The sequence below is a fragment of the Chiloscyllium plagiosum genome, unplaced genomic scaffold (genome assembly GCF_037043375.1).
Source record: "Chiloscyllium plagiosum isolate Xiang-an unplaced genomic scaffold, Cpla_swu_hap1 HiC_scaffold_32, whole genome shotgun sequence".
In the NCBI taxonomy this organism is placed as follows: Eukaryota; Metazoa; Chordata; class Chondrichthyes; order Orectolobiformes; family Hemiscylliidae; genus Chiloscyllium; species Chiloscyllium plagiosum.
The window spans coordinates 40,264,097-40,408,275 of NW_028270170.1; the positions used below are offsets into that span (position 1 = coordinate 40,264,097).

The window sequence follows — 144,179 nt, forward strand, 5'->3', positions numbered from 1 at the left end:
TAAAACTAAAGGCATCAAGAGGTATGGTGAGAAAGTAGGAACAATGTTGAAATATGGCATCAGCCACAATTATAGTGAATAGTAGGCTAGACTTGATGGACTGAATAGCCTACTCTTACTTTAATTTTATGTGTCTGTGGGTTCTAATATCACCATGTCATCTGGTAGAATTTCAACTCAATTCATTAAATCAGGAACTGAAAGCTAGCCTCAGAAGAGGTTTGCATGAAGCCATTGGAAATCAGTGTAAAAACCAGATGTGGTTCATTAATGCCCTTTAGGGAAGGAAATCTGCCGTCCTTACATGGTCTGGACTATATGTGACTCCAGTAATGGGCTTGGGTCTTAAACAGCCTCTCAAGTGGCTGAGCAGGCCACTCAATTCAAGGGAAATTAGGGATGGAGCAATAAATTCTGGCTCGGTCACGGATGCCAATATCCTGTCAATAATAAAGAGCACCCATTGATCCTGTCCATACAAGGATGGACTTTATGCAGATGGAAAAAAATTTCTTCCACCTATTAATGAAAATAAATGATTACCAATTAGGCTGAGAAATATCTCCAAATATGTCAGCACATTGAAAAAGAAAAGTATTCCTCCACTTAAACATTCTCTAGGTGGGCTGGTAATCTTTGGCTGATACCTCTGTCACCGAGTATTCATGGAATCCCTACAATGTAGAAGCAGGCCATCTGGCCCATCTAGTCCACATCGACCCTTTGAAGAGCATCACACCCAGTTCTGCCCCATCCCTGTATTTCCCATGGTTAATCCACCTAGCCTGCACAACCTTGGACACTATACACAATTTAGCATGGCCAATCCATCCTAATCTGAAATGTGGGAGGAAACCGGAGCACCCAAAGGAAACCCACGCAGACATGGGGAGAATGTACAAACTCTACACAGTGGTGCAAGGCTGGAATTGAACCCTGGTCCCTGATGCTGTGAGACTGCAATGCTAACCACTGAGGCACCTTGCTGCCCCTACTAATGGAAGGGACATTAGCAACTATCCTGGATGCCTCTCTAAACATCGTCACACTGCTCTATCTGACCTCTATGTTATTCCCTCTGCAATTTGTTTATTTTGTCATCCCTCTGCCAGGGAGGTGGCAGGGGCACTGGGTAATGCCCAGTGAGCCTGACCATAGTCTAGGGTTATTGTGTAGACCAGCTGGCACTTCCTACCATGGGTTTGTATCAAAGCAAGGGCACACACAGGGCAGTGAGCTGGTATTTCAGGCCCTGTGAAGCCTCATTACCATGGTAACGCTTTGCAGTGTAAATGGACCAGAGGAGGCTGCAGCCTGAAAGCCTTTTTTACAGGATACTGCAGTCTCCTAGGCTTCTGCTCGCTCCAGCCTTTCAACTGGCTCAATTAAAGATGAGGAGGGGATGAGTCACTTCACTGGATTTCAATAAGGCAAATTCCACATCAGTTTGTCCAGAAACAGAACAGTTCCATTCGGGCCTGTCAAAATTCTGAATGCTGCAAGCAATTGGATGTGGGAATCCAATGAATAATTCAATGCTAATTAGGTGGTCAGATTTCAAACCACCAAAAGCTCATCATCATGAATTGCAATCTATACAGAGAGAGAAAGAAATAGCACCAGCAATCAAATCCGTCATTAGAGATAAACCCTGATGAAGCCTTATCGAAAGTTGCAGGCAAAATCTTCAGCTGTCCTTCTCATTTTAGAAGAAAAGAGTTCACATTTGTATAACACTTTCAATGCCCCAGGACATTGCAATGTGTATTGTAATCAATTTGTGCACAGCAACTTCCCACTAACCACAAAGCCTGACAATGACCAGAGCCTCTGTTTGTGAGGTTGTTTAGGGGTGAATGTCAAACAGGACATCAGAATGCTGCTGTGGGATCTCCTGAGCTCATCTAGGAAAGCAGGCCAGATCTCACCTCAGAATGAAAGGCCTGTATTTTCACACTCCATCCCTGACCACCAACCGGATTCCCAAAACATGTTACAAAGTACTTCCAAGTTGAGTCACTGCTGCAACTGACGAAATATGCTGCAAATTGTACAAGGCAAGCTCCCACAAATAGTCATGGGATCATGGTCAGATGTTGGCCAAGGGCTAATTATTAACACTGGGGAGAAACGCTGGTCAATCTCAAAATGCTGCCTTGATAACCTTTACATCCACCTGAAAGGGCAGTCAGAGCCTCAGATTAACATCTCATCATAAAGGTGGCATTTCTGCTAATATAGTGTTATATCAGGACTGCACTGGGGCATCAGTCACGAATTGTATGCACACATTAGAACCATCACCACTTGTGTAATGGTACTGTGCCTTTAAGAGGGATTTGTTCTGTACTGTTTTGTTAAAAAGAGGTCTTGCCACAATGGTGGTGGAATTCCTGCTTCAAAAGCAGTTGGTAAACAGCTTTGAGCTCCCTGAATATTTTTTTTTCTAATTAGACAAAAGAAGCATAAGTGGGTGAAGTCGGGCTCACACAAACCCAGGGTTTTAGTTTTGTTTTCAATTGGGGTTTGGGGTTGGCTGTTGAACCTGTTAGATACAACTCTCTCTCTGCTGCAGCAAAAAGTTTGAGTTCTTTGTCTGCTGCTAGATTGTTTCTGTTGGTGCTCCTGTCCCCTGGATTGTAGAAGGGATAGAACATGAGAAAAATTTGCTTTGCTGAATTTGCCTTTGCCAAGGGTGTGTTTATGGGATGTTGCTACATTGGAGCAGTTGATAATTAATAGTTAAAAAACAAATTATTTTTTAGGTATTTCAATAGAGTTGAAGCTATTCCTATTCTTCTATTCTATTCTTGAACTGTTCTAAGAATAAATCATGTTTTGCTTAAAGTGTAGTAGTAGACCAATCGAGTCACATCTGGAACATAGCGCTTTACATTTGCCTTCAAATAAAATAAAAAGCTAGGCTCTCAGCTATCTCCTTGATGTATTTTGAGGGTTTGGTATTGATTTGGCCACTAAGTTAGGACTGCTGCCAACTGAGTAACATTTGATACAGAAATGTTTAAAGTTGATACGTTCCTTAAACCATTCTCATGGTCAAGGTTAATGAACTACCATAGCTGAAGGGTTGACAATTAGCTTCCCAATAAAGTCAAGTGGAGGGAAATCATAGCATCATGCAATGCTGCAATTGCAGGGAGGAGCTGGTGTAATGGTAACCTCCCTAGAATAGTAATCCCAAAACACTGGTGACAGGGGTTTAAATCCCAACATGTTCGGTGGAGGCATTTCAATTCAACTCATACATTTAGAATTGGAGGTTAATAGCAGCCATGAATAGAACCAACTTGGTTTATTAGTGTCCTTTAAACCATCGCAGATATGAGCAGAAATAGACCATTCAGTCCATCATTCAATGAGATCATGGGTGATCTGATCCTCAACTCCACTATTCCTATGACCCTTGATTCCTTTAATGAATAAACCTTTGTCTATTGTTTGAATATACTTAATGTCTTAACCTTGACTGTACTAAATGAACCAGCCTTGAAAGCTCTCTAAGATAAAGAATTCCACTGAGTAAGCCTCTGAAATTCTCCTTCAACTCTGTCTTACATGAATGATCCCACATTCTGAGATGATGCCCTCCAGTCCTAGACTGTCCTACAAAGGGAAGCAATCTTTCCACTTCTAGCCTGTCAAGTCACCTAAGAATCTTTTATATTTCAGTACAGTTGTTTTCATTCTTCTAAATTCCAGTGAGAGTAGGCCCAACCTCTCCTTACAGGACAGTCCCAGCTTTGGAGGTGGCCTGGAAAAAGCTAACTAGATTGATTCCTGGGAAGAGCAAGTTGTCGCATGAGGTGATATGGAATGGAATAGATCCATACTCTCTGGTCTTTAGAAGTGATCTCAATGAAGCTTATGAAATTCTGAGAGGGTTTGTCAGTGTTGATGCTAAGACGCTCGTTCCCCAGTCTGGGAACCCAAGAAACATGGTTTCCAGATAACCTCGAGATAAGGGTTTGGCGATCAGTCCAGGGAACCTTCCTCCAATGCCTGTAAATCTTTATTTAGATATGAGAGACCAAAACTGTTCACAGTATTCCAGTTATGATCTGAACTGGAGCCATGTATAGTTATGTCAGGATTTCCCATTATTTATTTGATATTCTGTTTGAAATAAAGGCCAACATTACATTTGCCAGGAAGGAATTATGTCGTCTTTACCCAGCCTGGCCTACACCTGACTCCACACCCACTACAAATTGGCCCCTGCAATGGCCTGGTAAGCCTCTCAGCTCAAAGGCAATTAGATAACAAAAGCCAGTGATGCTCATATTCAAAGTAACAATAACAAGAAAACTATATTTGCACGTGTCACAGCAGTGAAACAAAGGATGATCAAAGGCCAACAAACCCTTCAGCAATGAAACAAATATATAAGTGAAGAGAAGAGTCTGTTGAATAGAGTAGGATTACTTTTAATATTTTTAGAAGCTGGCTTTATATTGTGCATGCGTATGTGCACTTTTTTAAAATGGAGAGTGAACATGCAGAGATGTACCATCGAATGTTTGGGGCCTGCAGACATTCTCGAGTCTGAGTTAGACATAGCAGTTGGTCGCTCTTTTCAAAGCCTCAGGGGCTAGCCATCTACAGGTGTTGTTCAAGTCTGCCTGTTGTCTCATTTTCCTGAGTGAACAGAAAAGTGGACAGAAGTACATTTCCCCCTGTCCCTGAGCTGTTTTTCCTGTAATTGTGTCATTAAAGTTATCATGCTTTCATTCAGTTCTGTTGCTTCTTCAATCTCTTGGCCCAGGGAGTACCACTCAATCCCATGAGGCTGAAGGTTGTGAAGTCAGTACCATTCCAGAAGCTTAAATGCTGAATTAAAGTGGAGACTCCAGTGGAAAGTGATCCGTTTTGGAAGGAAGAATGCAGGATGGCAATAAAGGATACAATTCTAAAGCAGCTTCCAGAACAGACTGTGCAAAACCCTCTGAATGTCAGAAACAAAAGCAAAAATTGTTGGAAACGCTCAGCAGGTCTGGCAGCATCTGTGAAGGGAAATCAGAGTTAACATTTTGGATTGAGCGACCCTTCCTCAGTAGTCTGACTTGTCTCCACAGATGCTGCCAGACCTGCTGAGCTTTATCAGCAATTTCTGTTGGTTAATAAAGCATGCAGCGTTCTGGTCTTCATCTATACAAAAGCAAGGAGGTTATTCAGGTTACTTTTGGAGTACTGCATACTGTTCTAGTTGCCCTGCTATAGGGAGGGTGTTAGTAAACTGCTAAGGGTGCAATAATGATTAACAGGTATGTTATTGGGACTGGAGGGTTTGAGTTATAAGGAGAGGCTGAATAGGCTGAAACCGTTTTCACTGTAGTGTAGGAGGCTGAGAGGTGACCTTAAAAAACGTCACCTCTCATGGTGGTGTCACACAAACAGGACCTGCCTCCCCTGGAATTCAGAACATGAAGGGAAAGCTAATCAAAGCTTGCAAACTGCATCAATTAACTGCAATTCCTGGGCTGGATATTATTTCAACGAGTTGAGTCTTGCCCTCAAGAACATGAAACAAACATCAGTGAGGTCAAGAAACATGTTTACAGCTGGAGTGTGTTCAAAGTTTTGAACTCTTCCACAAAGGGCCATTGGTGCCAGGTTAAAGATTAATGTTAAAGACTGATATGGACAGATTTTTGTTGTCCAAATGTACGTAACAGAATGGGGCAGAGGAGTTAAGTCCTGTAGATCAGCTGGGATCTGACTGAATGGCTGAACAGGTTTGAGGTGCTAAAAAGACTGCTCACAAGTGACTTCTTACAAAAATGTCACTTTTGATTATGTGCTCAAGTCTCTCGAGAAGCTTAAAACTGTAACCTTCTGATTGAGAGATGGGGGTAAGCCACTGTGAAAGCATTTTTTAATTTGCAACAAGACACAGTCATCGTGACCTGAAAAAATAAAGAGCTAAAGATTTTATTGTCCCTTAATATCTATTGCCTTCCTACCATTCCCCAAATGGAGAAGAAGGCGTGACTCTGTTATCACAAGGAATGAAAGTTTAAAATAATCTTTTCTATCTTTCCCGACAGATCTGGTGTGACCTTCTAATATTTTTCTATTTTTGCCACCGATTTCAAATCTTACAGCTGAACCGCTTCTGAAGAAGATGTATACCAGACTCAAAATGTTTTGCTCTCCACAGATAGTGCCAGAACTACTGAGTTACTCCTGCATTCTCTGTGTGTGTTCAAGTGAGAAACGTGTTATTTTGATTGTCTGACATGATAAGAGAGGGGTGGAGTAAACAACCGACTGATCTCTCTGTACCTATCGTTAGAGAGCTGGGAGGGGATACAAAACTACTTCCAGAACAGTTACTAAGAAGTTGGTTAAAAATTTGGGTCAAAGAAGAGATTTTAAGAAGTGTCTTAAAGGAGGAACATCAACGAGAGAGATGGAAGGTGTTACAACATGGGGTAAACCCTCCTGCTAATTTAAACTAGGCACACAGATGAGCTCACCTCTCACCGTAATCTGTGAAATTTGTGGCAAAGATCTATCCCAAATATCACTACTTAAAGAAAAGAATTAACAATTTTATCTTTTAAACCCAAAAGAGAACATTAGACAACAACTATTTGCAACTCCTTTCTCTTAAACCTATCTTTTACCTCCCACTCTATAATACTGGCCAAATTAAAAAACCCAATTAAGATTTACAAAAAAAAAAATCATGTTTCAAAATCAGCCAGCTGGTCGATTCTCCTTCGTAGATTTTCCTGGGTCGTCTTTTCTTCAGTCTTCTGCTGCACAAATTTCTTATGGGCAGGTTACTTTCAGACACTACAGGTGATCCCATTGCACTATACACATAGACACAGACAGACGGACACGCACACAGACACACACACACACATTCACACACTCAGACCCTCTCACAGACTTAAACCCCTTTACACTCACACTCAACTATTCTGCCATCAGCTCCGCTGCTCTTTGCCATTCTCCCCAACTATTCAAAATACTTGATTTTATCCACTCCAAACCATCAGACCATCTCATTGGTTTGATGCCATCAAAACATTAAAATTCAAATTTAATTGGATTATAGTATCTTTGGGCATAATTTAAACGGATTGGCCAAATTCGCATTTGTTGTGTAACATGACAATGCAGCTCCAGCTTTTTGTTTCACAACCAAATGTTACATTTTTAAATTGTTCAGCACACTCTGTGCTTTCACTCAATCCTTGCCAGTTTTTACTCTCTCATAAAGGTACAGTATACACCTACACCTACATAACAAGGGTAACATCCCCAGGAAATTCATCTTTTACCTCAGGTCCTGAGCTGTTCAAACAAAAATGACTGATTTGTTCTGGGCTAGTGCACAACACTGAGGACCTTTCCCATAGAGTCATAGAGAAGTACAACATAGATGCTGACCCTTCGGTCCAATTCGTCCAAGTCAACTAAATATCCAAAACTAATAGAACATAGAACAGTACAGCACAGTACAGGCCCTTCAGCCCACAATGTTGTGCCAAGCATTTATCTTAACCTAAGATTAATCTAACCTACACACCCTTCAATTTACTGCCGTCCATGTGCTTATCCAGCAGTCGCTCAAATTTCCCTTGTGTTTCTGACTTAACTACCATCACTGGAAGTGCATTCCATGCACCCACCACTCTCTGAGTAAAGAACCTACCTCTGACATCTCCACTAAAGCTTCCTCCAACCTCTCGTGACAGCCATTTCTGCCCTGGGAAGCACCAGCTTTCGGACCGCTGCTCCTTCATCAGGTGATTGTGGAGAATAAGGTTGTCAGACACAGAATTTATAGCAAAAGGTTTACAATGTGATGTAACTGGAGTTATACATTGAAAAAGACCCGCATTGTTTGTTATGTCTCACATCTTTTAGAATGACCATTTGTTTCAGTTCTTTCATATGTAAATCTCAAAACTTTTTTTAAAAGTTACATTCTGAAGTGCACGTTAACAATTGGTGTCATGTCGGCCAAGATAATGTATTGAAGGTGTTAGCTCCCTGTGAGGCTGTCTGTGCCACAATGGTCAGACAGATTCTAATCTAAAAAATTGATTTACAGAATCTTACATGGATTTATGCAGTTATTGAGCAAAGTAAAATGTAATTCTGCCAGTACAAATTCACCCCACAAACTTATATGTGTATGTGTGGGTATGTGAGGTGGTTGGGGTTATGAGTGTCTGTGAGAGGATGAGTGTATGTGTGTGAGTGTGAGTGTAAAGGGGTTTAAGTCTGTGAGAGGGTCTGAGTGTGTGAATGTGTGTGTGTGTGTCTGTGTGCGTGTCCGTCTGTCTGTGTCTATGTGTATAGTGCAATGGGATCACCTGTAGTGTGACATGAACCCAAGGTCCCGGTTGAGGCCATCCCCATGGGTAGCGAACTTGGCTATCAGCCTCTGCTTGGTCACCTTTCATTGTTGCCTGTCCTGAAGTCTGCCTTGCAGGACGGTCACCAAAAGGTCCGAGGTTGAATGTCCTGGACCGTTGAAGTATTTTCCGACTGGGAGGGAACATTCCAGTCTGTTGATTGTTGTGCGGTGTCCATTCATCCGTTGCTGTAGCGTCTGTTTGGTCTCACCAATGTACCATGCCTCAGGGCATCCTTGCCTGCAGCATATGAGATAGACAACGTTGGCTGAGTCGCATGAGTACCTGCCACATGCATAGTGGGAGATGTCCTCACGTGTAATGGTGGTGTCCATGTCAACATTCTGACACGTCTTGCAGCATCTACCCTGACATGATTATATGGTTTTGTCCTGAAAGCCAGGCAGTTTGCTACGAACAATGATCTGTTTGAGGTTTGGTGATTGTTTAAAGGCGAGAAGTGGAGTTGTGGGGAAGGTATTGGCGAGGTGCTCACCTTCACTGATAATGTGTTGCAGGCTGTGAAGAACATGGCGGAGCTTTACGGCTCCTGGGAAGTACTGGACAATGAAACCATCCCCTATGGACAAGCTCTATGCATACACAGGGTCTGTTCAGATGAGGAGGAACGTGACGGGCCGTCGGAAGTACTCAAGAATGCCCTCATATGAATGGGGTATGATGCTCAACTCATCGACCACCAGTTCCGATGTGCCACAGCGAAGAACCGTAATGACCTTCTTAGGAGACAAACACGAGCTGCAACCGACAGGGTACCCTTCGTTGTCCAGTACTTCCCAGGAGCCGGAAAACGATGTCATGTTCTTTGAAGCCTGCAACACATTATCAATGAGGATGAGCACCTTACCAAGACCTTCCCCATTCCTCACCTTTAAACAATCACCAAACCTCAAACAGATCATTGTTTGTAATAAACATCCCGGCTTTCAGGACAAAACCATACAATCTTGTCATGGTAAGCGCTGCAAGATGTGTCAGAATGTTGACATGGACACCACCATTACATGTGAGGACAGCTCCCACCATGTATGTGGCAGGTACTCATGCGACTCAGCCAATGTTGTCTATCTCATACTCTGCAGGCATGGATGCCCTGAGGCCTGGTACATTAGTGAGACCGAGCAGACACTATGGCAACGGATGAATGGACACCACACAACAATCAGCAGACAGGACTGTTTCCTCCCAGTCGGAGAACACTTCAGCGGTCCGAGACATTTGACCTCAGACCTTCAGGTGACCATCCTCCAACCGGGACCTTGGGTTCATGTCGCACTACAGGTGACCACCATTGCACTACATACATACACACACACACTCACACTGTAAACTTTTGCTATAAATTCTGTGTCTTACAACGTTATTCTCCACAATCATCTGATGAAGGAGCAGCGCTCCAAAAGCTAGTGCTTCCAAATAAACCTGTTGGACTATAACCTGGTGTTTGTGATTTTTGACTTCCTATAATGAGGTGACCAGAACTGGACACAATATTCCAAGTGTGTCTAACTAGGGTTTTATAGAGCTGCAACAAAACCTTGCAGCTTTAACTCAATACTTCAGTTGATGAAAACCAAAACACCATACACCTTCTTAACAACCCTATCAACTTGGTGACATCTTTGAGGGATCTATGTGCGTAGACCCCACTGTTCGTCCACACTGCCAAGGATCCTGTCTTTAAACCCTGTGTTTAGTATTCAAATGCAACCTTCCAAAATGAATCACTTTACACTTATCCAGGTTGAACTTCATCTGCATCTTCTCAGCCCAGCTCTGCATCCTGTCAATGTCACGTTGTAGTCTGCAAAAGCCATTCTTTGTGTCATTGGCAAACTTACTAACCCACCCTTCCACTTCCTCATCCAAGTCATTATAAAAGCTACAAAGAACAGAGGCCCCAGAACAGATCCCTGCAGGACATCACTAGTCAACAACCTTGAGGTGGAATACTTTCCATCCACTACCACTTGCTGTCTTCTTTCAGCCAGCCAATTTTGTATCCAGATAGCCAAATTTCCCTGTATCCCATACCTCCTAACTTTCTGAGTGAGCCTATCATGTGGAACCTTATCAAATGCCTTACTTAAATCCATACACACCCCATCCACTGCTCGACCTTCATCAACTTGTCTGTCACATCCTCAAAGAACTCAATAAGTTTGTGAGGCATGACCTACCTCTCACAAAACCTGCTGACTATCGTTAATGAAACTATACTTTTCCAAATAGTCATAAATCTTATCTCTCAGAATCCTTCCCAGTACCTTGTTTACTACAGACGTAAGACTGACTGGTGTATAATTCCCAGGGGGAATTCCCTATTCCCTTTCTTGAACAGAGGAACAACATTTGCCTCCCTCCAGTCAGCTGGTATTGCTCTCATGGAGAGTGAGGTTGCAAAGATCATCACCAGAGGCACAGCAGTCTCATTTCTGACTTCCTGTAGTAACTTTGGATATATCTGGTCTGGCCCTGGGGCCTTATCTATCTTGATGCTTCCCAGAATTTCCAGCACATCCACTTCCTTAATATCAATTTGTTCAAACCTATTATCCTGGTCCACAGTGTTTTCACTATCAACAAGGTCTCTCTCTCTAGTGATTACTGAAGGAAAAAACTCATTTAGGTCCTCCCCTACCTCTTCACACTCCAGTCACAAGTTCCCTCCACCATCCTGATCAGCTCTATCCTCTCTATGATCATTCTCTTATTCCTCACATAAGTGTCGAATGATTTTGCGTTTTTCATAATCCTTCCTGCTCAGGCTTTTTCATGACCCCTCCTAGCACTCCTCAGTCCATTTGTGAGTTATTTCCAATCTACCCTTGAATCCTCAAAAGCTGTGCCATATCCTTGCTTCCTCAACCTTATGCAATCTAGTCCCATTTGTCAGCATTTGGCCCCTATCCCTCTAAACCCTTCTTAGTCTACACTCATTCAGATGTCTTTTAAATGTTGTAATTGTACCAGCCTCCACCACGTCATCTGGCAGTTCATTTTATGCACATACTACTCTCCGTGTGAAAACGTTGTTCATTAGGTCCATCTTAGATCTTTCCCTCTCACCTAAAGCCCATGCCTCTAGTTTTTATCAATGATTACTTTGGAACTCTGAGCACTGGGTGGTCATTCAAATCTGAGCTGACATGTTCCTCTGAGGAACTGAAATCTCCTCCATTCAAAAGTGGGATACCCAAAAATAACAAAAGAAGATGACCAGGTTATTAACATTGCACTACTTTTTGTTCCTGACCATAATCACAGGAGCTATTCAGCACATTGAGTTTATTCCACCAATCGAGGGGTTTGTAGCTGATCTGATAATCTTCCACTCCAGCTTCCTGCCTTTTCCCCATAACCCTTGATCCCCTTCGTGATTAGAAATCTGTCTCCCTCAGACTTGAAATCATGCAGTTCACAGCAACAAGCAGAAACGTCACAAATAGGAAACTCAAATATCAAACACGTTCACCACACAGCAATGGCTCAGGTAATGTTCCTCCTGACAGTTTGTCTGGCTCCACATAGCTGTGAAAATTACTTTGATAATCTTGCTTTATCCTGGCCCTGTCCAGGGAGCTCAGGGTTGACCTTCACATTCTGATCCGACTGCAATTGGCATTGCAGTGAGAGCTGTGACCTGCTGCTATTGCTGCTCACATTGCAGGTAACCCATTCTTTAACTCGTCCACTTTCAATCTGTGAGCCTTAATCACTGACAAAGGACAGGAAGAATTGCACTTTTATAGCACCAGTCACAATCTCGAGGTATCATAAAACTTTTGACAGCCAATGTGCACTTTTGAAGTGTAGCCACAGTTGTAAGATAGGCAGGTGGACAGAGGGGGTGGAGTTGAGTTATTATTAAGAAAATAAATTAAATCAATAGTAAGAAACAAAATAGAGTCAGATGGTATAGAACCTGTGGGGCTCAAATTCAGGAAGCACAAAGGTAAACAAGCCGTGGTTGGAGTTATGTACAGGCCTCCAAATAATAGTGGGAGCTGAGGCGCAAGATACACCTGGAGATAGAAAAGGTGTGTAAGAAAGGCAAAGTTGCAGTGAACATGGGGATTTCAATATGACAAGTGGACTGGGAAAATCAGGTTGGTAGTGGATTTCAAGGAAAGAAATTTGTGGAAAGTCTTTGAGAAGGCTTTTTGGAGCAACTTGTGGTGGAGCCCATTAGTGTTGTGCAGAGAGGTAGACTTGGTAAGGGAGCTTAAGGTGAAGGAACCCCGAGGAGGCAGTAATCATAATATGATTGAATTTACTCTGCAATTTGAGAGGGAGAAGATAGAATCAGAGGTAACGATATTACAGCTGAATAAAGGCAACGGCAGAGGCATGAGGGAGGAGCTGGGCAGAATTGACTGGGAGAGGAGCCTAGCAGGAAAGACAGTGGAACAGCAATGGCAGGGGTTTCTGGGAGTGACTCAGGAGACACAGCAGAGATTCATCCCGAGGAAAAAGAAGCATGGTACAGGGAGGGTGAGGCAACCCTGGCTGACGAGGGAAGTCCTCAGGGATAGCATAAAAGCAAGAAGAGAAATGTGGTGAAGGGCAGAGGTTTGAGAAGCTTGTAAAGATCAACAGAGGGCACCAAGAAAAGAAATAAGGAGGAAGAAGATTAAATATGAGGGTAAGCTAGCCAGTAATATAAAGGAAGAATCTAAGAGTTTCTTTACATACATAAAGGGCAAAAGATAGGCAAAAGTGGAAATAGGACTGATGGAAAATGACACTGGAGAGATCGTAGTAGGGAACAAGGAAATAGTTGAGGAATTGAATAATTACTTTGCATCAGTCTTCAAGGTGGAACGTACAAGTAATATCACAAAGCTTTGAGAGAGTGAGGGGGCAGAGCTGAGCATGGTGGCCATCACCAAGGAGAAGGTGCTAGAAAGACTGAATGGCCTGAAGGTGGATAAATCACCTGGATCAGAGAGACCACACCCCAGAGTTCTAAGAGATAGTGGAGGCATTAGTGATGATCTTTCAGGAATTGCTGGAGTCAGGGAGGGTCCCAGAGGACTGGAAAATCGCTGTTTAAAAAAGGAGTAACGCAAAAGACGTAAATTAACAGACCGATTAGCCTAGCCTTGGTCCAAAAGAGAAAATGCTGGAAAATCTCAGCAGGTCTGACAGCATCTATAAGGAGAGAAAAGAGCTGACATTTCGAGTCTAACTGACCCTTTGTCAAAGCTAAAAAAAGGGAGAAATAGGGAGGTATTTATACTGGGCTGAGAGAAGGGGAGTCATGGCTCCAGAAGTAAAGGTAGCAATAAAGAGGTGACAATGACAGTGAATAGAGAGATGACAGGGAGATTAGGAGCTGTGAATGACCAAGGCTGAAGCCAGTGCTATGTGACAAAATATGTGAGGGATGGGGGAGGATGGGTGAAGCAGAGGCAAAATGGAAAACAGGGGAGAAGGGTAGCAAAGAGGGAAGAGGAGAGGAAAAAGGTGATGAGAGAGTGGGCAGTGAGAGAAAGAAATAAGAGGTACAGAACAGTGAAAAAAAAAATAAGTTAAATAAGTCAAATAAAATTATGGAGCAGAATGAAAACAGAGGGGTTGAGATGGGATTTGCCTAACCTTGGTCATGGGTAAGATCCTGGAATCCATTGTGAAGAATGAAATTGTTGAATACTGAAAGTGTATGGTAAAATAAGGCAAAGTCAGCATGGTTTCAACAAGGGGAGGGTCATGCCTGACAAATCTGCTAGAATTCTTTGAGAAAGTAATGAGCAGGTTAGACTAAGGAGAGCCAATGGGATATTATCTACCTGATGTCACATAGAAGGCTGTTGGGTAAAATAAGGGCCCATGGTATTAGAGGCAAGATGTTAGCATGAATAGAAGATTGGCTGTCTGTCAGAAAGCAGAGAGGGGGGATAAAAGGGTCTCTTTCAGATTGTAGCCGGTGACAAGTTGTGTTCCACAAGGGTCGGTGTTGGGACCACAATTTTTCACTTTATACATTAATGATCTGGATGAAGGAACTGATGGCATTCTGGCTAAGTTTGCAGATAATACAAAGATAGGTAGAGGGACAGGTAGTATTGAGTAAGCGGGGAGGTTGTCGAAGGATTTGTATAGGTTAGGAAAGTGGGCAAAGAAGTAGCAGATGGAGTACAACATGGGAAAGCGTGAGGTCATACACTTTGTTAAGAATAGGAGCATTGTCTATTTTCTAAATGGGGAGAAAATTCAGAAGTCTGAAGTGCAAAGAGACTTGGGAGTTCTTGTCCAGAATTATTTCAAGGTAAACTTGCAAATTGAGTCAGTAGTTAGGAATGCAAATGCAATATTGGCATTTACTTTGAGAGGACTTGGATATAAATGCAGGAATGTATTTCTGAGGCCCTATAAGGCTCTGGTCAGACCACATCTGGAGTATTGTGTCCAGTTTTGAGCCTCATATCTCAGGAAGGATGTACTGGCCCTGGAGCGTGTTCAGAGGAGGTCCATAAGAATGGTCCTAGGAATGAAAAGCTTAATATATGAGGAATAGTTCAGAACTTTGGGTCTATACTTGATGGAGGTTAGAGGATGAGGGGTGATGTAATTGAAACTTACAGAATATTGAATGGCCTGGACAGAGTGGATATTGGGAAGATGTTTCCATTGGTAGGAGAAACTAGGACCCAAGGGCATAGCCTTAGAGGAAAGGGAAGACCTTTTAAAACAGAGATAAGGAGAAACCTCTTTAGCCAGAGAGTGGTGAATCTATAGAATTCATTGCCACAGAAGGCTAGGTCATTGAGTATATTTATGACGGAGATCGATAGATTCAAGGGGATCAAGGATTTCTTTTAGATTAGATTAGATTACTTACAGTGTGGAAACAGGCCCTTCAGCCCAACAAGTCCACACCAACCCGCCTATGTTCCTTACCATGTTCCTAACCATGCCCTGAGTTCATCTGCCTTCCCTGTTAGGGCCCTTGCATTGAAATAAATGTAGTTTAATTTATTAGTCCTACCTTGTCCCTGCCTGCCCTGATTGTTTGACTCACTTCTGTTCTCAGCTGTACCCGTCTCAGATCGATCTCTTTCCTCACAATCTCCTTGGGAGGATTTACTTGTTTAAATACTCCCAAGCAGTTCTAGCAAATTTCCCTGCCAGTATATTAGTCCCCTTCCAATTTAGGTGCAATCCATCCTTCTTGTACATGTAACTTCTACCCCAAAAGAGATTCCAATGATCCAAAAATGTGAATCCTTCTCCCATACACCAGCTCCTCAGCCATGCATTCATCTGCTCTACCCTCCTATTCCTGCCCTCACTAGCTCGTAGCACTTGGAGTAATCCAGATATTACTACCCTTGAGGACCTCCTTTTTAAATTCCTGCCTAACTCTCTGTAAACTTCCTTCAGAATCTCAACCATTTCCCTTCCTATGTCGTTGGTTCCAATGTGGACAATGACCTCTTGCTGCCCCTCTCCCCCGTGAGAACATTCTGCACCCTCTCTGAGACATCCTTGATCCTGGCACCAGGGAAACAACACACCATTCTGCTTTTTCTCTGATGGCCACAGAAACGTCTGCCTGTACCTCGGACTACAGAATCCCTTAACACAATTGATCTCTTGGAAGCCAACATACCCCTCGTTGCATTAGAGCCAGTCTCAATACCAGAAACTTGGCTGTTTGTGCTACGTTCCCTGAGAATCCATCAACCCCTACATTTTCCAAAACAGCATACCTGTTTGAAATGGGTATATCCACAAAAGATACCTGCACTAGCTGCCTCCCTCTCTTACCCATCTATGTGACTGTATCTGAGACTTTCCCCCTTTCCTATAACTGCCATCCATCACATACTGTTGCTGTTGCAAGTTCCTCATCCTTCTATCTGTCTCTCCAACCGATCTGATAAGATTTGCATCCAGCAGAATTTATGGCAGATATAATCCGCAGTAACCTTTAAACTCTCTTTAAACTCCCACATCTGACAAGAAGTACATATCACTGTACTAAGGGCCATTTTTGCTCTTTCACAATCTACCCTGGGCATTGGACTTATTTTTTATTTCAAAAATAAACTATATTCATAAAAATTATCTTTGTATATACACATAATCACAAATGCAGTTGATTCCGTATGGTAACAGATCAAGGAACCAAACAATCATTGAAGTTTGACTCTATCCAAACAAAGATAGCAGTCCTGATGCTACAGCACTCTCTCAGTACCTGCCCGGTGTCTTAATTTAAATTATGTGCTCAGGTTTGTCAGTGTGTCTGACTTAGCCCATGATCTTTTGACTTGCTAGTGGCACCACTACCACTGTTCAGGGTCAAGTCTAGGACTAAATTAGTTTGTGATCCAGCAAGGATATCAGACATTGTCTGCCCTTATCCAAAACTCTGGATTGTGATGCAAATTAATGGTTAATAATTTGCCCTTTATATAGGATGCCAGCATGCAGGGCACATAGCCAGTGTTAGAGAGTAACCTCTACTGTATCACATGTAGCCGCTGGCAAGATCAAGCAATCGGCACGATAATTTCTGTCTCCATTTTGTCTGTGTCTGTCTGTGTTTGTGTCTGAGAGTATAAATATGTCTGTCTCTGTGTGTGTCTGTGAGTATGTGTGTGTTAATCTGTGTGTGTCTGTCTATATGTTTGTGTGTATGCAGTAGGGTGCATATGAGTTTTAATCAATGTGTTAGTGTGAATAATGCTAGCATTTTTCAAAGGTTTAAGAAAGGAACTTCAAGCTGCAGTTTCAATCCCCCATGACCTCATCTGTCCTGTCAGGTGGATATAGTCAATCCAATGATGCCACTTCAAAAAAAGAGCAGGGGAACTGTCTCCAATATCTCAGCTAATTCTATCTCTTAACTGACATTATTAAAACAGATTAACTAGTCATTATCCCATTGCTACTTGTGGGATCTTGCGGTGCATAGCTTAGCTGGCATGTTTCATGCAATTACAACAGTGGCGAGGCTTCAAGGGCATTTTCACTGGCTATGAAACACACTTTGCCATGTCCTGAGATTCCTAAGGTGTTACAGAAAGAAAGAAAGTAAGAAAGATAAACCCATTGAAATCACAACATCGGTTGAGAGCCGAACACCGGCCAACAAATTTATAGGTGGCTCAGAAACTGGTGAACACAATATTGAGTCAAGTAACTGAACTGGAGTTTATGTTCTGATGCTTTAGTTAGATATTGCTTTTAAAGATGGCAAGATTTTCAGGTCCTTGTAACTAGGTTACTGTCTTCAGCATCAGTGCAGGTACCAAGCTGTGTGTGAGGTAAGCTTTCTATTTAATTAATAAATTAGACATTGCTTTATTTAAGAATTATGTTTAATATAAGTAAGTAATCAGTGAGAAGAAGCATCTGTTAGCATGGGACTAATAGGGGTAATGAGATTCAGTAAGAGAGTTTCTTGCAGAACAAGATCAAACCGTACAGACAGCTGTCATTCCTTCGGATTGTTCTTTTGCATTGATTGTGGCTCAATTTCAGCATCTTCAAAATTCTGAGCTCAACCTCTACTGCACGAAATGCATGCTGACCCTTCTGTGCAGTATTGAGGGGATACTGCACTGTTGGGGGCACAATCTGAGATGTTAAACTAAGGCCCTGTTGACCCTCCCAGGCAAACATATGCGATGCCATGAAATGATTTCAGAGAAGGGGAGGTCTGCCTGGAATCCTGGCACAGAGTTCGCCCTCAGGCAGGATCTCTGAAATAGATCAACGAGTCATTTATCACGTTTCTTTTGTTCTTAAATGTACTCATGGGGTATGGGTATTGTTGGCTCGGCCAGTATTTTAGCTGGTCCCTAGTTGCCCTTGAGAAGATTGTGGTCAGTTGCCCTCTAGAACCACAACAGTCCCTATGGCATTCAGTTTCTATAATCTGGCAATGCACAAACGGGTTGCCAGATCTCTTTCAAATTACAAGAGAGATGACATTATCTGGGAACCACTTTGGGATCACTTGAAGCTGTAAACAATATTTTTAATTGCAAATAGAGCTCAAGGTTTGTGTAAAGATTTGTAGCTCGGGTGCCGGTTGCTGTTGTTGTGGATACGTGCACCGAGCTGGGAATTTGTTTGCAGACATTTCATCCCCTTTCTAGGTGACATCCTCAGTGCTGTGGAACCTCCTGCTGTGTTGTGTGGAAGTTATTTGGTTTCATTCCTGCTGCTTCCGTTTGCCGGTTCCAGCTGTTCATAACAATGTTATAGAGTCATAGAGTCATAGAGATGTACAGCATGGAAGCAGACCCTTCGGTCCAACCCATCCATGCTGACCAGATATCCCAACCCAATCTAGTCCCCGGTAGATTGGGTCTAGGTCAATGTGTTTATTGATGGAGTCTGTAGAGGAGTGCCCAGATTCTGGGAATTCTCTGGCTGTCCTCTGTTTGGAATGTCCTATTATTGTTGTGTTATCCCAGTTGAATTTGTGATCCTTGTCATCTATGTGCATGATACTCAGGATATCTGGTCGTGGCATTTAGTGGCTAGTTGATGTTTATGAATGTAGATGGAAGATATAATCAGAGAGATGTACAGCACAGAAACAGATCCTTCGGTCAAACTCCCCTACGCCAACCAGATATCCTAAACTAATCTTTTCCCATTTGCCAGCATTTGGCTAATATCCCTCTAAACCTTTCCTATTCATATCCCTATCCAGATGCCTTTTAAATGGTGTTATTGTACCTGCCTCCACCATTTCCTCTGGCAGCTCATTCCATACACGTACCAACCTCTGCATGAAAACATTGTCCCTTAGGTCCCTTTTAAATTTTTCCCCTCTCACCTTAATCCCGTGCCCTCGGGTTTTAGAATCCCTTACCTTGCAGAACGACCTTGACGATTCACCCTAAAAAATTCACGATCCAGTGTGGGACTTGAACTGAGGATTGACAGTCCCAGCACCATGCCATGAGCTGTGCAAGAATTTCAAGCCTTGACTTCTTTTCCTTTTCAGAGACAGCCTTCTCACCTTACCTTCATCCTCTTCAATGCTGAAATACTAAAACGACAACAATGGCTTCCTGTTTCTTCCTGCCTGGTTTCTGCTTGCTCCTCTCTCACTTTAAAGGAAAATGTTTCTTTTACTTTGAGCTGGTGGTGCCCAGCTGTTTGAGTGTTCTGCTTTCACTGCTCCTACAAAGTGAGTTCCCCAGTGCAGCTCCCTGCCCATTGCATAATGCCCACTGTATATCACAGAGGAGCTGGCAGAATGAAGGGAAGGTGTTCAATCATATCTCTGTCACCCAGCAGAAACAGCACTGGCTGTACCATACACATAGCCCACAGTAAATTACTGAAAAGTTTGCTCTCAAACCTATTTTAAATTTTCTCGTGTTTCTCTTATGTACTCTGTTCTTATTTTTCTATTGCTGTGTGGGTCATGTTGTAGGTGGTCGGGGTGCATTATTATAAAGAGGTTGCTGGAGTTCAAGGTCTTTCTAAAGTAACTCTTTGTTCATATAATAATTACACACCCTAAGACTTACCATCAGAGCAAGTGTCTTGTTTCTCTCTTCAAAGTCCTCCATTAGCATGTGATCTATTGCATGATCACAGACATAGTTTTTGTATATTCATAGATGAGTGTTAATCCTTTGCAGTGTTTAGAGGTGTCCATTCCAGTTTTCTGATTCATCTCATTACAACCTGACTGTTCCAAATTTTCTTGGGTTAATGGTCTTTTCTTAGTGGATAAATCAGCACACCCGATACTCCCAGGCCATTCCTGTTGAGTCTCCCTACATCATTTCCCAATTCCCACTCAGTTCTTATGGAATACTGCGTTCCCTGTGCCCGTTATCCATTTTTAAAGGAAGAGGAAAAAGTTCAGATTGCACTTCCTGATTCCTGGGAGGTATTTGAAGATTCAAATGACTTCTAAGGCCTAATGGAACAATAGTGTATTTAAATTTATAGCAAAGGCTGGGGGGGTGCATTCATCATATTGTGTTCCTACTAGCTGGAATTATACAAATAAAATCCAACTACAATGTTATTTCCTCACAGCTTTGTACCTACTTCAGGATCAACATTGCTTGAACGTAATATTTAATCTGGGCTGAATGAGTGCTGCTTTTACCAAAGGCCAAGCTGTTCTTCCGTTAAGTACTGAGTGGATGATCCACTTCAGCCTCCTCCAGAGATTCCAACATCACAGATGTCAGACTTCATCCAGTTGGATTCACCTCACATGATATCAGGAAATAGTTGAACACTCAGGATACTACAAAGGTTATAGGCCCTGGAAATAGTCCAGCGATAAGACAGAAGACTTGAGATACTTAACATGCCATGCTCCTAGTGAAGCTATTTCACTACTGTTAGAACAGTGACTCCAGGTGAAAATGTGCATTACTGACGCAGTATGTTCTGTCCACAAAACACAGGACAAATCAAACCCAGACATTTACTACCCCATCAGACTCCACTCAATCATGAGAAAAGTGATAGAATGTGTCATTGATGGAACTGGATGTTTTTAATCATACTTTCTGTGATCTTATTGCACACCCAATACCTCTGGAGGAAGTAAGAAACCGAACCTGGATTTCCTAGTTCAGAGGCAGGGACACGTCCACTGCACCATGAGAGCCCTACTATTGTCAATGCTATTAGTGGTACTTCGTCAGCAATAGTCTGCTCACTGATGCTCAGTTTGAGTTCTATCACTCCATTCCAGACCTCAACAGCCTTGGTCAGAGAGAAAAGAGAAAAGAGCTAAATTTTGTTTGTGAGTTAAGAATGTTATCAAAGCAGCATTTGACCGAGGGTGGCATCAAGGAGCCCTTGCACAACACAAATCAATGGGATGTCACTGATCTGAGTCAAACCTAGAATGAGAGAAAGATGGTTGTGGCTGGGGGAGGTCAATTATCTCACCTCCAAGACATTGCTGTAAAAGTTCCTCAGAGCTCATGTTTTGGGACTGATGATCTTCAGCTGACTCAGCAATGACCGTCCCCCTACCATAAGGTCCTAAATGAAGATGTCTATTGATGTTTGCACAATCAATCACCTTGTGTGATTGATCAGATACTGAAGCATAATATGTTTGGTAGTGGGCACCACCGGTGTTGCAGGCAGGCCTGCAAGGAAGGCAGCTTTGCATCCTGGATTGACAATGGTATTCAATGGGGGTGGATTTGACCAATTTAGGAAGGGGAGTGGACTTCAGAAAGTAGATAAATAGAAAGGAAAGGCGGTTACAGTCCTTGAGCAGGGGCTGCGAGGGGAACTACTCCCTAAATGCACAACGTGTATACCCTGAAGATAGTGGTACCCACTTCCTTCTTGATCTTTCACAAACTTTAATGGTATCCAATTCTTCATCCAAGGGTATCCAATCCTGCCTGCCCATGAAAACCATATTATGATGTTGATAATGTATTGTCAGAAGTAATTAACTCTCAACCATTTGCTTAAATTCAGTAAATGTTTTTATTAACCAGCACCTATGGGACCACGAGTGTGCTGGTTGATCAAATATTCTGGGTAAACAAGAGGTACACCATAATCAGTGTAAAAACACACACCCAGTAATAGAAAGGTAATCCAGAGGGCATATATATTGCTGTAATAGTTTGCTTATACCATTATTAAAATAATAATGTAACTTTGCATTAAATCAAACTTGACAGCAGAGAGCCTTCTCACTCACGCCCTCAACTGACTACTCGGACATCATGGTATTTGAGGAGAAATTGAATCTACTATTGGTATTTCATGTGGTCATTCAGTTGAATACCAAGTATATTTACACTGAAGTAAATAAATTAAAAAATTGAACAGAATAATACAGTACTTGAGTTGATAGTTTTTGCTGGCTTAACAAGAATGCCAGTTCATAAGGTTAAAACAACATTTGCTCTATTGTGAGCGCACTGATTAAAGCTGCGACCTCTGACCTGCCGTTTTATGTGGGTGAACTCACATTTCTGACCTGGGTCTGTTTTCAATGCAAGCTTGAGGAACACCACCTCATTTTCTACTTAGGCACTTGACAACCCATTTATGATGGAGAAGAGGAGAATCTCTTCTTTCCTCGGAGAGTTGTGAGGCTGTAAACTCCCTTCCCCAGAGAACAGTGGGATGTTGGATCATTGAATGGTCTTCAAGCTGAGATGGAAAATTTCTTGATTAGGAAGAAGGCAAAAAGTGACAAGGGGTAGCAGGAAATTAGAGCTACGGTCATAATCAGATCAGCCACAATCCTATTGAATTGCAGAGTACGTTTGAGGTGTCAACTAGTCCGTGACTCAGACATTTTTTATGTGTAGTTCATGTGAAGATTGCCTCCAGCTGTACCATGTCAGAGGTAGTATATGATTCACTGTCCGACTCAACCCGTGGGAGTCAGGCTTTCAGCATAGAATGAGCTGAGCCTCTGTGAACTACAGGCACAGTGGCAGCTTTCTCTAACCCACAAACAAGTGGAGTGTCGGGGTGGTGGCTTCTGGGTCCCAAAATATGGAAGCTTGAAGGGTCAAGCAATCTAACCAACAGGCTGGAGAACGGCATCTAGAACGAAATGCCTGTGTGCAATTATAAAGGTGGGAACTCATGCAGGTGGGCTGTTTGGTGTCCCATACCCTGTAAATGAATTTTAAAAAATGATGTATTGTAAAGCACCTTGTGATGTCTAAAAGATATGAACAGTTGTCATACAAAAGTGTGTAACTCTTTCAGCTGTCTACGTGCTGCTGGCTCCTTTCATATGTGGTTACGTGGTGTCCCTCATGGAGAGATAAGTTTACCAGGAAACTGTCATCAGTCAAAAGCACAGCTAATTAATAGAGGTGGATGGCCTACAAAACTCTACCCCCACATCCCCGTCCCCCAGCTTTCAACTGTAAGCTATTTCAGTCACATCCTCTTGGGGATTGTTGTGTTTAATGGAATAGACTAAATATGATCTCCCTGTGTGATCTCCTGTCACGCAACCCTGAAGCAACCTTGTGTTAATTTAGTTCCTGCCATGTCACTTGCAAACACAAACTTTTACAATGCGAACAGAATTTATGTACCACAAATGATAAGCATGTGAATATGCACGGAATGAAGGGACACTGACCAAGAGCAGACAGAAAATGTTAGTTTAATTTGGCATCAAGTTCGGCACAACATCGTGAGCTGAAGGGCCCAATCCTGTGTTGTACTGTTCTATGTTCTATGAATGACGTCCCTCCTAACAGACCTTTAGTGGAGGGATTAGATATTTTCTCTCCCCAGTCCTTGTCTTGTTGGGACTACAGGTACTGTGAACCGTAGGACTTCATGTAATTTTCCTGCCACTCAGTGGATATCCATCATTTCCAATCATGTTCACATCTGTTATGTGTCCCATTACAAGTAGATGCAAAGGTAGAAAAACCTAGTGTACTTCAGCAAATAAACACACCCCTGAACATGCTCACTCTGCAGCACATACAGAGACGTAAACAGATATACGCTGTACAGATATGTGTATACAAACATATAGGGTAGAGGAAATAGGGGTTCACTGGATTATAATCAAAACCCTGCTCTGCCTAATATCTTCACTACCTCAGGGTGCCAAAGCCAACTGAATCATTTCCAATTCCAGGGCTGGATAAAGCCAGGTTAAAAGATCAAACCAGAAAATATTCTAGTCTGATGTTTTTCAATGTCTCAGTGGATGCAAATTGATGGTAACTGAATGCAGTAAACATCAGGCAATAGGGCACGCTCATTTTTCTGCATATGTGTTAGCCCTGCTGCTTTGTCTGAGTAACCCTGTCATAGTTATTCATCCAACATGCTGTCAAAGTCTCTTGTTGATGTCAACTAGAAAGTGCCAGGAAACACTGGAGCTTGGCGCGCCACCCAATGGAAACTCACTGCCCCTTGGTCATCTGCTCACTCACAGGTAAGCAAGTTGTGGCCCTGAGCTTGAACAGGCAAAGCTGCACCTTCCTGCTTTGTCTCATCCATCAACAGATCACCCTAACTAATGTGATAAAGGTAAAGTCACCATATCCTTATCAGACCATAGGTCCTCTCTCCCATTAGGGGGAGGGAGAGAGGGATACAGACAACTGGTGGTGGTTAAAACTCAGAGTCACCATGTCTCCAGTGAAAGGAAAGGTTGAAAACAAGAGTCCTTCATAGTAACCTCAGCTGGTGCAGGATTTGAACCCATGTTATCAACGCCACTTTGTATTGCAAACCAGCTGGTCTAGCTAACAGAGCCAGAGTCCCTCTCCCTCTGGCTTACGTGATGCAGTGTTTCACTTCTTGTACGAGTGACTCCCTCTTGACACTTTACACAGCTTTGGTATTTAACCTGGTGAGTGTAATGATCAAACAATTAGATATGTCACACAAAGAATCAAATCCAATTCCAAAATAAGGTGCAAAACTGAATTAAATAACTGATCGTTTCCACAGCAATGTCAGATGAAACCTGTACAGAAATAGTTATATTATTTTAAAAACCCAACTTCAGTAAGATGTTTGATACGGTTCCACTTCAGTAATGCATTTGATAAGGTCCCCTATGGTAGGCTGATGGAGAAAGTGAAGTCGCATAGAGTCCAGGGTTTACTAGCTAGATAGATAGAGAACTGGCTGGGCAACAGGAGACAGTAATAGTGGAAGGGAGTTTCTCAAAATCGAGAACTGTGACCAGTGGTGTTCCACAGGGAACCGTGCTGAGAGCACTGTTGTTCGTGATATACATAAATGATCTGGAGGAAGGTATAGGTGGTCTAATTAGCAAATTTGCAGACATCGCTAAGATTGGTGGAGTAGTAGATAGTGAAGGGGACTGTCAGAGAATACAGCTGAATATAGATGGTTTGGAGAGTTGGGCAGAGAAGTGGCAGATGGAGTTCAACCCGAGCAAATGCGAGGTGATGCATTTTGGAAGATCTAGTTCATGACCGCACTATATGGTAAATGGAAAAGCCCTGAGGAAATTTGATGTATAGAGAGATCTGGGTTTTCAGTCCCATTGTCCCCTGAATATGGCAATGCCGGTCAATAGAGTGGTCAAGAAGGCAAATGGCATGCTTTCCTTCATCGGACAGGGTATTGAGTACAAGAGTTGGAAGGTCATGTTACAGTTGTATAGGACTTTGGTTCAGCCACATTTGGAATACTGCATACGGTTCTGGTCGTCACTAAAAAAATGTAGATGCTTTGGAGAAGGTGCAGAGGAGGTTCACCAGGATGCTGCCTGATAAGAAGGGTGCTAGCTACGAAGAGAGGTTGAGTAGATTAGGATTATTTTCATTAGAAAGATGAAGATAGAGGGGAGACCTGATTGAAGTCTACAAAATCATGAGAGGTACAGGCAGGATAGATAGCAAGAAGCTTTTCCCCAGATTAGGGGACTCAAATACTAGGAGTCACGATTCAAAGTGAGAGGGGAATAATTTAAGGGAGATATGTGTGGAAAGTTCTTTACGCAGAGGGTGGCGGGTGGAACGCGTCGCAAGTGGAGATGATAGAGTCGGGCACAAAACCATCATTTAAGATCTATCTAGACAGATACATGAATGGGCAGGGAACAGAGGGATACAGATCTTTAGAAAATAGGTGAGAGGTTTACACAGAGGATCTGGATCAGTGCAGGCTTGGAGGGACGAAGGTTCCTGTGCTGTAATTTTCATTGTTCTTTGTTCTATTGTCTAGAAGAGAGAAGTTGATGAGGGAAGGGCACCTGATCAAGCTCTTTAATACGGTAAACATAGCAGTGAGAAGGATTAAATGAGAATCTTTAAATATGAAATAGTGATGATGTAAGCAATCAGAAATTCAAGATCACCATTTTGACCGAGAGAGTGGTCAGATTGTGGATGTCACTGTTGATATGGTTTGGGATTGGGCTGACAAGTGAAATGTCCTCTGCAACAATGGCCCAGCCAGCCCTTTACATCTGGCTTGGTTTGTCCAGCTACCTTTAGTGCTGCTTCAGACAATATATCCTGCCAGTAATGTGGAAATGGCATGGTACAGTAATTCCAAACCTTTACACACACTATCTTCATGACTAAGTTAGAACCACATCTCTCTACACCAGAATTATACAATCCCTACAATGTGGAAGCAGGTAATTCAGTCCATCATATCCACACCACCTCTCCAAAGAGCTCCCATTCAGACCCACCCGACAATCCTGCTTTCCCATGTCTACCCCATCCATAGATATTACAGTATGGCTAATCCACCTGACCTGTACATCTTTGAACTGTGGGAGGAAACCACAGCATCCAGAGAAAACCCACACAGACACGGGGAGAATGTGTAAACTGCACACAAGGTTGGAATGGAACCCGCATCCCTTGTGCTGCGAGGCAGCAGTGCTAACCATTGAGCCACTGTGACACCCTAAGCAGGTAGGGAGGACAGAGTCTCCAAGATCCTAACTGAGTGTCACTTCTCTCTGAATCTCTTCAGACTGTTTGGTGATGTTATGTTCACATCATGATTTTCATCACTTACTGATTTACATTGACTTATTCCACAGATACATTTATAAAGAAACTGGATAAATATGTTGGAGAAAGGAATTGAAGGATCTGCTGATAAGAAGAGAGATCAGGGAGGAGGCTCATATGGAGTATACTGCTATAGACTAGCTGGGCTGAATACCTGTCTATGGCCTATAAATGATATATACTATATATAAACGATCATTCCATTTCAGAATAATAGCAATCATATTGCCCAGACTGGGCAGGTTAAGGAGGAATCTAGTAAATTAAAATAATTAAAAAACATAGCATTCAGAACTATGAGCAGGAATGGGTGAGAACACTTCTCAGCAGTAGAATGGAAATTCCTGAAAATAATTGGATTAACTCTGTCATTGTGGCAGTGCTCATAAACCTTGGAGACTGCGATAGATGCTGACCTCTGCAGCACTGAATAGAATCAGCAAAATGTTTTGATGCAAAAGAACATTCTTAATCAGCTACTGGGAGATGGGGAGGGGTCTCACAGATCCTAAGTTTTGGGGCTTTGTTAATTTTGAATCTTCATGGAGTGGGCCAATAACAAATAGTTACACATCGTGCTCTGTTTAGCAATTTTAGTTCAGATGACAAAATGTTTTGCCAAAGATATTGATTTTAAGGAGTATCTTGCACGAGGTGGAGAGGTTTTGGGAAAGTAATTTGAAGCTTGGGTCCAGGCAGCAATCAATATCTCACACAGTCAGTTGCCATTTCTCAGCTTTGTCAATGTGTCAGTGTCCTTTGTGATTAAATGTCTGTGGAACATTCTGTTAAAGTAACCTCATAATATTTTGAGAACTTTCCTGTGAACCTCAGAGAACTCTAGCAAATATTTCCTGGAAGGCTGTAAGAACTATCCCATTCCATGTGTCTGAAGGCAGCTCCATGCTTCATTGAAGCATTCTTTTTGGTCGTTTTGACAGTGGTGGTTGGGCCTACCAGGGCACGAAGGCAGGAGGCAAGCCTACCTCCGCCAGAACAAGAACCAGAATCAAAGCTGTACTGTTAGCTTTGTTCTGAATCAAATACTATCTCTCTAGTCAGCTGAGCTCACCATGGAGTCATAGAGATGTACAGCATGGAAACAGACCCTTCAGTTCAACTTGTTCATGCTAACCAGATATTCAGACATTAATATTTTACATTATTCATGTAAGAATGCTTTACATTTCAAAGGATTGAACTGGGGAAAGGCAGGTAAGGGTACCCTAAAGACTTGATACAGTTGGATAGTTTCTGTAGATTTGTGTAACAGTAAACTGATGATTGGAGAATAAATGAGAATTTGTTTTGCTATGTGTGTTATGGCCTTTCCAACTGTTATCTATATCCAGGGAGCCTGGTTTGTTTTGTGTCCTGTTTTATTGTAAAAGAACGTCTGTAGCTTTGTGTGTTTGTGCTCGACCCATTGACCACCATGTCAAATAAAAGAATACTATTGATCAGGCATGGATTTCATTCTGAGATCTATCTTGTCCAGTAGTAACATCAGCTGGGATCATAACATGACTACTTAATCTTATTACTTGAGAAATGTTTTAATTTGGTAGTATCTGAATGCTGCTTTATTTTGTTTACTGCAAAGATTTATTGATTCTGTGATAGAGGTGTAATGAAGGTTTTAAAAGTTGTCATCTTGAATTAATTCAATGGTGTTTTAATTCTCTTGCCTTAGAACCTCTTCTAAGTTTTAAACCATAGTATTTTCTTTATCTGCAAACTTTTGAAGTCTGTTTTATAGTGAGGCTTTCATTTTCTTGTTGTGATGGTTTAAATTCTATACTACAATAATGTTCAAATTCCTTTCTCAATATTAAAACTGTAGCTCTGTACTGCTTATTGGAGATTTTTCCAATTGAAATGGTGATTTCCAATTTCTCAAGCTTTTCCCAACATTTGCAGTTTAGGTGGAAGGTTTCCTGTTTTTCCAGTCAGGCACAATAACAAAAACCATCTCAGGCCAAAGAGGATAAGTCTGTCTCCATCAGGACCTTGCATTAGACTCTTCTCCGACCAAAGGCACTATAAACTCTTGACTGAGTGGAGTTTAACAGAGCCACAACATTAACTCTTTTGGATTTACTACCGATATAACACACAGTCACACATTGACACATGCATACACAGATGCACACATACTGATACACCAACAATTTAAACACACACTGACCACAGACATACCAACAGATGCACACTTTCCAGTGGACAGTACTATATATTTAACATCAGCCACAACAATTAAGATTGAAACTTTTGTCTCTCTATCAAAGAAGTTATAGAATTGCTACAGTTTGGAAGCATCGAGTCTACATTGACCCTCTGAAGAGCCACGCCCACCTATCCGTTAACCCTCCATTTCCCAGGGTCAATCCTCCCCGCCTGAACACCCTGGACACAATCGCCAATTTAGCATGGCCAATCCACATCTTTGGATTGTGGTTGGAAACCGGAGCACCTGGAGGAATCTCATGCAGACCTGGAGAGAATGTGCAAACCCCACACAGACAGTGTCCTGAGGGTAGAATCAAACCTGGGTCCCTGGTACTGTAAGGAAGCAGTGCTAACCATTGTGTCATTGTGCCGCTGTGAGACATCACGAGATAACACAAAACTCATGCATCTCTCTCCCCAAGACACATTTGCCCATTACTTGGTTGTTCCTTGAGCAAGTCTAGATCAAGTCTCTCTATACATCCATTCTTTGAATTGATTCATTGCTCTGTCTACAGTCTTCCATCATTTTATAGAGTCATAGAGTCATATAGCATGGAAACAGACCTTTCAGTCCAACCAGTCCACGTCAACCATGTTCCCAAACTAAATTAGTCCCATCTGCCTGCACTTGGCCCATATCCCTTTGATGATGTTGGTCTTTCGGCAGCAGCGAGCCATGTAAATGGAATCTACAGATGGAAGGTTGGCTCTCGTGATGGGTGGGCTGGGCTGCGCGCACCACACTCTGTAGTTTCCCATGATCCTGAGCAGAACTGTTGCCATGCCAAGCTGTTATGCACCTGGACAGCCAGGGCCACAAGGATGGGGATACTTGTGGAGCCTCATCCTCCAATGACTTGCTTAATTGTCCACCATTATTCACACCAGGTTGTGGCATAACTGCAACTGATCAATAGATCAGATGAAGAATCTCAATTTTCTCTCATTAGTAGCTTCTTCTGTTTTCACAAACTGCACCAATTTCTCTGAAAGGCACCCATAAAATAATTTGCTGTTGGATTAGCTCTTCCTGCAAAAAAAATTCACAATTGCCTGTGAGTCACTATGACTCATTCACAAACATTGGTGATGCACCTGTAGAAGTTGGTGAGGATCCTTATGGACATAACAAATTTCCTGAGCCACCTGAGGAAGAAGAGGAGTTATTCTGCCTTCTTGACAATACAACTACACGGGAAGACCAAGACAAGTTGTCAGTTATTATCACTCTGAAGAACTTGACACACCGTCCGTTGATATGGTTTGGGCTGTCTTCCCCTCCTTTCTTAGTGACGTCAATAATCAATGTTTAGTTTTGGCGATGTTGAGAGAGAGGTTGTTCTCATTGCATCACAACACCAAACCCTCTATTTCCCTTCGGTATTTTGACTCGTCATTGTTAGATATCCGTCCTACTTCAATGGTGCGGTCAGCGAACATATAGATGGCGTTCGTTCACAATTTGGCAACACTGTTGTCGGTGTACAGGGATTACAGGAGAGGGCTGAGGATGTATCTTTGGGGGAGACCAATATTGAGTGTTATTGTGGAGGAGGTACAGACATCTATCTTCACTGATCGCAGTCTATGGATCACAAGGCTGAGGAACCAGTTGCAGAGGGTGTAGAGAAGACCAAGGTCACAAAGTTTTGAGATCAGTCTGGAGGAGATAATGGTGTTGAAGGCAGAGCTGTCATCAATGAGCTGTCCTTGTTGTCCAGATGCACCAGAGATGAATGCAGGACTAGGGATTGCATCCACTGTGAACCTGTTATGCCGGTAGGCAATTCGTAGGGCATCAGTATGTGGAATTAGGCAACAGATCAGCCATGATCTCATCGAATTGCTGAACAGGCTGGAGGGGCTTAATGGCCTGTTCCTTTGCTCCTATGTTCCTAATTCATGGCTCAAGAAATAATAAGTCTTAAGAAGTGAAAAGGCTGTTCAATGGTGAGGCTGATGATGGCTCAATACTGCTATGAGTTTAACAACAAGATATATTTATCTGGTGCATTTAACATGGCGAGACTAGTCTATTGTGATAGGAGGTTTGTTATGTCAATCACTACAACCGTGAGGCAAAATTTGCTGTAGCAGTCCCTCGACTTATAGTCAGTCTACGAACAGCAGTAGTTGAGGTCAGACATCGATGCTTCACCTCCTAGCTAATTTTATCTCTAGTAAAGAACTCACATTATTCACCTTGTAAATGATTGGCACATTTACCTTGGAGAACAGATGAACATAAGTGCCCCAAATCTCTTTACTGAAGGGCAATAAACAAAACAAAACCATGAATTACAGAGAGAGATTTCAGGTCAGAGGACCAAAAACCTCATCAGAGAGGCATGCTAACAGAGTGCCTTAAAGAAAGAATGTGAAGTTGAGAGACACTGTAGGGAGAAATCCCAGAGCTTGGTGCCAACCACATTAGCACAGTCACCAGTGTTATGCAAATCTACTTGTGAATGCCCAGAAATCAGATTTGGAGAAATACAGATATCTCAGCATGCTGTGGGGTTGGAGGAGATTAGCAAGATAAGGAGAAGCAAGGAAGATTTGAAACAAAGGTGAGAATTTTAAATCAATTATGCTTAATCTAGAAGTCAGCGAGCACAGGGGTGTCGGGGAACAGGGCTTATAGTCACGGACTGAAAATGTGTTGCTGGAAAAGCGCAGCAGGTCAGGCAGCATCCAGGAAACAGGAGAATCGACGTTTCGGGCATAAGCCCTTCTTCAAAAAGGGCTTCCTGAAGAAGGGCTTATGCCCGAAACGTCGATTCTCCTGTTCCCTGGATGCTGCCTGACCTGCTGCGCTTTTCCAGCAACACATTTTCAGCTCTGATCTCCAGCATCTGCAGACCTCACTTTCTCCTTATAGTCATGGAGTCATACAACACAGAAACAGACCCTTCAGTCCAACCAGTCCACGCCGACCATAATCTCTAATTGAATTGGTCCCACCTGCTTACTAATCTTTTAAACATTGCATAACAGTACCCACATCCACCACTTCTTCTGGAAGTTCATTCTACGCACAAACTACTGTGTAAAATAAATTGCCCCTCATGTCTTTATCCAAATCTTTCTCCTCTCACCTTAAAAATATTCCCTCTAGTCTTGAAATCCCACACCCTCTGGAAAAATTACCTGCCATTCACCTTATCTAAACCTTATCTCATTATCTTATAAACCTCTCTAAGGTCACCCCTCAACGTCATATGCTCCAGTGACAAACATCCCAGCCTTTGCAGGCCATTTTTATAACTCAAACCTTTGGCAACATCCTGGCATATCTTTTCTACATCCTCTCCAATTTAATAATATCCTTGTTATTACAGGGCAACCAGAACTGGACACAGTACTCCAGAAGAGGCCTCACCAATTCACTATACAACCTCAACGTGACGTCTCGACTCCAATACTCAAAGGCCTGAGTAAAGAAGGCAAGCGTTAATGTGAGTTACAAGAGAGACAGCAAGGGTTCAAATATTGTGGGTATATGTGTATGAGAGGGACACTCAATAAGCATAACCTTTCCTAAAGCCATATCCCAAATGAATGCTGGCAGTCACATCACACTTCATTTCTATTGATTTCTAAGCAACTTTTAAAAGGCCATTACGTGGATGACAGGAAATTCTATGGCCAGCAATGATGAGATCAATTGACCTTCTTGGAAAAAGATGACAAAGCAAATTTAGAGGAAATGGTTTCACTGAAAGAGCATGCTGGAGAAATAAAAACACACTGAGAAAATCATTCATCATGTGACCAGATTTCGGGTCCTGAGGGAAATCTCCCTCTGATTCATCTGAAATTACTGGATTGGATCACATAATTAAAGCAGAATCTGCAAGCCAGATGACTGGATAGAAGCAGACTCCAGTTGTTCTGAGTTTACAATATGAATGCAGAAGCAAATCTAAGAGCTTTGCAACAGACTGTGAGAGGGATTAGTTTAATAAAGTTCATTATGGGATTCTTACGGTGACTCATTGGAAGAGAAGCTATGTTTAGATTCAAGAATATATTAGATAGATGATTGAAGGAAAAGAGGTTGCTAAGGGAACAGGGCAGGTAAATATGATTAGAGCTAGAGTGGAGGTTAAACGGCTGACATCGACTGATTGGATCAAGTGGCCTGTTTCTGAATCTTTGTGCTAAAAGCTCAGTGATTTAGCACTTTTTCTCAGATTGCTCTTGTTTTGTAAAGCCTTTTAACCAGTGTTAAATGGGTGTTAATGACCACAAAATAAGGATTAAGTAGGAGAAAGTGAGGACTGCAGATGCTGGAGATCAGAGCTGAAAAATGTGTTGCTGGAAAAGCGCAGCAGGTCAGGCAGCATCAAAGGAGCAGGAGAATCGAGATTCGGGATTAAGTCCTTCTTCAGAATCGGGATAGGGATTGTCTGCTTCATATTCTGTTAACATTTAGTAATGTGTCTGGTTCCACAGTTCTGTGCACCTTTCAGGGAGTTACGTGACATCAAAAGTGTAAAGATCCTTGTGCTCTGTTACTCACCGCAATGCAGTTCATATGGTATGCTATTGAATCATGTATATGTAATATAACATTAGTTGCCAGTAAGCACAGAACCCAGAGTATATGTAAAAGTGAGGAGTGCAGTGCTGGAAACCAGAGTGTAGATTCTGGTTTCCAGCATCTGCGGTGCTCACTTTTGACTAGTTGATTTTAACCAATTCTCTTGCAAGGATGCCTACCTTGAAGAAGTTCTCCTCCTCTCTCTACAAGAATCTCAGTGAGTCTGTCTCTCACTGCAACCCCCAGGTCATCTCCTCTGCCCTGAAGCTCTTCAACCATGCCCTGAAACAGACCCGCTACCACAGCCAAATTTGCTTCCTCAGTGCCTGCCTCCGTAACCAACTCATCCCACATGGACTCCGGACTACATTTAAACCAGCAGAGTTCGGAACCGAACAGGACAACCAGTACATACTACAGATTCAAACCCACTAGCAATGGTTCTCCTTCAGGATCCTCTGCTCCACATTCGCAGCAATGCGCCGGCACCTAACCTCTCTACAGTACATTTCCACCACCACCAAACGGACCCACCACCAGGGAGATAGTTCCCTCCCCACCCATTTCCGCTTTCCGCAAAGAACTGCAGATACTGTAAATCAGAAACAAAAACAGAAATTGTTGGAAAAGCTCAGCAGGTCTGGCAGCATCTGTTGGAGAGAGATCAGAATTAATGTTTCATGTCCAGTGACCCTTACTCAGATGAATACTGCAATTTCTTTTTTTGTTTCAGAGTCATGAAGCCTTTGTCCCAGGAAATCAGCTCTTTTGAGCAGGAGCATTTAGTGCTTCGATTTCAATTCCAATGTTCAACCACAATCTGGATACATTGATAAAGGAAGTCATGAATACTCTGGCAAAAGTCATGAGCTTGGGGTTTAACAGGCTTGCAGTGATTCTCTCTTCCTCTAGACTGACAGTACCACCTTGGAGCTGCCAACACAGTATCTGATAAATTTTCACTTAGATACAAGATGTAAATAACAGCAGTCCGTATCTCACACAGTCAGTTGCCATTTCTCAGCTTTGTCAATGTGTCAGTGTCCTTTATGATTAAATGTCTGTGGAACGTTCTGTCAAAGTCATCTCATAATATTTTGAGAACTTTCCTGTGAACCTCAGAAAAATCTAGCAAATATTTCCTGGAAGGCTGTAAGAACTATCCAATTCCATGTGTGCTGTGCCCTGATGGCAGGTCCACAGCCCATTGAAGCATTCTTTTTGGCAGTTTTGACAGTGGTGGTTGGGCCAAGCCTGAGGAAGGGTCACTCGATCTGAAACGTTAACTCTGATTTCTCTTCACAGATGCTGCCAAATCTGCTGAGCTTTTCCAGCAATTTCTGTTCTTGTTTATGTCCCCCCACACTTCCTGGCAGTACATTCCATACCCTCACTAGTCATTGAGTGAAAAGGTGTTTTCTTCTCTCATATCACCCTTCTGTTGCACATCACTTTAAATCTATGACATTCCTTTCTTATTCCTTTTATGAGTGGGAACTTTTATGAGTATTCTCTCTATCTATTCTATCCAGCCTGCTCATGATATTGAAAACCTTTGTCAAATTTCCTCTAGCTTCCTTCTCTACAAGGAGAATAGTCCCAACATCTTCAATCTCCTCTCATAACTGAGGTTTCTCATTCCTGGAACCATTCTTAAAAATCATTTTTGCACTCTCTCTGATGCATTCATATCTTTCCTATAATGTGGCACCAACAATTGTACACAATGCCCCAGCAGAGTTCTAACAAGTGTCTTAGATAAATTCAACATCACCTCCTATTCTATGTCCTGATGAATAAAGCTGAGAATACTGTATTTTTTATTTACTGTTCTCACCAATTGTATCAACACCAGCAATCCCTCTGCTCTTACACTCCCTTTAGAACTTTACCCCCACATTATGTTGTTTCTCAGTGTTCTTCCTACAAAAGTGCGCCATTCTATATTCTCTGCATTGTACCTCATCTGCCACCTCTCAATTTTGAAATTGTCCCCTGTATACCAAGATCCAGGTTATTAATATATATTAGGAAGAGCAAGGGACCCGGTACTGATCCCTGGATACTCCACTACAAACCTTCCTCCAGCCACAAATTATCCATTCACTGTTCCCTATCACTCAGCCAATTTTATATTCATGTTTTTACGTCCTTTTTAAACCATGACGGATAACTCCCCTCACAATTCGGTTGTGCGACACTGTATCAAATGCCTTCTGGGAATCTATGTACACCTTGTCAGCAGCAATATCTTCATTGAGTTTTTCTGTAACCCTTTTGAGAAAATTTCAGGCAAATGCTGTTGTCACTGCCTGTCTGCTCTGCATTAAACACAATGGTCATCATTCCAACATTTTGATGGACCTCTGAGTTATCTGAATGTTCTGCTCCAGTTCAGAAAAGTAATCCAGGCCCATTGCTCAAGGTCCTGGAGATCACTATAGTATCCTGATCCCTCCAAGACTATTTGGAATTTACAAGATACAGCCAGGTTTGGGAGAGGGAGCAAGAACGGAAATTTGGTTGCCACTAGTTAACAATCTCCTAACCTTTAAGGTAAGTTCCTATCTATTTATCCCTGCATTTTTTGTGCATAAGGCACTCATGAGAACAATTGTCCAAAGTTTTTGGGTTTGCCATGGGGCCAAAGTAAATTTCATTCTATCTGATATTTATTCAGCTATCTGACAATAATTAGTGTTGGGTGTCAGTCTCTACCTTGTTCTCTATGGCGGTTCTCCACCACCTTTGACCTCTTGGCTTTGCGAGGATCTGCCTGCTCCAATTGGCATGAGAGCAGCAGTCCCCAAAATGGCTGCTGTCTGACTTCGCTGCTAGGACCAGGAAGGCAGCTCCCTCCTCCTGCAAGTGCTCAGCCCCATTGACTGGACCATGAGCTCACATTTGGCTAATTAGGCAATTTACATACTGAGAACAGCATTTAAAATTCGGGATCAGGACTTGGATTAAATCTGGTTCCCCACACTGCATTGAAAATCTAGCTCTCTGAATCTATGATCAACTGCCTGCATGACGTGGAGATGTATATGTTGCCTTGTTTAATCCAGTAAACTCCTGATTAAATCCATAGGAAATCATTGTGGCAGCACAAGCATGAGACGGGGTTTGATTGAAAGGTATAAAATTCAAACTGGGGCTAGACAGACTGGATGCAGGGAGGATGTTTTACGTGGCTTGGGAAGTCTAGAACCAGGGGACATGTTCGCAGGGTACGGGATAGTAGTCTATTTAAGACTGAGATAAGGAAAGATAGATAGTCTATTTAAGACTCAGATTGTATAAAGAGGAAAACTAACTGTATGAAAGGAGAATGCTGAATGTTTGATAGGTGATCGCAGATTGGTAGAGATGCTGCCCCGGTGATTGCAGCTGTTAATGATGATTGACAGTTAACTGCCAGACTTTGTTTAGATTTCAAAACAGGCACATTGATGCTGATTAATCAACACATTGCCATGACAAATGGACCAGAAGTGGCTGCCAGCTCAGCAAAGTTGAGTCATAGGATCAGTTTAAAGAGTGCAGAGAGCTTTGCTTAATATTTAACCCCAAAGAAATATATGCAAAAGCACAACATTCCTTTAGAACTGCATTATAGCATCAGCCTAAACTATTCTCTTGATAGGGAAGTTTTATTATCCAACCTTCAGGCCTAACGGTACTACCACTGAGTACAGGTAAAGCTTTTCCTTCCATTCAAGTAACTTGATAAGATTCAGAATAAAGAGAAAGCCAAGGTCTAAAATAGATTTTCAGACAATAAGAGAATAATCTTTAATAAGAGCATAGATTAAAATTAAAGTTGACTTTAGGTCATAAGCATTTGCTAGCATTTAGCAATTGTTCCAATGGGATTCTAATTCCTGCATCCTCTGTGTAGGAGCGTGAGTATTAACAAGAGATTCTGGTGTCAAGGTATATGGCTCGTCTGTCAAAGAGACAGCTTAAGGAGCCTTTGTTTGAATTTCCTGAAAGACAACTGGGAGTAAATAGGAACTGATAGCTATAAACTGGGCAAAGATGCAAAGAAAGAATTAGAGAGGATGGGCATTGTGGAATGGAATGGCTCGAGATGGCATGGAAAGATAAGATGGAGGAATAAGGAGGATAGAAAACAGAATGGGTATGGAGAACAGACAGAATCACAGAATCCCTACTGTGTGGAACCAGGTCATGCAGCCTATCAAGGCCACACTGACCCTCTGAAGAGCATCCCATCCAAACCTATTCCTGTAACCCTGCATTTCATATGACCAGTCTACCTAGCCAGCACAGCCCTGGACACTGTGGGTAATTTAACATGGCCAATCTACCTAACCTGATCTACCTAATCATTGGACTGTGAGAGGAGACCCACACAGACATGGGGAGAATGTGCAAACTCCACACAGACACCTGAGGGTGGAATTGAACCCAGGTTCCTGGTGCTATGAGGCAGCCATGCTAACTACTGAGGCACCATGCTGTCCCAAGGAAACAGGACAGAAGAGAGATGGGAGAGTTGGGGAGGATACAAAAACTTTGGAGAAAGTCTTTGGAGCCCATGAAAGGGAAGAGGGATTGGAAATACATAAAGAAAGTAAAAGGAACCAATAAATTTGTTGTACAGTGTGTCAATGGTAACCTGGATAATTCCCAAATCTCTCAATTACAAGACTATTTCAGTCTACATCACCATACCAGCTGAATGGATAACGGCTCACGTCCTAATCTTGAATAAAGCAGTGTTATTGAAATCAGCACAGATTCTGACACACCTGGAGTTTACTGTGCTGAGAGACACCATCCGAACTCCCTTGAGATGATGCAATTTAACAGGTGCAACAATCAGTAAATGTGTCCAGAAACCTGAAAATGCTTGACTCTACAGATGGAGGGATTTAAAAGTAAACTCTAAACCATTGACAGCAACGATTGGTTGGAAGTAAGTACAATAGAGCAGCAAGCATTAGAGTCAAGTGAGTGATAAGTTCTAACTCTCTCCATACAATCAGCAGGGTCTGGAGATGCTTGTTTTGAAAAATGTTCAGAGGAGATCTCACATCTGGAGTAACGAGGACTTGAACCTAGGTTACCTCACCTAGCCAAGGGGCAGGGACGCTACTGCTGCTCAACAACAACCCCCCTTGGCACAGTTTTTCACTGGGCCAAACCTACATCCTATCAAAGGTAATTAGCTTAACAGTTAATAGCTTAGTGGTCCCAGTGATCTCCTGGACTGGGATTAATCTCCTGGGGGTTTCAAGACATATCATCTGTTGCTGATATTGGTCCTTTGTTATTTTATCATCTCATGGCTGGGGAGAGAAGGTTGGAGAGGGGGTTTGGAGATGGGCTTGATGGACTAATTGATCTTTCCCTTGCATCCCATTATTGGAAGGTTCAAATTCCAAGGCAGAGAATTGTAAGTTAAGCATTGAATTGGGTAAATTCCCACTTATCCAGTGAGGAACGGAATTTAATGGATACAGATGATTGGAGGCAAAGCTTTAACACTTACTTTCCGAGTCAAACTCCCTCTCCTGATGAATTTACCTCTGATGGCGATTAAACGTTGTATAAGAGCTATGGGGGAAATTACCAATGACGTAGGCAGAGGGACAAAGGAACAAATTGATAGATTAGTGTATCAGGGGAGAAAGTGAGGTCTGCAGATGCTGGAGATCAAAGTTGAAACTTTATTGCTGGAACAGCACAGCAGGTCAGGCAGCATCCAGGGAACAGGAGATTCGACGTTTCGGGCACAGGCCCTTCTTCAGGAATGAGCAGAGAGTGTTCAGCAGGAGAAGATAAAAGGTAGGGAGGAGGGACTTGGAGGAGGGGCGTTGGAAATGTGATAGGTGGAAAGAGGTCAAGGTGAGGGTGATAGGTCGGAGTAGGATGGAGGCGGAGAGGTCAAGAAGAAGACTGCAGGTCAGGAAGGCGGTGCCGGGCTGGAGGGATTCGGCTGAGACAAGGTGGGGGGAGGGGGGATGAAGAAACTGGTGAAGTTCAAGTTCATCCCCTGTGGTTGGAGGGTTCCCAGTCGGAAGATAAGACGCTCCTCCTCCGACCGTCGCGTTGTTGTGGTTTGGCGGTGGATGAGTCCAATGACCTGCATATCCTCGGTGGAGTGGGAGGGGGAGTTGAAATGCTGTGCTACAGGGTGGTTGGGTTGGTTCGTCCGGGTGGCCCAGAGGTGCTCTCTGAATCGCTCCGCAAGTAGGCGGCCTGTCTCCCCAATATAGAGGAGGCCACACCGGCTGCAGCGGATGCAGTAGATGATGTGGGTGGAGGTGCAGGTGAATCTGTGGCGGATATGGAAGTTTCCTTTGGGACCTTGGAGAGAAGTGAGGGGGGAGGTGTGGGCGCAAGTGTTGCACCTCCTGCGGTTGCAAAGGAAGGTGCCGGGAGTGGAGGTTGGGTCGGTGGGGGGTGTGGATCTGACAAGGGAGTCGCGGAGGGAGTGGTCTCTACGGAAAGCTGATAGGGGAGGGGAGGGAAATATATCCTTGGTGCTGGGGTCTGTTTGGAGGTGGCGGAAGTGACGGCGGATGATGCGCTGTACATGGAGATTGGTGGGGTGGTAGGTGAGGACCAGTGGGGTTCTGTCCTGGTGGCGGTTGGAGGGGCGGGGCTCAAGGGCGGAAGAGCGGGAAGTGGAGGAGATGCGGTGGAGGGCACCGTCGACCACGTCGGGGGGGAAATTGCGGTCCTTGAAGAAGGAGGCCATCTGTGTTGTACGTATTTTGAACTGGTCCTCCTGGGAGCAGATGCGGCGGAGACGAAGGAATTGGGAGAATGGGATGGCGTTTTTACAGGGGGCAGGATGGGAGGAGGTGTAGTCCAGGTAGCTGTGGGAGTCAGTTGGTTTGTAGTAGATGTCCGTGTTGATTCGGTCGCCTGAGATAGAAACAGAAAGGTCTAGGAAGGGGAGGGAGGAGTCCGAGACTGTCCAGGTGAATTTGAGGTCGGGGTGGAAGGTGTTAGTGTAGTGGATGAACTGTTCAACCTCCTCATGGGAGCACGAGGTAGCGCCGATACAGTCATCAATGTAGCGAAGGAAAAGATGGGGGGTGGGGCCAGTGTAGTTGTGGAAGATGGATTGTTCCACATACCCTACGAAGAGGCAGGCATAGCTGGGGCCCATGCGGGTGCCCATGGCTACTCCTTTTGTTTGGAGAAAGTGGGAGGATTGGAAAGAAAAGTTGTTCAGGGTGAGGACCAGTTCGGTCAGTCGAAGGAGGGTGTCGGTGGAAGGGTACTGGGTGGTACGGCGGGAAAGGAAGAAGCGGAGTGCTTTGAGTCCTTCGTGATGGGGGATGGAGGTGTACAGGGACTGGATGTCCATGGTGAAGATGAGGCGTTGGGGACCGGGGAAGCGGAAATCCTGGAGGAGGTGGAGGGCGTGGGTGGTGTCACAAACGTAGGTGGGGAGTTCTTGGACTAATGGGGACAGGACCGTGTCGAGGTATGCCGAGATGAGTTCGGTTGGGCAGGAGCAGGCTGAGACGATGGGTCGTCCGGGGCAGTCAGGTTTGTGGATTTTGGGCAGGAGGTAGAAACGGGCGGTGCGGGGTTGTGGGACTATGAGGTTGGAGGCGGTGGATGGGAGGTCCCCTGAGGTGATGAGGTTATGGATGGTCTGGGAGATGATGGTTTGGTGGTGGGGGGTGGGGTCATGGTCAAGGGGACGGTAGGAGGAGGTATCTGCGAGCTGGCGTTTGGCCTCAGCGGTGTAAAGGTCAGTGCGCCAAACTACTACTGCGCCTCCCTTGTCAGCTGGTTTGATGGTGAGGTTGGGGTTGGAACTTTGCGGGGTTGTGGGACTATGAGGTTGGAGGCGGTGGATGGGAGGTCCCCTGAGGTGATGTTTGCGGGGTTGTGGGACTATGAGGTTGGAGGCGGTGGATGGGAGGTCCCCTGAGGTGATGTTTGCGGGGTTGTGGGACTATGAGGTTGGAGGTGGTGGATGGGAGGTCCCCTGAGGTGATGATTAGTGTATCAGAAAACCTGATTGATAGAAGTGTTTATAGATGAGCACAGTGGAATGGAAATTAGACTTTGTTGGATCTGATTTTCAAAATAGGTTCCCCAACCTGTGGATAAAGAGAAACAAGAGGCATGTTTTATTCGTATGTTAAACATTCCATAACTCTTTACATTTGCAGATTTGGGGCTAGGAGCTTGGGGTTACCTTCAGTAGGATCACTGGCCTATCCTGGGGCTACTGGTACTCAGATAAATTTGTTCTCAGCCTTGCCAAATGGAGTAAGCAACTAAGCTAGATGTGAGATCCTGAGCAGCAGGATTGTCAATTACAACATAAAGTTAATGCCCCCAATCCTGTTATCACCAATTCACACTGCTCGATGACCTGCCCCCAACTACACAACTCAACCCTGATCCCAATCTCCCTCTGGATCCCATCTTTTCTTCTCCACACTTGTCATTTCTACTCCCGTTCACCATTTCCTCCCTTTATCCCCTAACTCCTCTCCCCAGGCTTTTGCTCCCCATTTCTCCACCTCCTCTCCTGACCTGTTATCTCCTCCCCATTCCCTACCTCCTCTTCTGTATCATCACCTCTCCCCTTCCCAAACCCTTCTACCATTGCCAATCTCCTCTCATCAACCCCACCTCCTTCCCCTTCCCCTTCCCCTTACTTCCTACCCCCAACTCCTCTCTTCAACCTCAGCTTAATCCCTACTCCCAGGGGCGACATGGTGGCTCAGTGCTGCTGCCTTACAGCGCCAAGGACCTGGGGTCAATTCCAGCCTTAGGTGACTGTCTGTATGGAGTTTGCACATTCTCCCCATGTCTGCGTGGGTTTCCTCTGGGTGCTCTGGTTTCCTCCCACAGTCCAAAGAAGTGCAAGTTAGGTGAACTGGGTTCAGGGCTGTATAGGTTAGGTGCATTATTCAGAGGTAATGTAGAGTAATAGGGTAGGAGAATGGGTCTGGGTGTTACTCTTCAGAGGGTTGGTGTGGACTTGTTGGGCCGAAGGGGCTGTTTCCACACTGTAGGGGATCTGTAATTCTATGATTCCCCCAAATCCACCTCCTCCCAACCCATATCTCCTCCCCGACCCTTCACCCTCTCCCCACCCTCATCTATCCTCATCTTCAATTCAGATTCCAGTCTCTACTCCCCACTACACAACCTCCTTGTCCCTCCATCTCCCCAACCCCACCACATTGGTAATGTCGCCAGTAATCCAGAACTGGAGTACAATGTTCAGGAATCAGATATTTGAATGCCAAAGTGGCAGACACCATGTTAATTGTTGTAATAGACTCATCTGATTTAATCATGTCCTGTAGGGAGTGGGAGGAAATTTACTGACCTTAGCCAGTCTGGCCTACATGTGACCCCAGACCTACAGGGATGTAGTTAATTCATAACTGCCCTCTGAAATAGCCTAATACACCTCTCAGTTTAAGGGTAATGAAGGCAATAAATGCCGGCCCTGCCTCCCATAATGAGTAAAAAAAAACTCCCCAACCCAGCCTACTTTCTGCACTTTCTCTCTCTATCCTCCTACTTCCTCTCCTTACACCCTTACACCATTCCCTATCCCCCATCTCTACTCCCTATCATGCATCACCTTTCCCTATCCCCCAGCGCCACTCTCTATTCTCCCTTCCACTCCCTAGTGCCCTCTTTTCCCTGTCCCCACCCCATCTCCCTATCCCCACCCACTCTCCTTGTACCCACCTCCACTCCCTATCCCTCATCTCTCCTTCCTATTGTGCATCTCCAATCCCTAGCCCCACCTCCACTCTCTATTCTCTCCTCCACTCTGTATTCTCTTCTCCACTCCCAATTCTCTTCCTCTCCCTATCCACACCCTCTCTCCTTATATTCTACCTCATCCCCCTATCCCCTCCTCTCCCAATCCCCCTTCTACTCCCTATCCACATTCCACTCCCATTCCCCACCCACTCTCCCTTCCTCCACCTCCTCTCTTTAGCCTCCACTTACTCTCCCTACCCCACCTCGTCTCCCTATCCCCACATCCTCTCCCTATCCCCCCACTTCCTATCCCTTACCTCCATACTCCTCTGTCTATTCCCCATCTCCCAACCTCTCACCATCTCCCCTCTGTCCTCTTTCCCTCCTCCATACAAGCCCAACATACATTACTGTTTCCATGCTGAGAATGTAATCATTGCACCTTGTATTAATAAAATATTTGAACATTGGTGTGGAGATGAAAGACCTTTAATGCTGTAATTAGTAGCAAAGAATTAGTCATGTTTTGCTTCCTCAAAGAGCAGATTTCAATTTGAAATTAAGATTCAATTAAGTTTGAATAGCTCAGCTCTTATGAAAATATTTCCTTAATGTCTTTTAAATTAGTTCCCCCATTTCACATTTGATTTGTTTTTAATACATTCACTCATGGAACAGGCTTGTTTTTTGTGAGGAATAATGTTTTTCAAACTCTTGGGATCTATTGTGAAGGTGAAAATGCAGTTGTTTAATTTAGTTTTCCATCTTGATGTTCAATCAATGTCAAACAGCCAGAATCAGATCCAGTGCTCTTAATAGGGACAGCATGGTGGCTCAGTGGCTAGTGCTGCTGCCTCACAGTTTTGGTGTCTGCTTTTTTCCACAAATCTGGACGATGCAAGTTTCTTGTTCAACAACGGTAGCTTTATTATCGGACAGCCGACAAGAGATTCAAAGTACCACTAAAGTAGCCGAGTGCCTACTTGCAGCAGCTCTTCTTCCCAAACCTCTGCCTTACACCCAGAGACAGTATATTTTATAAGAATTGAACAAAGACTTATCGGTCACATGGATGTTTGACATCACATAACTTAAAGTAGGCAATTATGATTTTACAAAACCTGATGAATGTCGATGTCCTGAAATGATGTGTGAATGGACTATAGAAACCAATTATCGTATTTCCCATGATTACGTGTTAATGGAAAGGGATTAAAGCAGAAAGGTTTTGCCTGCTATAAATGGGGAACTCACATACCTATGCTAATATGGAGGTCATAGAGTCATAGAGTCATAGAGATGTACAGCATGGAAACAGACCCTTCGGTCCAACCTGTTCATGCCGACCAGATATCCCAACCCAATCTAGTCCCACCTGCCAGCACCTGGCCCATACCCCTCCAAACCCTTCCTATTCATATGCCCATCCAAATGCCTCTTAAATGTTGCAATTGTACCAGCCTCCACCACATCCTCTGGCAGCTCATTCCATACACGTGAAAAAGTTTACCCTTAGTCTCTTTTATATCTTTCCCCTCTCACTCTAAACCTATGCCCTCTAGTTCTGGACTTCCCAACCCCAGGGAAAAGACTTTGCCTATTTATCCTATCCATGCCCCTCATAATTTTGTAAACCTCTATAAGGTCACCCCTCAGCCTCCGACGCTCCAGGGAAAACAGCCCCAGCCTGTTCAGCCTCTCCCTGTAGCTCAAATCCTCCAACCCTGGCAACATCCTCATAAATCTTTTCTGAACCCTTTCAAGTTTCACAACATCTTTCCGATAGGAAGGAGACCAGAATTGCACGCAATATTCCAACAGTGGCCTAACCAATGTCCTGTACAGCTGCAACATGACCTCACTGGGGGGATTCACATACCTATACTAATATGGAGGGGAAGTGAGACGATGGAAGAGGGATGCAGCTAGCTGGATTGGGGCTAGGGCTATTAGTCCTGTCTGGAAAGGATAATGGTCTTGTTTAGGCTTACTTGTGTGGATTGAAAGAGTACGGGCTTTCAGATGCTGTTGCAGTAAGTTTTTTGGTGGTGGGATCTTTAACCCTAAAGTCCCCAATGTACCCTGGAAGAGAAGAAAAGTATGGAACTAACCCCCCTGTGAAATTTTAACTTCCTCAACAGTACCAGGGACTCAGGTTTGATTCCACCCTTGGGCAACTGTGCGGAGTTTGCATATTCTGCCAGTGTCTGCTTTGGTTTGTTCCCACAGTCCAAAGATGTACACGTTAGGTGGATTGGTCATGCTAAGTTGCCCATAGTGTCCAGTGATGTACAGGCTAGGTGGGTTAGCCATGGGAAATAGAGAATTACAGGGAAATGGTAGGGGGTGGGTCTGGGTGGGATGCTTTTTAGAAGGACGGTATGGACTCTATGAGTTGAATGGCCTGCTTCCACATAATAAGAATTCTATTTTTCAGGCTTCTTAAATACTGCTTTGTTCAGGGGTTAGAGCCATCACTGAGATTGCCTAATCGGAGCAAATTACCATAATGCTGTAAATATGAAATACAAACAGAAAGGCCGAAAAGTCTGAGCTGGTCTGGCAGCATCTGTAAGAGAGACCAGAAAAAAACTGCAGATGCTGGAATCCAAGGCAGACAAGCAGGAGGCTGGAAGAACACAGCAAGCCAGGCAGCATCAGGAGGTGGAGAAGTCATCATTTTGGGTGTAGCCTTTCTTCAGGACTGGGGCTGTAAGAGAGAAACAGAGTCATTATTTTAAGTCTTCTTTTATTCAGATGATTGGCTTTTTGAAACATGACAATTGGCTCATTCAGTTATTAACTGTCTTATGCAACATGACATAGACATACATTTGTCCAGTAGGGCTGTTTGTTGTAGCTTACTGTGTAACAACTGGCCACTGCATTTCCTACGCTAGAATAGTGACTACACTTCAAAAGACACTGGAAGAGGTTTTGGAATGATCTGATGTCGTGAAAGATCATGAAGTATGACTCTTTTCTTCCTGCATTAGAGCAGTATTTATAATGAAATGGAAACACCAGGGAGGAGTGATGGCTTCATAATATTATTGCTAAACTATTAAGCCAGAGATCCAAGTGTGGACTTGTCAGGAAGTGAAGGTGCCGGTGTTGGACTGGGATGGACAAAGTCAGAATTACATGACATCAGATTATAGTCCAATAGGTTTATTTGAAATCGTAAGCTTTCAGAGCGCTGCTCCTTCATCAGGTAGCACTGAGTAAAGATGGTGAAGACAATGAGGTGGGAATATAGGGAACAGAAGGAAGATGGGAAGGGACAGGGTAACAGATGGGAAGAGACTTGGTAGAAGCGATGGTTGTTAACTCTTCAGGATAACCCTGAAGTCCTGAGGAAGTGAATAACTTCCTGAAGCTATTTAGGAGAAGTTTTCATTTCCTTTCCTAGTTGTTTAGTTATTGGAAAGATGCTAGTGGGAGGTAACAGATCACACAATTGGACATCCAGGAACATGTTCAGCTAGTAACATCTGGGAGCTGAGAGGAAGTGAGATGGTGGAAATTGGGTGGAATTGATGAAGTAAGTGAGATAAAAGAAAAGCGGGGGCCGATGGAAGATCTGAGAAAGCTGAATTTTACCACATTCACTGTGGGGAGGTGACACTACCAATGCCCAACAGTGCAGATTGGCCAGGCACCAATGTGTTTAGAATTCACTGATTTGCTGCTTGTTTTAAGAATTGTGTCCTGCACCAAACCCCACCTCCCCACTACTTAAAAAGTAAATCATGTTCTCTGCTGAAACTCAAGTTTACTCTAAAGAACTGAAGCTGTATATGAAAAAATAATATCCTCATATTTTGTTTGCTGACCTAAATGTAAGAAGTCCAAACCAATGTGCCATAAATATTGCTAGGATCCCACAGGCTGTAAGTTTCTTGTTCAGTCACATCAATCTTCATCACTGTCTCCTATATTATTTTGTATCACTGACAGGCCTCATAGAATACAAATATTCTGCATCATACAACTGATCAATCACCAAATATTCCTACATTCCTGGTTAACGTGTGCTTTAGCCAGGAGTTGTCACATCCAAAACATTTGAATTTGCAGCATTTCCTACACCACTCCCAGTGAGTTTGACACAGAATAATTCAGGATGAGTTCTTTGTTGACTCCTGCAGAGCATTTCACAAAGACTGCTGCTTCCAGCAAGGATCTAGTTGGCATCCAATAAATAGAAGAATCACAGATTTAATGTCAACTTGCGGGCAGTGCCCATCAATGCCTCAGAAAACTTCACATTCACACTGCTCTCAAGTGTATTTTCACAATGGATAGCGAATAATTACTTTCAAAGTGGAGAGAGTTAGATTCTTGTTAGGCAAGGGAGTTATCGGGGTTGATGGGAATGTAGAATTCGAAGGAGAGATCTTTTCGACTGGCAGAGTGGACTTGAGGGGCTGAATGGCCTAATTGAACTTCTAGTTTTTCTATTCATATGGCTGTATTTCAGAACTATGACATGTGCTATTGTGAGAAGCCAACAGCAGAATACAGAAAGAGATAATCGTGAGAGTTTTGAGGGAGTTTAATGCATAACTCTATGGGCCTTGGAATAATTAACATGTATAAAAGCATGGTAGTCTGAGGTGCTCTATAAGTGCATTTTTCATTGTTGTGCTCTCTGCTGGTTACTTTTGGATAGTCAGTAAAGTCCCACCATTCACAGGGGCTTTGATCCCTGTAAATATCATTGAAACAGTGACTTCCACAATCAGCAAAGATGGCAGATAGTGCAGTGCACACTTCCTATTTCAGGAAGTAAGTTTCCATTCTTCTCTTTAAACTGCAGATAAATGAAGTTTAGACTCAGGTGGTCAGTGAAAAGGCGTAGAGTAAACTTTGTGCTGACAGACAAATTCATGAAAGTTGAACATGTGAACAGCAGGATTTGACTCAAATCCAGACTCCAGTAATAGCATCTGAACCCTAGGTAAACCACAGCTGAAAAGTGGAATAATTGCTGGCTAACAGGAACTGCTTGGGATGAATCAAGAATCTGATTAATCATCCTTGATCCATTTATCGACATCGACAGTACTTCATTCTCAAAAAAAAAATCCGATTGCCCTCCATATTGTTCTCAGAAGAGATCCAGAACATGTTCTGAATTATTTAAGACCTGGTAACAAACTCATCTTTGGCTCCAGATCTCTGAAGAATTCATAATATTAGAATTGAAAAGAAGGATAACATAAATACAGATGGCAATGGAATCTGCAACAGATAAATGACGACATTTCTCAAGCACTGACATAGTTACTCTGTAAACCTTTACTATGTGCTAAGTGCACTCAATCGCACCAGTGATTGTGACTAATAGGGTGAAAGCTAAAGTACTTTTGAGTTAAAAATAAAATATGACAAAAATATATTCTAAGTTTTGGTTAATCCTTCTAGATACTTGCTTACTGTCTTGGGTGTTGTCATGGACACCATCACTGTGTTGGATGAACCATGAACCTGGCAAGTTCCATCACCAGAGACCTGCCAAGTCTGCTTCCTCAACGGATCATCAGATCCTCAAGTTCCAGGACACCTAACGTGAAACCTACACAGGGGATTACAAGCCTCCTTTGCAGCGGGTATCCCAAATCATGGAAAAGTAGAAAAGATAAAACACGAGTTGTACTTTTCAAAATTTAGACAAGCAATCTAAAACAAACAAATGGCAAAATTGCCTCACATCTCATGATAAACCTCTTTAGTTAAATAAAAGCATTTTCTTCAATTTTGCAAAGATAAGAACATATGGCGGTGCTCCCAAGCCCCTAGTTTTAAAAAGAGGTTGTTGACAGTTAAATAGATTGGGAAAGTAACATACAGATTTATACACATATTGGGAGGTAGAGTTAGCAACATAAATAGCTCTGAAGTAGATAACAAAGGGATGCATGGACTGATGGAAGGAAGGAAGGATTGATGGACAGACTGAGGGATAGAAGAATGAATGGATGGATGAATGGATGATTGGACAGATGGATGGATGGATGGATGAAGGGAGGGATGGGGGAATGAAGGGAGGAATGAATTGATGGATGGATAAAGAGATGGCTGGATTGGACAGCAGATGGATTGATGGACAGTTGGATGAATAAACCGATGCAAAGAAGGGTTGGAGAAACGGAGCAATGGGTTAATGGATGACTGGATGAAAACCAGGCATGGGATTGATTGGTAGTTATGGATTGCTAGGTACAGATGGATAGATATTGTGTTATTTGTCGCATTCATTTGAACCTAGCAGCATCATTGCCAAGTTAGAGAGATGGACATCATTCTTGGAAGGAAACAGAGATTGTTAATTTTGTGCAGAGGGTAACTTGATAGGGTATGCATGGTTATTCTGTTAGGCAAAAATGGGTACTGCAGATGCTGGAGATTAGAGTCAAGATTAGAGTGGTGCTGGAAAAGCACAGCAGGTCAGGCAGCATCCGAGGAGCAGGCCTCATTCATGCCCAAACCATCGGTTTTCCTGCTCCTCAGATGCTGCCTAACCTGCTGTGCTTTTCCAGCACCACTCCATCTTGATTGTTATTCTGTTACTTTAAAAAATGAAATAATGAGAACAGGGATAGGATAGGGGCTGGGTCTGGATGGGCTGCTCTTCAGAGGGTCATTGTGGTCAATGGGCTGAATGGTCTGCTTCCATGAGATTCTATGATTCTAAGTGGGGAAAGCAGTGCCCATCTTTTATTTTGCATGCATTGAAGCTGTGCATCAGATCATCAGTTTAGTTCTGAGTCAACTTCACTTTCCCACCTTTTCCCCATAACCTTGAGTCCTTTGTGAATCAAGAATCTGTCTAATGCATCCTGGAATAAATTCAATGACCCATTTTTCACTCCTCTCTGGGAAGAGAATTCCAGACATAAGAATCTCTGAGAGAATACTTTCCTTCTAATATCTGTCTAGAAGGGGCAACACTTTATTTTTAAATTGTACCCCTTCACTCAAGAATCCCCCATAAGGGGAAACATCTTCCACAGTATCCACCCTCTCTCGCTTCCTCTCAATTTTACACATTACAATAGTATCACTTCTCGTTTTTCTAGTATCCTGTGAGAATGGAACCAACCTTAATCAAGCAACTTTAATTTCATCTATTAGCCTGTATATTTCACCATACCAAGCATTTTAAAGATTAAAGCCAAACCTTGCCTCGTCTAACACAGAAACAGAAATTGCTGGAAAATCTCAACAGGTCTGGCAGTATCTTGGAGAGAAAACAGAGTTAATTTTTCAAGGATAGGCAATTGTTACATTCTTGGGATCTGTTATAATGTAAAGGCATGTGAGTAAGTTTTCATAATGATTGAACTTTCAGATCACCCAAAGCACCACCCTATCCTCAAGGATAATTTTGGGAAAGTGAAACTGGTAGTAACTTGCCAACCACATCAGGAATGTTTTTAGCTTTGAGAGTTGGATGCTGGGCCTGTTTAAGGACTTGGTTTGGCTTTCTTCCCAGTGGATTCGCAGAAACTTGCTCAGGCAATATGGTGATACTGCTCCAAATTCTTGAGATGTCTGCTGTCGATGTAAATAAAGCCCTCATGACTACCATTCGTGAGACTGAACTATTTGGCAAAAACGCCAGGTGTTAGGAAATGATGAGGCTTTTCCAAGTTGTTAGCTCAGATTCTAATTCATTAAAAGGAAAAATTAATAAATATCTTTAGATGTTGAGTAGGAAAGAACTCTTTTAATCTGGAATGCTGGAAGCCTGTGTGTGAAGAAGGATAAGTGAGGCACCTTTATGTTTCTTGTCTGAGCTGTTTATTTTCTAACTGCAATGGTGAAACCGGATTCTGAAAGAAAATATATGTTACAGTCATCAAAAGCATTCAGATAAAAGATTCTGAAAATTGCTGTAGAGTCAGCTTAAATTATCCGGTCTCTGGATTGGCATAACCGGATGTAAGTTGGGAGATGTGTTCATGACTCTGGGGATGTCCTGATACACAGACATACAGAGATAGTGCCCACGGAGCTGAAACTCCTGCTTGGCTCGGTTCTGCTGCTGGATGCCTCTGTGGATCTTTCTGACCCTGAGCTCAGGGCAGAGGTTTGGGGCTGATGGATAGCACTTTCTAGTGTATCACCCCAGAAACATCCTCATCTTATCACAACTCTGACCAGCCATCTACCTCCTTTCATTTCACTCAACTGACCCCTTGATACCTCCCCATTAATCTTCCTGATCACTGAGATACTGACCTAAGTGGGCTTGGCAACTCCGTCAACCACCAAACTGTCATGAACACGATGAAGCCCCTGACCTGACGTGACTATACCACAGAGCGAACCTGACTAACTGAAGACCCTCCTGACTGCCATTACCTGATTATGTACTCTCCCAGTAATCCACTTCACCCACTTTGCTCACTCACCCACTTCACTCCTAATCCATCTCTCTCACTCACTCACTGACCGACCAACCTCAAACCCTCTCACCACATCATCCTCCTTCTTATCTCACCCACCTTGCTCACTCACCCACCTCACTCCTAATCCATCTCTCTCACTCATTCACTTACCAACCTCAACCCCTCTCATTGCATTGTCCTCCTCCATATCTCACCCACCTTGCCCACTCAGCCTATCTCACCCTTTCACTCACTCATCACTCACCCTCCCACTCTTTCACCCCCTCATCCCCGCACCCACTCATCCTCTCACCTTCTCAGCCCCTCAACTCCTCACTCTCTCATTGTCACCCATTCAATCATCCAAGCCTTCATTCCCTCATCTACTTCATCCATTCAACCATCTCACCCTCTTACCTCCCCAAGCTCTCACCCTTTCATCTTCTCATCCACCTCTCTCCCTCATCCCTTATACACTTTGTTCCCTCAACCTCTCAGCCATGCAGCCCATTCACCCATTCACACATCTCACCCATTCATTAATACACTGACTTACTGAAAGATTTGGTCCTTTTAAAACTAACCTGCGTAGAGCACCTCTTGTCCAAGTAAGGGGAGGTGTCCTCCCTTCCTCTGTTTTATCTGACAGCTTTCACTAGAGAATCTGTGCTGACCTTTAAATAATTCAAAATGGATCACAGTATAGGGCTGAAAAATCAAGCAAGGGTTAGGGTGCAGTAATCTTTGTGGGCACCGCAGCATCAACAATGATCAGAAAACTTGGGCAGCGGTTATGTACAGTGGAACCTAAAGTAACATTTGGATTAAGTATTGTATCACTGGGAGTTCTATTGTTCTTTCTTATTTTACTTCTGTATAGCTTTAAATCTGTAAGCAAATGTGATTATTATTCTTCAGCTGTACAATGTGATCTGAAAAAGCGGGCTGTTCAGTGTATGAGGAAAATAGGATGGGACGATGGTCAGCCTATTCAAACTCTGCAATAATGAGGAGAATTGGACAATCCTCAAAGTAAAGATTTGATTTGGTTAGGTTGTAAAAAAATGAAAAATCTAAACTGCAACCCAAGCTGACCTTTTCCAGTTCTGGAAGACAGATGACAGATGACACCAAAATTGGAGGTGTAGTGGACAGCGAAGAGGGATACCTCAGATTACAACAGGATCTCGATCAGATGGGCCAATGGGCTGAGAAGTGGCAGATGGAGTTTAATTCAGATAAATGCGAGGTGCTGAATTTTGGGAAAGCAAATCTTAGCAGGACGTATACACTTAATGGTAAGGTCCTAGAGAGTGTTGCTGAACAAAGAGACCTTGGAGTGCAGATTCATAGCTCCTTGAAAGTGGAGTCGCAGGTAGGTAGGATAATGAAGAAGGTGTTTGGTATGCTTTCCTTTCTTGGTCAGAGTATTGAGTACAGGAGTTGGGAGGTTATGTTGCGGACATTGGTTAGGCCACTGTTGGAATATTGTGTGCAATTCTGGTCTCCTTCCTATCGGAAAGATGTTGTGAAACTTGAAAGGGTTCAGAAAAGATTTACAATGATGTTGCCAGGATTAGAGGATTTGAGCTATAGGGAATGGTTGAATAGGGGTTGTTTTCCCTGGAGCGTTGGAGGCTGAGGGGGTGACCTTATTAGAGGTTTACAAAATTATGAGGGGCATGGATAGAATAAATAGACAAAGTCTTTTTCCTGGGGTGGGGGAGTCCAGAACTAGAACTAGAACTAACTTTTCCCCTCACTCAACAAGTCCCACCCTTCATTGCAATGTCTAACCCAGTAGCAACATTAATGTTCTTGTTACTGGTTTCTGTCCTTTCTGCAGCTTCCGTTTCCAACCTGGTGACCAAACTAACATTCCAGCTGGTTGCTAGGTACCCAGGTAAATAGTGCGGTGAGGAAGGCATATGGCGTACTGGCTTTTATTGGTAGAGGAATTGAGTTCCGGAGTCCTGAGGTCATGATGCAGTTGTATAAGACTCTGGTGCGGCCGCATCTGGAATATTGTGTGCAGTTTTGGTCGCCATACTATAGGAAGGATGTGGAGGCACTGGAACGGGTACAGAGGAGGTTTACCAGGATGTTGCCTGGTATGGAAGGAAGATCGTATGAGGAAAGACTGAGACACTTGGGGCTGTTTTCATTAGAGAAAAGAAGGTTTAGGGGTGACTTGATTGAGGTGTACAAGATGATTAGGGGGTTAGATAGGGTTGACAGTGTGAACCTTTTCCCGCGTATGGAGTCGGGTATTACAAGGGGGCATAGCTTTAAATTAAGGGGGGGTAGATATAGGACTGAAGTTAGGGATAGGTTCTTCACTCAGCGAGTCGTAAGTTCATGGAATGCCCTGCCAGTAGCAGTGGTGGACTCTCCCTCTTTATGGGCAGTTAAGCGGGCATTGGATAGGTATATGGAGGATAGTGGGTTAGTATAGGTTAGGTGGGCTTGGATCGGCACAACATCGAGGGCCAAAGGGCCTGTACTGCGCTGTATTCTTCTATGTTCTATGTTCTAAATCTGTTGTAACAAAGGCACCTATAGTGCAGAACACCTCAGATCTCCTGCCCATTCCCCAAATGGAAATCCAACCTCTGTAAGATCACAGCCAATACATTTTGTAAAGCCTGAGACATGCTGTACAGTTCAATGGGCCCAGTAAAGACTCAGACCATAATGAATTCCGATATTGCTTATGGAATACACATATTGTGATGAACTCAAACGTGGAGAGGATCCAATCTGTTAAACATTTAATGCCAGTGCTTAGAAGGAAATGCAATAAAATTCTAGCTGAATAATGGAATGCCCAGTTAGATGGTTATTACTGAATAATAATATCAGATATTAATCCCCATTTCCACCATGTAAATTCTTCCAGGATTTTATAATTGGCACTAACCATCCATGGCTTCTGCTTCAGAAGTGAATGGTGCATATTATGTACCCATGCACTTGGATTTGAATGACGCTTGAATTAAATAAAGTGAAAAACACAAAGAAAAGCAAGAAAGAAAGAAAGGAGGGGAGAAACAGCCAAAACAGAAAAAAAGAGAGAAAGAAAGAATATGGAAAGAATGAGAGAGAGAGAGAGAGAGAGAGAGAGAGAGAAAGAAAGACCTGCATTTTTATAGCACCTTTCATTACCCTGGGCGACCTTATAGGCAATGAGGAACTTTCAGAAGGTTGTCACTGCTTTTTGCTGTATTTTAGGATAATGCTGCCATGTCCAAATTGAGACTGCTGGCTAGAATATCCGGGTTGTAGGTGTCAGTGCACACATTGTCCTTGAGGCTGCTTGCACCTTATTGCTGAATAGGAGTAGACACTGTTCTCCGAGGCTAAAGTCAGGACTGCAGATGCTGGAGATTAGAGTCGAGAGTGTGGTGCTGGAAAAGCACAGCAGGTCAGGCAGCAACCGAGAAGCAGGGAAATCAACATTTCAGGCAAAAGCCCTTCATCAGGAATGCCCCTCATTTTCCTGCTCCTCAGATGCTGCCTGATCTGCTGTGCTTTTCCAGCACTATTCTAAGGAGAAAGTGAGGACTGCAGATGCTGGAGACCACAGTTGAAAAATATGGTGCTGGAAAACTCAGCAAGCCAGGCAGCATCCTAAGAGCAGGAGAATCGACGTTTCGGGCATAAGCCCTTCTTCAGGAATGAGGCTGGTGTGCCAAACGAGCTGAGATAAAGGGTAGGGGGGAGGGAATTTGGGGGAGGGGCACTGGGAATATGATAGGTGGAAGGAGGTGAGGGTGAGGGTGATAGGCCGGAGAGGGGGTGGGGGCGGAGAGGTCGGGAAGAAGATTGCAGGTCACGAGGGCGCTGCTGAATCCGGGGGTTGGGACTGAGATAGGGTGGGGGGAGGGGAAATGAGGAAGCTGGAGCAATCTACATTCATCCCTTGTGGTTGGAGGGTTCCTAGGCAGAAGATGAGGCGCTCTTCCTCCAGGCATTGTGTGGTCAGGGTCTGGTGATGGAGGAGCTGAAAATGTATTGCTGGAAAAGCACAGCACGTCAGGCAGCATCCAAGGAGCAGGAGAATCGACGTTTCGGGCATGAGCCCTTCTTCAGGAATGACGAAAGAGTGTCCAGCAGGCTAAGATAAAAGGTAGGGAGGAGGGACTTGGGGGAGGGGTGTTGGAAATGCGATAGGTGGAAGGAGGTTAAGGTGAGGGTGATAGGCCAGAGTGGCGGTGGGGGTGAAGAGGTAGGAAGAAAATTGCAGGTTAGGAAGGTGGTGCTGAGTTCAAGGGTTGGGACTGAGACAAGGTGGGGGAAGGGGAAATGAGGAAACTGGAGAAATCTGAGTTCATCTCTTGTGGTTGGAGGGTTCCTAGGCGGAAGATGAGGTGCTCTTCCTCCAGCCGTCGTGTTGCTATGGTTTGGCGATGAAGGAGTCCAAGGACCTGCATGTCCTTGGTGGAGTGGGAGGGGGAGTTGAAGTGTTGAGCCACGGGGTGGTCGGGTTGGTTGGTCCAGGTGTCCCAGAGGTGTTCCCCTGAAACGTTCCGCAAGTAGGCAGCCTGTCTCCCCAATATAGAGGAGGCCACATCGGGTGCAGTGGTTGCAGTAAATGATGTGTGTGGAGGTGCAGGTGAATTTGTGGTGGATATGGAAGGATCCCTTGGGACCTTGGAGGGAAGTAAGGGGGGGGGGTGTGGGCGCAAGCTTTACATTTCTTGCGGTTGCAGGGGAAGGTGCCGGGAGTGAAGGTGGGGTTGGTGGGGGGTGTGGACCTGACGAGGGAGTCGTTGAGGGAGTGGTCTCTCTGTAATGCTGATAGGGGTGGGGAGGGAAAGATATCCCTGGTGGTGGGGTCTGTTTGGAGGTGGCAAAAATGATGGTGGATGATACGATGTATCTGGAGGTTGGTGGGGTGGAAGGTGAGGACCAGTGGGGTTCTGTCCTGGTGGCGATTGGAGGGGCGGGGCTCAAGGGCGGAGGTGCGGGAAGTTGAGGAGATGGGGTGGGATTATTCTAATCCCAGCCACCTTGAGACTCCCAAAGGCTGTGTTGCCTTCCTGGTGCCCAGGTTCAGGATATTTCGTCCAGGAACCTGGATTGGGAGGGCAAGGGTGCAGTTGTTATAGTCTATGTAGGTACCAATGATGTGGTGGAGAAAGGAACAAAGTTCTGCTGAGGGAATACGAGCAGCTCGAGGCTAAATTACAAAACAGAGCTAAAAAGATAATAATCTCCAGATTATTACCTGAGCCATAAATTAATTGGCACAGGGTCAACAGGATGAAAGAACTGCAGATATTGAAAATCAGAAACAAAACAAAAACAGAAATTGCTGGAAGTAGCCAGTAGGCCTGGCAGCATCCATGAGGAGAAAGCAGAGTTAATGTTTCAGGGCCAGTGGCCCTTCCTCAGAACTGATGGTAGCTCAGAAGTTATTTTTTATGAGGAAGATAGGGTGGGGACAAGGGGAAAGGAGTAAATGATAGGTGGAGATAGAACCCAAAGACAGAGAAGAATAGTTGGACAGACAATGAAGTGGATAACGATCAGCCTGGGAGAATAAATAATTACTAATGAGGTCTATTAGTGCCTAGTGATAATAGTAGACCATGTGGTAACAAGGCCTGGTGTGTGTGTGTGCTGAGGTAAGGGCATGTGAGATGGAACCTCACAACCTAACATTGTTGAACTTGATATGACGTCCTGAAGGCTGTAGAGTTCCCAAGTGAAAAATGAGATACTGTTCTTCCAGCCTGTGTTGAGTTTTGCTAAAGCAAGCCTGAGACAGAGATGTGGGCTAGATGTTGACATGCTGAAGTGGCAGGCAACTGGAAGCTCAGGGTCTTTCTTGAAGATGAAACGTAAGTGTTCTGCAAAGCAGTAATCCAGTCTACACTTTGTTTCCTCAATGCAGAGGAGAGCACATTGTGAGCAGTGAATACAGTGGACTAGATTGGGTGAAGTGTAGGTAAAGTGCTGCTTCCGCTTCTTAATGCCTCTTAAATATTGCAATTGTACCAGCCTCCACCACTTCCTCTGGCAACTCATTCCATACACGTACCACCCTCTGTGAAAAAGTTGCCCCTTAGGTCTCTTTTATATCTTTCCCCTCTCACTCTAAACCTATGCCCTCTAGTTCTGGACTCCCCAACACCAGGGAAAAGACTTTGCCTATTTACCCTATCCATGGCCCTCATGATTTTGTAAACCTCTATAAGGTCACCCCTCAGTCTCCGACGCTCCAGGGATAACAGCCCCAGCTTGTTCAGCCTCTCTCTGTAGCTCAGACCCTCCAACCCTGGCAACATCATTGTAAATCTTTTCTGAACCCTTTCAAGTTTCACAACATCATTCCAGTAGGAAGGAGACCAGAATTGCATGCAATATTCCAACAGTAGCCTAACCAATGTCCTGTACAGCTGCAACATGACCTCCCAACTCCTGTACTCATTACTCTGACCAATAAAGGAAAGCATACCAAATGCCTTCTTCACTATCCTATCTACCCGCGACTCCAATTTCAAGGAGCTATGAACCTGCACTCCAAGGTCTCTTTGTTCAGCAACACTCCCTAGGACCTTACGATTAAGTGTATAAGTCCTGCTAAGATGTGCTTTCCCAAAATGCAGCACCTCGCATTTATCTGAATTAAACTCCATCTGCCACTTCTCAGCCCATTGGCCCATCTGGTCCAGATCCTGTTGTAATCTGAGGTAACCCTCAGATTACAACTTCATTTTGGTGTCATCTGCAAACTTACTAACTGTACCTCTTATGCTCGCACCCAAATCATTTATGTAAATGACAAAAAGTAGAGGGCCCAGCACCGATCCTTGTGGCACTCTATTGATCACGGGAATGTTCATTCCAGACTGGTATTTTCTCTCTCACTGACTTCAGAGTCATGTGATCAGTTATAGCAATTCACAGCCATTGTTGCAGTGTAGGAAAGCAACAGTAAATATACAAACAAGGAGATCCCACAAGCAGCAATGAAATCGTTGTTTTCAGTGTTGGCGAGGTGATAAATATCAATCAGCAAAACTGGATTACCTCCAACGCCCTGATGAAAATAGCGCTGTCGGATCTTTTGTATCCATCTGAGCCTTGGTTTGCCTTCCCCGTTAATAGACAGCACCTCCGACAGTGCACATTCCCCCAGTACCAGACTGGAATACTACTACTTTGTACTGCATTCTTTTATCAATGTCACAGGGATACACAGGAGCACTAACTCCATATAAACTGCTCCTATGGATGCTCAGATCGTGCTGTAAAGGCTGCTGGAAGATTTGCCCTGGGCTCATGTGCCAGTGTTATTGTAAAACATTGGGAGGACATCCTCCATGATTCAGGCTAGTTGTCAGCATGAGAATTTAGAGAGCATGCTGAGATTTCTTTCAAGATTCAATTGTTCGAGAGTGACTGATCACTCAAGTTTATAAGTTGCTCCAAAAATTAATTGGGCTCATCAGCATTTAGTGAAAATCCTAGCAATTAAGCAGCAAATGATAAATGACAGGTCAATGTATACATAAGTGCACACACGTTGCCATCTTTTTCAGCAAAGGCTTATAAACAAGTTACAGTTCCAAAGCAAATGTTTCTTGATAATTCAGACTTTAAAAGTTTATTTTCTAACAAGTACTTTATAAAAGTTTTATTCCCACTATAGCTTTGTAAGAAGCAGCATGGTTTGGATTACCTAATTCACATTTATCATTCAGCACTGATTTGATTGTTCCTGTCATTGCATCAATCACAGTCCCTTATGCTCTTACAAGCTCCTTTGCTTTGAGGATATAGAACATTCCTGAGGGGGAGACCAAGCAGGAATTAACAAGAACAGTTGCTCATACACATGAAGACTCTCTCTGAGTGATCATGTCCACTGCTGACCTGAACAGTGAAACATACTGAAAAAACCAAACATACAAATTTACACAAAGAGATTGTGAGATAATTTAATTAACCCTTTCCTCGTGAACTTCGTGAACAGGTGGCACAGTGGCTACGGGTGGCACAGTGGCTCAGTAGTTAGCACTGCTAACCCGCAGCACCAGGGTCCCAGGTTCGATTCCAGCCTTGGGCGACTGTCTGTGTGGAGTTTGCCCATTATCCCCGTATCTGCGTGGGTTTCCTCCCACAGTCCAAAGATGTGCAGGTCAGATGAATTGGCCATGCTAAATCACCTGTAATGTTAGTTGCATTAGTCAGAGGGAAATGGGACTGGTGGGTTACTCTTCAGAGGGTCGGTGTGGACTTGTTGGGCTGAAAGGCCTGTTTCCACACTGTGGGGAGTCTAAAAAAAAAACTGAGCGACAACACAGAAAGCCTCAGGGTAAAGCATTTTCCAGCTATCAATTCCAATCCTATACTGAAACAGCAAGACAGGGGCAACAAGAAAATCTGCATGCAGCCACTCAATTAATTTCAGCTTCACTGAAGCATAGTGTGCTGTAAAATGGTGTGATTTATCTTGAATGCAATGCATAACCATTCTATTACAATAACTGCACTTTTATAACATCTAAGTAACTTGGTAAAAGATCCCTAGTTGCTTCACTGCATCATTGAGTCAATGGACTAAGGAGTGGCAGATGGAGTTTAATTTGGATAAATGCGAGATTTTGCAGTTTGGTAAAACAAGCAAGGACAGGACTTATACAATTAAAATAGGGCCTTGCGCAGTGTTGTAGAATGAGAGACCGTGGAGTTCAGATGAATAGTTCTTGGAAGTTTGCATCACAGGTAGTCAGGGTGGTTAAGAAGGTGTTTAGTATAGAACATTACAGTGCAGTACAGGCCCTTCGGCCCTCAATGAAGCATGCTTGCTTCATTGCTCAGAACTTTGAGTATCGGAGTTGGGACGTCATGTTGAGGTTGTACAAGATGCTGGTGAGGCCTCTTCTGGAGACTATGTGCAGTTCTGGTAACCATGTAATAAAAAGGATATTATTGAACTGGAGAGACTTCAGATAATATTTACCAGCATATTGCCAGGAATGGAGGGTTTGAGTTATAAGGAGAAGCTGGGTAAGCAAGGATTTTTTTTCACTGGAGCATAGCAGGTTGAGGGGTGACCTTAAAGAGGTTTTTAAGATCATGAGGAGCACAGATAAGGTGAATGGCAGGTATCTTTTCTCTAGGTGGGGAATTTCAAGACTGAGGGCACATTTTTAAGGTGAGAAGAGAAAGATTTAAAAAAGACATGAGGAACAAATATTTTACGCAGAGGGGTTCGTGTGTGGAATGACTTCCAGCAGATGAAAATACTGTTCCAGCATTTAAAAGACATTTGAATAAATTCATGAATAAGAAATGTTTAGAGAGATATGGGTCAGGCACAGGCAGGTGGGTCTAGTTTAGTTTGGGATTATGGATGGCATGAACTGTTTAGACCAAAGGATCTGTTTCTGTGCTGCATGACTCTATTATCAATCAAAGTTTAACAGCAGGACAAATAGGGCAGTAACAAGTGCCCTAAAGCAGGGTCACAGGGTAAGATTTAAGCAACAGGGGTTTGGAGTTTTTCAGAAGAAGGAAATGAGCGTGAATGGCAAGGACTGTAGCTTTCTTAAAGGGACCTCTTCCTGTAATCGCCCAGATCACATTGCTAAATGTCCCCGAACTGCCTGATGTTACAATGATACATAAAGAGTTAACAGTGATTGCACATATTTATCTTTAGATGAAACATCAAACCACAACCCCATGTAGGAGCAAGTTACTGTAGCTGCTGGAATCTGTATAGAAAACAACAATGACAGCAACAGTGGAGAGAAAGCTCAATCTGTATTGAAAACAATACTGTCTGGCCTGTTTTGATCTCCAGCACTTTTTCTTTCCGCACTGCTGTCTCTCAGCACCAGGGACCCAGGTTCGATTCCAGCCTTGGGTGACTGTCTGTGTGGAGTTTGCATATTCTCCCTGTGTCTGTGCGTTTCCTCCGGGTGCTCCGGTTTCCTCCCACAATCCAAAAATGTGCAGATTAGGTAAATTGGCCATGCTAAATTGTCGCATAGTGTTCAGGGATGTGTAGACTAGGTGAAATTAGTCAGGGGAAATGTAGAGTTATAGGGTAGAGGAATGGATCTGGATGGGATACTCTTCGGAGTCTGGGTGTGGACTTGCTAGGCTAAATGGCCTGTTTCCGCACTGTAGGAATTCTATTCTATGAAAGATGGAAGAGATCTTGTGAAGTTTTTACTGGGAGGATCAGAGCCATCCTCCCCAGTTCCTGAGCAAAGAACTACCTCTCAATGGGCATACTAAAGAGGTGGAGGTGGGTACTGCAGATGCTGGAGATTAGAGTCAAAATTAGAGTGGTGCTGGAAAAGAACAATAGGTTAGGCAGCATCTGAGGAGCAGGAAAATCAACGTGTCAGGCAAAAGCCCTTCAGGAATGAGGCTGGGAGCTTCGGGGGTGGAGAGATAAGTGGGAGGAGTGGTGGGGCAGAGGAGAAGGTAGCTGGGAGTGCAATAGGTGGATGGAGGTGGGGGTGAAGGTGATAGGTCAGACAGGAGGGTGAAGCGGAGAGCTGGGAAGGAAGATTGACAGATGGGACAGGTCAGGAGGATGGTGCTGAGCTGGAACTGGGGTAAGGTGGGGGAGGGGAAATGAGGAAACTGATGATGTCCACATTGATGCCATTGGGTTGCAGGGTCCCAAGGTGGAAGAAGAGGCATTCTTCCTCCAGAGGTCGGGTACTGAAGAAATGATGATGGAGGAAGTCCAGGACCTGCATGTCAGGAGCTGGTCAGGAAGGTAAGTGACTGATATATAAAGAACCTACCTCGACGCCAACAGGAGCTGCGTGTTGTAGTTGAGGTTACGCTCCTGTCGGAAGAAATACGTCGCGGAAAGTCAGGAGGCATGGGATAGAGGGAAATTTGGCCAATTGGATAGAAAACTGGCTAACTGGTCAAAGTCAGAGAGTGGTGGTCGATGGCAAATATTCAGCCTGGAGCCCAGTTACAAGTGGAGTTCCGCAGGGATCAGTTCTGGGCCCTCTGCTGTTTGTAATTTTTATTAATGACTTGGAAGAGGCAGTCGAAGGGTGGGTCAGTAAATTTGCAGATGATACGAAGATTGGTGGAGTTGTGGATAGTGAGGAGGGCTGTTGTCGGCTGCAAAGAGACTTAGATATGATGCAGAGCTGGGCTGAGGAGTGGCAGATGGAGTTCAACCCTGCCAAGTGTGAGGTTGTCCATTTTGGAAAGACAAATAAGAATGCGGAATACAGGGTTAATGGTAGGGTTCTTAGTAAGGTGGAGGAGCAGAGGGATCTTGGGGTCTATGTTCATAGATTTTTGAAAGTTGCCACTCAGGTGGATAGAGCTTGTAAGAAGGCCTATGGTGTATTAGCGTTCATTAGCAGAGGGATTGAATTCAAGAGTCGTGAAGTGATGTTGCAACTGTACAGGACTTTGGTTAGGCCACATTTGGAGTACTGTGTGCAGTTCTGGTCGCCTCACTTTAGGAAAGATGTGGAAGCTTTGGAGGGGGTGCAGAGAAGATTTACCAGGATATTGCCTGGAATGGAGAATAGGTCGTACGAGGATAGGTTGAGAGTGCTAGGCCTTTTCTCGTTGGAACGGCGAAGGATGAGGGGTGACTTGATAGAGGTTTATAAGATGATCAGAGGAATAGATAGAGTAGACAGTCAGAAATTTTTCCCCGGGTGCAACAGAGTGTTACAAGAGGACATAAATTTAAGGTGAAGGGTGGAAGGTATAGGGGAGATGTCAGGGGTGGGTTCTTTACCCAGAGAGTGGTGGGGGCATGGAATGCACTGCCTGTGGGAGTGGTAGAGTCAGAATCTTTGGTGACCTTTAAGCGGCAATTGGATAGGTACATGGATGGGTGCTTAAGCTAGGACAAATGTTCAGCACAACATCGTGGGCCGAAGGGCCTGTTCTGTGCTGTATTGTTCTATGTTCTATGTTCTATGTTCTATGTCCTCGGCAGAGTGGGAGGGGGAGTTGAAATGTTCTGCCACAAGACGGTGGGGTTGATTGGTGCAGGTGCCCTGGCGATGTTCTCTGAAGCACTATGCGAGAAGGCATCCTGTCTCCCCAATGTAGAGGAGACCGCATCAGTAGTGATGGACATAATAAATGACATGTGTGGAAGTGCAGGTGAAACTTGGATAGATGTGGAAGGCACCTTTGGACAGAGGTAAGGGTGGAGGTGTGGGCGCAGGTTTTGCAATTCCTGCGGTGGCAGGAGAAGGTGCTGGGAGAGGAGGGAGAGTTGTTGGGGGGCGTGGACCTGACCAAGTAGTCATGGAGGACCAGGTAGTGCAATTGTCTAATTACTCACAGCAGTAAGGGCCCGGTTTCAATTACAGCCTCGGGCGACTGTCTGTGTGGAGTTTGCACATTCTCCCCGTGTTTGTGTGGGTTTCCTCCAGGTGCTCCAGTTTCCTCCCACAGTCCAAAGATGTGCAGATTAGGTGAATTGGCCATGCTAAAATTGCCTATAGTGTTGAAGGGTTTGGGGGTTAGGTGCATTAGTTAGGGTTACATGTAGCGTAGTAGGGGAGTGGGGCTGGATGGGTTACTCTTCAGAGGATCGGTGTGGACTTATAGGTCTGAATTGCCTATTTCCATGCTGTAGGGATTCTATGATTCCATGACACACATTGTAATTAAAAAGGAAATATGATCCGGTCCAATTCACAAAGCTACAACTAGCCAACCATGTGAACATGAGTGAGAATGGGAACATAGACATAGTAGAACATATCAGAAGGAGAGAATGAGAGTGATAAGATGTCACAATGAGGGAACAAGCAATTCCATAAGAAGAAAGAGAAAGAAGTGGCTGAAAATATCTTGGTATTTGGCTTGTAACTCTGTAAGAGAAAGACTTTATTTAGTATCTTTCACAATCACCAGACACTTCAGGCCTTTACGTTCAATAACATATTTTTGAGATGTTGTTGGTGCAATGATGACAACCTCTCTCTCAACATTGGCTTAATAAAAGAACTGATCGTTGATTTCAGGAAGGAACAAAGGAGGGCGTGTCCCTATTCACATCAAAGGAGCTGAGGGTCAAGAGCATCAAGTTCCTAGGAGTGACAACAACTAAAAATCTGTCCTGGGTCTCCCACATAGATGTGACAGTCAAAAAGGCACAACAACGCCTCTTTTTCCTCAGGAGGCTTAGGAAATTCAGCATCTCCATAAGGACCCTCTCCAACTTTTATAGATGTATCATAGAAAGCATTCTATCTGGGTGGATAACAGCCTGGTGCAGCAATTGTTCTGCCCAGGATTGTAAGAAAACTACAGAAAGTTGTATGCATAGCCCAGGCCATCATGAAGCTGTCCATGGACTCCATTTACAATTCTCATTGATATGGAAAGACTACCAACACCATCAAAGACCCATCCCACCCTTGCAATGCTCTCCTCCAACCCTTCCATCAGGCAGAAGATATAGAAGCTTGAACACATGCACCAGCAGGTTCAAGAACAGCTTCTTCCCTGCCATTATCAGACTGATGAATGAAATCTCTAACCATCAAATAATGTTGATCTTGCTTTATGCAGCTGTAACATCGTATGCCTTGCTCTAAGCACCCTATGATCTGCCTGTATTGCTCGCAAAACAAAATCTTTCGCCATACTTAGGACATCAATAAATCAAATCAAATCAAATCAAATTGAAATGTGTCTGCCTGTTTGATTACAGCAAGTTCTCAAAAACAGTAAAGTTATAATATTCAGTTCATCTGGGTTTTTGCGAGGTTGACAAGAGAATTAATAATAGCCGGAACATTAGAGATAGCCCAGTAATCTTCTTGAAATCAATGGCCAAGGTATTTTTACATCAACCTGAGAGAGCAGACGGATACTTAGCTTCATGTTTCACCTGGTAAAATGCTGTTAGAGTTTGCACCATGTTTCAGGGGTTAATATAATCTGATAAATCAAAGGCCATCTTGTTGAGTTCCACTCAAAGCTTTTTTGACTATTAATACAATTCAGGTTTGTGATGCAGGCATTACAAAAAGCATTTCCAACACTGAAATAAGCCTCCACCTTCATCTAGCCCCATCAACAAACATGCAAATATTTCTTTCTCTTAGCGAATTTTGAGAAGATTTGTAGCTCAGGTTGAGGTTTTGGATGTAGGTTTGCTCCCTGAGCTGAAAGGTTCATTTCCAGACATTTCATTACCTTACTAGGTAACATCTAGAAAGAAACCCAAACATATAAAAAGAAAGCAGGAATTTTCAGCATTGCTTCGCATGAGGTCCACTGAAGATGTTACCTGGTAATGTCTGGAAATGAACCTTTCAGCTCAGCGAGCAAACTTACATCCAAAATTCCTTTCTCTCTCATGTTCTCCTACTTCATCTTTATAAATACATCTCTGCTATGTGGCACACTGTTCCTTATGGTGTTACCTCCCAGACTGAAGGAACGCACCTCCGCTCTGGCCCCATTATTCCATGGACCACAAGTTAAAATAACAATACCTCTTCCAATGACCAATTAATTACCTGATCCATTTGTGGTTTTAAACAATATTGTCTATTTACCTGGTTACTCAAGAAACTTAATTATGGTTTATTATGAAAATAGATTCTATTCAGTGGTTCACATATACAGTCAATAATATAGATAGAATATAGACATATAAACTTCTAAGTAATCTGAACTCTGAAAATCGAGACTTACATTCATGGAAGCAGTTGGCTCCCTCTCTCAGAGTAAGTTACTCCTTCATAATCTCAGAATAAGACATCTTACATTTAAGGCAGAGATGAGGAAGATTTCTTCTCTCAGAGGTTATGAATTTGTGGAATTCTTTACCACTGATGGCTGTTGAGGCTGGTTCATGAAGTATATTCAAGGCTGAGAAAGTCAGATCAATATGGGAATCAAGTGTTATATGGGTAAGGTAGGAAAGTTGATTTGAAAATTACCAGATCAGTCATAATAAAAATGTAGACATATAATATATCCTCCTAAATATCCCACAAACAAACACATCAGGAAATAAATCTGTAAAAAATTTCTGTGTGAAGGTTGTCCTCATGATTAAAAACTGTTTGGCTCTTAAAGGACACAGAATGATGTGCGGCATGTTTCCATAATTACTAACCCCTCACAGTTCTCTCTAAAATCTTGCCATCAGAACTTGCTCAGGAAATATAGTCTTGAAATGTCCCTATAATCAGTCTTTCAGAAGGACAAATAGGTTTCACCTTGAATGAAACAGGAGTGTTTGCTTTTTGAAATGAGAAAGATCAGCTGGGTAGCTTGTCCTTAGCAGGCCCTCCTCGAACTAAAACAGATAGAACAAAAACCTCTCCAAGCCAGTCACTATCAAAACAACCCCAACAGGGGTCTATGACAAAACAAGCAATTATCAGTAGTCAAAGAAGTCCCTGAGAAGCCTTGTTAAAAAAAACTCAATGCCCACATTACCTTTTCAAAAACCTATCTAAATATTTTCACAATGCTTGAAATAAATCAACATTTTCCACAATATTTCTTTTGACATTTTGGCAGGCTTTTGAGAAGGTGACAGCACCATTTTGAGGCCTACCCATCCAAACATGTCAGAAGGAACCCCAGTGTTTCTATAGAACATAGGCCAACTTGGAATCTGCTCTCTGCCTGAGTAGCATGCTGGGTTGTCTGCTCCAGCATTAGCTTCTCCTTAGATTGAAGGAAATCTGACAGCTTTTCATCCCTATAACTATTGGGATGGAATTTCTAATTTTATTTGTCCTTTCAAGTTCTGTGCCCACAATATCCTGCCAATTGGTATAAAGCTTAAGAGAAAAATCTTGATTGATTTTTCCCATCACTGAGATCATTGATTTGATTTTTGCCCTTTTCCTAATTAGATTCCTTTTGGGGCTAAAAGTGTGCATTGAGTACTTTGATTATGCCTCACATTCTGTTATATTTTCTTCCACGCTTTGTCTTATATCTACTATTGTACATACAGCATAGAGGAACATGCTGACTTGATATTAATGCTCTTTTCAACAACAAGATTCAAGATGGCGCTGATGCACGGTAACTCTGCAATCTCTCCACAGCTGAGCTGATTCTTACATTTTTTACAATCATTCTGTTCTTTTAAACCTCAATTCTAAGTACTGTCAATGTTACTAACCATGTTCTATTAGACTTCTGAATGGACCTCTCAAATATTAAATTCAAATGTTGATCTCACCTCTCTCTGCATCTTCTCTGCAGCGAAAATATTGTGTTCCTCTCTCTGTTCTATTAGCCTAATGCACTTTGTATGGCATGATCTGTCTATGCTGCAAGCAAAACAAAACTTTTCATTGTACCTGGGTGCATGTATAACGCAAATCAAATCTTTATTTGCAAAGCCTGATGTTGTTCTGTGTCATTGCCACTTCCAGAACCCGCTCGTCTGGTCTCATTCTGCTTTTTCCAAAACCCTGTGGCAATGGCAGTTTTTCTGATCCAGCTCCCATCCCAATCACTATGCCATGTGTCCTGGGAGAATATTTGTGTTTTTTCTTTCTTTTAGTCAAAGTGTTTCACTTCTAGTGTTTTCCCTCCCCAGAGATTTTCCAATGGTATTAACATTCCTATCCTTCAGATTCCATCCATTCTGCTACTTTGTGTTAAAAGATCTTCAGAGTCTTAGTGAGTTTTGAGAAGATTTGTAGCTCAGGTTGAGGTTCTGGATGTAGGTTTGCTCGCTGAGCTGGAAGGTTCATTTCCAGACGTTTCGTCACCCTACTGGGTAACATCTTCAGTGGGTCTCCGGGTGAAGAACTGCTGCTGATTCCTGCTTTCTATTTATATGTTTGGGTTTCTTTGGGTTGGTGATGTCATTTTCTGTGGTGACATCATTTCCGGTGGTGACATCATTTCCTGTTCTTTTTCTCAGGGGGTGGTAGATGGGGTCTAACTTGATGTGTTTGTTGATAGAGTTACGGTTGGAATGCCATCTGTATATAAGGATACTAGTGAGAGATAAGGAAGGACATACAGATAAGGAAGGACACCACTTCGACTGGGACAATACATCCATCCTAGGACAAGCCAAACAGAGACACGCACGAGATTTCCTAGAAGCATGGCATTCCAACCGTAACTCTATCAACAAACACATTGAGTTAGACCCCACCTACCACCTCCTGAGAAAAAGAACAGGAAATGACATCACCAACCCAAAGAAACCCAAACATATAAATAGAAAGCAGGAATCAGCAGCAGTGGTTCGCCCGGGGGCCCACTGAAGATGTTACCCAGTAGGGTGATGAAGCGTCTGGAAATGAGCCTTCCAGCTCAGTGAGCAAACCTACATCCAGGCCTTCAGAATCTCCCTGCTTTGCTGTTATGTTTTGTGGCCTGTAATCCTACTTCAGATCACGGGTCAGGAACTTTCCCCTAGCTGCCACTATATTTTATTCAAAAACAGAAATTGCTGGAAAAACATCAGCAAGTCTGGCTGCATATGTGGAGAGAAAGCAAAATTAATGTTCATTTTCAGTGACCCTTCTGAAGGGTCTTTTGAAGTTAATTCTGTTTTCTCACCTCAGATGCTGCCAGACCTGCTGAGGATTTCCAGCAATTTCTGTTTTGGTTCTGATTTCCAGCATCTGCAGTTCTTGTTTTTTTTAACTAGTTTTTATTCTATGATTTAGGCTAATAGTGATAATTACATTGTTAGATATTTCTTTGAAATAAGTTTGGACTCTGGGTGTCTACACACACACTCATAAGGGCAGCTGGCTCCTTATCCTAGAGTCTCTTACATTCCTTCACAATCTCAGAATAAGGGGTCTCACATTAAAGGCAGAGATGAGGAAGAGTTTCTTCTCTCAGAGAGTTGTGAATTTATGGAATTTTTTATCACAGTGTTGTTGATATTGGATCACTAAGTAAATTCAAAGCTAAGAAAGACAGATCAGTAAGGGAATCAAGCATTATAGGAGGAAGTGGAGTTGGGGATGATTAGATCAGCCATGATCTCCCTGGAGCAGATCTAATGGACTGAATGGCCTACTTCTGCTCCCCACCTTATGGCCTTATGTAATTGTGGTATTACCCAAGAGTACAAGAGCAAAGAGGTGATGCTAAGCTTCTATAACATATTTGCTAGGCCTCAGCTGGAGTATTGTGTATATTTCTGAGCACTGCACTATAGAAAAGATGATGAAGACAGCATTGGAAAACGTGTAGAATATGATTCCAGCATGAGAAACATCACTTATGAGGATAGATGTGGAGGTTGGGACTATTGTCGTTGTAGAGATGATGGCTCAAAGGACATCTGATAGATATTTTCAAAATAATAAGAGACCGGGCCAATGTTGATAAGGAGAAACTTACTTCACTTGTAAAATAATTCAGAACAAGAGGACAAAGATTTAAACTGATTTGCACAAAAATAGCAAATGTGCCGTGAGAAAAATGTTCTCACACAGCAGGTGGTTTGGATCTGGACTGCACTGTCTGGGCGTAACTAAAGGAAAGTTTTCTAGACGAGTGCCTGGAACAAGCAAAGGGAAGGTTTAGAAAGTCAGGGGAGGCTTTTGTGCATGGCAGCTTAGAATAGTAAGTGTTAACGAGATAGAAAAATCCCAGATGCTGAGGGGTCTTGACAGGAATGATATGGAAAGGATGGTGCCTTTTGTGAGAGGATCTAAAACTAGGGATCACTGTTTTACAATGAGAGATCATCCATTTAAGACTGAGATATAGAACATTATTTTCTCAAAGTGAGTCATTAAGTCATAGAGATATACAGCATGGAAACAGATTATTCAGTGCAACTCATTGATGCTGACCAGATAGCTTACATTAATCTGCTCTCAGTTGTTAGCATTTGGCCCATATCCCTGTAAACCCTTCCTTATTCATATACCCATCCAAATGCCTTTGTACCAGCCTCCACCATTTCCTCTGGCAGCTCATTTCATGCACACATCACCCTCAGCATGAAAACGTTGCCCCTTAGATCCCTTTTAAATCTTGCCCGTCTCATCATAAACCTACACCCTCTAGTTTTGGACTTAGCTACCCTGAAGAAGAGACTTTGAATTTTCACCCTATTGATGCCCCTCATGATTTTATAAACCTCTATGAGGTCACCCCTCACCCTCTGATGCTCCAGGGAGAACAGTCCCAGCCTATTCAGCCTGTCCCTATAGTTCAAACCCTGAAACCCTGGCAACACCGTTGTAAATTTTTTCTGAACCCTTTCAAATTACACAACATCCTTCCTACAGCTGGGATACCAAAACTGAATGCAGTATTTCAAAAGTGGCCTAACCAATGTCCAAGGTTTATGGAACTCTCTTCCTCCAAAGAGAAATGAAAACAGAGTCTTTGACTAATTTTGAGGCAAAGCTAGATGGATTCTTATTCAACATAGAGAGTGGAGTGGAGTATTGGGTCGGCAGGAAGATGGTGGAATCAGATCAGCTTGTTTTTATTAAATGGCGAAGCAGGTTCGAGGTCCTATTCCTGCTCCTGACCTGCATGTTCATACATTTGTAAAACACACAGTGATGTGTTCAGAGGAGACGGCTGCTGTTCAGAGAGGAAGAAACTGCAGTCTGTGACAGACAAAGATATGCTCTGGGGAAAAATCAGGCTTCCTATCTATATCCTGATGGTGAGCTTTGCACAAAAAAAATCCTGAGGCTCTTTCATCCTTCAGGCAGCCTTAATGGCATCTTTTTTGATCATTACTAAAGAGGAGCATTGAATCGAAGCCTTTAGTCATCAGAATAGAATCACTCCTGACGAAAGCAGGATGAAAAACGTTAGCTTCTCATCTCCTGTTAGCAATGTTTGACTTCTCCACTAACAAGACTTGATCTTTCTTGATACTCAAGCCCACTTCTGAAGACACCAGTCACTACCAAAAGTGGCTTTTCTCATGGTCCTAACATCTGTAACTGTGGAGTTAATTATACAACATTCCACATCCTCTGTCAGCCTGAATAGTCTTGAAGCATTTGTCAAATGGTTTAAGAAGCACTTTGTCACCAGGATGGTTCCACCCGAATGCTATCCTAGTGAAGTATAAAACTCACATTCCAGCCACAACAAGCTGACCCCTTAAGGACCATCTGTCAGAAATGTTTGATCCTTTCATTTCTTCCCCACACACTTTTGTCTCTGGCCCAGACTGAACTGTAAGCTTGAATTGGTCTAAATAGTTATTCTAAAGACAAGCAGAGGCTGGGAAAATCATTGGGGGAGGACTTTGGGACAATCATGGTCAAGGACCCTGAGCCAATCAGCAATCCAATCATAAGACTTGGCTAATCAATCAAAGAAGACACTGGGCTAACTGTGATAAATGGCACTGGGTCAGTCAGCAATGCAGGAGACTGATTGCTGAAGGAGAATGTCCAGAAGTCAAAACATTGCCCTGAAATGAAAATAGTTGATGCAAAGATGTGCTTGGATTATTCCAACTTGTAAGATTATTCCACCACTCAGAAAGTGTGGTGTGTCTTCAGATGACCTGGGTTCTGGAACTGCATTCACTTTGCACATTGTGGGCTCTAAGCAAATCTGCTGAGCTCCTTGTGATCGTGAAAGATCAACTGTTTGTTATTTTTACAGTGGGATGCATGAAACCAGTTTTCTTCTCCAATTATTTCTGATGATACAAGATTCTGATAATACAACTCTGCCTGATGGCCAGTCAGATCCCAGAATGAAATCTGGAATGACATTTTTTTATTGTTAATATCACAGTCAGTTAGTGAAATGCAGTTTCGTGAAGCTGCCGAGTTTCTTTAACAACAGACCAGAGTTTTATCGCACAAAAGAAAGAAACAAAAGAAGCTACCTGAGTAGAGACAACAGTTTAGAAGAATCTTAAAGCAGGCAGCAAAATAAAGTTTTTAACTTATACCATCAATTTAAAAATTCCAAATCCAAACAAAGATTCTACTTCACTGACTCCTGAATGTTTCATTGCTGTGGATTGTGGAAAGAATTCCATGAGTATTTTGCAAATGCCAACCTGAACTCTTCCATAACTCTGAAAGCCTCAGTTTTCCTAACCTGAAGATTTCTAACTGAACTCTCTAGGTTTGGAACTTCCTCAAACTAGCTTTCTGCTCAAATAACTGTGTTTCTCCTGAACTGTCCTAAAATCCTATCAGGAGAGAGAACTATCGTTGTTTCTGGAAGCACCCGTTAATGTTGGCTAAGTCTCCAGGAATGTGTCTTCCTTTGTTCTTCACAACATTGCAGAGGGAAGGGGAGCTGCAGGAAGGGGAAACTTCAAAATGAGTGACATCCAGTGAGGATGAGCCAGGTGTAGCTGGAGAGAAGCTCCTGCCCACTTCTTCTGACATGAGTCATTCCTTCCATCCTTCTTACTTTCAATTGCTAAAGCAGCACGTCTACCAGCAGAGATTCTGAAGCCTCCCCTTTCAATGGCAATAACTAGCAAGAGGGGGCATAGCTTTAAATTGAGGGGTGATAGATGTAGGACAGGTGGCAGAGGTAGTTTCTTTACTCAGAGAGTAGGAGGGGTGTGGAACGTACTGCCTGCAACAGTAGACTTGCCAACTTTATGGGCATTTAAATGGTTATTGGATAGGCATATGGACAAGAATGGAATTGTGAAGGTTAAGTGGGCTTCAGCTGGGTTTCACAGGGCTGTTCTATGTTCAATGTGCTATGTAATACAGAGTCTCCTTTAATAGTGTGCAGGTCATCATTGCTCTTGTACCCAGTAACTGGCCAGAATTCCTACATTTGTTGGGGTCAGCTTCAATTGCAAAGGACTTATCTCCTTCTAAGCTTCTCCCTGTGTTCAGATCTTCAAGTTACGCTTCCTCCTTCCAGTCTCCAATCTTCCTTTCTTTCCTTTACAATGTGAAAACCTGCAGAAGGCCATTCATCCCATCATGTCTGTGCTAATTCTTTTCCGAAAGCAAATCTACAATGTATCCCTTGGTTAACAGTAAACGCTACCATACTGTAGTTCTGTGTCTGCCGCTGCCTCATGTTCAAACTCTCAATTAGTCAGCGGTGATTAAAACAATTACTTTTGTTCACTGTTGAAGTGGTTTTATTAAGTCTTTCACACTACATTTGTTAAGCAAACAGACTTTTCAATCTAACAGCAAGGTTGTTTTGAGTGGGAATCAAAACACAGATCTTAAACTATTAAATCAGTTTATTTTATCACCAGGTGCCTCTGTAATATAGCAGGAATTCTTCTCGTGAAATTCAGGACTTGCTTCACAACTCCTCACTTTACTCAGATAATGAGATCATCTTTCAATGACTTCCTTCTTTTAAGTTAACCTTTTCTCTGCTTTCCTTACTTTCGAATTTGTTTCAAAATGTGACATTGTATTTTGTTGGTCAGAAATGGATCATTGTCAATGGACAAACAATATAGAGTTTCATAAACAATATTTCACTCTGCATCATTTAATTCTATTTAATGTTGAATGAGATATTCTTGTTTGTAATGTGTCAGCTCAAATTGTCCACACCAAGAGATTTATCAGGATGATGCCGGTAAAGGAGGGTTTGAGTTTTAAGGAGAGGCTGGATAGACTGGGACTTTTTTCATTGGACATAGGAGATTAAGGAGCAACCTTACAGAGGTTTATACAGTCATGAGGGGTAGCAATAAGGTGAAAGGCAGGTGGTTTTCTTTCCCCCTAGTGTGGGGATTTCAAAACGAGGGGGCATATTCTTAAGCTGAGAGGAGAAAGATTTTAAAAAGATATGATGAGCAAATGTTTTACACAGAGAGTTGCTTGAGTGTGGAATGAACTTCCAGAGGCAGTAGTGGATGTGGGTACAGCAACAAAGCTTAAAAGACATTTGAATTAGTACATGAATGAGAAATGTTTGGAGAGGTTTGGGCCAAGCGTAGAAAGGTGGGACTAGTTTAGTTTGGGATTATGGTGGGCATAGACTGGTTGGAATGAAGGGTCTGTTCCCATCGTGTATGGCCCTATGACTCTATATGTGTTAAAAAACGTTTACAATTATCATCTTTATTCGAATCTTTGAAACAGCCTACACTATTAATAATTCTGCAGTAAACTGAGTGGTTCAGCTACAAATTGAAACATATTGTGAAGGCAAACTCACACAAGCAGTGAGGAATTATCATTCAACATGATTTACAGAGAATATTGGTTTGGAGCCCAGGAGAATGCAGTCACCTTTAAACAGTGCATTACAATTTTCGCTTGCCATTGAAACTATTGTGAAGTCACAACTACCAATATTAAGATCTGGCTCCCCTGTGGTCACAGTATCAACTGTTTGAATATGAAATGGGTCTATAACAGTTGAAACATTTCAACTCCCCCTCCCACTCAGCCAGGACACCGAAGTCCTGGGCCTCCTTCACCACCGCTCCCTCAGGACCCGACACCTGGAGGAAGAACGCCTCATCTTCCGCCTCAGAACTCTTCAATCCCAGGGCATCAATTGGACTTCACCAGTTTCCTCATTTCCCCTTCCCCCACCTCACCCCAGTTCCAAACTTCTAGCTCAGCATCGTCCCCATGACCTGTCCTATCGGCCTATCTTCTTTTCCACCTATCCTCTCCACCCTCCTCCCTGACCTATCACCTCCATCCCCACCCCCACTCACCTATTGTACTCTATGCTATTTTCTCCCCACACCCAACCCTCCTCTCATTTATCTCTCCACCCTTCAGGCACTCTGCCTGTATTCCTGATGAAGGGCTTTTGCCCGAAACGTCGATTTCCCTGCTCCTCGGATGCTGCCTGAACGGCTGTGCTTTTCCAGCACCACCCTACTCCAGAATACACTGATAAAACGTTAAGTTATCTCAGGGCAATTACTTGAAAGAAATTCTAGGATTTACACAGTAATCTGTTAAAACCTGCATCTCTGTTCCAAGTGATTAAAGACTTAATAGCCGTCTAGGTTAGTCTAATATATTACATTAGTTGCATGACATTTTGATCCTTTACATATAAATTCTGTGTGTTACGTATCTGCCTCACTAGCTACTTGACAAAGGAATAGTTCTCCAAAAGCTTATACTTTCAAATAAACCTGCTGAACTATTTCCTGGTGTTACATGAATTTTAGGTTTATCAGCATGAAGGTGGTCTATTGGGAGCTTGCCAGTGGCTTAGGGGCCCACTTTTCCTGAGACAGTCTGGGAGCCATTGGACTCACCAAATCACAAAGAGGGGACTGTGAGCATCAAAAGATGCCAAACACAGATACTGTTTCCCCGTTGATCAGATATTTCCTCCTTCCCAATATTTATTTCTATTGATCATTCTGAGGGTGTCTCCATTTTGAGGCATATCGTTGGTCTCCTACTTGTCCAAAGGTGCCCATCCTTCCTTGTAGAGTGCTACCAACCAAGCCTCTGAAATGGTCAGTACTATGATTGGACTAGCAGGATTGGGAGCCCACCTTGATCGGGTAAAGAATATGGAGGCAGATGAATATGGGGTGTCTTTGAGAAATAGCTCTCCTGGCTCCTGGCAGAGCGAGTCCAGAATATACATTTGGAGCCAATACTGGTGTCAGAAAGCTCTGGAAAAAGTTTTATTTTATACATTTGATTGATACCCTCAGGGATACATACAACATTTAACTGGTCAATTTACACAATTACTTTATGATGTCTCAATAAGAAAAGCCTTTCACCATCATTGGGCCTGCCAAGATTTACAGCCAATCATTACTCTTCAATTGTCGTTATTTATTGAAAATTGTATTGTCAAAATTGTACTTAGCACAGGGAGGAGTAAAAGCTTCTGTTTTTAGTGTTGTTGGAGACATAACTGCTAGGTGGGACACTGGGATATTAGCCTCCTCGCTTTCCAGTAGCTTCACAGGATATTTTAGATCCACCAGAAAGTGCAAGCAAAATCATAGTTTAACGCTTCAACCAAAAGATATTGCTTCAGCAGTGAAGCAGTCTGCTGACACTGCAGCACTCCATCAGTTTTTTCCATTCACAGTCCAGCATTATCTCAGAAATGTGCTATCGACAGTGCAGCGCTCTCCCAGTACGGCCAACCCAACAGTGTGGCAATTCCTCAGCGCTGACACGTCAACAATGCAGCACTCCCTCAGCACTAACCCTTCAAAAGCGCAGGACTTTCTGAGAACTGGCCCTCCAACAGTGCAAGACTTCCTCAGAACTGACCCTCTGACAGTGCGGCACTCCTCAGTCTTAACCCTCTGATAATGCAGCACTCCCTCAGCACTGATTCTCTGACAATGCAGTGCCCCTCAGTAATGACCCTTCGACAGTACAGCACTCCCTCAGTACTGACCCTCTAATATTCCTGATGAAGGGCTTATGCCTGAAGCGACGACTCTCCTGCCCCTCAGTTGCTGCCTGGCTTGCTGTCCTTTTCCAGTGCCACAATTTTTGACTTAGCACTCCTGCCGTACTGTAGAGTGTTTGTGGGTAAAAATACTGGGACGGACAGAGCTGTGTGCTCATCGTTAACCCATTTTACACTGTGCGTTATCCTCTTTTCCAATGACATCGACCTTACTCTGATTCTGAATCTTCAGCCTTGCTCTTTAAATAGCCTCAATGATAATTATGAACCTCTTAGCCTTTTTCATCTGGTCTCTTCCCAATTGTATCACCCAGTGACACCCAAGACCTCTACGGTCTCTCACTACAAACCTGCCTAACTCAATTATTTCTCTTGGTTACTCAGAAGTCATTTCATTTCTCCACACTGTGAGACAACTAATAAAATGGAATCTAATTGTACCCCTTGAATGAAGTAATGAATAAATTCATGGACCCAGGCAGGAGAAAAACCTTCATTACTTCGATAGAAATGTAAAAATCTAGTGTCGTTAAAGTAGTCCCATTCTTTAGAGAATCAATTGTCACTGTGGAGTGAATGGTTCCCATTAGATTCTGACTGTGCTCTGTAAAATAGCTGAATATATGCGTCATAGCAAGGCGTGGATTGAGAAATACTCTTTGAAGAGCCCGTCACCAAGGGTTATCATATATTTCTCCTGCGGGGTTACAGGAAAATCCTCCCAATTATTTACAATGAACATCCCGATCTAAGAAAGGTTTATAATACATTAGAAAGATCCCTCTGCATCACGTAAACATGGGTCGGATGAGGCATTGGCCGAAGGTGGAAAAATTCCTTTCTTGTAAGAAGTATCTGGAAGTGACGAGTCTGAAATAAGGAGCCATCCCTGGAAGAGCAGTGTTTAGAACATGACTCACCCACCTCTTCAAAATGCCTGAGGGATGTGAAGATATTCTCTTGTAAATGACCCTGAAATCAGCCAACCCGAGAGATTAATTCCACATTGCACTAAAATATCTCTTTCTTAAAAAATAATGAATCAAGTAAAAAAGATTACGATTATCATTAACCACCTCTGAGACTGATGAAATACATTGTCAATGTAATGTGCGTTATAATTTCTACAGTACACAAGCAAGAAATCCGCTTACATGTCAAGGGAGAGAGAAAGACTGCTAAATGTTGGTGCAAATTACTCCGGTCAGTGAAGAAAAGCCTTGAATTTATATTGCACCTTTCACTATGGCAGTATATTCCAAAGCACTCTGCAGCCAATGGATTACTCTTGAGGTATAGTTAATGTTGTTGTATAATGGATATGAAGCAGCCAGCTCCCACAAACACCAGAGTGACAATGACCAGATCACCTCTTTAGTACAGAGTGGTGCTGGAAAAGCACAACAGATCAGGAAGCATCCGAGGAGCAAGAAAATCGATGTTTTGAGCTAAAGCCCTTTATCAGGAATGAGGCTGGGAGCCTACGGGGTGGAGAGATAACTGGGAGGGGTGTGGAGCTGGGGAGAAGGTAGCTGGGAGTGCAATAGGTAGATGGAGATGGGGGTAAAGGTGATAAGTCAGAGAGGAGGGTGGAGGCAGATAATTGGGACAGGTCACGAGGATGGTGCGGAGCTGGAAGGTTGCAACTAAGGTAAGGTGGGGGGAGGGGAAATGAGGAAACTGGTGAATCCACATTGATGCTCTGGGGTTGAAGGGTCCCGAGGCGGCAGATGAGGCGTTCTTCCTCCAGGCGTCGGGTCGTGAGGAAGTAACGATGGAGGAGGCCCAGGACCTGCATGTCCTCGGCAGAGTGGGAGGAGGAGTTGAAATGTTCCGCCATGGGGTGGTAGGATTGATTGGTGTGGGTGTCACAGAGATGTTCTCTGAAGCGCACTGCGATAAGGCTACTGTTCTACGTAGCCGACGAAGAGACAGGCAGAGCTGGGGCCCAACCAAAAACACACTTTTGCACCCCCCCCCCCCCCCCCCCCCCCGCTGCCACCTCCGCCCTCTCTGACATCAACGGCCCCTTTCACGGCCGTTGCCACAGCCAATTCCGCTCACTACAATTTCACCCACTTCGCGCGTTTCGTCACTTCCGCTCGCTGCGTCATCATTGACATCACATGTTCCACGATTTCTGCCCCGTAGCTGCCGTCATCGCTACCACTTCCGTCTCCACTGACACCACACAACTACACACTGCCAATACGCTCCCCACAGATTCCACTGTCACCATCCCCACTCCCCAGAACCCCGAGGTGAGCATCACTTCTGTAAATGACTTCACCCCCAGTCCCCCTACTACCGCGCCCACTCCAGTTACAGTCTCCGCCCCCACTCCCAGTTCCAGCCCTATACCTGGTCCTTGCTCTGGAGTTTTCACCATCACCCCAGACTTCCCCCTCACTGAGGACGAATGATCAGTTTTCAGCAAAGGCCTTACCTTCATCCCCTTCCGTCCATGCATCAATGAATTCAATACGCATTATGACGTTGAACACGTCTTCCACTGCCTCCAAGCTTTCCTTTTTCATCAAGACCCCCGCCCACCCTCCGAGGACCCCTTCACCCGCCTCCAACACACCCCATCCACCTGGACACCCCGTACTGGTCTGTTACCCGCCTGACCTCTTTATTTCCAACTGCCGCCTAGACATCGACCACCTCAACCTGTCCACACCCGTCCCCCAATCCAACCTCTCACCCTCACAACGCGCAGCCCTCCACTCCCTCTGCTCCAACCCCAACCTTACCATCAAACGAGCGGACAAGGGGGCTGCAGTGGTAGTTTGGCACACTGAGGCCAGGTGCCAACTCGAAGACACCTCCTACCATCCCCTCGGCCATGAGCTCACGCCCCGTCACCAAACCATCATCTCTCAGACCATACATAACCTTATCACCTCAGGAGATCTCCCACCCTCAGCTTCCAACCTCATAGTTCGGGAAACCCGCACTGCCCTACATCCTATCCAAGATCCACAAGCCTGACTAACCTGGCCAACCCATCAACTCAGCCTGCCGCTACACCAGCAAATTAATCTCCCCACATACAATCGGGACACTGGCCATTTCCCCGGCTCCCAACACCTCATATTCACCATGGGCATCCAGTCCCTCTCAACCTCCATCCGCCATGACCAGCCCTCCATTTCTTCTTCTCCCAACGTCCCCACCTTCCACTGATGCTTTCATTCATCTGGCTGGACTGGTCCTCATCCTCAACAATTTCTCCTTCGAATCCTCCCACTTCCTCCAGATGAAAGGGGCAGCCATGGGGACGCATATGGGCCACGGCTATGCCTGTCTTTTTGTCAGCTACATGGAACAGTTCATCTTCTGGAGTTACACCATCACCATTCCCCACCTTTTGCTCCACTGCATTGATGATCGTAGCGGCGCCACCTCGTGCTTCCATGAGGAGGTTGAACAGTTCATCAACTTCACCAACACATTCCACTCTGACCTTAAATTCACCTTGACCACCTCCCTCCCCTTCCTGGACCTCTCCATCTCCATCAACAATGACCAACTCAACACTGACATTTTTTACAAACTCACCGATTCCCACAGCTTTACTGGATTACACCTCCTCCCACCCTATCTCCTTCAAAAATGCTATCCCATATTCCCAATTCCTCCACCTACGCCATATCTGCTCCCAGGAGGACCAGTACCACCACAGAACATCCCAGATGGCCTCCTTCTTTAGAGACCGCAATTTCCCCTCCCAAGTGGCTGGAGATGCCCTCCAGCGCACCTCATCCACATCCCGCACCTCTGCTCTTGAACCTCACCCCTCCAACCGCAACAAGGACAGAACGCCTGCCCCCTGGTCCTCACCTTCCACCCCTCTGACCTCCGCATAAACCACATCATCTGCCAACATTTCCGCCACCTTCAAATGGACACCACCACCAGGATATATTTCCCTCCCCACCTCTATCCGCTTTCCGCAAAGACTGTTTGCCCGGTGAGACAGCAGTGCTAACTACTGAGCCCCTATGAGGGAAAGAGAGGAATGTAAAATCCAGTGGTTCTCTTACCCATTGCGTGTTCTCCTACCTTTGACTTCTCTGAAAGGTTACAAGGTTGGAGAGGTGTCAAGCTCTTGAAGTCATTGAGGCTTTTAACTGGTTAATGGCCACTTAATGGTCTCTTTGAACCGCACCAATACTTTACCATAACAGGGAAAGCCAAACCATACAGGAAGCCTTGCAACTTTAATTGGTGTTGGGGAAGTGGGATCATAGAGACACAACACCAAAGTCTTCCCCACTTTAACCCTACCATCCCTGGTCTCCTAAATCCCTCATGTTCCCTGAGATCCCTGAGATTAGATTTACCTGGGCTCCTCAGCATGTTGAGCCCATTGTCCTGGCAGTGCCCATTGTTCCAATCTGGTGCTACTGAGACCACATTTTGGCCAGCAGCTTTCCAATATAGGACCTTAAAGTAAGTAACACGACTTCCAGCTTTCATTTGTTGTCAGGTAGAAGTCAGGAATTTGGGAAGGCTCCCCACCCCAGACTATTTCATCAGTTGGGGAGCGTCTGTGGAGACCTCAGCACTCAGTGAGCAATCGAAGGATATCAGTTTGTTTTACTCTCTCACTAATTAAGGAGAGGCTAGACAAACTCCAATTGTTTTCTCTGGATTTTTGAGAGGAGATCTGACAGAAATCTATAAGATGATGAAAGGCATAGATAGGTTGACAGTCAGAATCTTTCTCCTAGAGTTCAAATGTCTAAAACTAGAGGGCATGCATTTAAGGTGAGAGGGGGAGAAAGTTTAAAGGAGATGTGAGAGATGGTTTTTTCAACAGAGAGTGTTAGGAGTCTGGAAAGCGCTCCAGGCATGGTGGTGGAAGCAGATGTGATGGGGAGGGGGCGGGTGGTTTAGGGGATTTTTAGATAAGCACATGAATAAGCAAGGAATGGAGGGATATGGACCAAGGACAGGGAGAATGGATTAGTTTAATTTGTCATCATGTTCAGCACAGCACTGTGAGCAGAAGGCCTTGATCCTGTTTTATGGTCTACGTTCTCACCTTTGTTTCTATTGAAGTCAGTGGAACATTGGGAGAGAAATAAAACTGACTGCAGTTGAGCTATCAGTTACTTTACAAAATCTCACAATCTTAAAATTACTCCCCATTACTTCAAAGATACTTAACCCATAAACAGAGCTGATCTATGACCTTCGTTTTGCTATTGGGACAAACTGTCCAACACAAAGCAAGGACAATTTACGTCATGTTAAGATGTGCTCTGGCTTAATCTCAAATAGTTGAACAAAACAAATGGAGAAATAATGGTGGCGATGCCAATGTATTTGCCAAAGACAATCATGTGTAATCCCATAGTTTATAAAACTCAATAAATGTTGGGAGATTATGTTCAGGTCACACACTAATAGCTCAGTCAACAGTAAAGTCTTTGATAGACAAGCCCTCAATAGTGGTATAAACTGTACTCATTGTTAGATCAGAATCTCATTCAGTCAAGTGGTGTTTATTTGCATTGTCTCCATATCTATATCATCTGCTTGTTAACCCTTCCAATAACATAAACTGAACAATTCACTTATTACCTCGTTTCTCATATTTGTTTCAGTTGTAAGCTGTAGAATAAACTTTATGGCTTTGGCATTGAACATCTAAATATTAGGGAACTAAAACTCAACACTGTAAGAATGTAAAGGTTTTCAATCTTAGTGTTACTGCAGAAATGTTTCAGCAAACACGGGGACTTGGAAGGGTTGGAGGCAATCTTTATATTAATTCAAGAATCATACAATCCCTACAATGTGGAAAGAGACCATTCAGCACATCAAGTCTGCACCAACCCTCTGAAGAGCATCCCATCCATCCACCCTATCACTGTAACTCTGCATTTCCTGTGGCTAACCCATCTAGCCTGCACACCATGAGCAATTTTGCATGGTCAATCCATCTGAGATCTGCACATCTTTGGACTGTGAGAGGAAAGCAGAGCATTGAGAGGAAACCCACACAGACTTGGGGAGAACATGCAAACACCAAACAGACGGTCACCAGAGGATGGAATAGAACCCAGGTCCCTCACGCTGTCAGGCAGTAGTGCTAACCACTGAGCCACCATGCCACCCTGAAAATTCCCCTTGACTTCTAAATGGACTTTGTAGTTCTTGTGAGCCCATCCCCTAGAAGTGACAGAGCTTTTTTTATATACTTTCATCAGATATGAGCATCACTGACGAAGCCAGCACTTGGCTTCCCACCATTAATTTCTCTTGAGAAGATGGTGGTGAGCAGCCATCTTGAACTACAATATGGAGTTTGCAGATGACACCAAAAGTTGGTTCCTCTGAGTACAACAGGATCTTGATCAGATGGGCCAATGGGCTGAGGAGTGGCAGTTTAATTTAGATAAATATGAGGTGCTGCATTTTGGAAAAGCAAATCAGAGCAGGACTTAGACATTTAATGGTGAGTGTAGCTGAACAAAGAGACCTTGGAGTACAGGTTCATAGTTCTTTGAAAGTAGAGTTGCAGGTAGATAGGATTGTGAAGAAGGTGTTTGGTATGCTTTCCTTTATGTATCATAGCAGTGAGTATACGAGTTGTGAAATCATGTTACAGCTATAGAGGACATTGGTTAGGCGACTTTTGGAATAGTGTGTGCCAATCTGGTCTTCCTCCTACTGGAAGGGTGTTTTGAAACTTGGAAGAGTTCGGAAAGGTTTTACATGGATATTGCCAGGGTTGGAGGATTTGAGCCACAGGGAGATGCTGAATAGACTCTGGCTGTTTTCTCTGGAGCATCGGAGGCTGAGGGGTGACCTTAGAGAGGCTTACAAAATCATAAGGGGCATGATAGGGTAAATAGCCAAGGTCTTTTCACTGCAGTGGAGGAGTCCAGAACTAGAGTCATAGAGTCAAAGAGATGTACAGCATGGAAACAGATCCTTTGGTCCAACCCGTCCATGCCGACCAGATATCCCAACCCAAACTAGTCCCACCTGCCAGCACCCGGCCCATATTCCTCCAAACCCTTCCTATTCATATACCCATCCAAATGCCTCGTAAATGTTGCAATTGTACCAGCCTCCACCACTTCCTCTGGCAGCTCATTCCATACACATACCACCCTCTGCGTGAAAAAGTTTACCCTTAGGTCTCTTTTATCTCTTTCCCCTCTCACCCTAAACCTATGCCCTCTAGTTCTGGACTCCCCAACACCAGGGAAAAGACTTTGTCTATTTATCCTACCCATGCCCCTCATAATTTTGTAAACCACTATAAGGTCACCCCTCAGCCTCCGATGCTGCGGGGATAACAGCCCCAGCCTGTTCAGCCTCTCCCTATAGCTCAAATCCTCCAACCCTGGCAACATCCTTGTAAATCTTTTCTGAACCCTTTCAAGTTTCACAACATCTTTCGGATAGGAAGGAGACCAGAATTGCACGCAATATTCCAACAGAGGCCTAACCAATGTCCTGTAAAGCCGCAACATGACCTCCCAACTCCTGTACTCAATACTCTGACCAATAAAGGAAAGCATACCAAACGCCTTCTTCACTATCCTATCTACCTGCAACTCCACATTCAAGGTGCTATAAACGTGCACTCCAAGGTCTCTTTGTTCAGCAACACACCATCTGCCACTTCTCAGCCCATTGGCTCATCTGGTCCAGATCCTGTTGTAATCTGAGGTAACCCTCTTCGCTGTCCACTACACCTCCAATTTTGGTGTCATCTGCAAACTTACTAACTGCACCTTTTATGCTCGCATCCTAATCATTTATGTAAATGACAAAAGGTAGAGGACTAAGCACCGATCCTTGTGGCACTCCACTGGTCACAGGACTCCAGTCTGAAAAACAACCCTCCACCACCACCTTCTACCTTTGAGCCAGTTCTGTATCCAAATGGCTAGTTCTCCCTGTATTCCATGAGATCTAACCTTGCTAATCAGTCTTCCATGGGGGACCTTGTCGAACGCCTTACTGAAGTCCATATAGATCACATCTACTGCTCTGCCCTCATCAATCTTCTTTGTTACTTCATCAAAAAACTCAATCAAGTTTGTGAGACATGATTTCCCACACACAAAGCCATGTTGACTATCCCTAATCAGTCCTTGCCTTTCCAAATACATGTACATCCTGTCCCTCAGGATTCCCTCCAACAACTTGCCCACCACTGAGGTCAAGCTCACTCATCTATAGTTCCCAGGCTTGTCTTTACCGCCCTTCTTAAACAGTGGCACCACATTTGCCAACCTCCAGTCTTCTGGCACCACACCTGTGACTATCAATGATACAAATATCTCAGCAAGAGGCCCAGCAATCACTTCTCTAGCTTCCCACAGAGTTCTTGGGTACACCTGATCAGGTCCTGGGGATTTATCCACCTTTAACCGTTTCAAGACACCCAGCACTTCCTACTCTGTAATCTGGACATTTTTCAAGATGTCACCATCTATTTCCCTAGAGTCTATATCTTCCCTATCCTTTGCCACAGGAAATACTAATGCAAAATATTCATTTAGTATCTCACCCATTTTCTGTGGCTCCACACAAAGGCCGCCTTGCTGATCTTTGAGGGGCCCTATTCTCTCCCTAGTCATCCTTTTGACCTTAATGTATTTTTAAAAATCCTTTGGATTCTCCTTAATTCTATTTGCCAACGCTATCTCATGTCCCCTTTTTGCCCTCCTGATTTCCATCTTAAGTGTACTCCTACTTCCTTTATACTCTTCTAAGGATTCACTCAAACTATCCTGTCTGTACCTGACATATTCTTCCTTCTTTTTCTTAACCAAACACTCAATTTCTTTAGTCATCCAGCATTCCCTATCTTTCCTTTTCACCCTGACAGGAATATACTTTCTCTGCATTCTTGTTATCTCATTTCTGAAGGCTTCCCATTTTCCAGCCATCCCTTTACCTGCAAATATCTGCCTCCAATCAGCTTTCAAAAGTCCTTGCCTAATACCGTCAAAATTGGCTTTTCTCCAATTTAGAACTTCAACTTTTAGATCTGGTCTATCCTTTTCCATCACTATTTTAAAACAAATAGAATTATGGTCGCTGGCCCCAAAGTGCTCCCCCACTGACACCTCAGTCACCTGCCCTGCCTTATTTCCCAAGAGTAGGTCAAGTTTTGCACCTTCTTTAGTAGGTACATCCACATACTGAATCAAAAAATTGTCTTGTACACGCTTAAGATATTCCTCTCCATCTAAACCTTTAACACTATGGCAGTCCCGGTCGATGTTTGGAAAGATAAAATCCCCTAACATAACTACCCTATTATTCTTACAGATAGCTGAGATCTCCTTACAAGTTTGTTTCTCAATTTCCCTCTGACTATTGGAGGGTCTATAATACAATCTCAATAAGGTGATCATCCCTTTCTTATTTCTCAGTTCCACCCAAATAGCTTCCCTGGATGTATTTCCGGGAATATCCTCCTTCAGCACAGCTGTAATGCTATCTCTTATCAAAAATGCCACTCTCCCTCCTCTCTTCCCTCCCTTTCTATCCTTCCTGTAACATTTGTATCCTGGAACATTAAGCTGCCAGTCCTGCCCATCCCTGAGCCATGTTTCTGTAATTGCTATGATATCCCAATCCCATGTTCCTAACCATGCCCTGAGTTCATCTGCCTTCCCTGTTAGGCCTCTTGCATTGAAATAAATGCAGTTTAATTTATTCGTCCTACCTTGTCCCTGCCTGCCCTGGCTGTTTGTTTCACTTCTGTTCTCAGCTGTACCCGTCTCAGATTGATCTCTTTCCTCAATATCTCCCTGGGTCCCACCCCCCCACCTTACTAGTTTAAATCCTCCTAAGCAGTTCTAGCAAATTTCCCTGCCAGTATATTAGTCCCCTTCCAATTTAGGCGCAATCCGTCCTTCTTGTACAGGTCACTTCTACCCCAAAAGAGATTCCAATGATCCAAAAATGTGAATCGTTCTCCCCTACACCAGCTCCTCAGCCATGCATTCATATGCTCTATCCTCCTATTCCTGCCCTCCCTAGCTCGTAGCACTGGGAGTAATCCTTGAGGACCTCCTTTTTAAATTCCTGCCTAACTCTCTGTAATCTCCCTTCAGAATCTCAACCTTTTTCCTTCCTATATCCTTGGTTCCAATGTGGACAATGACCTCTTGCTGGCCCCTCTCCCCTGTGAGAACATTCTGCACCCTCTCTGAGACATCCTTGATCCTGGCACCAGGGAAACAACACACCATTCTGCTTTTTCTCTGATGGCCACAGAAACATCTGTCTGTAGCTCGGACTAGAGAATCCCCTAACACAATTGATCTCTTGGAAGCTGATGTACCCCTCATTGCATTCGAGCCATTCGAGCCAGTCTCAATACCAGAAACTTGGCTGTTTGTGCTACTGTCCCCTGAGAATCCATCAACCCCTACATTTTCCAAAACAGCATACCTGTTTGAAATGGGAATATCTGCACTAGCTGCCTACCTCTCTTACCCTTCCTGGAGTTAACCCATCTATACAACTGAGACTTTCCCCCCTTCCTATAACTGCCATCCATCACATACTGTTGCAGTTGCAAATTCCTCATTGCTTCTATTGATCTCTCCAACCAATCCACTCGATCTGATAAGATTCGCATCCAACAGCATTTATGGCAGATATAATCCGCAGTAACCCTTAAACTCTCTCTTTAAACTCCCACATCTGACAAGAAGTACATATACTGCAAAGGCCACTTTTGCTCCTTCACAATCTACAGACCCAGAAAATAACACCGTCTTATTCCTCTACAAAACACTGCACCAGGTTAAATTAATAGCTATGGCTTATCTTTTAAGTTTAATCAAGAGACGTATCTCCAAAAACATATAATCAAGAAAGAATCCACTATACTCACTACTGCAGCCTTTCTCTTGGACAGACTTAAAACAACAATTAACTTATCTGATTCTGTGCTGTGAACTTCGCCCAAACCCGTTCCTCCAAGATTAGTTGTGAGATTCACTGTTTGTTAATTTTCCCAGATACACTCCGATGTCCAGCGACACATGAATTCAAAAACAGCAAAGGCAAAACGAGAAGGCATTGGTTTAGGGTGAGAGGGGAAAAATTTAAAAGGGAGCTAAGGGGCAATGTTTTCATGCAGAGAGTGGTGCATGTGTGAAATGGTCTGCTAGAGGAATTGGAGGAGGACAGTACAATTACAACAAAAGGCATCTGGATGGGTACGTGAATAGGAAGGGTTTAGAGGGATATGGGCCAAGTGCTGGCAAATGGGACTAGATTAAGATAGGATATCTGATTGGCATGGACAGGTTGGACCAAAGTGTCTGTTTCCCCACTTTACATCTCTGTGACTCTATGACTCTATGTGCTGTAGAGGCACCAGAAATTCTGTTATAGAGGGAGGATATTGACCCAACAACATTGTAGGAACACCGATATATTCCCAGGTCAGGATGTTGTGCGTCTTGGAGGTGAATCTGCAGGGATTTGTGTTCCCTTGTATCTGTTGCCCTTGTCCTTCGAGCTGGTGGTATTTATGGGCTTGGAAGGTGCTGTCAGAAGAGCTTTCATGATTTGCTGTAATACATCTTGTAGATGTTACACACTGCTGCCAGTGTGAGCTGCTGATGGAGGGGATGAATAAGTAAGACCTACAAGAAATAAATCTACCAATCTGCAGTGCCCTGACAAGAGCAGTGACCCAGCTTAAACCTGCCACCATTCCTGAGAACTCTCAGGTTCTTGTGTCAGTTTGCTGATCATATTATGTGCCTGTCTTATGATGTAGCATCAAGTGAGTTCAGCTCCTGGCACCTGTACTTTATTTACTGCAACAGATAAAGCGTACTCAAGGGCATATCCAAGTTTGCATGTTAGCTCAAATATAATCAGATTCCAGAATGTCCCAAAGTGCTCTAGCACTACTGACATGCAGCCACTGCTGTAATGAAAGGGAAGCCTAATCATCTGTACACAGCAAGCTCCAGCAACCAACAATGTAACCATGGCCAATAATCTGTTTTTAAATGTTGGTTCAATGTAAGTGTCAATCACAACACCAGGGAGAACTGCTATCCTCTTCTGTCAAACAGTATGGTACAATCCTTTACATCCACTGGGATGGTAGCAATAAGATAAGGGGTTAGAGTCACAGTCTTTGATTTAGCATCTCACCTGAAGAATGACACCTCCAACAATGCATTGCTTTCTCAGTATAGCATTATATTCAGCCTAACATGATTTACAAGATTTACAAGGATGTTGCCAGGTTTGGAGAGTTTGAACTATAGGAAGAGGCTGAATGGGCTGGGTCTGTTTTCCCTGGAGTATCGGAGGCTGAGGGGTGACCTTATAGAGGTTTATAAAATTATGAGGGGCATGAGTAGGGTGAATAGACAAGGTAAAGAATAGGTTTAAGGTGAGAGGGGAAAGATTTAAAAGGGGCCTAAGAGGCAACGTTTTCACACAGAGGGTGGTGCGTGTATGGAATGAGCTGCCAGAGGAATTGGTGGAGGCTGGTACAATTATAGCATTTAAAAGGCATCTGGATGGGTATATGAATAGGAAAGGCTTAGAGACATATGGGCAGATATGGGCAAACATGACTAAATTGATTTAGGATATCTGGTCGGTGTGGACAAGTTGGACCAAAGAGCCTGCTTCCACACATTTCATCTCCATGACTCTCTGACTGCCCATGACAGCAGTGGCTACATTTCAGTGGTACATATTATCCAGGTCAGACTCTGTTTGAGAGATTTCAGGTTTCTAGGAAAACTAATACTGAAACTGAACCAGATAAAAGACACCAAGTGATTTGAGCTCAGGCCCAGTGCTGCAATGCAGGCACACTTAAGACAAAGATGAGAAAATATTTTTTTCTCTCAGCAGGTTTTGTGCCTTTGGAATTCCCTTCCTCAAAAGGCAGTGGATGCAGAATCTTTCATTTATTTTCAGGCACAAGTAGGATTCCCAAGGGTATGGGTATGCAGGAAGGAAGAGTTGAAGCCAAAGTCAGGCCAGCTGTAATCGTATTGAATGGGATAGCAGGCTCAAAGGGCTGAGTAGCCTACTTTTGTTTCTTGTTTGTGCATTCATAAACAAACTGCTCATTCAGCAGCAGCCAAAACATGCACAGGGCTGTCACTGAGGATTCAGATGAAGGTTATTCTGGTGTTGGACGGGGTTTGCTCACATGTAAAAACAGCAGCTTGTGAACTGAAGTTTTCTGAACTCTAGCCATTGGAACCATTTCAAACCAGGGTCAGCTCAGAGGAAGGACCTAAGGTGTAAATCCTCATTTAGTGGAAGAGCAATAAGGTAATCCTAATGGTGTCATTGGAGTCGGCCTATAGTGGAAAGACACAGGCTCGCCAGATGGGCCAGAACCAGTGAGGAAAACACACTGCAGTTCAGGAAGACAAGGAAAAAGGATAGAAATGCAGAATTTTGGACATGCCAGCAGTGAAAACTCCAGAGATCAAACTTTGTCAAAGATGGCAACCTGATGCTTGAAAATGTGGAGATTACACTGAAAACCTGGGGGAATCACCTGGCCAGCAGGAACTCCTATTCTCAGAATTTGCCTTGATTTTCTGTCACTGTTCAAGGAACGTCAGAGAATCCTCGTGGGTGTGCACATAGATTTTAGTCTCGTATGAATTGCATGCCTTCCTTTCTTAGCCAAATGGTGTGAGTTGTACGTCTATTTTAACTAAACTAATAAAGTTAATGGTTAGTAGATACAGACGTGACTCTTTTCTGGCTTGTGCTGAGCCAACACAGCTGTTGAGGGTGGTAATCAGGCAACACTTTGGGATGCCACACGATCAAGAGCTGGGAGAGTTCTGCGGCAGTGCACCCATTTTGCTGAAGGCTGAAGGCCATGGAATGTGGGTTGGTTGGTAGCAGCAGTCAGATGAGGATCAATCGGTATTTCCACAGGGAAAAGGAGCTTTGAAGGGCTTTGTGGCTGAAATCAGTACCATCAGTGCTAACCTGCAACTTTGTGAGATCTAAATCTATTGTCTCTGCTATTTAATGAGTTATTTACAGTTTATATTGACTGCAGTTTGTATTTAATTTATGTCAATTTTGGTTCAATTGTTAAAATAAGACGTTTTTTAATAAAAAAGAAAGATGTTTTCTCCTGTCAGTGTTCTTGTTAGGGTAATTTGCTAATTTTGATTTATTGGCTTGTTAGTCACGATCAATGTGAAGCTAGAAAAGCACAATAGGTCAGACAGCATGTGAGAAGCAGGAAAGTCAGCGTTTCGGGTTAAAACCCTTCACTAGGGTCTCCAGGCTATTTGGTCGAACCAGAAATCATAAACTGCAAATTACTTCTGAATTTGTCCATCAGAGCTACTGGAAAAGTATTTGCACTTGCTTCATCCATTGATACTATTTTTGTTTAGGTTTTGGTTAATACTGTCACCTGATAGTTGTGATTTCAATAGGCATTTTGCTCTTACAAAGCATGACAACAGGTTACTATCCCAGGTCACACACTTACAAATCAGCTTCGAGTCTGCTTGTCTTCTGAGATTAAGTATTTTCAGAATAGTGTTAATTGCTTTGAATAGAATGAGCCATAATTTGTTTCAGAGTAAATGTAACACCACCTGCCATTAATTAGACTTGTTCGTGCATGTTGCAATTTTTACACTTTTGCACATTTGAAGGCAGGAGAGTATTTCTCCTTTTTCTCTCCAAACTAGGGCATGAGATAAGTCAGACACTGAGAAATAAAAAAGGTTCTGTGCACTGGATTGATAAGGTGACTAGTCTTTTTTCCTCTGTTTTAGTTTTCAGTAGTCTCGTTGGGAATTTAGAATGGGGGAATGGCGGTTAGGGCAGTTGAATGCTTCTCCTGCAGAATGTGGGAGGTAAGGGTCACCAGTAATGTCCTTGCTGACTGCCTCTGCGGGAAGTGCACCCAACTCCAGCTCCTCGAAAACTACTGTTATGGAACTGGAACTGGAGCTGAATGAACTTTGGATCATTCAGGAGGCAGAGGGGGTTATTGAGAGGTGTTACAGGGAGATAGTCACACCTCAGGTACAAGAAGAAGGTAGGTTACTGTCAGGGGACTGAAAGGGAACCAGCAGGCAGTGCAGGGATTCCCTCAATAACAAGTATGTTGTTTTGGATACTGTTGTGGGGGAGGGGGTGGTGACTTACTGGGGTAAGCAATGGGGCACAGGTCTTTGGCACAGAAGGAAAAGGGGAAAAGGAGCAGAGCATTAGTCACTGGGGACTCCATAGTTAGAGGGAGGGATAGGAGGTTCTGTGGGAACGAGGGAAAATCACAGTTGGTGTGTTGCCTCCCAGGCACCAGGGTTCGTGATGTCTCTGATTGTGTTTTCAGGATCCTTGGGGGGGGGAGAGGGAGCAACCCCAAGTCATGCTCTACATAGACACCAATGACATAGGTAGGAAAAGGGATGAGAATTTAAGGCAGAAATTCAGGAAGCTAGAGCTAAAATAAACAGCATTGTTATCTCTGGTTTGTTATCCATGCCATGTGCTAGCAAAGCAAGGAATGGGGAGAGAGAGAGGAGTTGAACACGTGCAAAATGGATGGTGCAGGACGGAGGGTTTTGGATTCCCGGATAACTGGGGCTCTTTCTGGGGTAGGTGGGACTTCTACAAACAGGATGGTCTACACCTGAACCAGAGGGGTACCCCCAATAACCTGGGGGGGACATTTGCTAATGCTCTTCAGGTGGGTTAAAACTAATTCAGCAGGGGCATGGGAACCTAACTTGTCGTTCAAGTATAGTGAAGGTTGAGAGTAAGGAGGTCCGAAATAATGATTCAGGGTTGCAAGAGGGCATCAACAAACAAAATGTTAGTTTGAAGTGTGTCTATTTCAACGAGAGGAGCATCTGGAATAAGGTGGGTGAACTTGCAGCATGGGTTGGTACCTGGGATTTCGATGATGTGACCATTTCAGAGACATGGATAGAGCAGGGACAGGAATGGTTGTTGCAGGTTCCAAGATTTAGATGTTGCAGTAAGAGCAGAGAAGATGGTAAAAGAAGTGGGGTGTGGTATTGTTAAGCAAGGACAGTATTACAACTGCAGAAAAGACGTTTGAGGACTCGTCAACTCAGGTCATATGGGCTGAGATTAGAAACAGGAAAGGAGAAGTCACCCTGTTGGGAGTTTTCTACAGGCCCTCCGAATAGTTCCAGAGATTTAGAGGAAAGCATAGCTTTCGAGAGAAGACAGAGTAACAGGATAGTTGTTATGGGGAGTTCAACTTCCCAACTTTTGACTGGGAATACTATAGTTCAAGTACTTTAGATGGGTCTGTTTTTGTCCCTTGTGTGCAGGAGAGATTTCTGACACAATATGTAGACAGGCCAACAAAGGGTGAGGCTGCATTAGATTTGGTACTCGGTAATGAACCCAGCCAGGTGTTCGATTTGGAGGTAGGTGAGCACTTTCAACTTAGGGTTATTAAGAAGGGATACGGTGTGTTAGGTTTTATTAGTAGAGGGATCGAGTTTCAGAACCATGAGGTCATGCTGCAGCTGTACAAAAACTCTGGTGCGGCCGCAGTTGGAGTATTACGTGCAGTTCTGGTCACTGCATTAAAGGAAAGACGTGGAAGCTTTAGAAAGGGTTCAGAGGAGATTTACTAGGATGTTGCTTGGTACGGAGGGAAAGTCTTACAAGGAAAGATTGAGGGACTTAAGGCTGTTTTCGTTAGAGAGGAGAAGGTTGAGAGGTGACTTAATTGAGACTGAATGTGCCCAAGTGTCCAACAATAACAACATGGTCAAATAAATATGAACTCAAGCTGGTACCAATGCAAAACAGTCCCTTCTTTATAGGAACATAGTTACAATACCCTTTAATACTGAACATGCTATCTCTAATCCTATTTGTCTCCTTATGCTTACAATAATTCCCAAGTCCCCTACGCAGTTGAGATTTCTGCAGTAGCTTTCTCTCTAGCTCTGAGGAACTGCAAAACTGCTTTCGCTCTTCCTTTCTCTCTCCCCGGACAGCCAGTGGGTGTCTGCCTTTGGCCATGATCGTCTCCTAGAAGATCCAAGATAGTCCTAGAAATTGGATGGCTTACTATATTTTGTATCTTTGTGTAGGAAGACCCAGTGCCTTCTGTTTGGGTCCTCCTTTGTTAGTGGTTGGGGATATATCTGTCCAGGATAATTGTTACCTTTTACATTATCCGAATGCCATTAACTACTATGTTTACACTGTGTCTGGTGTCTGGGTTTTGTGATTGCAGATTTTATTTGCCCATTATACCCAGCATCCCTTGCTGTTTGGCCAAGTTAATAATCTCTTTGTTGGAAGCTGCTACACAGTAATTCAAAAAAGAATCAAAGCTAAAACACGTTATTGTGGGTCAAACAATGATTTATTTCCATGCCTGTGAAAGGAGAGCAAGTCTTATCACTATGAAAGGTAAAACTAAACTCTACCCAGTTACAGACTTCCAAGTTTCATACGAAACGTGAAGATGATGGATGTGGAGCTGATCAGTCATTTTAAACATTGAGGGAAATAAACTAACAGGATTTTGAGGAGTGAGTGAGGCAATGGATCTGATTGGTTTGCTCTACAGAGAGCCTGTATTAATCTGATGGGTGGAATGGCCTCCTCTTGTGCTGTTTGACTCTGAGTTGGATTTTATAGGGCACAGCAGGCTCCCAGGCCCCCAGTGTAAAAATCTGGGGCATGCTCATCCTTACATATCCAGCTAACCCCATATCGATTTAACGCTGGGGAGAGGGTTGTACGTATTGGGAGAGGCTGAATAGGCTGGGCTATTTTCCCTGGAGCATCGGAGGCTGAGGGTTGACCTTACAGAGGTTTATAAAATCATGAGGGACATGGATAAAGCAAATACAGAAGGTCTTTTTTCTCAGGTTAGGGGAGTCCAAAGCTAGATGGTATAGGTTTAGGTTGAGAGGGGAAAGATTTAAAAGAGACCTAAAGGCCAACTTTTTCACTCAGAGGATGGTGCGTGTATGGAATGAGCTGCCAAAGGAGGTGGTGGAGGCTGGTACAATTACAACATTTAAAAGACATCTGGATGGGAAGGGCTGAGAAGGATATGGGTCAAATGCTGCAAATGGGATTACATTAATTTACGATATCTGATTTGCATGGTTGAGTTGGATTGAAGGCTCTGCTTCTGTGCTGTATAACTCTGTCTCTACGACCTTGGAATACCAGAGACTAATGAAAAGATGATGGATATTTGGACCAAGCATTCCCACCAAGAGCAGTGGCCATAACTAGGCACACATCGCGTGTCCAGCTTTAACTGTGTCTGGGAGATTTGTTAGATTTGAAGCAGCCATCTTGTCACATACTAAAAGCCTGGAAACCATTTTAAATCTCATATTAGTGTCTGCTTGCTAAGTTCATACTTTCCCAGGCTCAGTGAGGTGGTTGGCCTTGCAGCTGTACTGCTACCTGGTAAATGAATTATTTTCCAACATGGGAATGTTCTTCTTTTGCAAGAAACTGTTGTATACTAACACTTGCTTATCAGCTACTAACCAACACTGTCCAGACACTACGTGACTGAGGCTAATGACTGGGCAAAGTGCCTAACTTACTCATTATGCTGCAATTCACAGTTTGCTAATTGTTAAATGTTTGTGACCTATATAATCATGCAACTCTCTGTATCTCGTTGTTATGACTTGCGATCATTCGGTTGACTTGACTCTCCCCGTGAGCTCACGAATAAACAGTCAATAACTCAAGGTTTCTGTGGTGCAATTTACCTTTCCTCTAAATCAGACCGTTATGTGTCACCTACTGCATAATTTCATCCAATCCCCAACCTATTTCATGCGGTTTCACGGACTTTTCTCGTTTTGTCCCGATTTTGTGCAACCTATCTGAGTCGGCGGGTTTCTTTTTGTGACAAGGCGGGAGAGTTGATTTCATCGCTAGCGGTGTTTCCCTCAGCCACGAGCCAAAATGGGTAGGATTGGGCTGTGGTGACGGAGACTAGTAGTCTTAGTTTTGATCCTTAAGGATTGGATAGTGACACCTTGAGCCACTAGCAATGTGCTGCGGCAAGAAAGGTTGCGTTTGGAGACTTAGAGTCATAGAGTCATAGAGATGTACAGCATCTTCGTTCCAATCCGTCCATGCCGACCAGATATCCCAACCCAATCTAGTCCCACCTGCCAGCACCCGGCCCATATCCCTACAAACCCTTCCTATTCATAGACCCATCCAAATGCCTCTTAAATGTTGCAATTGTACCAGCCTCCACCACATTCTCTGGCAGCTCATTCCATACACATATGCATGAAAAAGTTTACCCTTAGGTCTCTTTCCCCTCTCACCCTAAACCTATGCCCTCTAGTTCTGGACTCCCCAACCCTGGGGTTGGGGAGTCTATAAATTTGTCTATTTATCCTATCCATGCCCTTCATAATTTTGTAAACATCTATAAGGCCACCCCTCAGCCTCCGACACTCCAGGGAAAACAGCCCCAGCCTGTCAGACTCTCCCTATGGCTCAAGTCCTCCAACCCTGGCAACATCCCTGTAAATCGTTTCTGAACCCTTTCAAGTTTAACAACATCTTTCCGATAGGGAGGAGACCAGAATTGCATGCAATATTTCAATAGTGATCTAACCAATGTCCTGTACAGCTGCAACATGACCTCCCAACTCCTGTATTCAATACTCTGACCAATAAAGGAAAGCATACCAAACACCTTCTTCATTATCCTACCTACCTGCGACTCCACTTTCAAGGAGCTATGAACCTGCACTTCAAGGTCTCTTTTTTCAGCAACATTCCATCTGCCACTTCTCAGCCCATTGGCCTGTCTGGGCCAGATCTGTTGTAATCTGAGGTAACCCTCTTTGCTATCCAATACACCTCCAATTTTGGTGTCATCTGCAAACTCACTAAATGTACCTCTTATGCTTGCATCCAAATCATTTATGTAAATGACAAGAAGTAGAGGTCCAAGCACCAATCCTTGTGGCACTCCACTGGTCACAGGACTCCAGTCTGAAAAACAACCCTTCACCACCACCCTCTGTCTTCTACCTTTGAGCCTGTTCTGTATCCAAATGGCTAGTTCTCCCTGTATTCCATGAGATCTAACCTTGCTAATCAGTCTCCCATGGGGAACCTTGTCGAACACCTTACTGAAGTCCATATAGATCACATCTACTGCTCTGTCCTCATCAATCTTCTTTGTTACTTCTTCAAAAAACTCAATCAAGTTTGTGAGATATGATTTCCCACACACAAAGCCATGTTGATTTTCCCGGATCAGTCCTTGCCTTTCCAAATACATGTATATCCTGTCCCTCAGGATTCCCTCCAACAACTTGCCCACCACCTGAGGTCAAGGTCACTGATCTATAGTTCCCTGGCTTGTCTTTACCGCCCTTCTTAAACAGTGGCACCACATTTGCCAACCTCCAGTCTTCCGGCATCACACCTGTGACTATCAATGATACAAATATCCCAGCAAGAGGACCAGCAATCACTTCTCTAGCTTCCCATAGAGTTCTAGGGTACACCTGGTCAGGTCCTGGGGATTTATCCACCTTAAACCATTTCAAGGCATCCGGCACTTCCTCTTCTGTGATCTGGAAATTTTGCAAGATGTCACCATCTTTTTCCCTAGAGTCTAAATCTTCCATATCCTTTTCCACAGTAAATACTGATGCAAAATATTCATTTAGTATCTCCCCCATTTTCTGTGGCTCCACACAAAGGCCGCCTTGCTGATCTTTGAGGGGTGAAAATGTGTTGCTGGAAAAGCGCAGCAGGTCAGGCAGCACCCAGGGAACAGGAGAATCGACGTTTCGGGCATAAGCCGTTCTTCAGGAATGAGGGGCCCTATGGTCTCCCTAGTTACCCTTTTGTCCTTGATGTATTTGTAAAAACCCTTTGGATTCTCCTTAATTCTATTTGCCAACGCTATCTCATGTCCCCTTTTTGTCCTCCTGATTTCCCTCTTAAGTATACTCCTACTTCCTTTATACTCTTCTAAGGATTCACTCGATCTATCCTGTCTATACCTGACATATGCTTCCTTCTTTTTCTTAACCAATCCCTCAATTTCTTTAGTCATCCAGCATTCCCTATACCTACTAGCCTTCCCTTTCGCCCTGACAGGAGTATACTTTCTCTGGATTCTTGTTATCTCATTTCTGAAGGTTTCCCATTTTCCAGCCGTCCCTTTACCTGCGAACACCTGCCTCCAATCAGCTTTCGAAAGTTCTCACTTAATACCGTCAAAATTGGCCTTTCTCCAATTTAGAACTTCAACTTTTAGACCGGGTCTATCCTTTTCCATCACTATTTTAAAACAAATAGAATTATAAAAATGCTCCCCCTCTGACACCTCAGTCATCTGCCCTGCCTTATTTTCCAAGAGTAGGTCAAGTATTGCACCTTCTCTAGTAGGTACATCCACATACTGAATCAGAAAATTGTCTTGTACACACTTAAGAAATTCCTCTCCATCTAAACCTTTAACACTATGGCAGTCCCGGTCGATGTTTGGAAAGATAAAATCCCCTACCATAACTACCCTATTATTCTTACAGATAGCTGAGATCTCCTTACAAGTTTGTTTCTCAATTTCCCTCTGACTATTGGGGGGTCTATAATACAATCCCAATAAGGTGATCATCCCTTTCTTATTTCTCAGTTCCACCCAAATAACTTCCCTGGATGTATTTCCGGGAATATCCTCCCTCAGCACAGCTGTAATGCTATCCCTTATCAAAAATGCCATTCCCCCTCCTCTCTTGCCTCCCTTTCTATCCTTCCTGTAGCATTTGTATCCTGGAACATTAAGCTGCCAGTCCTGCCCATCCCTGAGCCATGTTTCTGTAATTGCTATGATATCCCAATCCCATGTTCCTAACCATGCCCTGAGTTCATCTGCCTTCCCTGTTAGGCCTTTTGCATTGAAATAAATGCAGTTTAATTTATTAGTCCTACCTTGTCCCTGCCTGCCCTGACTGTTTGACTCACATCTGTTCTCAGCTGTACCCGTCTCAGATCAATCCCTTTCCTCACTATCTCCAGGGTCCCATCCCCCCACCTTACTAGTTTAAATCCTCCCAAGCAGGTCTAGCAAATTTCCCTGCCAGTATATTAGTCCCCTTCCAATTTAGGTGCAATCCGTCCTTCTTGTACAGGTCACTTCTACCCCAAAAGAGATTCCAATGATCCAAAAATGTGAATCGTTCTCCCCTACACCAGCTCCTCAGCCATGCATTCATCTGCTCTATCCTCCTATTCCTGCCCTCACTAGCTCATAGCACTGGAAGTAATCCAAAACCCTTGAGGACCTCCTTTTTAAATTCCTGCCTAACTCTCTGTAATCTCCTTTCAGAGTCTCAACATTTTCCCTTCCTATGTCGTTGGTTCCAATGTGGACAATGACCTCCTGCTGGTCCCTCTCCCCCGTGAGGACATTCTGCACCCTCTCTGAGACATCCTTGATCCTGGCACCACGGAAACAACACACCATTCTGCTTTTTCTCTGATGGCCACAGAAACGTCTGTCTGTACCTCGGACTAGAGAATCCCCTAACACAATTGATCTCTTGGAAGACAACGTACCCCTCATTGCATTAGAGCCAGTTTCAATACCTGAGACTTGGCTGTTCGTGCTACGTTCCCCTGAGAATCCATCACCCCCTACATTTTCCAAAACAGCATACCTGTTTGGAATGGGAATATCCACAAAAGACACCTGCACTCGCTGCCTACCTCTCTTCCCCTTCCTGGAGTTAACCCATCTATGTGACTGTATCTGAGACTTTCCCCCCTTCCTATAACTGCCATCCATCACATACAGTTGCTGTTGCAAATTCCTCATCGCTTCTATCTCTCTCTCCAACCGATCCACTTGATCTGATAAGATTCACATCCAACAGCATTTTTGGCAGATATAATCTGCAGTAACCCTTAAACTCTCTTTAAACTCCCACATCTGACAAGAAGTACATATCACTGCAAAGGCCATTTTTGCTCCTTCACAATCTACAGATCCAGAAAATATCACCGGTCTTATTCCTCTAAAAACACTGCCCCAGGTTAAATTAATAGCTATGGCTTATATTTTAAGTTTAATCAAGAGATTTATCTCCAAAAACATATAATCAAGAAAGAACCCACTGTACTCACTAATACTCTTGGACAGGTTCCTCCAAGATTAGTTGTGAATTTCACTGTTCGTTAATTTTCCCAGATGCTCTCCGATGTCCAGTGATACACGAATTCAAACAGCAAAGGCAGTAACTGTGTCGGTTCTCTCTCTCTCTCCTGCCCTGTCCTCACCATGTGCTTCCTTTGTCTGCTCTTCTCCCTTTTAAAACTGCTGTTGTTTTGACTTTTTATTTTCCCAAAGTTCCAAAACAATGCAACAGCACATAAAACAGTAATTGCTGCTCCTGGAATTCAAGGAAATCACCTCCAACACCTAAAATACCTCAAAGAAAGGAGCAGCTCTTACAGCCAGAAATTTTTCCCATCCTCCAAAGTCCCCCCAGTACTTTGTGGTGGTTCCTCCTCTGAGCTAACAAGTGTGAGTAGGGAGCTGGTTTCCCTTGTAGCTACAGGCTGTTGTGATATGATGAGCTAAGGTTGTGTTGAAAGAGACTGTGCCCGACGTTATGATTAATTCGGTGGTGTTCGCCTTGTGTTGTTGGTCGGGATCCCGAGTTCTGGTGTGTGTCTCTGCTTCTCTGTTGTGTGTCCTTGTCTCGGCTTGTTTTTGAGTTGCTGTCTTGTCTTGTTTGCCTGCTCTGTTTAACCAACGGGATCGCAACTTTCCAAGATTGTCAGTGACGGGCTGCCTCCTGGGGATGAGGTTACCTCGTCCTGCTATGAAGAGTGGCCTGCAGCACCTGGAACCTTCCAAAAGGACACAGCAGCACCACAGTAAATATGTGAAGTGCAAGAATGAGGCAGGAGAACCGCTGGTACACCTGGGTTCACCAGCCGACATTGTTTGGAGAGAAACAGGTGGTAGTCCTAATGTTATTCCTTTTACCCTTGATCTATATGAGTGGTCCCATGGAAATTGGCCTTATGTGGGTTCATTGACATTAGATAAGATTGATTATTGGTTAGTTCGCATTCAGGGAGGCTGTAGCAATTCCGCCTGGAATTAGAACTACATGCTCATATGTCTTGAAAAATTTAAAGAGGTTGCTAAAGGTCACCAGCCTCCCAAAGTTAAGGATCCCCACCCGATCCTCAGAACACCCTCCTTCTCCGGTACCTGTTCCCACTGCACCCTCGCCCTACTCCCTTCAATATCCTAACATCCCTGTTTCACTTTCTGACCCTGAGCCCATTATGGATGAGACTGTTGCGTTCGTTGCCAATCATAATGTGAGCAGGCGGGTGCTGTGCCCAGCGCTGCTTCCGCACTGCCTACCGAGACTCACCCCCAAGGGGGTGGTCTTACAACGTCCCTGCTGGCATCTGATGTTTCACTGCAACAACCACCTGATTCTACACTCTCTGGCCACTGCTACGGTATCCGCTTGCACCTTGACTCGGAGGGAGGCGTACCCTCAGAGGCTGACAGTCATCTCCTCTCACAATTGCCTAGAATAATGATAGGTCATTTGCCACTTGACAAACCTCGGACCCATGCGGAGATCCATGGCATCTACAGGATGCTCTGGATCCGACAAAGTGACCTGTTCCTTTTTATAATTGGTTTTTACAAATCTGTGATATTTATGACTGCCTCCCACAGGATGTCCAGACTTTAATGCAACTGACTTATGGTCCCTGTTGGTCTACCGTTAAAAGCTCTATCAATTTTCCCTCACAATACTGGGACATGACTGACGACCATTCTGATTGGTTAGGTAGGTGTGTCAGGGATGCCATCTTGATGCCACCAGACAGCAGAGTGACTTTGGTGAAGTTACTCACTGACATCAAAAACCACTAAGACTGTCCCTGAGTTTCTCGCTTGTTTCAGAGATACATGGGAAGGTTCAGCTAGCATTTCTATAGAGGATAATTAGAAACTGTCTGTTCAAACCCTTATTAATTGCCAGCTTCCTCATCATAATCAGGTTTACAAAGCCAAGAGCCTTGCTTGGCTGATTGCCACGTGGAAGGATACTCTCACTACTCTCTCAATAACATGGACAGGCACGGCCTTTTTGACTCTAAAAGCGATAAAGAAGCTAACCCTCAATTAGATTATGTTCACCCTTAATCACAGGGTCTGTCCCGCACTGACAAACGATTAATCAAATGTTGGTCTTGTGGTAAATATGGGCAGTGGGAGCGTAGCTGCTGTGTGGTTTCTTCACAAAGGGTTGTGCCCCCACAGACCACTTTTGTTCCACAATGCCAACACCAGCCTCACAACATCTGCTTGTATGAGAGGGCATAACTACAAATTGAGGGGTGATAGATTTAAGACCGATGTCAGAGGCAGGTTCTTTACGCGGAGAGTGGTAAGGGCGTGGAATGCCCTACCTGCTAAGGTAGTCAACTCAGCCACATTAGGGAGATTTAAACAATCCTTATAGATAAGTACATGGACGATTTTGGGATAGTGTAGGGGGACAAGCTGAGAATAGTTCACAGGTCGGCGCAATATCAAGGGACGAAGGGCTTGTTTTTTAGATTAGATTACTTACAGTGTGGAAACAGGCCCTTCGGCCCAACAAGTCCACACCGACCTGCCGAAGCGCAACCCACCCATTACCCTACATTTACCCCTTTTACCTAACACTACTGGCAATTTAGCATGGCCAATTCACCTGACCTGCACATCTTTGGAGTGTGGGAGGAAACCGGAGCACCCGGAGGAAACCCACGCAGACACGGGGAGAATGTGCAAACTCCACACAGTCAGTCGCCTGAGTCGGGAATTGAACCCAGGTCTCTGGCACTGTGAGGCAGCAGTGCTAACCACTGTGCCACCGTTTTCTGTGCTGTATTGTTCTATGTTCTAACACTGATCTCTCCCCCCCCCCCCCCCCAATTCCCCTCGTGCTTCGGGCTGCTGCTGGGGGTGGGGGTGTGCTGCTTCGATACGCCTCTCCCGATCCCCATCTGAAAATCCTATGGTGGCAGTGAAGATGGGAGGATGTTCCATTCTGGTTTTGGTGGATTCAGGGGCCACTCATTCATCTGCACCTCCCTCTGCGGATCTATCCCTCAGTTCTGAATCTGTCTGTACTGTCGGTGTCTCCGGTATTCCTTTAATTGAGCCTCTCTCTGACACTATCTCTATTATTGTTGGACCAGTCACGGTTCCCAACTCAGCAATAACTTCACCCTCCTGTCCGGTTGCCCTGCTGGCTGTGAGGCCCTCTGCGAATTGAACACTTCCACTTATTGTTCCCCTGAGGGTCTCATCTTATAAATACCCGAGTTGCACTACGCTATGCAACGTGCAGCCATGACTGAGCCCCCACTATTAGCCCTATCGACTGCTGCCGTGTACAGCTGGCGCTGTGCCACTGAACTAATTCACTCGCTTTTCACTCCTTGTTACAGAACTGCAAGTCGCCCCTTCGTCCCCTCGTGTTTCTTTTCTGCTCTGAGTCCTTTTGACAGGCAATCCCTTTAATGATTTTCGTTGCACCAACTCTGCACTCCTGACCTGTCATACTCTGCACTTGCTGACTCTCACCTGCATACAGATTCTGATATTATCATCACTGGTCTTTATTATGTTAGGCACCAGGGAGTTTCTGCTGATGTTTCCCTTTCGACTCTGCAATCTCGGTTTTCCCACTCTACGGCACCTCTTTTTATTTCCATTGTCCTTAAAAGCCCCTGGACATTTAATGATTTGGCCTCTATTCATGTACGTCTTCGTGCACCTCCCTGTTCATTCGATCCCCTCTTCCCTGGTGATTTGTCATCATTATGCATTGCTGCGCTCAACCCCGACGGTTTCTACTTGTGCCTACCTGCTTCTGTCATTAAAACTACCTTCACTACGTTGGACCCCTCGGTCACATTCACCTACGGTTTTTAAATGATCTGCCACTGGTGCTATAGGCGCTCCATCCTAACCACACTGGTTTGGTTATCTCTGCCCCTCCACTCCACACTGAAGGCTGGTGCTGGCCTACCATCAGTCTGTCAGTATTCACTCACACCCGCTGCTACCGAAGGGATCAGGCCTGTTATTGCTTCCCTCCTGGAACAGGGCATCCTTGTTCCTACACAGAGCCCCTGCAATAGCCCCACCCTTCCGGTGCCGAAACCTGGTAAACCTGACAGGTGAAGGTTCTGCTGTCAACGCTGTTGTTGCTCCTTGTTCCCCTGTAGTGCCTGACACGAATGCTATTCTTACTGATGTCCCTGCGTCAGCCACTTGTTTTCAGTAGTTGACCTCTGCTCAGCCTTTTTTCTTGATTAAATTGTCCCCTGATAGTTACCACTTTTATGCCATTACTTTCAGTGGCTGCCAATAGGCAAGGACTTGGCTTCCCCAAGGGCACATGGAGAGCCCAACTGTTTATGCTTCCGTTTTTCAGCAGACCCTTGAAACCCTCCACATGCCTTGCAACAGTGTTGCATAGGCCATTCCTGTTCCTATGACTGATCATATGTATCCTTTCCAACCAGGGGACTATGTCATGCCTTCCTTGCTCAATATGCTGATGATTTACTCATTGCCTCTGCTTCTTCTGATGCCTGCATGCAAGATATTGTTGCCCCCCCCCCCCTTCTATGCCTGGCACACGATGGTCACAAAGTTTCCATTGATAACATGCAGCTCTGCCAACCCACAGTTCATTTCTTGGGTTTCACGAACGCGCAGGGTACCAGGACCCTCGCCCCTGATCGCCTCAATGCCATCGCAAGTCTCCCTCATCCCGCAACACGCACTGAACTTGTGTCATTTCTGGGGATGGTGAATTACTGCAGGCGCTGGATTCCTGATCTTCGTGAGATTGATGAGCCTTTGTGAGAGGCGTATTCGCCTGAGCCACCATCAAAACAACAGTGGACCCCTGAAGTAACACAGGCTTTCGAACAGTTGAGATTTGTACTAAGCTCTGCACCTGCTTTGGGTCTTCCGGATTTCTCACAGCCATTTCAACTTTATGTTGCTGAGAGGGAGGGATATACTTCGGGAATTCTGACACAGATGCATGGGGATCTCTGACACCCTGTAGCTTTCTACTCTGTCCAGTTGCCTCCAGTTGTAAGGGGAATGCTGGTGTGTTTATGATCTGTGGCGGGTGCCTTGGTAATGGTTGAAAAGTCTAACCCCCCTTGTGCTGGATCACCCATGCATCACTTTTGTTCCACATTCGGTTTCCCTGCTGCTGAACTCTGCAGCTACCCAACATTTTACTGTTTCCAGTTGTACGGGCTATGAGATCATCCTACTCTCCCAGTCTAATCTTACTCTGTGCCGCGCCCGGCTTTGAATCCTGCTACCATTCTTCTTGCCACCAACCTCTCAGTGACACCTGACCATGATTGTTTACACGTTGTCCATGATGTTGTTACCCCTCTCCCAAATCTTTCGGAAACCCCTCTGGATAATCCTGATATGGTCCTTTGCACTGATGGCTCCTCCTATCTGCCTTCTGATCATATGACACTGACAAGCCCATGCTATGTGCAGGCCTTCTGATGTCCTTGAATCTACAGAGCTCCCTAATGGTACTTCTGCATAGGCAGCCGAGCTCTTTGCTCTCACAAGGGCATGCATTTTAGCTGCTGGAAAATCTGTTAACATTTATACAGACTCTCGCTCCGCTTTTGGAGTGGTGCATGATTTGGCACCCTCTGGATGCATTGGGATTAAATCACTTCATTAGATAAACCTTTACAGCACGGTCAGTTTATTAATAACCTTTCGGAAGCCATTCTCCTTCCTTCGGCTATAGCTGTCATTAAGTGCACTGCTCACACGACTGCTGGAGATAGTGTCACCTGTGGCAATGCTTTTGCTGATATGGCCGTTCGTGTGACTGACACCGACCAACTATGCAGGTCTTGCATACCCCTAAGATACTCCAGTTTCCCATTGTTCCTGACCTTTTGGAGGGCACCCGTACTGCTCAATAGGATGTCCCTCAATCTGAACAAATTTGTTGGGCCCATTTACGTGAACCTGGATCCCTTTGTCTTCCTACGCATCCTGATGACCACATCATCTGCCCTAAGTCTCATCGACCTGGCCTTGCCCTAGCCACTCATGGAGTTGGCTATGTTGGCAAGTGGGGCATGTGCCATGCAGTCATACATTTTTGGTATGCCCCAGATTTCACTACTGCTGCTTGCACTTTATCACGCTGTCTTATTTGCCTACCAAACAATAACTCTAAGCCACTGGTCACGTTTGACCATCTTCCTTTTGACCCTACTGGTCCCTTTGTGAAACTGCAGGTAGATTTTGCATATATGCCAACAAGACTGGGTTTCCATTACCTACTGGTGATTGTTGATATGATCTCCAAATGAGTTGAGGCTTTTGCCACCAAAAAGGATGATGCTAGGACAGTTATTAAATATTTACTAAAAGGTATCATCCCTAGATTTGGTGTCCATGGATCTATTAACAGTGATAGAGGCACTCATTTCACTTCTGGTGTCATAAAAGCTATTAACAGGGCTTGGGGATTACCTGGAGGCATCATATTCCTTATTAGCCGCAGTCCTTGGATATGGTGGAAAGGATGAATGGCATCCTTAAAACAGTCCTTACTAAAATATCACAGGATACGGGCTTGCCCTGGCCTGGTGCTCTGCCCCGTGCTCTATATTCCATTCAGAATCAAGTTAACCGGCCAACAGGCCTCACTCCTTTTGAAGTACTGATGGGCAGACCCATGCCTACTGCGAGCAGGCCTCCTATCCTCTCTGCTGATGTGGCTCTGCTCCTGATACAGGAGTCTCTAATTGATTATACAAAGGCCCTGTCTCAACTTATCATTCGGAATCACGACATTGCCAAAGCGGCCATTCCTGTTCCTATGACTGATCATATGTATCCTTTCCAACCAGGGGACTATGTCATGATTATATAGTTTGAAAATAATTCTCTCACTCCTAGATGGAAAGATCAATTCCTTGTCCTTTTGGTGACCTGAACTGCACTCAAGGTTAAGAGGTGACCAGAATGGACTCATGCCACACAGTGAAGAGGACACCACCCTAGAGGGACACCAGTTGAACTCTGCAAAGTTACCTGCAAAGCCTATGGCCACAAATGGTTCAGCATAATTGCTATTACACTTCTTACATTGTTTTTGCTTATTTTTCTGATATTGCATGTATTTAGCTGGGGCCCTCGGTATAACCTGGGGGCCTCCAACAAAAAAGAATTGCATTTCAACACCTTTCCTGATATGACGCAACTTTATGCACAGAAGGTCAATCACTCTAGCTGTTGGGTTTGTGCACACATTCCTTTCCATTCTAAAGGTGGGATTCCCTTGAGAGCCATTCCTCTTAACGAGTCTGACACTGCTGAATGGTGGCTACGTCAGGGTTGTTCTGCTGCTATAACAATGTTTCGCATCCCTCCTAGCTTCCTGCAGCCAATAGGTGCCCCATCCTCTTATGGCAATAACTCCTGGGATATCAGATGGACTCATTTAAAGGCTGGTTCTAGCCTCACTACAATCTATCACACACACCCCTGTCCCTGCTCCTCACCAATCTCATGGCCACAACTACACCCCTAGGAAGTATTTGTATTAAAAGCAAACATTCTTCAGGATGGCAAGTTGGTTTCAGTAAGTGCCTACATTCCATCCTCCTTTCTTCATCTGCTTACCAGTCCACTGCAGATGGAAGCATACTTAATCTCAGTGTTGCCACTGATTCCTCCTTTACCACCTTTTGGACTGGAACCCAACAAAATCATTTATTGGCCTTCAATGACACTGATTTTATTTGTGACCAGAAGGCCTATCCCTGGCTGCCTACCTCCTGGACTGGCAGCTGTTATTTAGGTTATGTTGTCCCTTTCCTTTCCCACTCCCACACTTCACCTTTTGAGACTTTGAAACCTCATATCAAGAGGGCACTCATTGCCTTTCAGCACCTTTTAACGATCTTTTCCCCTCCCCAAGCCACTCTCCAGCTTGAGGTGGAGGTGCACCGTATTGCAATCACTCTGGAAGAGATTGCCAATGCCACATCCTCAGCCTTTGACCTGCTCAATGCAGAGATGGCGGCTATTCGCACCATTGCTCTCCAAACCTGCATGGACCTTGACTACCTCTTGGCTGAGAAAGGAAGCACTTTGTACACTTATCGGCTCTGACTACTATACCTACATCCCTGACTCCAGTGAGAACATTACAAACATCGCCACCCATATTCACAAGGCTGCCTCCTCCCTCCATGACACTACCTCCCACCTTTGGAATCTTTGGATTTGGATGGGTAGTTTGCTTCGCCCTTGGACTTCTACACTCCTCCAGGGCCTTGTGGTTTCTCATTGTTGTTTTTGTTTTGCTCTCTCTTATCATTGTTTTACTGAAACAATGTTGTGCTCGCTTTGACTCCCTACTGATGTCGATTAGATTAGATTAGATTACTTACAGTGTGGAAACAGGCCCTTCGGCCCAACAAGTCCACACCGACCCGCCGAAGCGCAACCCACCCATACCCCTACATTTACCCCTTACCTAACACTACGGGCAATTTAGCATGGCCAATTCACCTGACCTGCACATCTTTGGACTGTGGGAGGAAACCGGAGCACCCGGAGGAAACCCACGCAGACACGGGGAGAATGTGCAAACTCCACACAGTCAGTCGCCTAAGGCAGGAATCGAACCCGGGTCTCTGGCGCTGTGAGGCAGCAGTGCTAACCACTGTGCCACCGTGCCGCCCAAATACCCCTGCTTCTTCCCAGCTTGTACGGTTTCCTGTTTCTGACACTCCCCCACCAGTGGATGATTTCATTGACTCCTACTTTCTCGATCCTGGTGACCCTGATTCTGACACTTAACTGGATGACTCTATACCCGACCGCCTAACAATTCCCTGGGTCTGGCTATGTCCCTCCTTTTGCCAGTTCCTCTGAATTGCCCTTCTGATTTGGTGAAAAGGAAAAAGGAAGGAATTGTGGGAGATTTGTTAGAGTCAAAGCAGCCATTTTGTCACATATAAAAGCCTGGAAACCATTTTGAATCTCATATTAGTGTCTGCTTGCTAAGTTCATACTTTCTCAGGCTCAGTGAAGTGGTTGGCCTTGCAGCCATACTGCTACCTGATAAACTAATTCTTTGTCAGCATGGGAATGTTCTTCTTTTACAAGAACCTGTTGTATACTAACACTTGCTTATCAGCTACTAACAAATACTATCCAAACACTGCGTGACTGAGGCTAGTGACTGGCCAAAGTGCCTAACTTGCTCATTATGCTGCAATTCACAGTTTGCTAATTGTTAAATGATTGTAACCTATATAATCACGCAACTCTCTGTGTCTCATCAGAGTGACCTGTGACCATTCGGTTGGCTTGTCTCTCCCCATGACCTCATGAATAAACAGTCAATAACTCAAGGTTTGTGTGGCATAATTTACCTTTCCTCTAAATTGGTCTGCACGAGCGAGTCACCCACTGCATAATTTCATCCCATCCTCAACACTGTGATTGGAGCCAGGTACTGAGGTAACGGGAGGCTGGGGGCTGACCTGTCCCCAAAGAGAGTCAGAGGGATGGAAGGAGGTGAAAAACGAAGATGGGATGGCTGGGGGTGGTGTCCTCCAAGGTGCATAACAGACCTATAAAATAGACCCTTCTTCCTTTTGACCAGATGTCAGTCACATTTGAACCTACTTCCACCACACTCTGAGGCAGTGTCTTCCAACCTCAACCACTGACTGCATGAGTAAGGTCCTCAATTTCTTTAACTAATTCCCTTAAATCAGTGGCCTTTCATTCTCCATCCTTCCACCTATGCAAACAGTTTCTCCCTTTCTACTCTCGCCAGTTATCTTCTTTTACATTTCGTTCAAATCTCTTCTTAATCTTCTCTTTTTAAAAAAAATCCCAGCTTCGGGAGAGCAGCCGAGCACTTCGCAGACTGGAAGGTAAATAGTGTAAAAACGGACTGCGTCAACGTGGGGCCTTCACTTCAGGAGAGCAGCCAGGCGCAGAGCAGTCTGGGAAGGTGGGTGGATTCTGTTTCTGAATCTGAGTGGGAAACTGAAAGGTGTCATCACAGAGGGTTGTGATTTGATTCGTAATAAGGGGTCTGCTAAATTTGAACCTGTGTTAAATTGAATCTTGTTTATTTATTGGTTACAACTTGGGAGCGGGAGGGGGAAGGTCTAATGATCCTGATTCACGTAGGTACCAACGACATAAATAAATCTAGGGCAGAGGTTCAGCTAAGGGAGTATGAACAGCTGGGAGCTAAATTAAAAAGCAGAACCAAAAAGGGAATAATCTCTGGATTACTACCTGAACCACAAGCTAATTGGTCAATAAAATTAAGCAGGTAAATGTGTAGCTTAAAGATTAGTGTGGGAGAAATGAGTTTGAATTCATGGGATATTGGCACCAGTACTGGGGAAGAAGAGACCTATTGCGATGGAACGGTCTTCATCTGTGTTGGGACCAGAGTCCCAGTGAATCGTATAACTAGGGTGTAGACAGGGCTTTAAATGAAATGGGAGTTAGGAGAGGGTTCAGTTATAGGGGAAATTAGAAAATCCAAATTAAAAAATGAGGTAAGAGTGCAGACTCAAGAGAGGTTATTAAAATCTCCAGCACAGACACAAATAGAACAGAGTATCTGGAAAGGGTTAGCAATCAAACTTCAAGGATACTGGACAAATGAATGACAAAGAGGAGAGATAGTTACTACAGGACTGAAGGTATTATATCTGAATGCACGCAGTATAAGGAATAAGGTAAATGAGCTTGTAGTGCAGATTGAAATTGGCAGGTATGATGTGGTGGGCTTAATGGAGACGTGGCTACAGGGGATCAGGATTGGGAGGTGAATATTCAAGGATAGACATCCTATCGAAAAGGCAGGTGGGCAGAGGGAGTGGGGATGGCCTATTAGTAAGAAATGAAATTAAATCAATAGTAATAAACAAAGTAGGGTCAGATGGTGTAGAATCTGTGTCGGTAGAATTGAGGAACCGCAAAGGTTAAAAAACCATAGTTGAAGTTATGTACTGGCCTCCAACTGGAGCTGGGGTTCAAGATTCACCAGGAGATAGGAAAGGCGAAGTTACAGTGATCGTGGTGGATTTCAATATGCAAGTGGACTGGGAAAATCAGGTTGGTAGCGGTTCACAAGAAAAGAAACTTGTGGAATGTCTACAAGATGGCTTTTTGGAGCAGCTTGTGGTGGAGTCCACTAGGGAACAGGCAATACTGGATTTAGTGTTGTGCAATGAGGCAGACTTGATAAGGGAGCTTACGGTGAAGGGACCCTTTGGAGGCAGTAAACATAATATGTTTGAATTTACTCTGCAGTTTGAGAGGGAGAAGATAGAATCAGAGGTAACAGTATTGCAGCTGAATAAAGGCAACTACAGAGGCATGAGAGGGAAGATGGGTAGAATTGACTGGGAGAGGAGCCTAGGAGGAACAACAGTGGAACAGCAATGACAGGAGTTTCTGGGAGAAACTCAGGAAACACAGCAGAGGGAAAAGAAGCATAGTACAAGGAAGTCAGGGATAGCATAAAAGCAAAAGAGAAAGCATATAAAGTAACGAAGAACAGTAAGTTGATTGGGAAGTTTACAAAGCCCAACAGAGAGCAAAAAAAAAGGAAATAATGAGGGAGAAGATTAAATATGAGGGTAAACTGACAAGTAATATAAAGGAAGACTGTAAGAGTTTCTTCAGATATATAAAGGGCAAAAGAGAGGCAAAAGTGGACATTGGGCCGCTGGGAAATGACACTGAAGAGATAGTTGTGGGGAACAAGGAAATGGCTGAGGAACTGAATAATTATTTTGTATCAGTCTTCATGGTGGAATATACGAGTAATATCCCAAACATTCAAGAAAGTGAGGAGACAGAGCTGAATAGGGTGGCCATCACCAAGGAGAAGGTGCTAGAAAAACTCAATGACCTGAAAGTGGATAAATCACCTGGACCAGATGGACAATACCCCAGAGTTCTAAGGGAAATAGCTGAAGAGATAGTGGAGGCATTAGTGGTGATTTTTCAGAAATTGCTAGAATCAGGGAGGGTCCCAGAGGACTAGAAAATCACTAACATAACACCCCTGTTTAAAAAAGGGAGTAGGGCAGAAGATAGAAAGTTACAGACCGATTAGCCTAATCTCAGTCATGGGTAAGATCCTGGAATCCATTGTGAAGGATGAGATTTCTGAATACTTGAAAGTATATGGGAAAATGGGGCAAAGTCAGCATGGTTTTATCAAGGGAAGATCATACCTGACAAATCTGCGAGACTTCTTTGAGGAAATAATGAGCAGGTTAGACCAAGGAAAGCTAATGGATGTTATCTACCTGGACTTCAAGGAAGCCTTTGACAAAGTGCCACCCAGGAGGCTAAAGTAAGATAAGGGCCCATGGTATCAGAGACAAGGTGCTAGTATTGATAGAAGCTTGGCTGTCTGGCAGAAAGTAGAGAGTGGGGATAAAAGGGTCCTTCTCAAAATGGCAGCTGGTGACAAGTGGTGTTCCGCAAGGCTCAGTGTTAGGACCACAACTTTCCACTTTATATAATAATCTAGATGAAGAAACTGAAGGCATTCTGGCTAAGTTTGCAGATGATACAAAGATACATAGAGGAACAGGTAACATTGAGGAGACAGGGAGGCTGCCGAAGGATTTGGACATGTTAGGAGAGTGGACAAAGAAATGTCAGATGGAGTACAACGTGGAAAAGTGTGAATTAATGCACTTTGGTAGGAAGGATAGAGGCATGGACTATTTTCTAAGTGGGGAGAAAATTCAGAAATCTGAAGTGCAAAGAGACTTGGGAGTTCTATTCAAGGACTTTCTCAAGGTAAACTTGCAGTTTGAGTCAGTAGTTAGGAAGGCAAATGCAATGATGGTTTTATTTTGAGAGGACTTGAATATAAAAGCAGGGATGTGCTTCTGAAGCTATATAATGCTCTGGTCAGAACACATTTAGAGTATTATGTGCAGTTTTATGCTTGTAAACTCCTTACTCTTGTACTCTCTGTTCCTTGGAGATAGTGAGAACTGCAGATGTTGGAGACCAGAGTGGATAAAGTGTGGAGCTGGAAAAAGCACAGCAGGTCAAGCAGCATCAGAGGAGGAGGGGAGTCAATGTTTCAGGTTGGAAACTTTCATCAGGACTGGGGGAGGGGAAGGGGAGTGCAAAATAAATGGGGTAGTTGGGTTGTGGAAAAGGTGGGTGGGATAACGATAGGTTAGATGCAGGTGGGTGGAGGCTGTCATTGGGCAATGAGAAGGGTGGAGCGGATTAGTAGGAAGGAAGATGGACAGGTAGGATCAAGTAAAGGGGGAAGGGATGGAGAGGGTCTGGGATGAGGTGGGGACATTTGAAAGCTGGTGAATTCTACGTTAACACCACATTGTTGTAAGCTCCCGAGATGAAAGATGAAGTTTTCTTCCTCCAGTTTGCATGTGGCCTTATGTTGATGGTGGAGGAGACCCAGGTTGGACATGTCATGGGGGAGTGGGAGGGGGAGTTGAAACGGATGGTAACTAGAAGGTGGAGTTGATTGGAGTGTATGGAGCATAAATGTTTCCTGAAGCACTCCGCGAGTTTGTGTTCAGTCTCCCCGATGCAGAGGAGACCAGATTGACAGCAAAGGATGCAGTAAATCAGGTTAGAGGAAATGCACATGAATCTTTGCTGTACTTGGAATGATTCTTTGGGGCCTTGGATGGAGGTGAGGAGGTGATGGGTTGGGGGCAGGTTTTTCAGGGGAATGTTCTGGGTGTGGAGGAGGGTTTGGTTGGGGACATGTACCCAAACAAGGGAGTCGCAGAGGAAACAGTCCCTGCAAAAGCAGGTAGGAGTGAGGACGAGTATGTCACTTTGATAGTGGGGTCAGAGATGGGGGAAGTGGCGGAGGATGATGCATTGGACTTGAAGATTAGTGGGGTGGAATGTGAGAACCAGGGGTCCCCACCCTTGTTGCAATTGGAGGGGCTTATTTTGAGGGCAGAGGTGCAGGAATTGGAGGAAATGCGGTTGAGGGCATTGTTGATAACAGGGGAGGGGAAATTATGGTCCTTGAATGTCCTGGAGTGGAAATGTTCATCCTGGGAGCAGATACAGTGGAGGCAGAGGAATTGGGAGAATGGGATCACACCTTTGCAGGGGGGGAGGTGGTAGGAGGTGTGAACATAGAGTTCACCAGCTTCCAAATCTTCCCATGCCCCAACTCATCCCAGGCCCAACCTAGTGGTCCATCTTCCTTCCCACCTGTCCATTTCACCCTTCCCACTGACCAATCACAGCCAACTCCTGCCTGCATCCACCTATCACCATCCCACCCATCTTTCCCCAGCCCCACAACCCTCCTTTTATTTTTTTCACAGCCCCCTTTACCTCCCTCAGACCTGAGGAAAGGTTATGACCTGAAACATCAACTCCCCTCCTCCTCTGATGCTGCTTGATGTGGTGTGCTTTTTCCAGCCCCATTTTTTTGTCTACTCTGTGCTCCTGTTGATAAAGCCAGAGATACTGTGTTCTTTATTATCCACTCTCTCGATCTGTTAGGCCACTTTCAATGACCTATGGCCTGCAAGCCATATCTTTCAGTCATCCCCTCTATTTTATGTTGTATCTCTGTATTACTCTTGAAGAGTTGATTTCACATTTCCCTGTGTTGAATTTCATCTCTCACTTATCTGCCCATTCCACAAAGGGTCTACATCTTTGTAATTTATCTAGCTATCCTCCCCATTGTTCACAGTGCTTCCAAGTTTCATATTATTCATGATTATGGAAATTAAAAAGCAAAAAACTTCTTCAGTTGCAATTTCTGAAACATGCTGCATTTGGTGTACATCAATGAGGATTAGATGGCTTGAGATATTAATTTTCACACTTGGGGGAATAATCAAGTTCATAATATTCTGAATCTTTAACACATATTTAATATTTCACTGATCTTCTAACCACTGGAGGGATGAAAGTCTATTTTTAGAGTTGCGACTGTGGGAACAAAAGTGTAACTGGCTCTGGGTGAAGTCAAAAAAGTTGCTATGGCGAGCAAGTGAGCCAATAGGTATCACAATGGGGCGAAGCCCATTGTCTGAGATAGCTATCATTGAAACTGCAATCACCAATACAATCTGCAGCACAATATCAAACTGTACCTGCAACTATAAAGAGAATTTAATGCCTAATATTGACCCAAAGCAAACTCACTTTAATTTCCAGTTTTCATAGTTATTCTAATCAATTATCAACTAACCTGTGCAATTAAATAGATAGTTTATCATACCAGTAATCATACTAGTAACCAGCCTCATTGATGTACAGCCACAAAATGGCTGAAATTAATGATGTGTTTTCATCTCAAAATATTCTGAGTACACAGTATTTTGTACCTCTCTGAAAAGTGTGCCTGTATTTTGGGCTGTTTTCTGATGGCACTAGGGGAAACCAGGTTCTTCTATACAAGAGGCTGATTCTTCCCAATCCTGTTTGATGACCATCCACTCTTTGTTCTTGCACCTTAGCAACTATGAGATCTATTTGCCAAATGACACATTGCACTTATTCAGTCACTGACACATTTACTCTATCATTGGAGAAGGAATGTTTAGTTATTCACACAGCACTTCCAGAGTTCTGGTAGAAAATCGTCATCATGAAATATTAGTTCTCTTTGTCTCTGCACAGTCACGACCTGACCTGATTAGTCATAGAAATGTTACAGCACAGAAGTTGGCCCATTTGGCCCATCTTGTTCATGCTGAGTCTTTCTGTCATTCTCTATTTTTGTTCCAGGGCACAACATCCTAAACTGACCACAAAAAGATAATAGATGAAAGGAACACAACATTGGTGCAGCTGTAGGAGCAAATTGCTGCAGATGTTGGAATTTGTACAGAAAACAAAAATTGCAGGAAATCTCAATCGGCCAAGCAGGATCTGTGGAAGAGCAAGTTAACCTTTGGAATCCAGATGAACTCTGATGAAGAGTCATCTAAATTTGCAATGTTAGCTTGCTGTCACTCCACAGATGCTGCCTGACCCGCTGTGATTTCCAGCATATTTTGTTTTCAGCATTGGTTAGCTGTATTTTTATTGATGTTAAATTACTGACTTACATTCTTTGTTGCCAGTAACATTGCAGAAAAATATTTGACACAGAAATTGGCCAGACAACGTATAATAAATAAACCTAGACGAGTTATATGCCAGGATGTCAATAATCTATAAAACAGTAAACTGTGCCTGGATCCTAAGATCATTGAGTTTTATGATGTGTTAATTACAGGTTGGTGCCGTTCTGTTGAATGATCTCTATGGTACCAGGTTGGGTAATAGGTTAGCTCTTGGTCTGCACAGGCATACACTAAATTATACACTTTTCACTTATCAGCTTTTTATAATCACTTTAGAAGATTGCATTCTGGAAGAAAAACAATAATGGAAAGGCTCAGCAGATCAGATTGCAACTATGCAGACAAGGAAGAGGGCAAATAGTTCAGGATAAAGACCTTTCAGTAGAATTCTGAACCTGTGATTTAAAACTTTATAAAAACACAACAGTCACTAACCAATTGATATAAAGAAAGATTAGCAGTTATACAGTTCTTTTCCTGACCAAAAGATGTCCTAAAGTACTATACAGAAAATGAATTACTTTTAAATGTAGGAAACACAGAAACCAATTTACACACAACTGGCTCTCACAGGCAGCAATGAGGTAATGATCAGATAAGCTAGTTCTTCCCGAAGCTGGGTGAAGGGATGAATGTTTAGCAGACATCAGAAAGAACATTTCTATTTGTATACAGAGGGCAACTCCTTTAATAGCCAGCAGCTGAGAGCAAAAGAATTGAGTAATTGGTGGAGTTTGGATGTTAATGAACGTGAACTAGAGAGGAAAGGATCATGTTCACACCCTCAGCTCTATCCAAGATGAGGTGAAAGAACTACTGATGGAGCACTGTAACAAAATCACAAACGAATGGAAACCACCTCTTGATCTCTGGTCCAGCATTACCTCGATTTCAAAATTCTCATCCTGAATTCAACCCCCGCACCCCCAAGTGCCCTCACCCCTCCCTGTTTCTTTTTGTTATCTAGACCAATAACTCTCTGAATTATTTGCACTAACCTCATTCTGGACATCCTGTGCATTCTCGATTTTAATCACAATATCATTCAGTGGTGGCTATGCTGCTAACTGTCTTTTTCTCCAAATCTGCAATTCCCTCCCCTCTCTGTATGTCTGTCTCTCTCTCTCTCTCTCCCTTATGTCAATCCTTGAAGTCAACATCTTATATCTTAATATTTCTTTACTTGGCTGGATGACAATTTGTATCTCATAGCACTCCTGTGATGTAACTTGGATGTTTTTACGGAGGTAAAAGTGCTATATAAATGCATGTAGATGTTGTATTTGGGTAAGAATGAAAGTGAGAACACTGAATATCATTTTGCAGAAGAAGAATAAATTGCAACAAAGCAGAAGGACTGTTAGCCCCACTTCAGGAGTCTCTGGTCATTGCGTATAGCGTTCCTGCATTTACCCTGTCTAATCTCATTAGAACTTTTAGATTTCTACAAGATTCCATCCCCCTATACTTTTTCCTAAATTCCAGTAAATATATGCCTAACCAATCTGATCTCCCTACATGTGTCAGTCCTACCAAGCTAGATCCGATCCCAGGCTCAGGTGGATGTCTGTGTGGAATTTGCACATTGTCCCTGTCTCTGTGTGGGTTTCCTCCAGGTGCTCCTGTTTCCGCCCACAGTCCAAAGATTAGGTGGATTGGCCATGCTAAATTGCTCATAGTATCCAGGGATATGTAGGTTAGATGGGATATGCATGGTTACAGGATAGGGAAGAGTTTGGGACCCTCTTCATAGGGTCAGGGTGGACTTGATGGGGCAAATGGGGGCAAGATTGGAGTGGCGCTGGAAAAGTACAGCAGGTCAGGCAGCATCCGAGGAGCAAGAAAATCGACATTTCAGGCAAAAGCCCTTCATTAAGAATGAGGCTGGGAGCCTCGAGCATGGAGAGATAAATGGGAGGGGGGTGGGGCTGGGGAGAAGGTAGCTAAGAGTGCAAGAGGTGGATGGAGGTGTGGGTAAAGGTGATAGGTTGGAGAGGAGGGTGGAACAGATAGGTGGGAAGGATGATTGACAGATGGGACAGGTCATGAGGATAGTGCTGAGCTGGAAGGTTGGAACTGGGGTAAGGTGGGGGGAGAGGAAATGAGGAAACTGGTGAAGTCCACATTGATGCCATGGGGTTGAAGAGTCCCGAGGTGGAAGATGAGGTGTTCTTCCTCCAGCCGTCAGGTGGTGAAGGAGTGGCGATGGAGGAAGCCCAGGACCTGCATGTCCTCAGCAGAGTTGGAGGTGCGAGTGTCTCGGAGATGTCCCACCCTCCTATCTGACCTAATACCTTCACCCCCACTTCCATCCACCTATTGCGCTCTCAGCTACCTTCTCCCAAGCTCCACCCGCCTCCTCTTTATCTCTCCACCCCGAGACTCCCAAAACGGTTGATTTTCATGCTCCTCGGATGCTGCCTGGCCTACTGTGCTTTTCCAGCACCACTCTAATCTTGACTCTAATCTCCAGCATCTGCAGTACCCAACTCCACCTTGATGGGGCAAATGGCCTGCTTCCACACAATAGGGATTTGGTGACTCTTAACTGCCCTCTGCGTAATTAGGAATGGGCAATAAATACCAGCTTGGCCAGCGACATTCACATCCCATGAATAAATTTTTTAAAAACACATTCTATCATGGAACCTTTTCCTTGGCCTGTCTAATTTATTGTTGACCCACAAACACAGTGGCACAGTGGCTAGTACTGCTGCCTCATGGTGCCAGGGACCTGGGTTCAATTCCCACCTCTGGTAACTGTCTGTGTGGAGTTTGCGCATTTTCCCTGTATCTGTGTGGGTTTCCTCGGGTACTCTGGCTTCCTCCCACAATCCAAAGATGTGCAGGCCAGTTGAATTGGCCATGCTAAGTTGCCCATAGTGTTAGGTGCATTCATCGGGGGTGTGGGTTACTCTTTGGAGGGTTGATGTGGACTTGTTTCCATACTGTAGGGAACTTATCAGGCAATATTGTGTACAGCATGATACCCAAACAATTGCTGCTGTCTGTTTACTCCCACCTTGCTTCAATCTTCACACAAAAGAGACTTTGGTACTATTGCTGAGGCCAGGGCTCCGGTGCTGATGTTTGGTTGGAAGAGCAATTCTCAAAAGACCTTGCAGTACTAACTACAGTTCTGTTCTCCATATTGTAAAGGGAAGATAGATGCACTGAAGGGAGTGTGTAGCCAATTCACAAGATGATACCAGAATAGAGTAACCAGAAATGTTTTCATTTTATTCTGAAATCCAAAGTCACAGGGATGTACTAAAAAAGGAAGCCACAAAGGTTCATGGTTTAAACAAAATAATTATACTATTCACAAATCAAGCCTACATACTAATAACTATATTCTTTCTTAAATAATCAATTATGTTAAAGATAATAAAAGTACTGTGTACACAATTGCTTAAATCAGAACTGAACTTCTTAACTCAAACTTCCTTCTGCCTCCATTTGTTGTACATCACCAAAATGCAAGTCAGATACTTAGCAGAATTTGAAGATTAACCCTTTGGTGTAACTTTTGTTTCAAATATTTCTATAAAGGCTGAAATCTGGTGGGATGTTTATCTATTCCTGGATGTTTTCCAGTATTTATTCAAGTATCCTTCAACTGTCCCGGAGTTTTAAACTTTAATTTCATCGCAGGCATTGCAAGTGTCTTAAAGTTAGTTAACTTTGAAATCTCGAATCTAAACCTTTCCCTCTTTTCCTACTTGGCTCTTCCAGAAGTTCAATTCACTTGAGTAGAATCCTTCTGTTATCAATAATTTTAAACTTTCTTACCCAGCACACAGAATTTCAGCTCAATCTTGTTTGTAAGAGATGTTGTCTGCATTTAGCTTGTTCTAAACTGAAAACTAAGTGCAAACTGCTTGAAGACAGAAACATATGAGGAATATACTTTCACCCATAATTGACTACTTGTTGACCCGTCCTTACTCTTATTTATCTCCAAGGCAGCTTGGTGACATAATCAGTTACTGGAAGCAAATTGCTTTATAAAAAATTCCTCTTTTCAGGAAATGCACTTCCTAAATTTACCATTGCTTGAGTATAAAATATGTATTTTTCTCCCCAAAAATACACTGATGTTTCCATTATAATTACCAGTCTGTGGCTCTTTGTTCTTAAGTAGAGAAGACTGAGAGATGACCTAAAAGTGAACATTAAATTATGATTGGATTTAATCAACCAGACATAAAGACCAAAACTAGGGATGAAACATTCAAGGACAATAAAAATAAGCTTAAAAAATCCCATAGGAATTCTGCAGAAACTTCCTTACCGAGAGAATGATGAAACTGTGGAACTCGCTACATAATATAGTTGAAACACAAGAACGTAAGAATTAGAAGGTGGACCACACCATTTGGCCCATTGAGCCTCCTCCACCATTCAATAAGATTATGGCTGATCTTTTGGTGGACTCAACTCCACTTACCTCCACTCACCATAATTCTTAATTCCTCTACTGCTCAAGAATCTGCCTCCCCTTATTTTGGGACTATGCTCCCTAGTTCTAGTTTCACCTTCCAGTGGAAACAACCGCCTTATTTCAGTCTTATCTACTCCCTTCATAATTTCATAGATTTTTAGAGGAGATCCCCCCTCATTCTTATAAATTCCAATGAGTACAGTTCCAATCTACTCATAAGACTACCTTCTCAACTCCAGAATCAACCTAGTGAACCTCCTCAGTACCCCCTTCCAGTGCCAGTACATCCTTTTGCAAGTAAGGAGACCAAAACTATACACAGTGCTCCAAGTGTGGTCTCACCAGCACTCAATGCAGCTGCAACATAATTTTCCTGTTTATATACTCCATTCAGAGATAACTAGTGTAAATGCATTAAAGGGAAAGTTAGGAAGTACATGAGGCAGAAATATCAGAAGGATATTTAGCTATAGGGTTAGATTAATAAAAATGTGAAGGAGCTTATGTGGAGCATTAACAAAAGCATGCAGAATTTGGGCTGAATGCCCTGTATCTATGATGTATATGCAATTTCTATGTGCCTCTGATGGACCATATATGAGTTGCGGAATAATTTCAGAACAGGTTGTATTTTCCCACTAGGTTTATACAGAGTAGGTTCAATTGGGGCAATCTCCCTATCACCCTCAAAACGCAGAAACATTGGACCTGAGCTAAAGAGAGGGGACAGAGAAGTCCAGAAATGTGGTGGAAAGATTGTGTCTGAGCAGATTTGCAAAATGGCGCATAGTATAGACAGGACTAAAGGTATCTACAGGCAGAGGGAAATGAAAATTGATGTCAAAAAAGCTCAGGAACAAATGCAGATATTCCAACCTGTTTGTTTTAAAATGCTGGCAAAGGGGTCTAATTTGATAACAATTTGACAGCACATGGATCTCAGGAAGATTTAAATGGTGCAGGAGAACATTTCCAATGGTAATTGATTCATTGTATTTGCAAATTTTACAGTAATGCAGAATAAATCAGATACTTCCCAGGCATTCTGAGAATTAAGAATGCATTGCTTTGCTATATGTATCTAATCACCGGATCAGCAACCGTACTGCAGTGGTAATATTCTGCAGTGTGACTGTGCTCTCTTTGGAAGAATGTTGCATCTATTGAGCATTTGTTTCAAGATAATCTTAGTTAGTTCACAATCAATAGAGTTCTTTTAAAAAAAAACATGAATATTTATTCCACAGAAAGTCTATTTTTATGTTTTGCTCAGGCAAAGTGGTTAAAATGATCCGGAAAGCACTGCCTGAAGGAATGATGGTGGCAGACTCGTATTCCAAAAGGGAATTGGATGAATACTTGTAAAGTAAAAATAGCTGCAGGGAAGAGCAGGATTCTGAAAGCACGAGTTCTTTCCAAGAGTTTGTACCACCCTCTGTGCTGGCTTGATTTTTGATTTTATTGTCACGTGTACTATATAGTAGGAATACAATAGCATACAGTGAAAAGCTTTCATTTCATAAAACGGTGCCAATTTGAATAATTTAAGAAGGACAAAAAGAAAGATCGAGCTTGCAGAGTGCCTACCGGTACTGAGCCAGCTCATCACTGTCAATGACGTCTGCGCCGCTCTCCCTCCACTACCAATTCACCGCCGTCTATACCGGACCCAACCAACATCAAAGTCGCCGATCCTCAGGCACCATCTTTGCCATTGGGTCGATATTCCTCTGTCACCACCTAGGACCAACCAATGTCAGAGTCGCATCTCTTACTGCTGTGTCTACCTCATCAATGTTGTCGTGATGCCCTTCCAACATCGTTTCATTGCCACCAGCGACAGACCCAACCAACAATGAAGTTCATGAAGCTCAGGTGCCATCTTTTGTCATTGGGCCTGCCTTGCCTCTGCTAATGTAGATTAGATTAGATTATTTACAGTGTGGAAACAGGCCCTTCGGCCCAATAAGCCCACACCGACCCGCCGAAGCGCAACCCACCCATACCCCTACATTTACCTTTAACCTAACACTACGGGCACTTTAGCATGGCCAATTCACCTGACCCGCACATCTTTGTGACTGTGGGAGGAAACCGGAGCACCCGGAGGAAACCCACGCAGACACAGGGAGAATGTGCAAACTCCACACAGTCAGTCGCCTGAGTCGGGAATTGAACCCGGGTCTCTGGCGCTGTGAGACAGCAGTGCTAACCACTGTGCCATCGTGCCGCCCACATGTAGCAGCTGCCAATTCCAGGTACTGTGCTTGCTCCAGAAAGGTAAGTAGGAGTTCATTGTCCTGCATTCTGGGCCTTCTCGAGGTCTGTGCCCTAGGCCTGCTTGACCTCTACGCTCTGGGCTCTCTCCACCGTGGGTGCTGTCCAATCGCAGGACCAGAGTAGGTAAGTAAGAAAGACAGGAAATGGAAGAGAAAAGAAAAAACAAAGAAAGGAAGTCGGAGCAGACGAGCTCCAGCATAGGAGTGCTAGTCTGCCACCATCTTGGACTAGAAATTATGTCCTTTGTAGTTTCTGTCTATTAACTCAATAACCTATCTCACAGATCGATGGGTTCAGCTTGAGTTAGAAATTTGAAGGTTATTTATAACGCTAACTACTTACAAGGTTACAATCAAGACTTACAAACACATTCTGGGTTGGTGCTCACTGAATTTACTGTACTTTACACACACATGCTGATCACACTGAAACCATGGCACAGAGAGAATGACTGAATGTGAGATGGATATTGCAGCAGCCTCCCGGCTGCTAAAGTATGGATAGTTTGCCAACTTGACCGAACAGCAAGGAATGCGGGGTACATTGACTTCAAGGCTGAAAATGTGTTGCTGGAAAAGCGCAGCAGGTCAGGCAGCATCCAAGGAACAGGAGAATCAACGTTTCAGGCATAAGCCCTTCTTCAGGAATGAGGAATTCCTGAAGAAGGGCTTATGCCCGAAACGTCGATTCTCCCGCTCCTTGGATGCTGCCTGACCTGCTGCGCTTTTCCAGCAACACATTTTCAGCTCTGATCTCCAGCATCTGCAGTCCTCACTTTCTCCTCCTACATTGACTTCAAGTAAAACTCTGAAGTCACAAAACCCAGAAATCAAACACAAGCAGCAACTTGGTGCTTACCCTGGATAGATATATCAACTAAACAAAGAAGGGATGCATCTTATCAACCAAGAACCAGACACTCAAGCTTAAAACAAAGGAACAAACATGAACAGGACTTTTAATGATTTTAACAAAGCCATTCAAACCATCGGTAGCCATCAAGCAGCAACTTCTGATTGGCTAACGTATAGAAAGATCTAGAAGCTGAGGAAAAAGATATAAAAATAGGATTTAGATCAGGCAGGAGACATTCCAAGGAGATCGGCATGGCAAATGGCAGACAGCAGCTGACCATTGGGAGAAGGAGAGAGAGAGAGGGAAGAAGAGAGAAAGCAGCTTCACTGTCCCATCAAGATAGAGAGAGAGAGAAAGAGAGAGAGAGTGAGAGAGAGAGAGAGAGAGAGAGAGTTCATAATCTATGAGAGATTTGGGAAGTATTATAAAGTAAAGGGGACGAATAGGGTTAGAGATGGTATTGTTTAGTAATAAAGGTTTGTTTCCTAATAAAGGTGAGACAGTTTACATTGGTACCAGCTTGTGTTCGGAGTGATTTGACCAATTCAGTATTGGGGGACCCCTGGGCAAATTCATTCATAACATTCTGTTTGGAGATGGACTGGATAACAATACCTTTATCACCAAATATCACATATCTTGTATCAAAGGTACAGACCTCTCTGAGTTGTCTCCTTCTATGCTCAATGATCCTCTGTTTTGATGAGTCAACCTGCAAGGCTGTGGGAATTGCCTCACCATAGCTAAGTTTCAGTTCCTGTCCCCAAAGGACATTAGTGAACCTGAGGAATTCATGTTTAAGTCTGACAGCTTCTAGCAGGCTTTTCAGGTGCCAGTCTTTATATTCAAGTTGACAATTTATAATGATTAGTTATAGTGGGGAACTAGGAGATGACAGATTAATTACATACATACTTCAGTTCTGTATTCACAAATAACATTCCAAACATGTTGGGGAACTCAGGAACTCAGGGTCTGTTTTTAACTGAAGCCCATCCAGTTAAGAAGTACCAACCTCTATAGGCATTATTTAAGCCATATACATTATTTGTTTAACTTGCAGAGCATCTCCACTGCATTTAGTGCCTGTTTTGGAAAATGAAGAATCACTTACCCCTTGAGCTGACCTCCCTGCAGAAATGCAGCTTTAATCTCCATTCCCAACCATTTGATGTTAACAAAGCCAAGAAAATTCTCAAAATTGAAGTGAAAAATGAAAAGGCAGCAAAGTGGAGTTGAGGATTATCAGATCAGTCACGATCTAATTGGCTGGCTGAACAGACTTGATGGGCTGAACAGCCTTATAAAACCCATCAGTAGACACCTTTTCAGTGCATATTCACCTATTTGATAGCCCTCACTGTCGCCTATCTGGTACTTCTGCATACATCCAAAATTGTAGTTCTTGCTGTTTGGCATCTTTTTAATAATTCACCTTCTAGTTTGTTCACTAAGAATTTCCAATCACATGGGCTTCTGCTCCTCAGGGTATTCTTGGTCTGTACTTATCCCTAATCTTTGTTTAACTAGACCTTCTATTTTTGTCTTCTCTCTAACTGGACTGCTACTGTTTTGACCTTCAGTTCCTGGAGGATTTCTAACAATGCTTCATGATCCCTTCCTAGGCATGTGTTGTTGAGTTTACATTATGGTTTCTTGCCTTCCATCTTCGTATTCCCAAACCATGGACCAAACCTCCTGCCCCTCATCCTCTGTATTTATCCAGATTTTTACATTTTCCAGTGGCCTTCTTTGTTTGAATTAAAATCGTCACATTTCTCCATTGCTTTGTGGAGTTCCAGAAAAGAGTCATATTGGACAGACATTGCTAGGTCTGTTTCTCTGTCCACATATGCTGCCATACCTACTGAGGTTTTCTAGTACTTTCTGTTTTTATTTCAGATTTTTGGCATCACAGGATTTTGCTTTTATATCTCTCATTGAAACTCATTTCCGATCACATTATCTTATATCTTCAGATTAATCTAATGCTTTCAGACTTCAAGTTTAATGGAAGCCATTCTGCTTGCTTGCAATGCAGCTAAGTGCTCCGAAAAGGTCAAACTTATTGGAGCTCTTTCCTAAACTAGGGACTGATCACTTAAAAGTGAAGGAATCTTAACTTTTATGAGCTACTGAACCAGGGTTTTCAGATGGATAGCCCATACTCGTGCAGACACTAAAATACAGTTTGCTCAATCTGCCTAAAATTTATGAACGATTTGTTTATTATCGCTTGGTTCTTTTCACAAGATGGCAGTGGAATAACAGTGCAGTGTGTGGGTGTCTTAGCCCAGGAGTCCAGAGCTCACCAACTCCACTTGCTTTTACATTTTTTCTTACTCTGCTTTTTTTTAAATGTTTACAGGTGTATAGTTATTTTAAATATTAATTTTCCCTTCTTTTAATGACTTTACCAGAAGGTTCCTCTTGCTCCAGTGATGGAATGGCTTCTAACAACCCGGCATGGTGGTTTCCTCCCTGTGTGCAAGTCTTCTTCAGATTGGCGTCCAGATAATCCAGCAGCCTCGCCTGCGCTCTCATTCAGGAGTGACGGTCTTGCCTAGCAAGCGGTCTTCTTTGGCAAAGGCTTCCAGCCCAGTTTTCTAGTGGCTTGGCATGGTGTCCTGATCTGAAATGGTGTTCTTATTCCAGTTGCATCTTCCAGGCTTTCCATGACTGTTAACTGAATTGTGCTGAGCTTTGTCTTAATGTGGTGGCTCAGTGGTTAGCACTGCTGCCTCATAGCACCAGGGTCCGAGGTTCAATTCCAGCCTTGGGTGACTGTCTGTGTGGAGTTTGCTCATTCTCCCTGTGTCTGCGTGGGTTTCCTCCCACAGTCCAAAGATGTGCAGGCCAGTTGAATTGGCCATGTTAAATTGCCTATTGTGTTAGGTGCATTAGTCAGAGGGGGTTGGTGTTGGCCTGAAGAGCCTGTTTCCACATTGTAGGTAATCTAATCCTAACTTTTCATTATTACATAATGACTTCTGTCATTAATATAGGTGCCATGGTAGGGTGACTTACAAAACTTTTTATTGTATTTTCATTTAAAAGTATTTGTGACAATAAACTTTTATTCTAGATTTCTGCTCTATTCATACTCATAAGACCACAAAATATTTGAGCAGAGTTAGGCCATTCAGTCTATTGAGTTGGCTCCACCATTTAATCGTTGCTAAAAAGAATTACTGTTGCTGTACTCATAACAATTATCCACGGTGGCACAGCAGTTAGCACTGCTGCCTCACAGTGCCAGAGACCCGGGTTCAATTCCCGTCTCAGGCAACTGTCCGTGTGGAGTTTGCACATTCTCCCCGTGTCTGCGTGGGTTTGCTCTGATTTCCTCCCGCAGTCCAAAAAAATGTGTAGGTTAGGTGAATTGGCCATGCTAAATTGCCCGTAAAGAAAGGGTAAATGTAGGGGGGTGGGTTGCTCTTCGGAGGGTTGGTGTGGACTTGTTGGGCTGAATGGCCTGTTTCCACACTGTAAGTAATCTAATTATATAACTCACACGCATCTCTAAATTCGTTGTTCGCACGCTTCCTCCCCCAGTTGTTCATGGGAAATTTTGTCAGTGGTCTAAGTTGGGTCTGTATCTACTTTTCCATTCCCCAGTTATTTTCTTATTTTCTATGAATTATTGGTGATTAACAAAATCTGGTTGCCAAATCTACAAAATGTCAAATGAAAATATTTTCTTCTCTATGCCATATATTTAAATTCCTAGCTAGTACCTCCCGTTGAAATCTCTTGTGAAAGGCAGACTTATTATAAGCAGTGGCAGTGACCTTCAATATTTATTGCAGAACTCATATCTATCACTTATCTCTTCTATGAGCTCACGGTATTCCCCATCTCCTGCTCCTTCAACTTCTACTAAAAGTTACTAAAAACTAATGGATCTATAAGCTGCTGCAAGTCAACATCAGGCTAAAATGTCAGCACTGTATTATCAACGAAAAACAAATTTAACTGAATCACCAAAGACAAACAATAGCAGCTTCGAGAAAAATATGTCACTGTAAGAATAGTATGAAAAGAAATCTGGTTTCTTTTAATTTTGTGTTTTCAATTACTCATTACAATAAGGTTTATTTTATGGAGTACTCAAAGTTGAAGAAGTCTGCACTGCACAGATAATTAGACACTTGCTGCTTTGATAAAAGGTTTTCCAGTATTTTCAACTGCATGCAATAAAATTAGGATAATGAGGTAATAAAGAAAGCTGACCCAGTCATCACAGGAGTACTGGTGTATCAGACACAACACTGAGAACAATAGAGAATAACAGCCCATAGGAGGTACCGATACAAGAGTAGGGAGAGGGAGTGACATCAGTGATGCAAGGGTTAGTGTCTTGTTTCTCTCTCTCCACTTTTGCGCATTGTTTTGACAGTAACTGTAAAACCTGCAATCTTTGTTCAACAATTGACAAACAATGAACTGGTTCAGCAGCTTCTTATTCACAAGAAAATGTTTAATGATTTGAAGCTGGAGACTGTTGGAATACAGAGTCTGTGCCCACATAATAGACAGGGAAATTCCTGCACAGATTTGCATGCTGAACAATGTGACTCTATCCATTTTTTTCTCAAACTGACAAGATCAAAGAGTTATAGACAGAGAGACTGCTCATTAAGAGTCATTCCTAATTGGAGTCATCAGCATGTTTTCATTTCCAAGCTTCTTGTTGTGTGCAAATTTAATATGACTCATTAGTTGCTTTGGTTTACTTAAGTTCTTTCATATGAACATTGATGGTAGGTCAACACTCATTGCGAATCTCTGGCTGCCCAGTATAGATGCATTGGGCTAAATGGTCACTTTCTGTGGCAGAACAAATGTCTGATTCTATGAAGGTGATGGTAAAACATGTTTTGATCCAGTGATAGTGAAAGAACGTCTACATTAGGATGCTGTGTAGCATAAAGGAAGCAATATGGGTGATGATGCTCCGATGTGTTTGCTGTCATTGCTCTTTTAGGTGTTGCAGGTCATGAGTTTCAAAGCAGCTTTAGATAGTTGCATTGTATATGGTTCTGAAAAGGATAAAATATAAGGTTGAGTGTCGTAAGCAGGTTTTACTGTATGGTACATGGGGACTTAACCACAGCAAGAAGGAACTTGTAGGGGCTAGCCCTATAGCTCATGTAACAGACTATGCACTAATGTAGATTGCATTCATGTCACCTATAAATCGGTGGAGTATTGCAACAAACATCATGTAGTTTACTAAACAAAACTCTTCTGGTTAGACCAGAAGGGTGGATATTCAAATTCACTCCAGACCATTTTGGGCTTGGAGAGACCCACACATATATTACTGCAGTGCATCTTGTAGATGGTACACTGCCACAGTGCATTGGTGATGGAGAGGGTGAATGTTTAAATTATTAGGTGGGGTTTTCAGCCATTCCAATGAAGTCATTATTTGGAATTCTACATCAAACCAATCACTCCTTCCCCATCTATCTCTCCTGAAGAGAAAATCAATGAAATTCAAGTTTCCCGATTGGTTTAACCCTCAAAGCTAAAAGCTTACCAGGTGCCTGTTTTATTAAATCCTTGAGTAACAAATGGCTGTCTCCATTTTCAAATGAGATACCTCATTAACATAACAAAGCTACTTGTTTCAAAAGTCTTGGAATGACATTCCTTGTAAAACTAAAATGATAAGAAATGCATTTACTATCCAAACACCAACATGGAGAACATAGAACATAGAAAACATAGAACTTAGAACCATACAGCATAGGAGTGAGCCCTTCACCCACGATGTTGTGTCGAACATGACACCAAATTAAAGTAATATCTTCTGCCTGCCCTTGGTCCATATACCTCCACAGAACCTAATAATACAGTATTTGAATTTGTTTTTGGTGTCTCACCTTCCCTCTGTTCACCTGAATACATTGACTCAGGGTAATGTATGCTGTGCTCTGCTACCTCACTTAAAGACAAAGATGGTGTTAAATTTTTGATTAAGCTGAGCAGCAAACAGATTTGTTCATACAATTTTACCTGATGCTCGTTGTGCACAACACACTTCAGATCAGCACTTGTATGTATAGAATTGTTACAATCACTCGACTTTATAAGAGCGTAATGTTTAAACTGTCTCCTTTAACTGAAGATGAAAATGAAGTATCTTGAATAGGTGATATGACCTCCTGGTATGATGTGACTGATGTGATGGGGTTCAGGCCAAAACCTGTTGAAATTGAGGTAGAAATTTTAACACCTTAATATGACAACTCACAGACTACCAATCATTTGAAGAAGCAAAGCCTGTGGAGGGTTAATTGACAACAGGTCATTGGTGAGTGTTTTGCTACAGGAAGTCTATCCATCAGAAGATTGGGTGAAGAGGATGTTATTGAAAGGACACTGGAAGATTCACTCTGGTGATGCAGGGAGAAGAGATCCTGTTAAAGCTGGGAGGAACTTGAGCCCTTAAACACAAAATGACATTTCCGCCAAGAATGGGTTGTAATTCAGAAATGCATTGTGAGGTTAAGAGGTTAATAGGGAGCACCTTGTCAATTGTTTATAATGTAATGGATGCCCTCTAGGTATTCATAGAATCCTACAGTGTAACAAGAGCCCATTAGGTCTGCACTGACCTTCCAAAACCCCACATTTGCCATGGCTAATCCACCTATCGTGGGAAGAAACCAGACCACCTGAAGGAAACCCATGGAGACACTGGGAAAACATGTAAATTCCACACAGACAGTTACGCAAGGCTGGAATCGAACCCGGGTCTCTGAGTTTTGAGAAATAAGAGGTTCAGCTGAGCATGACTCAGATCAGATAAGAACTTACAGTTAACAATGGGGTGCTGGAGGCAAGGGTAATTGGTTAACAAGGTGGAAAAGCAGTCATTATGTAGAGCCACTTAATAATATTGGAAGTATTCAGTATGCAAGGTCAGCTAACAAGGGGAAAAGTATCCATTGTATGAATCCATTTAACAAGGTTAAAAACATTTATGGTATAACAGTAAATTGCTTGGTCTCTGCTATTGATGCTCGGTAATTGTAATGGTCACCCAATTAATATGTATGTTGCTTTATCTGGATGCTCCTCCCTGTAAAATGACTTACCAAGTGCAATACTTCACATTTATCAAAATTAAACTCCATCTGCCACTCCTCGATCCATCGGCCCATCTGATCAAAGTCACATTGTACTCTGAGATAACCTTCTTCACTGTCCATTACACCACCAATTTTAGTGTCATCTGCAAACGTAATAACCATACTTCCTATATTGCTTGCCTGAAGGAACTTTGGCAGGAGGCATGGCACTAGGTCACCATCTTCTCCTTCAAAGTGTAGAAGTGATGATTCTTATCAGCAGAAAAGCTGCAACGTTTCTCAGCTGAAAACCGATGCTTAGCCATTCCTTCTCACTGATGAGACATGAGCAAAAATGACAGTAAAACTAGATAGTAAAGAGAAGGTGCTTCACAGTGTATCTTTTAGCATTTGGCCTTTTTTGCTATGACTTATGATCACAGCTTAGTGTTCTACTGAGGCCTATATGAAAGGTAATGAGATCATAAGGAATGTAAGTCTAGATTTGTATAAACTGAGAGAGATCTCAATCAAATACATCATTTAAACAGTTGGGTTCAAAGCTGCCATTTATTCTCACAGTTTGCCAATTTATTCAAAACTACAGCTTATCACAGATTGTCCTGTGATGTATGACTTTTATCTTTTACAATTCCAGTACAGAGACCCCTACACAGCAATTAATTCAGAGTTGGCTTTCTCTGGTGGCTTCTTTTCACAGCACTTTGATTTCAATTTCAATTGATTTTACATGGGTTAGCTGACAGAATTGCTGAATCTTGCATACCGTCATTCTCCGTACTATAAGAAAGCATAAAAGCAGCCAATACAATACTATTTGCTGTGGCTCAGTTTGCAATACTCTGACTTCCACAACAGAAGTCTATGGTTTCAAATTCCAGGCCAGAAACTTAAATGGAACGCGTAGGCTATACCTGAGAATGGCACAAAGGGAGTACTGCACTGTTGGAGTTATTACCTGTCAAATAGGATGGTAAACTGAGGTTTTGTCTATCTTCACACTTAGTGTGTATGAGATCATTCATACCTATTTCAAACAGTAGTAGGAGAGACCTCGGTTTGATCTATACGATATCTTTTTCCTTGACCAGTTTTACAAAAACAGGATAGTGTTAAGCGCAGTTCTGATGAAGAGTCATCTAGACTTGAAACATTAGCTTGTTCTCGCTCCACAGATGTTGCCTGACCTGTTGTAATTTCCAGCATTTTTTACTTTCAGTACAGATTCCAGGATCTGCAGTAATTTGTTCCTAGCATCACTCTGTTGTTTGTGGGACCTGTCTCCTACATTGCTAAAGTGACCAATGCACGGAGAGTTCCTCAGAGAAAGTGAAGACTGCAGGTACTGGAGGTCAGAGTCGAGAGTGTAGTGCTGGAAAAACACAGGTCAGGCAGCATCCAAGGAGCAGGAGAATCAACATTTCAGGCATAGCCCCTTCATCAGGAGTCCTGATGCTGCCTGACCGGCTGTGTTTTTCCAACACCACACTCTTGAATCTGACCTCCAGTATCTGCAGTCCTTGCTTTCTTCTTCTGCAGCATTGTGTCCAGTTCTGGTCACCCTGCTATCGGAAAGGTATTATTAAATTGGACAGGGTTCAGAAAAGATTTACAAGGACATTACTGGGACTGGAGGGTTTGAGTTATAAGGATAGGCTGGAGAGGCTGGGACTTTTCCCCTGGAGTGAAGGAGGTAGAGGTTTGCATAATCATGAGGGGCATAGATAAGGTGAATAGCAAAGGTCTTGTCCTTAGGGTAGGGGAGTTCAAAACTAGGGAGTATATTTTAAGGTGAGTGGAGAAAGATTTAAAAGGCTCCTGAGGGATAACTTTCTCACACAGAAGGTGGTTCATGTGGGGGATGAACTGCCAGTAGATACAAGTACAGTTACAACATTTAAAAGACATTTGGACAGGTACATGAATAAGAAGTGTTTGGAGGGATATGGGCCCAATGCAGGCAACTGGGACTAGTTTAGTTTGGAAACCTTGGTCAGCACAGACCCAAAGGGTTTGTTTCCATGCTGTATGACTGTATGGCACTATTATTCAACATGAAGCAGAGCTTGGAAATGTTTCTTTCCGATGGCCAACTCCATGACCACACTTGCAGACTCAGCTGTAATGCAATGCTTAGCGGATCTCAGGTCCCATTCCATCACAGAAGCAGAAGCTACCCAAGAAGCTCTAAGGGAGGCGACAGAAGCCCAGTGATCGTGAGCACCAGGATTATTGCTGGGTTCATTCAAAAAGCTGCCAGCATTTCTGCAGCCCTCAATGCTCACTCTGCAATCCCCCAGTCTCACTCCAGCATGTCGATAAGGATTGAGCGTATGAGAATATAGAGCAAACTGACAAGAAGGGGCTTCATGGTAAAAGAGCTAAGTTGTAAATTTGAATCATGTGGGAGATGGTGCAGAGAGGGAAAAGATATTGCTTTTTGTCTTTTTCCCAGCTTCTAGAAGCTGATCAGTGTTCAAAAGCATCAATTAGGTGAACACAGAAGCAATGTTTCATGAGCTTAAAGTTTTAGCCCTCTGAGTCAAAACTAGGAAGCATTGCATTATATGCACAGCTTGTAGATTTAAACTGTTTAATGAAACTGCAAAAAAACAGTTGAGTGATATATGTAATAGCGCAGCAGGTCAAGCAGCATCCAAGAAACAGGAGAATCGACGTTTTGGGCATAAACCCTTCATCAAGAATGAGGCTTGTGGGCTAGGGGTGCTGAGAGATAAATGGGAGGGGGGGTGGGGCTGGGGGGGAGGTAGCTGAGAATGCGATAGGTAGATGAAGGTGGGGGCAATGGTGATAGGTCAGACAGGAGGGTGGAGCGGATAGATGGGAGGGCGATGGACAGGTAGGACAGGTAAAGAGGGCAGTGCCAACTTGGAAGGTTGGATCTGGGGGAGGGGATATGTGGAGACTGGTGAAATCCACATTGATCCATGTGGTTGGAGGATCCAAAGGTGGATGATGAGGCATTCTTCTTCCATATGGCAGGTGGCAAGGGTCTCTCCATCCCCAATGGTAACCAACTCAACACAGACATCTCCAAAAACTCACTGACTCCCACAGCTACCTGGACTACACATCCTCTCACCCTCCTTCCTGTAAAAATGTTATCCCTCGTTCCCAATTCCTCCGCCTCCACCGCATCTGCTCCCAGGAGAACCAATTCCATACAGAACATACCAGATGGCCTTCTTCTTCAGAGACTGCAATTTCCCCTCCCACATGGTCGATGATGCTCTCCAGTGCATCTCATCCACTTCCCGCCCTCAAACATCACCCCTCCAATCACAACAAGGACCTCAACTTCCACCCCACCATAGAACATAGAACATTACAGCGCAGTACAGGCCCTTGGTCCCTCAATGTTGCACCGACAAGTGGAACCGATCTGAAGCCCGTCTATCCTACACTATTCCATTTTCATCCATATGTTTATCCAATGAAAACTGGATACATCTCTGGATACAACCTCCAGATACATTGCATCATCCTCCTCCATTTCTGCCACCAACAAATGGACCCTACCACCAGTGATATATTTCCTTCCCCACTCCTATCTGCATTCCATAAAGACCATTCCCTCTGTGACTCTCTTGTCAGGTCCACAACCCCCACCAACCCACCCTCACCTCCCGGTACCTACCCCTGCCACCTCAGGAATTGCAAAACTTGTGCTCAAATCACCCCTCACCTCTGTCCAAGGCCCCAAAGGATTCTTCCACATCATCAAATGCTTACCTATACTTCCACATACATCATCTAATGTGTCCATTGCTCCTGATGTGGTCTCTTCTACACTGGGGAGACAAGACACCCTACTTGCAGAACTCTTCAGAGGACATCTCCAAGATACACACACATAGCAACCTACCACCCCTTGGCCAAACACTTTAACTCCCCCTCCCACTCCCCCAGGGACATACAGGTCCTAGGCCTCCTCCATCGCCAAACCCTAACCACCCGACGCCCGAAGGAGGAATGCCTCATCTTCCGCTTTGGGACCCTGCAGCCACATGGGATCAATGTGGATTTCACCAGTTTCCTCATTTCCCCCACCTTATCCCAGATCCAACTTTACAACTTGACACTGCTCTCTTGACCTGTCCTACCTGTCTATCTGGATTAGAGTGGTGCTGGAAAACCCAGCAGTTCAGGCAGCATCCGAGGAGCAGTAAAATTGACATTTTGGGCAAAAGCCCTTCAGCAGGAATACCTGTCTATCTTCCTTCCCACCTATCCATTCCACCCTCCGCTCCGACCTATCACGATTACCCCCACCTTCACCTACCTATCACATTCCTAGGTACCTTCCCCCAGTCCCACCCCACTCCCATTTATTTCTCAGCCACCTGGCCCACAAGCCTCATTCCTGATGAAGGGCTTATGCTCAAAACATCGATTCTCCTGCTCCTCAGATGCTGCCTAACCGGCTGTGCTTTTCCAGCATAATAATCTTGACTCTGATCTCCAGCATCTGTAGTCCTCACTATCTCCTGATATATGTAATAGCAAATTAGTAGGTGGCACGGTGGCTCAGTGGTTAGCACTGCTGCCTCACAGCACCAGAGAGCCGGGTTCAATTCCCGCCTCAGGCAACCATCTGTGTGGAGTTTGCACATTCTCCCAGTGTCTGTGTGGGTTTCCTCTGGGTGCTCCGGTTTCCTCCCACAGTCCAAAAATGTGCAGGTTAGGTGAATTGGCCATGCTAAATTGCCCGTAGTGTTAGATGAAGGGGTTAGGGGAATGGGTCTGGGTTGGTTGTTCTTCGATGGGTCGGTGTGGACTTGTTGGGCTGAAGGGTCTGTTTCCACAGTGTAAGTAATCTAAAGCAATCTAATCTAATCTAGTTAAAGAAAACAAAATGGAGATGGTGAGCGTGTGATGTGTTGCAACTACAATATGTGGGTGCTGATGGACACTGGTGTGATCCATGTGACTAGAACTGTTGCAGATAACTGCAACTGAAGGGATGTTAGTTTAGAGTTGACGAACTCAAGCTTCAGATATTGTGAGGTACCAGGGAGGAAGACACTTCATTTCAGGAGGCAGTCATGCCATTTAGGTGAGGGTCATCTGGTTTGATTCATGGTCAGGGCATAAGGGTGTGACTGTAAGTGAGATGGGTATGGAGATCAAGAAGGTAGTAATGTAGGAAGTTCAGCCCTTGCAATTGTCTGAAAGTACTACATTATTACAGCCTGTGTGGATGAGAGTGGGGACTGTAGGAAAGATGAGCAAACCAACCATGGCACCATGGTGAAGAGAGCCATTAAAGAGCTGAGAATAAAAAGGCATGTAATTATAGTAGATTGAAGCACAGTTAGGAAGAAAAGCTCTGTTCTCTGCACTCGAGATCTTAGGTCCTGAAGGCTGTGATGCTGAGCCAGAGTAAGGGTTAAGGACATCTCCTCAGGACAGAGATGGACTTGAACTGAGAGTTGTTCTGGTCCATGTGGATACCATTGATGCAGGTAGGACCAAGAAAGAGGTTCTGCTTTGGAAGCTGCTGCTAACTCAGTGCTAAATGTGAAAAGCAGAACCACAAAGGCTATAATCTCTGAACTACTACGTGAATCACAAACAAACTGACATAGGGTAAAAGGGTAAATAAGATCAGGAATTGAATGCATGACTTCAATAGTCATCTTGAAGAAATGAGTTTTGATTCAAGGGATATTCCCATTAATGCCAGGGAAAGAAGGAGCTGTGCCATTGGGATGGTCCTCACTCAAACCACATTGAGACAAACAAAAACAGAAATTGCTGGAAAAGTTCAGCAGATCTGGCAGCATCTGTGGACAGAAATCAGAATTAATGTTTCAGGTCCAGTGACCCTTCCTCAGAACTGATGGTAGGTCGGAAAAAGTCGGTTTTTATGCAGAAGGCAGGGTGAGGGGGAGGGGTAAGGAGTAAATGATAAGTTGGGTTAGAGCCCAAAAAGAGAGAAGAATTGTTGTACTGACAAAGGTGTGGGTAACAATCTGGCTAGGAGGGTGAATAGCTATTAATGGGGACTGTTAGTGGCTAACAATGGGTCGTGTGTAATATCAGATTCTGTGATAAAAAGCCCTGGTATGTTGGAGTTGGGGTAAGGACAAGGGAAAGCTCAAGCCTTAAAGCTGTTGAACCCAATATTAAGTCGAGAAGGTTGCACAGTCCCCAGGTGGAACATGAGGTGCTGTTCTTCCAGCTTACACTGAGTTTCACTGGAGCACTGCAGCAAGCCTGAGACACATGTTGGCCGGGATACAGGGTGGGATAAGTAACTAGTTATATTGATGACTTTCATGAAGAGGCACAGTTAATATGTTTAGATCTGCTGCTGAAATGAAGTTAGATCGGAATGCAAGCCTCAAGAACAAGAAAAAGATATTGCAAAAGTACATAGACAGTTTAGTGAATAGAGAACAATGTCACTATTGGAACATGACATAGGAATTGTGAGATTATTCAATTTGCCTGTAAGAATGGAAAATCAGAACACTTATTAAAGGCATCAAACTTATAAATGTTGTTGTTCAGAAGATTTGGATAAAAGGAGAAAATGAGGACGGCAGATGCTGGAGAATGTTAGAATCGAAAAGTGTGGCACAAGAAAAGCACAACAAGGTCAGGCAGCATCTGAGGAGCAGGACAGTCCATATTTCGGGCATAAGCCCTTCTTCAGGAATTTGGATACATCCATATAAGGAGGACAAACAAATAGTCAGCAGGTACAGAATACAATGAAGAAAGCAGGTGGTATGTTGGATTTTGTTACAACGAAATTGGAGAACAAGAATAAAGGAGTTTTGCTACAATTGTCCTTGGGATAAGAGTGTATTGCGTGGATGAATACAATTGGCCTCCACTCTCTGGAATTTAGGAAAATGGGAGGAGATTTTATCAAAACAAATAAGCCTATGAAGGTGATTGACAAGATTGACACAGAGATTGTTTCCCTAATTGGGGAATCCAGAAGGTAGAGACACAGGGACAAACATTTAGGACTGAGGTGAGGAGTAATTTCTACACTCAATGGATTGAGTGTCTTTGGATATCTGTACCCCAGAGGGTTGTGGATACAGTCATAGAGTCATTCATATGGAAATAGCCTATTCAGTCCAACTCGTCCACACAAACAGATATTCTAATCTTGTCCTACTTGCCAGCATTTTACCAAACTCCCTCTAAACCCTTCCTATTCATATACCCATCCAGATGCCTTTTAAATGTTGTAATTGTACCCAACTATACCAGTGAGTGAGAACGTGGAGTTGAAGCCATGATCGTCCTGACTGATGGAGCAGATTTGACAGATCACAAGACAAGCTCCTACTTCTGTCTGAAGCTCTTGCTTCTGTCTCCAGTTCTTTTTGGATTGCTGAAGCACCAGTCCCAAGAGTGGCAAGAGTCAATGGAGCACTAAGCTGTTTCCTCCCTCAGGACGTTAGCACCATTAAACCCCTCCCAAGTAGCCTGAAGCAGCAGTCCCATTGTTTCAGATGTTGATGGTTTGCTCTACAACCCTCCTGCTTTTAGCATAACTCTCATTGGATACATATTGTCCATGTGTGGTCTCGAAGCAGAAGGGAGCCATGACTGTGTGCAGGGCAGTAAGCTCTAGTCAGTTAACAACCAGTTTTTGTTTCTGACCTGTCAATGCTACCTTGAGTACAGCAGGAACTAAGTAACTGGAGCATCATGGGTGCTGTCAGGATAAGCCGTTTGACCCACATGTCACTCTGTTCATGTTACAGACCAAGCTCACATTAAGGGAGTAGATCTCTTTGTGGTTCTGGTCTATCTTCTCCGTTGAGCAGTGTTGACTGTAAAGGCATATGGGTAGAGATGTTGATTCCCTGATGCATTGGGAATCCTGAATCCCTTGAAGGTCACATCCAAGTCTGTCTTCTATCTCTGTCCTGAAGGAAGACCGAGAAGTGCCTTCTCCTGGTGTAGGGGGCCTGTTGCAGCCTCCCTGATATAGTAAATGGCAATGTTGCTGTTTCCAGTTTGAAAGAGGTCCTGAGGTATAGAGATTGAGGGCAAAAGTATGATCACTGGCAACACCATCCTCAATTCACTGATGATACAAAGATTGGCAGGAAAGTAAGTTTTGAGGAGAACCCAAAGAATCTTCAAAGGGAAATTAGGTGGCTTAAAAGAGTGTCAGAAAATTATCAGCTGGAGTATAATGTAAGAAATAAGGAGGTGGTCTCGCTTCAGGAAGAATGGAAAATATGGATATTATTTAAATGAAGAATGCCTACATAAAGCTGCAATACAGAGGGACCTAGATGTCTTTGTAACTGAAGCACAAAGGGTCAGTATGTAAGTGCAGCAAATAACTAGGAAGGCAAGTGGAAAGTTGGCCTGTATTGCAAGTGGGATAAAGTATAATAGTGGGGGAGATGATAGTGTCACCCAACTAGCAATCCCGAAATCCAGCTGATACTGTCGGTATAAGGGTTCGAAACTCACAAGTTGATTGTGAAATAGGAATTCAGCAACAACCTGAAATAAAAAAAAGCTAGCCTCTTGGTAACTATGTTTCCATTTCTTTCTGTTGTTAAAAACCCAAGTGGTTCACTAGTGCTCTCGAGGAAAGGTAACTTCCATATTTACCTGGCCTGGCCTTTATGTGACTCCAAAACCAGAACAATAGGCTTGACTCTTAAGTGCCCTCTGGGTAATTAGGGAACACAATACTTGTGAGCCTATGTCCCATGAACGAATACATTTTTGAAAGTTTTACTATTGATGTATAGGTCTACGGTGAGACCACGTCTGGAGTTCCACATACACTTTAGGTCACTTTACTTAAGAAGGGTTAAAATTGCACAGGATATAGTTTGGAGAAGATTAACTAGGCTGGTTCCTGGAATGAAAGGAACTTAGATTTGGATTTAGATTTAGATTTAGATTTTATTGTCTTGTGTACTCAAGTACAGAGTACAGGAGCACAGTGGAATGTATATAATGTCGCCACACATGGCGCCATCTTGGGTACAAAGTACCTCAGTACAAAATCTTAGTTACAGAAGTAGAAAAATAAAGGAATTATTTAAAAAGTTCAGCACTATACTTGGTATAAAAATGGAAAATAAAGAAATGAAGTTAAAAAGTCAAACATTACCGTCCTTTCTTAAGCCATGGGCCTGCAAATGCTCCAAGCTGGGCTTTTTCCAAGAGGGCTCGCTCTCCCCTGTGCTGTACCCATGCTTGCCAGCCATCTTCACTTCTGACCTCTGCTGCTGACCTCCATTGGTCAGGCCAGGCCTCACTGCTGCCTGCAAGGCTTCGGCCCCAATTGCTGTTTCACTGTTGCTAGGAGACAGTGAGGTCTGCAGATGCTGGAGATCAGAGTTGAGAGTGTGCTGCTGGAAAAGCACAGCAGGTCAGGCAGCATCCGAGGAGCAGGAAAATCGATGTTTTGGGCCGGAGCCCTTCATCAGGAAGGAGGCTGGGAGCCTCGGGAGAGATAAATGGGAGAGGGGTGGGGCTCGGGAGAAGGTAGCTGAGAGTGCAATAGGTGGATGGAGGTGGGGTAAAGGTGATAAGTTGAGAGGAGGGTGGAGCAGATAGGTGGGAAGCAAGATGGACAGGTCATGAGGGCGGTGCTGAGCTGGAAAGTTGGAACTGGGGTAAGGTCGGGGAGGGAAATGAGGAAGCCAGTGAAGTCCACATTGATGCCCAGGGGTTCAAGGGTTCTGAGGGGGAAGATAAGGCATTCTTCCTCCAGGCTTCGGGTGATATAGGAGTGGCGATGGAAGAGGCCCAGGACCTGCATGTCTTCAGCAGAGTGGGAGGGGGAGTTGAAATGTTCAGCCACAGAGTGGTGGGGTTGGTTGGTGTGGGTGTCTCGGAGATGTTCTCTAAAGCACTCTGCGAAAGGCGTCCAGTCTCCCCAGTGTAGAGGAGACTGCATCGGGAGCAACGGATTCAATAAATGACATATGTGGAAGTGCAGGTGATGTATGTGGAAGGTTCCTTTGGGGCCTTGGATGTTGGATGGAGGTGTGTGTGGGGGGGGGGGGGGCGGTGGAGTTGGGGGGAATTGCGGACGCTGGTTTTTCAATACCTGCGGTGACAGGGGAAGGTGCCAGGAGAAGAGGGTGGCTTGTTAGGGGGCGTGGACCTGACCAGGTGGTCGCAGAGGGAATGGTCTTTGCGGAAAGCGGATAGGGTGGGGAGGAAAATATATCCCTGGTGGTGAGGTCCATTTGTAGGTGGCGGAAGATGTGATTTATGCGGTGGTTGGTGGGGTGGAAGGTGAGGACTGTTTCACTGCTGCTGCCATGCGAGCTCACGCTGGGCCCCAGCTGCTGTCATGTTCCATTGCTGCGTTAGCTGCCTCACTGCAGAGTCCTGCGCTGGTATCGCTCCAGACACCAATGAATCCGTGATGCTGCCGATGATGACCAGCCGCCTCATGGCCAATCTCAAAGTCCCCCACACACTGCTGCTGCCTCCATGACTGAGCTCGAAAGACTAAATAACTAAATGAAAGATAGAAAAAAAAAGCATGAACAGAAGAAAGAAGAAAAAAAGCAGTCAGAACAGATGAGCTGTAATGAGAAGTCCTACTCCATGGTTATCTTGTCTGATGAATCTTCTGAGGAAAGGAGGAGAAGGTTAGCCTCATACCCACTGGAGATTAGAAGAATGAGAGTTGATGTCACTGAAACACATAGAATTCCAGTTGGTCTTTGCAGAGTGGATTCGAAGAGAATTCCTTCAAGGGGGATCTGGATCTAGGGGCATAGCTTCACAATACAGTGTAGATGTAGATGAGGAGAAATTACTTTTCCCAGAAGTTTTTGGAATTCCCTACGAAATGGTCTTTGGAATTCTCTTTCCCTGCAATCTGTGGAGTCTAGATAAAAGCAAATTACTGCAGATGCTGGAATCTGAAACCAAAAAAGAGAAAATGCTGGAAAGTCTCAGCAAGTCTGGCAGCATCTGTAAGGAGAGAAAAGAGCTGACATTTCAAGTCTAACTGACCCTTTGTCAAAGCTTTGACAAAGGGTCAGTTAGACTCGAAACGTCAGCTCTTTTCTCTCCTTACAGATGCTGCCAGACTTGCTGAGATGTTCCAGCATTTCTCTTTTTGGAATGGAGTCTAGATCATTGACTTTATTTAAGGCTGGAGTTCAGCTGATTTTTGATTGACAAGGAATCAAGGTTTATAAGTGCCAGGGATCCGGGTTCAATTCCTGCCTCGGGCAACGGTCTGTATGAAGTTTGCACATTCTCCCCGTGTCTGTGTGTGTTTCCTCCAGGTGCTCCGGTTTCCTCCCACAGTCCAAAGATGTGCAGGTCAGGTGAATTGGCCATGCTAAATTGCCCGTAGTGTTAGGTGTATTAGTTAGGGGAATGGGTCTGGGTGGGTTGCTCTTTGGAGGGTCGGTGTGGACTTGTTGGGCTGAAGGGACTGTTTCCACACTATAGGAAATGTAATCTAATAGGTTAGTGGAAAGTGGAGCTCAGATCACTGTCAGGTCAACCATGATCTTACTGAGTGACAAAGCAGGCTTGACAGGCTGAATGGCCTACCTATTCCTTCACCTAAATTTTGCATTTTTATTTTTATCCATCTTAAGAATTGCAGGTTCTTTCAGAGGAGCTGCAATAGTTGTATGTCTATTTGGAATATTGTGATCAGTTTTTGGCCCCGATTCTAAAGAAGGATGTGCTGGTATTGAAGGGAGTCCAGATGAGGTTTACAAGAATGATCCCAAAGATGAAGGGCTTGTCATATGAAGAACAGAAAGGGCTAACTAGATTGGAAAAGATGTTTTCACTAGTAGGAAAGACGAGGACCTTATAGAAGGCTGTGGAGGCCAAGGTATTGAGTGTCTTTATGAGAGAGATAGATAGATTCTTGATTAGTAAGGGGATCAAGGGTTACAGAGGGAAGGCAGAAAAATGGGATTGAGGAACATATCAGCCATGATTGAATGGTGGGGCAGACTTGATGGGTCAAATGTCCTAATTTTACTCCTACATCTTATGGCTTTACCTCCTTAGTACATCATCACCACCTCAGTTACTGCTCAGAGTTGAAAAAGGCGAGGAGATGTGCTGTCTAAACATTTTGGAGGATATAAAATTGTATTGGATGTGAGCATCTGCTTTCTCACCTTGCACACAGCTCTCTGTCTCCCTTCAATGTTGCAGCCAGGCAGAACCATTCCATTCAGCTATTGGCTGAAAGACCTTCAAACTCCACTGGATTCCCTGAAAAAATCCAATGCCACTTCTTTCTGATTCTAACAACTTGTCTGAGTTCTTCCAACAACTCAGTCTGCAGTACTTCCGAAACAGGAAATAGAAAATGTCTTGCTTGAGGATCCCACAGTAATGTCTTTAAAGAATGCCGTTAGGAAAACAGAGAATCCTTAAAGTGTCAAAGAGGCATTTAGAATCATAGAATCCTGACAGTGTGGAAGCAGGCCCTTTGGCCCAACAAATCCACACCCCCACCCTCGCCTCCACCCACAAAGAGTAAACCACCCAGTCACATTCCCCTATATATCGCCTGACCACTGCACCTAACCTACACATCCCTAATCACAATGGGAAATTTAACATGGCCAATTCACCTAACATGCATATCTTTGGACTGTGGGAGGAAATCCACAAAGACACGGGGAGAATGTGCAAACTCCAGACAGACAGTTTCCCGAGGCTGGAATCAAAGCTGGGTCCCTGGCACTGTGAAGCAGCAGTGCTAAAAACTGAGCCACCGTGCTGCTACGACCCATCAAATCCACTTCATCCCTCCAAAGAGCATCCCACCAAGACCCACCACCCCCACCCGAGAACCCTGCATATCCCACAGTTAATCCACCTGGCCTGCACATCTCTGAACACTATGGGCAATTTAGCATGACCATCTATCTAACATGCACACCTTTGGACTATGGGAGGAAACTAGAATATGCAGAGGAAACCCACACAGAGACAGGGAGAATGTGCAAACTCCACACAGACAGTCGCCCAAGGGTGAAATCGAACCTGGGTCACTGGCGGTGTGTAACAGCAATGTTAACCACTGAGCCACTGTGCCACCCAGTGTCCATGTCCATCTTGAAGAGAGGGTATTTACAGGGATTTCAAGGAATTC

At 43.8% G+C, this 144,179-nt stretch overlaps 1 long non-coding RNA gene across 2 annotated transcripts; it reads right to left on the reverse strand.

Moving 5' to 3' along the window:
• Positions 1 to 40,960: 40,960 nt before the first annotated feature.
• On the reverse strand, positions 40,961 to 100,744 carry LOC148141813 (uncharacterized). 2 transcript variants are annotated; one of them, XR_015752450.1, is made up of 4 exons: positions 100,286 to 100,744; positions 66,494 to 66,670; positions 45,918 to 46,122; positions 40,961 to 41,776 (listed from the first exon to the last, which is right to left on the reverse strand). It is a non-coding gene; the product is annotated as an uncharacterized LOC148141813 (long non-coding RNA). The 2 variants fall into 2 exon arrangements; XR_015752451.1 differs by lacking the exon at positions 66,494 to 66,670 and having other exon boundaries at positions 100,286 to 100,741.
• Between the last annotated feature and the right edge of the window lie 43,435 nt (positions 100,745 to 144,179).